Source organism: Catharus ustulatus, chromosome Z, assembly GCF_009819885.2.
Source record: "Catharus ustulatus isolate bCatUst1 chromosome Z, bCatUst1.pri.v2, whole genome shotgun sequence".
NCBI lineage: Eukaryota > Metazoa > Chordata > Aves > Passeriformes > Turdidae > Catharus > Catharus ustulatus.
Window position 1 is genome coordinate 51,641,477 of NC_046262.2, and position 121,896 is coordinate 51,763,372.

A 121,896-nucleotide genomic window follows, 5' to 3' on the forward strand; every position below is an offset into this window, starting at 1 on the left:
GTAACACCAATTCTCAGTATTTTTAGTAGCAAGTCATCAGACATTTCAATATTAATAAGTTTGTTGTTTCATTAGGTGTTTACTTTACTCAGAGGTTAAATCATGGTGCATTTACAAGAAAAAATATTCCTAGTCAAGCTGAGAAAATTCTGGTTGCCATTTTTATCACCAGAAATCTCTAGCCTATTAATTTAGTCTTAACTATTTACAGTCACTTTAGTAAAAATTTATTATTTTTTTAAACTACCCATGGCCATATCTCTCTAACCTCTGTTTCCTTGAATACTGCATAGCATGAGAATTTGCATTTCAAAAATAAACATTGTCTCCTACAGCTTTGGCACAACTTGCTCTTCGCACACCAGAGCTTTGTTCTGTCTGTTTTTCAGAACAAAGAGCACCACAAAAACTTTAGGAGACCCACCAGGAGCATATTAAGAGACATATGCAGGATCAGAGCCGGATAAGAATGTTCAAAGGAAGCTTTCTTCCCAGTGACAAACATCAATCAGAAAGCATGTTCTGACAGGAAAAGCTTCAGTTAAACAGGTTTTTTGCAAGCAAAGAATTAGTAGGGAAATAATTTTGAGATCAATTGCAATACCAAGTTATACAGCATATGGATGCTAAACATAGTCCCAACAAATACCTGCTGCTTAGTAGGTCACTAAAACTACTTGAAGTTTTGGTGAAACTTCACTTTAGTGAAAGTGAACACTTGCAAGAAACAAAAGTTATCAGTCAGGCCTGCCTTCTTTTCCAGGGGACTGTGGTGCCTAGAGCACGGCACCCTCATCCAGGCAAACAGCAAAGTTGAAGCAGTAGTGCCTCTGGTATCAGTAAAGTTCTGATAGATAGAAACATATAAGACAATTTACCTTGAAAATACCATTATTGAGACCAGTGAATGATCCTCCTAAAGTAATTCTCGGTTTTTCCAAGTACATTAGACTAATATTTATCTAAACACTATCTGAAATACCATCTCTGAAACTTGTTAAAAAGTGGGGGAAGGGGGACAGGGAAAGCATAAAAAAGGATACATGGTGGTCCTAATAGCTTAAGATTTTTTAATTTGTCTAAAACATCTGGGTACTACACATCTGTAGTTATCTCTCTACTGGATGCCTCAACCAAACATTTTCTAGACAGAGAAGATAGTAAGCATATTTCCACCTTTCAGGGTCAATTTTCATTGCTTTCAAAGTACTGATTTCTTAGTCATTCTGTTTTTCTTTAACCCCATAAGAGTCAAACATGCACATTCATTTCAATGGTTTTGTTTCAATGGCCTTTAAGAGGTGACACTGCAGGAAAATAAATCCTGAGTACTCATCCTCCTTTGCCTGGGGTCCTCCACACTTGTGCAAAGTGGATGCAAGGTACTGTCACACTTAACCAGAGAGACAACAGAAAGCAGAAACAACTTGCTGCCTTTGAGAAAAGGGAGCCTAAGTACTGCTGAAACTCTGCAATGGAAAGCAATATTCCTCCCGTCTGGAAAATCTCTTGCCACTGGACCATGCTGATGTTACTGATGATCAGGCACCCATTCCAACAATTTTAGCCTACCAGCAGTGTTTTACTCCCCTACCATAAAACTGCACATATAAAATAAATTTCCCTGCAGCTCTGAACATGTATTTCACACCCTCATAATTTTATCATTACTTCCCTAATCTTATCTTTTCTCATGCATTCTTCACCTCCCAACAATATGTGAGCAAATTAAAGTGGAGTCTGTTTCTGCATAGCAGATTTCTTCTTCTTCTTCTTCTTCTTCTTTTCTTCTTCTTCTTCTTCTTCTTCTTCTTCTTCTTCTTCTTCTTCTTCTTCTTCTTCTTCTTCTTCTTCTTCTTCTTCTTCTTCTTCTTCTTCTTCTTCTTCTTCTTCTTCTTCTTCTTCTTCTTCTTCTTCTTCTTCTTCTTCTTCTTCTTCTTCTTCTTCTTCTTCTTCTTCTTCTTCTTCTTCTTCTTCTTCTTCTTCTTCTTCTTCTTCGTCTTCTTCGTCTTCTTCTCCATCTTCTTCTTCATCTTCATCTTCTTCTTCTCATTACAGTTGTGCTTTAACCCAGGAAAGATTTCAATCAGGCTTCAGAAGCAATGGGCTTGAATGCAACTATACCATCAGGAGAGGAGCACAACTCTACTAAATTTTCAAAGTAGGCCGTAGGTGAAATAAAATGCATGAACTTTAAAAAACACCATTCTTCTTAGGTTGGGATGTCATGTGTGTATGTGTGTAGCATTCTAATGCACATTAATGAAAAGACATTTGCCTCATCAAAGATTTGAAGCAGGTAATTTGTATGTTTCTGTACATGAAAAAAGCCTGAAACACTATGATGACAGTTGCTTTTTTTTATTTTCAGAGGAGCTGATGGGCTATTAGCCAGGGAATAGTGGAGCCTGTAGGCTCTTTTAGCTTACTTTGAAAGTGTAACCCATGAGATCTAAGTTTTATGTATGTACATCTATCTCTCACAAATCAACTTCAATTGTGAAATAGTTTTCCTCTGTGTATACGTAAATAATGAATTCTTCCTGTTGCAAAGTGACCTCTAGAGCCTGAGAACTCAGTTTCATTTCAATTTGTGTCAATGAAATACTTGACAAATTGCCCTATTTAGAGTCACGTATATCCTGGATTTCAGTGCTGAGCATTGCTACCCCTCTGACAAAGATAAATCAGCCTATAAGGTTTGCCCTGTATCTTCATGTCACGGCTGCAATTACAGATGAGAGTCCAAAGTGTAGTCTCTGAACAAAGTAGGATGCATCACAGTGCCACAATATTTACTTTCACAAGATAGAAGGCACTAAGCACCTTGAAGATTTTTGAAAAAGATTCAAACAGAACTTGAGAACTAATTAAGGAAAACCAAACACTTTTACTATGTAAGTGTATATAGCTTTTCTAGGTAATTGCATACAGATTTTTTGTGTGGTTTGTTTTTTTTTTTTTCTCTTTAAATGAATACTAGTTAGATTCACTGTCAGCTCAGTTTAGTTTTGAGGCTATTGATTTAAGACTCTCCATGACATAAAAAGCATTTCTGGAGGAAAGCCATGTCTTGGCTTCTTTTCTGACTCTACAGGATTCTCCTGGAGGAGCCATAACCCAATCTTCTTTACTAACTAAAAAAACCCACAACAAAAATTGTGTACTGTTGTTCTGAAGGCAAAGCCTTCACCACAGAGATGATGAAATCATGCACTTTTGATTTGCCCTTCCATATGTTGCACTGATACAAGCCAATGATTCTTGGAGCAGCTGACACTTGTTCCTTTTCTCCTTGCTCCTAAATTATTTCAGCTTCACCTGTTCCTTTCTCAAATTAGCCCCAAATCATTTTTCATGCCTAGGTTTATGCCAACAGTAATAATTGTACCAACTGGTACCTAGACCTGAGATCAGAGGGACGTTCCTTTCTGAAATAGTGTATTCTTAATTTCTTTGAGCAGAATCAAAGTTTTGCAAAATTATCCAAAATATTAAAAAAGAATGGACAGTTTCCCTGACAATATATATGCAGTGTACTATTATGTATTTCAGGATTGAAAAAATGTATAACAAAACTCAGTAATCAAACAAAACCACAAAAAAGTGTGACTAGATTAATTAGAAATGGGCTGACTCCAAAATCCACAGTACAACCTTTACAAAGTTAACAAGGCTTTCAAGAACTCATATAAGTGAAAATCAGAATATTTCACTGAAGAACTTTTCTCTTTGTAACAATTTTTTATCATATTAAGTTCTTACTGACTCTAAAGCCATCTACAGACTTTACCTTGACAATATCAATTTAGGTCTTATACACAAATTAGTTAAAATTACAGTCGAGGTTCATGTTTTATAGCAATTAACTACTTTTGTTCAGTAAGAGAAAGAAGCTAGATACAGGCATTGGTTTCCACGCTTCCAACTGAAAGTGAGAAATACATCTTTACTTTCCTGGTGTTTAAGAAGACCTGAGCATGCACAGTTTGCAATTTAGTGGTATATAGTCCACTTGTATTTACATATTATCAATTCTATTTACTGGGAATTTTTTTTTTTTTTTGAGCCTACTCTTTCTTCTCAACATCTGTTTTCCCTACAGATAGCTGTTACATTTGCAAAACAGTCTCCTCCTGTTCTGCTCTTCACTATTTTGAAATAGTGGGTTCTAAACTTTCCATTAATGGCTTTTAATTCAAGTCTCATAAGTCCTTCATTGAATTGTTTAGTAAGAGCTGAGCACATATTAAAACCTTGAGCAAGTCTCATTGACTGAAAGTTACAAAAATAATTCAATTCCTTCTATCATTTATGATCCAACGTGACTAAAAGACATCAGCCACAATTCAGCATCTCTATGACTTTAAGACAGTTCCTAATGCCGAAGCCCTAATCAGTTCCTAAAAATAATTATCAATAGACAAGATTAATAAGGATCCTTTGCTTATTTATATTGAAGCATTATGCTTGTAAAAGAAATCATGATTAGAATTTGCCATATGTTTCATTTTAGGAACTGGTATACAGCTATCAGTGAAAAGGTGTCCCTACAGGCTCTTAACAACTGAGACGAACCAGTGGTGAAATCCATGTCTTACTCATCTAAAAGAAATCTTAGAAAAACCACTTGGCTAAACTTCAATATATTCCAATACACCTTCCACAAGGACATTTTGAAAAACATGAGTATCATTACAATTAATAGTGTTGATATTATTTTCAGGGGAAAAAATCCCCCACAACCTCCACAGAACCATATTTTCTGATTTTCTGTAAGCAGAAGTGTTCAGCCTCCTCATATATAGCCACAATAAATCAGAGCAGACTTTCATGCAAATTGTGTTATAAAAGGAAAGAAAGAACAATTGAATTTGATGCCATGCTTGGTTTTGTATTTTTAACTGGGGTTTGTATTAATTTTTTTTTAAATTATATTGAAGTAGAGTTAAGAAAAGACAAGATGTCATATGCAGGATCACTAATCAAACACAGCCCAGACAATATACACCATGTCTTGCTCAATGGGAACTAATTACTATAACATTAGCTTTGCAGTGTTTAAACAGCCATTTCGTTATATTTTTTTCTACACTGATTAAATTTTCTCAGTATTTATAATGCATCATTACATCTGCTTTGTGCACAGATAATGCACAGCATAGCTGCTTATTAAAACTTCACTTCTCTCCTTCATAATTTTAGATAAATCTAATTTGAATAATTTGCATTTTTTTTTTCAAAAAATTGCTAGTCCTTTATTAACACCATATCTTAGGCGTGAAGTGGCTAGACTTGCCACTTGCCAAAAGCAGGTTTGTTTCAGTTTCAAGGCTCAGGGAACTACACATGCCAGAGGTAAATAATGGTAAGATCTTGTAATGAATATTGGTATACTGCAGCTGCTCACAGCCAAGCATGGTATGAGCGCATGACCTTACTGCCATTCTCCTCCTTGTTAAGGCGTTTTATGTCAGGGGTGCAGTAATGGACAAAAATTTAAATGTCAGTCTTGTAGTTCTTCATAATCTTCCTGGATATAAAGAATGCTTCAGAGAACAACCAAGGAAATTACTTGTTGAAACTCTTTCAAGAAGAATTCTATATTCAAGAAGAATTCTATATTCAAGAAGAATTCTATATTCTCACCGATTAAAGGCCAGCAGGGCGAGCAAACGCAGCAGCGAGGCGGTGCTGACGGGAGAGGGGGGACAGCGAGCCCGGCGGCGGCCGCAGCACCACCCGGCCAGCCCCGCCGAGCCGTAGCACCGAGCTGGGCCACCCGGCCCCGTCGGCAACCATGAGTGGGCCGAGCCTGCCTGGCCCCGCCCCGTGCCAGTAAACCCCGCTATACCGCGATCCTGTTACTAATTGGCCAATTTGTGAAAGCTGCGCACGGATTCTCGCTACGAATGAAAGTGCGGTTAATATTGGGGGTGCGGCTTATTTATTGACAAAGACAGCAACATTGTCGACGCACCGGAAGTGCGGCTTATACTCCGTGCGGCTTGTATTCGTGAAACTACTGTACATTAATTTCACGATTATAAGCTGCACCATTTTGACTGAAATTTTGCTCCCACCTCGGAAATGCAGCTTACACTCAGGAGCGGCTAATATGTGAAAAATTTTCTGAAATTTCCAACCCCGGAAGTGCAGCCGAGGTGCCGAGCAGAGCATCTGCCAGTAAAACCAGGGGACTGCACGATTGTTACCAATTGGTTACTCTGTTGCGCAGCGGGTGCAGGTGGGCTCCGTGTTGGCAGCGCCGATTGGGGGTGCGGGGGAGGCGGGGGTTCCCTTCTTCAGGTAGTGCAGCCCGGGGGAGAGGTGGGGGCTCCGTGCTGCCATCCCCGCGGCTCGGGGGGCGAGGCAGGGGGACTCCCGCCCCTGCCTGCCACTGCAGGAGTTGGGGGGCGCCTTCCCCGCCTGCCGCTGTGGGAGTGGCCCCGTCCCCACCTGCCACCACGGGGCAGCATCGGGCCAGGGTGAGCAAGCCCGGCGGCAGCAGTGGCCGGCCCCGAGCGGCCCCACTGAGCAGCAGCGCTGAGCTGGGCCACCCGGCCCCGTCGGCAGCCCCGAGTGGGCTGAGCCCACACGGCCTGAACCAAGCCAGTAAACCCCGCGATCCCGTGATTCTGTTACTAATTGGCAACTTTGTTGCACGCGGGTCCTCTCTGCAAACGACAGAGTGGCTTATAATCAGGTGTGGCTTTTGTATGGACAAAGAGTGAAATGTTGCCGACACCCAGAGATGCGGCTTATAGTCCGTACGGCTTGTAATCGTTTAATTACTGTAATTTTTTTCCAAAACACATGTTGTTATTTTGTTTGTTTGTTTGTTTATCTTTTTAAAGTCCCACCAGCCTACTTTCCTTCTGTGTGCAATTTGGTGTCTGCTGACCACGTTGGTTTCTCCTTGCTCTACAGGTACTTCACAACAGGAAAAAGAAAAGTATCTTCCATTCTTTCCACAGAAACAAATATTTTTCTCTTAGAAAAAATCAGGTATTTTATCTGCTGGGTAAAATATAAATCATCCTCCATCTTCTTCTCAAAGAGAACAAGTCTGTCTGGAATATTTTTTCAATGGGAATTGAACAACACCAGCAGCAGCAGAAGTTTTATACTAGACATGAGAGCCCAGCACCAGTTTCAGCTTGATGGGCATGCTGATAATATTCACTCCTTAGCAATATTTGTCTCAGGGAAGACTGCTCCTTTGTCCACAACCAGTGTTTTCTGAAGGCAGAAGTTCTGGAAGAACTTTTCCTGTATTTATACCTAACTATTTCAAAATGAAGGGCTGGCCTGTGAGTAAAGAATTACATATTCCTTCGTTTTCCTCCTCACAAAGACCGTACTGTTTGAAGTTTCCCCAATAAGCCAAACACAAACAAAAACAAAAAACAAATAAACAAAAACCAAACACCATAACTGAAAGGAGCCTGAACATTGTAAAGAACACCAGAGAGTAACCTGTCTTTTTTTTAAGACTCAGAATCACTCTGCAGTGGGCCCATAATGAAAGCTTTTAAAATCCTTTCATCAGAAATAATTACAGCCTCCTTCAAAAAGCTTTACTCCCCTGTATCTTCAGCTGCCAGAAAATCAGGCAAGAAGCAAGAGTCTTAAGGACCAAGCAAATCACAGACCTTTCATCTTCTAGAACATGAGACCAGATCCTTCAGAGGTGAACAGCACAGCTGTCCAGATAATACCACCCTCTTTTTCTGTGTAAACAAAAGGAGTGACGATGCCTTAGGGCTCATTTAAAGATCTTTAATGGAGCTAATTCTTCCAGTTTTCCCCTTCATTTCCCTTCAAACAATTTTGTTTCATTCTAGGCTCAGAAGAGCCCTCCCTTACATGGAACAAAGCCCATGTGAGCTGATCCTGCAGCAGGGTAGCAGAGCAAGTGGAAAGGAATAGACAAATGACATGGACAAAAGCTGCCTAAATAAGAAGGAATCAAACTATGATAAAAAGACATTAGTCAGAAAATTCAACAGCTCTTAAATTGAGTCAATGAAAGAGATCAGGAACATGTAAGTGTAGCCTATTGGATGCTGTATAATTTTCTAACACAATTTTGGATCAAAATCATCCCTGCTCGACTACAATCAGTGTTTTGTTCAACGAATGGCTGAAGGATAGTTCCCTCGTTACTCTGATCAATATCCTGAGCCAGGCAAAACTTTGCAAGATAGATAGAGAGATAGAGAGATGAGAGATGATAGAGAGATAGAGACTTGAGACAGAGAAATAGAGGGATAGAGAGATAGATCCTGATGTATCATTCAGGCTAAATACTTCTGTTCTCCCTAACCCACTACCCTACACTAAGTCAGCTACTTTTCCTGATCACTCATTGCCCCAACTAGCTGTTAGAGATCCTTAACACCTGGTGCTTGTATTATTTTTTAATTTGTTTGCAGGTATATTACAGTTGCTGCATTGACCTGCAAAGTTTCTGTGAAAGAAAGAAAAATGTAGATAAATGTATGGACAAAACAACAAATTCAATCTGTGAATTTGAGGCCAAATTGTAGGATAGTATGAAGGATAACTAAAATTCATAGAGATTTATTTAATATGCAGAATCAGTACATATCATAACCATCTTGGTTGAGAAGTAGAAGCAGTAGAAGTTCAGTTCAAAATAAGTTTTAGAGTATTCAGCTCTGCTTTTTCTCACATACGTACCATGTAAATCATGGTCAGCTGATGAAGTCCTGCTTTAATGCAATTGGATCCTCTGCTCAAAGAAACATTCCAAAGCCTCCTGGATCCTTTTCCATTACCAACAAAATTCCTATTTTGTTGTGCCTGGTTTAGAGCAACTATTTTACCATTTGCTGGAAACAAAACAAAACAAACAAAAAAAAAAGGGAAACAAAAAAAATTGCTTTATCTTTCTTTTCTATATTTAACATAGCAGTGCAGGACTCCAGGTATTTGACTATAAGAGATCCCATTGCATACTGTGGCCTCCTCAGCAGAGACTTCTAGCTAGATGACACGAATAGGAACAGATTAAAGAAATGAAAGAGAGTATCTACGCACAAAGCTTTTCAAAAAGCTCACCTGAGTCTTTGTAAAGCAAGACTGTTTTTAGAATACACAAACCATGAAAGAAAATACTCGATAATGAACTAACACGTTCTCCATTAAAATTCAATTCTAATGAAATAATTTCTTGGTACTGGAAGAAATGTTTTCCTCAATGCATATAATAGGGTGTTATCTGATGCTAAAATTTAATTATTATCTTTATTGCAAAAAAAATTAGGTGTGACTTATCCTATTCATTCCCTTGTGGATAGAAAGTGGAACAGCTTCCAAATGAAATGCGTCTCTACATATCTGCTTTTGCAGAAAAATGCTTCTTCTTTTCCTACTTGTTCTCCTCATGGTTTTCATCTTGTATAATGATAATATTGTCATGATTCCTGGAACTTAGCTAGGCCAAAAAGCTTAATCCACTTGTGCAAGGACATGAATTTTGCATAACTGAACAGGAGTTTAGTGGCATTTTGCCCATTAGTGCTCAGAATCTTATGGAACACTTCAAGGACTTTATTTGTGAGAGGAACCAACCACTGGAACAGGCTGCCCAGAGGGGTGTGGAGTTTCTCTCTCTGGGGAAATCCAAAGACCCTGTGGACAAAATCCTGTGCCATGTGCTCTGGTCTGGCCCTGTTTGAGTAGAGAGGTTGGTCCTGTGTGGTCCTTCCCAACCCAGCCCAGCCTATCCCAACTGACTCTGTGGAGGGGGTGGGTGTGGATGTGCCTGTGACTCCACACAATCCATCTATGGGAAGATGTCTTTTAGCACTCTGAACAGCTTCGCTCCTGTGAAAACAAAAAGGAGTCCACGGTAATCTCCATTTGGTGTTTTGAGGATAGAGCCAGCAGCTCTGCACAAGTGAAGTGCCAGCTCAGGTGGACTGGTTGCAAGGCATCAACACAATGAGCACTGCTGTGTCTGTGCAGCAACATCTTCACTGCACCCACTTTCCCTTCCACTCTGGAGGCAGCAGGAGTGTCCCCAGTGCTCTGCTCCCATTCTCCTCTGTGGTCATGGCTCACTCAGGGGCAACCCCTTCAATGCTTCTGACTGTAAAATTCAACAGTGATTTAATTGAAAAAAATTAATAATCTCTGACTCAAACTTAACCAAGAAAACTGAAAACTTGATAAAATAAAAATTTGGGCCAGGGCATAAGCCAAGTGTAATTGCAAACAGCCCACTTCTCTCCTGGCAGGAAGAAGGTAGCCTTGCCAAGAGATGTAGCAGATTAAGGACAGGTAAGGATGCCTCACAGGGGATCAGCAGGTGCTGTTCCACAAAGACCTCATCTCTACTTGCAGCCTGCTTTTTGGAGTTAGGCTAGAATATATTTCAAATAGCAAAAAGGTAAAAAAAAAAAAGGATAAAATGAATGTTTTATTATTGTTCTGTTCTGCTAAGGAGAAGAGAAATAAAAATAGAATTTGGGGCAGAGACAGCAGCACATTATGGCAGCAAGCACACTCATTTCTTTCTGAAAGATAACACTGTCTGTCAAGATCTAGCCCATAAAGGGTTTCATATCTGCTGTTTCACTTCCTCACATTCATGCTGAAAAGTTCAGAAATTGTTTTCTAGGGGCTCAAAGTCAGAAGTCATTCTTTCTTTCTAAGTTACCTTACAAATGAAAAAGGTTAGCAAGCCCAACAAGACAATAAAGGAAGAGGGGTATAAAGTGGAAGCCTGAAAAGAGATGCGGTTAGAGGCAGTATTCACAACACATATTAAACACAACCTACCAAAGAGTTTCAACAGGGGCAGGAAAATTTAGTCTAGTATAATGAGCCGCATTCATAGCAATTCCCACAGACAGATGTCAGGAAATAAACAAAAAAAAAACCCAACTTTGCTCTCATGCACCATTTTAAGTGTTACCACACCAAAAACCAGCCCCATGAAAATTTTCAGAGAGAATTCAGGGTCTAGTTCTAAAAATGCAAAGTTACCCACGGGAAAGGACTTGTATTAAGATCAGCAAAGCGCTCTTAATTAGTTATTGTGTGCCCAGACTCTCTCAAGGCTCTGCATGAGAAAAAAGAGCCACCCGCTTGTGCTAAGCTTTGCTGTCTGCGCCTCGTTGTGACTTATGTGTACAAACCTGGAACATTCTGCAGCACTCAATGGCTGCAGGTGTAACTCCCAGCACAAGCCCTTCAGATCTCACAAGGTGACATCCCCAGCACAAACACAGTCCCAGTACTAAGTAGCAGCAGGGACACACAAAGTTTAGAATTCTGTGATGCAGATTTGATGCCGTGGACTTTGGGGAGGGTCCTTCATGTCTGCCTGATATATTTTCCCATGTGGGAGAAGGATGGCTGCTTTCTATCAGTGTGCAAGCAATGCAGCATGTGTGATTGGGGAAATTAGGACCTTGTTAATTTTGTGGTTTTTGAAGTGCTTAAGCTGCTCAGGATTCCTGTATTTTAAGTAAAAATATAAAGCAGCCAGAGGTAACTTTCAGTACAACCATCAGTAGTCTACATAAAAGAGAATCCTCAGGTACATGGAAACTGTTTAGCTTGGATGTTGTTTTAGATCAAAGAGACTGATGCTGGCAAAATCCTTTTTCAAATAGAAAGTCACTCAGCTGCTCAATTAAATTGAGCTCTATTGCCTCATTCCTGAAGCTGGACTGGAGTTTCACTGAAACAGACTGTGGGACCGTGAGCTATTCAGTTTCACACATTCTTCAAAATACCTACACAAAATTACTGAAGTCTTTATGCTGTGGCTTCTCCATTTTTAAACAAAATAATTGTATACAGTCTTCTCTACCTGTCAGAAGCCATAGCCACAGGCATCTCAAACTCAGTTACATTCTTCGTCATTTCCAATTTTTTTGCCATCTTTAAAAGTATAGATCACAATATATACATGTTAACAACAAATGAACTAAACCCAGAAAAAGTTGAAAACATTTCAATAAAAATTCCAGTGGCCATATTGACATTGAGCTGCGTAGGACACAATAGACTAATTTAATTACTTCCACTTAACAGATTTTCAGCTTCATCTACATATACAGAGGTCCCAGCTCTATCTTTTTCTTTGAAGCTTTAGGGTGTGGAAAAAGCATGAGTTTTTGACTGGTACTCTGTCTACAGTTAAGCCATTTGTGTTCAGCTGAACACATTATAGTTGATACTCATTTAATTTCCCCTTTCTCAGTCTCATGGGAAGGGGAAAAAGCCAGTTGAAAATTTGCATCTGACCACTCTGACAGCTGCTCTCAGGCAGGTTTTTCAACCTAGCATGATCTACAATTTTTCCTGGTTAGTGAATAAAGTTACTTTTCAACTCTTTATTTTATAAGAGTTGAAACTGCATGGAAAGGGCCCTGGGGCACCTGGTTGATGGCAAGGTGACCATGGCAGCCAGGAGAGCCGAGAGTGTCCTGTGGGACATCAGGGACAGCATCACAGCCAGACAAGGGAGGGGACTGTCCTGCTCTGCTCTGAGCTGGGGCAGCCTCACCTCCAGTGCTGGGGGCAGGTCTGGGTGTCACAACACAAAAAAGACATTGAGCTGTTAGAGAGTGCCCAAAGCAGGGCCATGAGGATGGTGAAGGGTTTGGAGGGGAAGCCGTGTGAGGAGCGCCTGAGGGCACTTGGTTTGCTCAGCCTGGAGGAGACTGAGGGGAGACCTCAGTGCAGTCACAACTTCCTTGTGAGGGGAACAGGAGGGGCAGGCACTGATCCCTGCTCTGTGGTGAGCAGTGACAGGACTCAAGAGAATGGCTGAAGTTGTGCCAGGAGAGGTTTAGGTTGGATATCAGGGAAAGTTCTTCACCCAGAGGGTGGTTGGGCACTGAACAGGCTCCCCAGAGAAGTGATCACAACACCAGCCTGACAGAGATCAAGAAGCTCTCAAAGCTCTCAAGGACCTGACTCTTGGGACTGTACTGCTTAAAACTAGGAGCTGGACTTGATTATCCTTGTGGGTCCCCTCTAATTCAGGGTATTCTATGATTTTGTTCTATGGTGTGTGATACAAAAGAAATAAATGAAAACCTCATAACAAATCACAAACACTGTTATAAAACACATAAATAAATTTTTTTTAATCAGATCTCTTTGAATATGGTTTTGCCACTATGTTGAAGCTCAAAGACTGATTTTTTTAATCTGTTTCTATGTATTTTTATAATCTTTTTCCCTAAATTCACATATCTACTGCAGCACAGTACCATATAACCTCCTCTCACTCTTCCTCTAGTCTTTCCCCAGCATCCCCTCCTTTCTTCACTGGATTCAGCAGTGTTTCTGTCACCATCCCAGATCAGCATCTACCAGAACACCAGAATTCATTTCAGCCTAAGAAAAGGTGGAGAAAGGGGACAGGAAATCTCACTGTCATAAGATTAACTAGACTGCAGGTTCCCAAGAGGTTTGTAATTTGGGGATTTCAACTGGATGTAGTCTCCTAAACTTCTGGTATATCTCTATCATATGTTGATGGTTGCAGTGGAATTAATTGCCCCGTATGCTTCCCTTAAATAGGGAAGACCCAAAGACTATGAAACATCCCAGCATTGCCACGATTTAAATAATGCCACAGGTTATGGTAAGTCCCTATGGGAATTATTCTCTTCTTAAGGAGGTAGCTCCACTTATGAGCTGCAAAATGCTTGAATCAGATGCCTGCTTTCAAGTCTGGTACTTCTGGCAAGATTTTTGAAAGTGACCTGAGGGAATAGTTCTGAACAAATAGAGGAATTTTCAATATAAGTTTACAAGAAGTCATTCTTTAAAGATATCCTGTGCTGTACTTGATAATTTTATACATTTTTGGTAATATACGACTCTCTCTCTATGGGTTTTACTTCATGAAGCCAGAAATTTGTCAGGTATTCATGGATTCTTTTCACTTAACTTCTCTTGTAAACTGGGACTGGGGAGCCTCAGGTATTTTGGACAACAGAGCACAAACTCATGGCAGGCCTGCTCCTTTTCATATCACTGGGAGAGTGAATAAACAAAAAAAAAATCAAAAGCAGGTTTGCTCATTTTCACATCCCTGTACACAACATGATGTAGAAGGAGCCACCAATAACTGGGAACTCCCTTCTGTAAGCAGTGAGTTGGTTACAGGTGAATTAGTCAGCAGAGAACAACAGGAGCAAAAGCTAGACCTAGGGGAGAACTGAGTCACTGATTCCCTAACCTGTGCATATCAAAGGAACCTCACTTTTTTGTTTAGAGTGTCTCATTTCCCAAAACAGCAAGTCTCAACACCAAGCAGGGACAGGCCTCAGCTGAGAGACCATCTTGCTGGTCAGGAGGAGCCTTAACAGACAAGGCAGTGAGTAAAGAGGAGTGTTATTTATTTATTTACACATGAACCTAAGTCAACGCCTTAGGAATACACAAAATGAGAGTTTCTTCACTGTTCACATCCCAGATTTCACAGCCATGTGATGAAACACCTGCTATGAAATGAAATCCTACCCTGGACAGGCTCCAGGCTCTAAAACAGGTGCTAATGACACTCACTGAGTCACAGTGGGAATCTGAAGTCCTGCAGGATAGTCATAAAACAGAAAATGAGAAAAATAAATACACTTGGAAACTCTACAGTTTATCAGAAATGTATCACATTTATTCAAAAACTACTTAAAACAGGTTCAAAAAACAGCACCTAGGTCACTGATACCATATACAAACCTTGTTCGATTAGAAATTAGAGGTTAAACTGAGATGATTGATTAAATATCTTATTCTTCCTTTCAACATCCCAAACACTGGATCACGACATTGTCCTAGCTGATTCCAATCTGCCCATAATTTCAAATCTTTCTTTGCTTATTCATGTCTTCCAGGGAAATAGCTGGAAGTCTGGGGAGAGAGTATAAAATCTGAGAGTGTCAAACATGCCAATCAGTGCCAGGAATGCAACACATGAACTCACATGGACACATTGTTAGTTTCCATGTAAATTAATTAATCCAGAATGATAGAATTCTTTTTTGTTTGGTTTGGGTTTATTTGTGGGTTTTTGTACATTATACTTCAAAGGAAAAAAGCAGAATGCTAAATCAGTACAGCAATTCACCCAGATACCCAGGTCTTAACCTAGTACCACTGTAATTAAAAGAAGTTGAGTCACTGACCTCAATGATTTCATGGTCTACTGTAATATCTGAATGCATGTAATACTGTAATACCATGGATGCATGCCGGAAATGTCACAGGAGAACATCAGAAAACCACTGTAATAAGTCAGCATATCCCTCTAGTAAAATTCACTGCTCAAATAGCAGATGTGTCCCAAAGCACCTGTATCAAAACCTGACTTTGGAATATTCCCCTTGAACTGGTCGTTTCTCCCCCAGCAACTCTGCATCATCCATATGTCCCACACTGATAAATATGCTGAAAAGGTCATGTCATGCAGCAGTTGCTGAAGGGATACTACAAAAGACCACAAGTAATAAGCCAGGCAGGAAAAATTTACTCACTAATCTTAACACTCTTAAAATCCTTCTTTGCAGAATGGCAAAATTGCTTGCAGGAGCAGTGGCTGCCCCTGCCTAGCTAACACTTTCAGTACCTTCCTTTTCAAAGTAATCTTCCAAGACATACTATTTGGTGCATTTTCATTGTTGAGTTGCACCTTTTACAACTATAGAAGTAAAGAAAATGAGAATTTTGCACAGGTACATTTTAGAATGGAAATTACCTGCCTTTTCCAAATATAAGGTATGTATAAGGTATCACAATTTCCAGTGACTCTCACAATAGTCCCAGCATATGGGCTATCATAAATAGCGAGATTTCTGTTTTGTCAAGTTTTAATTTACCTATTTACTATTTCATTACAACTCTATCACAGCACATTTGGTGTCACAAACATAAGCAGAACTGTTTTTCTTCTCTGTTATTTCCCCTTACCTACCACAAAATAAAACCAAAAAGAGATACATATGTTTGGTCTAAGGGTAAACTCCAGAAATGAGTGCAATCAATGATCTTAAATCAGTTTCTGTCTCCTGAAACAAGGCATGGCTATTGGAAACTCATCTTGGATACAGAATGTCTTTTTGAAGCAGAAAGCATATTTAGAAAAAGAGTGTATGGAATATCAGTTTACCTCACAAGATAAAATTATGTGAATATTTGCTTTGGCAGAACTCACATGGAACTGGTTACTGTTTTGCAGGAAATTTTTAAAGATAAAATAAGGTTTGGCTCATCAAATAAAGTAAACTAAACTTCAACAGTAAGCAACTTAGGAAATTAGCTTTATTATTAATTTTGCTGTTGTTTTTCCACTCAGGGGCACAGATAATTTAAAATTATAACCAGTAGTCGACCTAAAAGAAATCTTCTTATAAAGAGCAGCTTTACCAGAAATACATTCTGCTGCTGTAAACTTTCAAATGCAAATGACAGGGACATGAGTATCTGGCTACAATAGTGCCCCCAGGTGACGTCCTCGCTTCAATCCGCACCAAAGCTGCACCAGCACAGAAACAGGTGATCTCCAGCAGCTCAGGACTAGTGCCTTGGAGATAGAGTTCATCCCTGAAAACTCTGTGATGCACTCACAAATCCCACTCCAGCACCAGAAAAGACCAGGCTGTGTGGGATGTGAGGATCCATCCAGATTTGTCTCTTTCCCGGTCCAGCGGCTTTGACGGGAAATCAGCTTCTGTACAAAGCACAGCTGATGGATGCTGCACTGAAGTCTCATCCTGCTGCACCATCAGGACTTTCTCAACTAGACTAAGGACAAAAAGGGTGGTTTGGGCTTTTTTGTGTTTTCTCCCATTAGATGGGACAGTGGAGGAAACAAGAGATGAGTTTAGTGGAGGGGAGAACACTTCAAAGAAAGATGTACTTTCACGAATTGGCTGGAGTATTACACAGGTGCTGTTCTGTACAATTTTACATCTTTAAAAGATGCTTCACATAAAATATTTATTCTGCTACCAATATTCACCAAGTAGAAAAATACTTTTAAAAAGTATCCTGACTACGAAATACAGTGTGGAGGGAATAACATTTGCTATGCATCCACCTCATCATTCAAGAGCTGAAATATTCCTGCAGTCACTTCCAAGACTTTGCTGTTGAAAGATGCCTGACAGAGTACTAGAGCTCTCCAAGTGTCCACTGCTGCTGTTGCATCAATTCCAGTGGACACAGCAACGTAGCTCAGGGTGTGACATGGGCATGCAAGTACACCAGAAAGAGATCTTACTCTAACATACAAAAGATTTAAACACATCTTTAGTCTGTGCACAGGGACAGGACCTGAAGCTGCAAGTACTCATGACCTTACAGGACAAAAGTCCTTTACCTTATAAGCAGTGTGATATCCTTCAGACAGGTGGAGAAGCACAGATTCCATTTCAGACACCAGGACTTGTGTTTGTTTGGTTTGGTGTTAGGTTTTTGGTTGGTTGGTTTTTCTTTGGTGGATTGATGGGCAGGGAGGGAGAAGATGGTTTGGTGGTTTTGGTTTGGTTTTTTGGATGGGGGGCATTGCTTGTTTATTTTTCTTTCTTGGGTTGGTGAGTCGGTTTTGGACAGTTTGAGTGTAAGGGGGAATAAAAGTGTATTTCTCACTCGTTGTAAAACCTGTCATTTAAAAACTTTACCATCTGAGGACTGCCTGTTCTGAACATTTAGCCAAAACTTGGAATCCTCAGCTAGCTGCTGCATCTCAGTAAAAGTGAAAACTGTTTTAAACACCTATGATTCCAGCTGTCTGCATAATTTCTTTCTGTAAAAAGAAGTCAGGCCAGCTGCAGCTTGCTGTTTTGTAACTACTTAACCCAAGCATCAGAAAGAGCCATCTCCTCTATAAGATTAACTGGCTGGTTGACAACAACCTCTAATATGAAGCTTCTGCTCAGTAAGGGAAAAAATAGCAGGGGCTACCTTGGGAATTGTGTTTTGATGCTCCTTACTCGTGTTACCCTGCAAACTTAATAGACATTTTGGGCCTATTTATTTATGCATAGGCTAGATTGTTAGTCATGTGGAAGCTGTGTTGACACCACTTAAACCTGACTGGCAACATTAAAATATTCTGACTACCTGTGGCACTCCAAGTGCAACAAGTTTGGACATTAGCCTCTGGAAAGAACCAAAGAAACTAAAACAGGCCCTCCATCCTTCAAAACCCAGAATTTATCTAGCAATTTTCACCTCAGTCAGAAAAGACATGGCCATGAAAGGGCAAAGAAGCACTTTTTTCCAAGTTTTGAATTAATTGTGAATGCCACTGCACAACAATACTGAGAATTAATGCAAAGGCTGGGAGGGCTGCTTGAGGTGATTGCATAAAAACACACATCCCTTAGACTTTTCTGTTTAGCACAGTATTAATGAAGTGCAGCATTTTCCCATGCGGAAAGGCAGAATCTGCACTATTTACAGGTGGGTTTTTGCTCCAAGTGCAAAGGAGTTCTTCAGCTGCCATCTCCTGGCTGAAGAACCCTACTGCACTGCACCAGGCTGCTTCCCATCTGCCTTCCTCAGTCCTGGAAACACAGATGAAACAAGTTCTCCTAATCCAAACAGGTACTTTACCAACTGTATTTTTCACCAGTAGCAAAGACTGAAAAAGGACACTATTTTCAGTCTCGATCTCTGCAGTTTGGATGCAGAGGAAAAGACTAGGAACTTGGATGCAACACAGAAGGAAAATGACAGGTCCAGCAGAGGGTGGGACAGGTAGTATAGATGCCCAGTAAGATCTCAGTACTGAATTAGGGGGATCTCTCTTCTGCCAAGATCTGCCACATCCTGTAAAGTCTAACCTTCATGGGGAAAGTCAAGGAGCTAAAAGGAGAAATCATGGATGATTTTACCAATCTGACGGGGTAAAAGTGGTCATTAAATAACAAAGGTCTAACACAAGTCTAACACAGGTTTGTGGTGAGGAAGAGAAAGATATTTACATACACACTTTTTCATTTGATTACTGTCCAGACCTCAGCTTCCAGGTAAGCCAACACACCATAGTCATTCTTATTCTGGAGCTAGATGGTAAGAAGGAAATTAATGTCTTTGGGTGACCAGCACATCAGAGCAGAGCAGCTGAATCCTTTGAAATTCTGCATCTTGTTTACATGGTACTATGACCTTTAGATTGATGGAAATAAAAAGGATCTGGGGCTTCTTTGAACAGGAATTTATAAGGTTGCTGCTCCTACCTATCTATCTGCTGAAACATGAAAATTAAACTAAAGATAAAATGCTTAGGACAAATACAGGTATTTAACATTGTTAACTCAAACTAAAAATTGTAGGATTCTACTCATAAAACTGGAATAAATAAGGAAAACAATCTATCCTGCACCTCCAAAGTATTTCAAGCTGCCCTCATGGTACAAAAGTCAACAGAAACTGAGAACATGATAACAGATCACTGTACTTATCAGCACACCCTTGACTGTGTTGGACAAGGTCATAGCTGAATATTTAACCTAAAGAAAGCACCATATTTAGCTCAAAACAGGCCCAAGGAGCGTTGGAAGTTACAGGTACAACTCCATGAATAACTACAGGCAAGGCCATGGCTGCATGCTCTATTCAAAACCTCTGCTGGTGGATGAGAAGGCCAGAGAAGCAGAGCAGGTGACTTAATCCCTGGGTTTATAAACAAGCAACACTATTTCATTGTACTGTATTACACTGACTTGCAGCCAAGATGGAAAACACTTACATAAAAACAGCACATTACAATAAAAAATTGCTTTTATGTTAGAAGTTTCCCTTTTACACTCATAATCTCCTTTCAAATTTTCATATATTGCAGCTTTTTTTTTTTTTCTGACATGATGTTGACTTGTCCAGTACTCTACATCAGTGTTTGTTTCTGTGTAAAAGAGGCTGGGGATCTCTGGCTTAAAAACATGAAGATTGTTAAAATATTCTCTCCTGAAATTTCTAATATCTTACACAGTAGGATGGGAAAACCAGCACCAACAATCAACATCAGATGGTGAAATCAATAAATCAACATGATAAGAATCAGAAAAGTGGGCTCAGGAGGTTTATCACAGAAGAGCATGTCACTTATACTAACATCACATGCTCTCAGGTTTCTAACACTAAATATCAATCTTTCATTCCCATCCAGTGTTTATTCTCCACTAGCCCATGCTCATGGACTCCTTCCTCCCAGTCTCTAGAGAAATTCCTGGCTCTCCAAATCCAGCTGAGCTCTTACCCTAGCTACTGCCACATTTGTCCCATGACCTAATAAAGGCAATTTTGTTTATCAGCAATTTCAAAATAATTTTCAAAAATGGTGTCTTGTCATAGGTCTTTTGGCCTATGCCATGCACTGTGTAGGTTTGCATACAAGCCACAGTTATTTGCAAAACACTTCAAAATCATTCTTGATTATATGAACTGTATAAATAATATTTTATTTCTTTACAAACAGTACCAATACTGTACTCAGTTCAGTCACAATACTTCCTAAGTTTAGGGCATTGTGACAAGGTTCTTATAAACTGTAATTACCATTTTTTAAAAAAATAAACAAAACAAAACAAACCAATTCCCCTAAAATAATTTAGTCAGTTTTTGATCAAAACTTTGAAATAAAGGCCAAATTGAACTAACCCCATTATCATCTCTCTCTCTGCTTTACTCTAAGTTTCAGTCACTTGTCACTAAGATGAAACATAGTTTAAAGGAAAAAAGCTTTCCCTTCTGTCTGGGAAAAAAGAGCTTGTTGTAACAGAATGCTTTTTCATTTGGGGGCTGACCTTGCTTTCATTTCCTTTCACTCTTAATCTGCACATCACTACAACAATGTTACTAAGGCAGAGAGATAAATATCTGACTGTTGTAGGAAAATAACATCCAAGAAAGTACAAGCAATTTATATACAACAGTCAGGACACAAACCTTTGGAGGATTTTCCTTCTCTCCACCAGCTGTATGAGGAATTTACAACATCCTTCATTGATGATCTTGCCACCACCTCCTGAGCTCACAGAGATCTGTAGAATGCTTGCTCTTTTTTAGCACTCTTACAATGTAGAAATTTGACACAGGAGGATAGGATTTTACTGCTGTTTCCCAAGAGCACCAATTAGTTTCCTCTTTTTCATCTGCACTTGCTTGGCAGGCAGGAGGGACACTTAGTCTCACTGAAGAAGACACACCACTGTTAGGGCTCACAAACACACTGTTCTGAAGAAAGCAGTGCAAGGAATAAAGACAAGCATGTGCTCAAGGAAATGCAGTGTAACACAGCTGCAGGGTTAAATATGTACACTGATAATTTTTCTGCTTCATCATTCTGATCTGCAAGTAATACAGTCCACAACTGATGTTTCATCATTTCATCATTAGTTTCATCATTCATTCCTTCAGGATTTCAGGAACATGCAACATCAGTCAGAGCCAGATCAAAGATCCACTGCTGGAGGCAACAACTTTTTGGTCTCAGCTTGCCAAGTTTCAGAAATGCAGTTTCTCTGCAAAAGCCAGACAACTGAACTTGAAAATTCATCAAGCTGTTCCTTTCAATTAGTCATCGCAAAATGCAGGATGGGTTTTAATGCTTCTCAGCATTCTGTACATGTTAGCACTGTTTTGTGGTGATCATTTTGAAGAAGTCATGCTGGAGGGAGGATCAGGTAGGTCACTGTCATTAAAAACACTTTCATTGACTTTTGCCAAAGTGAAACTGCTGATTGCTCATTAACGCATTCATCTTCTTTCCATACATTCAAGACTGCTTCACAACCAGACCTTGAAGCATCCATTCCCCTTGGTTTTGTACTTCTTGCTCAAATCACAGTTAGAAAAAACACACCTATTTAGTATTCTTATTAATAATCTTTAGCAGGGAGAAAATGTGTCGGTTTTATTCCTGACTGATACAATGCCTGTGGGGGTTACAAATGCATACATGTACTGTTTCAAAAACAAGGAAGCTCTAGGATAAAAACAAATTACATTGCAAATCAACCTGAAAAGAAGTCAAACTAGGACCTTTGCATACAAAATAATTCAGAATACTGATAATTAAATGCAGATTGTGGTGGGACAGCTCACAAGAATATAGAATAGGGAAGTAAAAATTTATGTATGGGTCCTCCATTTCATTACAGGGCAGAGGAGGAACAGTCGTCTGCTAGAAAAGTGATAGCTCCAAGACTTCTAATATTTAGCTAGACAACTGAAAAAAAAAGTAGCTTTAGGCTAAGCAGTATCAGCGTAAGAGGCTGAAGGATGAATTTGAGGACAAACTTGGGAAAAAAGTCTTAAAGAGCATCAAGTATGCCACCTTAACCAAGGTGAAATAAGGGGAAAAGAAAGCAATTTGATACAAACATCTGAAGGGAAGAAACATCAAAGGAAGATGAATTATTTGCAGTAATAGAAAACTTGCTATGTTGAACAAAGAGGTGAAATTAGAATAAGGACATTTAATACGGTTACTACCAAAAATAACTTGCGTTACAATTCGTCAGGACATGGAATGTATCATAATAGAACTGAAACTTTGTAACAATTTAGAGGTAATAAAAAGACAAGAGGCAGAAAAACACAAGAATTCCACAGTAGAAATTTATGTTATGGAAAGTACCATACAACAGTGGTCCTAAAGCACTTTTGTCCCCATATTTCTAACTAATAGAACTGACAATTTATTTTAAAATTGCAAACGCATAAATGCTGAATTGGTAGTGAGACCAAATAAATATTTTTCCAAAAACGCTGGAAACTTGCCAGGCCATTGAAATAATTTACACACTTTTCCACTTTGTGTAAACATATCGGGAAACATTGCTAAATACAACATGAGAGTATTTATGCAACCTTTTGTAGTAGAAGTTTTTGGGCAGTTTTTTCTTAATTTCAGCCCCCACACTGATACCCCAAAGGGAAAGAGTTCCACAGCAGCTACAACAGGAACTCTGTGATACAGCATCACACCACTCAGGGCTCACCAGGGTGCCCTGTGCCCTTGGATGGAGCCAATTCCCAGGGGATGCCACCCACCTGCAGTGCTGTGGCAGCACAGGTACCGTACCAGAAGACACTCTTGAGAATTTTAAATGATCCATAGCTGCTTACATTATTCATTTCATTATTATTAAAACAGTGACAGTCTGACAAAAGCTGCAGATTTTCAGACAGATATGTAGAACCAAGTGGCATGAAGCCCGCAGCCTGGCTGTACACACAATTAAAAATGAACCGGCTACAGAGACAGATGCAGTCCCCCCTGACCTTAACAATATTGATGTTTACATATGAACCTCCCCACTCGACTACAGATAAGGAATGACAGACAATACTACAAATTAGTGAAGGTCAACAGAGCAGGAGGCAGCAGTTAGTCAATTACAAAAGCAAACCCTCCTCTGAAGCACAAAGTCCTGTGTTTTCTCAGTATAATCATCTGCCTGAGCCATGGGGGTCTAATAAAATTGACCTGTTTTTCCTTTATCTAATTGATTGATGCCTACAATTGCGTGAACTTTTGGTGTGATAGAATTTAAGTCTTAATATCATGTAGCAAAAGGCAAACATCTAATTAGTCTGTCTTCAGGTCTAATAGTTGATCCTGCAATGTGCAGTTCTACCCAACCATGACAAAATTTTCAGTTTGAAGGGTTTACAAAGACAAAAAAACGTTGTTTACAAGCTATGTATGAAGTCTACTGGGTCCTAGTAAAGTTGCTACAGCAAAACAACTCTTGTGTGAAGAGCAAGGATTGAATTATAAACAGAGGTTAAAAAAATTCCCCAAAAAACTAATGTTTTCCTCAGACAAGATGTACTCTTCCAGTTAGAGATGAAAAAAAAAAAAACATTGTCAGTATTCTTGAAATAGCAAGGTGTCAACATTTTCCTGATTCATTCCCCAGAATAAGTAATTCAAAATCCTAAGTAGCCTTATAGAATCAGTTTTCCTCCTTAGCTCTATGGATTATCTTATATAACTATTCAGACACTTTGAAAACTCATATATAGCTCCAAGATTTTAAAGGTTTGGGGTTTTTTTCCCCACACATTTCTTGAGTATGGCCTTCAGAGGGATGGTCTCAGACCTTGCTACCCCACTGATAAGGGTCTGCAACAGCCGCTACTGCTTGGTGGCCCCTCCTTTACCCAAGACACGGGTGTGTGTTTTAGTTTAGACCCCACTGCTGAGCTTTAACTGAAATACAGCTGGACACTGGTTGCAGGTATTGTTTGACACTTGGATTTTCAGAGGAGTCCTATACACCCAAATGTCCCCACAAGAGTTGGTGTCTAACAAAATCTGACCCCAAACCAGAAGGGACCTCCCTGGTTTTTGTCAGTGAAAAAAGTACTTGGACACAAAAGGCTGAGTAGGTTTACTTTTACTGAAAGCTCTCCCTCTTCCCCTCCAACTACCCTCACTTAAGTTAGAAAAAGCAGCCATGAAACTCCACTATTATAGCACTTTCTGAATGAGAAGACAGACATAATTTAAAAGTATTATTAAAAAAAAAAAAAAGGATAAAATCTGAAACAAGCCCAATATTGTATTTTCTTATGCATTCACAACACCACCAAGGAGTTTCTGGTGTGAACAAAGCAATTCCCTAGGGTGTCCACTAGTGCATTCTGTTTGAAAATATATTAAAAATAAAGTTCATCCAACAGTGCACCAGAGAGCACAGCCCCTGTAAAGGGATTTTCTGAAACTAAAAACTATAGAACAAGAGGTTGAAAAAACCATTCTTGAAAACCCAAAGCCAAATTTTAGTCTTCATTTAAGCAGTTTGGTGACAAAGAACACACATTCTCCCTTTCTTTCTCTAACTACACACAATATTTTGCACTAACACAAAAATATTTATGCAGTTTTACATATGCAAATGCAACATACAATTTAGAAAATCAACTTCCAAATTCATTTAGGTTCCCATTGTTACATAAGTACTTTCTCTCTGTAAACCACTAACAACATTTTTTTCAATGTTCTCTCCTTTTCTCAGGAAATTTACTAGCTATTTTCTTTCCCTCCCAGCTGCACATTTACTGATGCCTCACTAACCCTTTTCCCTTGAACTGATTTTGCTTCTCAACCATCTCTATGTTCCACAGTGTCATACTGCTATTTCTGGACTGAACAATGCATTCTATCGCCACACAAGAGTCAAGCCTATGAGGCAAATCAATTTATTTGCTATTTCTCACTCCTTTTACCAACGGGCTACTCATTTGAAAAAACAAAGTTTGTTTTCAACATTCCTAAGAGCACGACATTTAAAATACACACCAGGATCTCAAGTTTTTTAAACAATACTTTAAGTGCTCATATACTTCTGCAACCACAGCTTCCAAAGACTATTAAAACAATACTTTACATTGCCACTTAAGGCCATTTAGAGCTACAGAAAAACAAGCCAAGGAAAATTGATTTCCTTTAGTCACTGACAAGAGCCTATTATACTCACGAACTGCCACAAAGAGGCACATTTTTGGAGCAAATAGTGAAAAAGGGAAAGTAAGTAGGCTTTACATCTCCTGATGATCAGATTTAGTACATTCTACAGGTCCATTTAGTTTTAGACGGGTCCACTGACAGGTCTTAGAGACTTTGAACAAATTTTCCAACTTCTCTTGAACTCCTATGTAGTTTAAGGGAATTCACAACAAGCACTGGTCTGATAACATTAGCACTGTCATGCATAGTCAACGTTTACATAAATATTTCCATTCATCTGAAAAATTGTGTAAAAGATAACATCAACAAAAACTAAGCAAACATCAGAAGGCTGCATGTCTATTACCCACAGCCACAAATTAAATCAAATTACTAGTTTACATTACTTTTAGCAGGATTAGTGCTCAAAAGCATGAGTTTCCCTTAGGATCTTTGAGAAATCAGAGCCCAAGTTTCCTTTTAATGAATGATGATATGTTTGTACTAGACAGAATATTAACGAACACTAACACAAATAAAAAAAAATACAAATTCACTAATTCCTAAATATTAACTGTGTTCAAACTCCTTACCAAGGAAGGAATAACACTGGTTTTATGACACCACACAGCCCAAAGCCAAGACCTGCTGTGTACCCATATACAGATCATCAAGGGACAGAGTCTACATAAGACAAAAGAGCACTAACATGACTTCACAAACTCACCCACAGGCATAACTATAATACACTTCAGAAATTTTGAGCTGGCTCTTGTATTTTATGATCTGGTAAGTGCTTTACAGAAAATTACCATCTGATAAATTGTCATTTAATATACATGAAGGCCAAAGATGTCCCAAATGGGAAAATTAGTGAGAACTTCCTGAAGAGCAAATTTAAACATATCAGTTTGTACAAAACTGATTACATGGCAGCACCAATTTTGTTTTGCTGCTTTAGTTTAACACACAGTCTTATGAACCAGAAAAAATCGTAAACTTGCATTGAGATATGAGGTCTTTGGAGCAAAGAAAATGGATCTTTGAAAGCAATGTTAATAGAAAGTGGTTAGCACATTCAGGCAAATGAAAGAACTAATTTACATGCAATTAAACTCCAGAGACTCAGAGAAGTAATTCTCAAGTCTGGCCAATCAAAAGCTAGGCATATAAAAATAGGAGAAAGAATATGTTAATTTATTAGTTGGGGAAAACTGGTACTCTCTTTTTTGGCAACTTGTCAGACAAAAGCCAAAGGAAATATATTTAAATGCAGCCTTTCAGAGAGGTGGTTTAGCATATGCTCTAATTTGGGAAGAGGGCAAGTCAAGAGAGACACTAAGGAGGTTAGAATGTAATTCCTAGCATAAAGGAGATGTAGAAAATTAAGGAAAAGACAGCAAATATGAAAGAGTTGCAAAATGTAACTGTTACTGAAGGGATCTGTAGTATCTCACATTTTTGTAAAGCATAAATTGTGTTTGCAATTTTTGAGAATTAAAATTTTTCAAAGGATAAGCTGTGGCTTGAGTGAAAAACCTCTAGCAAGACCGCAGACCCGAATTCTGTTTCACAGAGAGACAAAAACCTATTAAGAGAAGAGGAAAAGGCACCCGTAAAAATACCATTTTTAATACTGAAATTAGCTTGTAGTACTACTGCAGGAACAAGCTTAAAGGCTGCTCCACAGAGCATTTGAGGCTAACTGGACAGCTCACTGCGCAGAAAAGCACAGCCACAGGATGCAACCACATTTACTTTAGACTCTGACCATGTTTTACTGCTCTGCATCGTAGCTTGCCACACATGACCACTCACCACATCTCACTCACCAAAAAATACCACTACTCTATAATGTTTCCCAAAATATTTTTGCCCATATCCTTAACTAAAAATCATACAATTATAGAATTATAAAATATGTGGAGTTTGAAGGGACCCATCAGGATCATAGTCCAACTTTTGGCCCTGCATGAGATACCCCAACTCAACCATGTACAATTTGAGATTTAAGGACTAAAATATAGCGACTTATTTTGGTTTAACCCATATTTCTGAAGTTTTATTTGCTGCAGTTGAATCTGACCTGCTATCTGGAATTAATATCTTTAAAGTTAATTAACTGAAAGGAAATCGAAAGCCATAGGGAGCCTGAAGTATGGATAATCTTTCTAAAACTGTCATTACATTTCAGAGCAATCACATCTACTTTCCTGAAATGATGTCATCCTTAATAATCAACGACCTATGTATCACGGCGTCATAAATACTGTGTCATTTTTTATTAAAGCAGAGTTTTGATTCAATATAAACATGTCACAACTGCTTTGTGTGTCAATATGCTCTAAGTGCCATTAAATGCTAAATCTCTGGCAATACAGAACATCATTAAAATATGTTTTGTCAAACTGAGTAGGTTTAATTAAACCTATTATATCCTAGAAGGAACATTGCAAGACAAGGACTGTATGCAAGAGCTATACACAATTAATTCTATTCATAACAAAAGCTGCCAACTACAAATTGTCAACTTGTTTAAAAACAGAAAGCTGTTACAGTGCCAAGTAATGGGGAAATAGTGTTTAGTGGTATTTCAACCAATTACCTTAGCTGCATAGTACAGTAATGTAATTGTAGTATACCTAAAGTTGGAAGGGTCATTGGGTCCAAATACCCAGGCCTTGCAGGACAACGTTAAAAAATAAACCACATAGGTGTCACACCCTTTGAACTCTGCCAGGCTTGTTGACATGATGGCCACTTCCCCAGGCAACAAGTTTCAGTGACTGACCACCTTCTCAGGGAAGGACTTTTTCCCAGGTGCCAGCCAGCAGCTTTGTTCCATTCCATTGTATCTTATCACTGTCATCAGATAAGGGACATCAGCACCTACCACCCACTGCCCTACCTGTGGAAGTTGTAAACCACTCCTGCAGCCTTCTCCAGTCTGAACGTGCCAAGTGACCTCAGCTCCTCCTTGTAAGTCTTGCCATTGACATCTTTCACAGTCTTGGCTGCCTCCTTTAGACACTCTCTAGCAGCTCAATGTCTTTCTTATACTGTGGCAGCCAAGGCTGCCCCCAGCACTTGAGGTGAGGCTGCTCCCATGCAGAGCAGAGCAGCACAATCCAGCTCCCTCATCTGGCTGGCAGTGCCTGGTGCTGCGCCTGGTTCTGTGCCTGGTGCTGTCACCATACATACTTGAAGGTCTTACCTCCCTCAGGGTGAAAAACCCCAACTCTCAGCCTGTCTTCACAGCAGGAGTGTTCCAGCTCTCCAGTAATTTTCATGGCACTCCTCTGGACTCACTCCAACAGCTCCACGTACTTCTTAATGCTGGTCTTGAATGCAGTAACCTGTGCCATGGCCTGTTGCTTGCAGTGTTGCACAGAAGGGTAGCAGCTCTCCATGTGCCCAAGGAGCTGCCTGTCTTATTTTGCACTGTTCGGGAAGGTACCTCTACTGAGGTAGGTGGACAGTTGTTTGCCACACTCCTGAGCTTTATGAGCAGCATAAGCAGTGCAGGAAATGCCTGCAAGGTGATGACTGCAAGGACTGAGCAAGTGTTGGGGTGATGCCCCGTGCTCACATGAGCCCAAGGGAGGGATTGTGGCTCGCAGGAGTGCCCAAGTCCTGTGCCAAGGGCTCCCAAATGGGGAAGGGCTCTGCTAGATTCTCCAGGCTGATGGTACATTGTGCTCAGCTCATGAGCTAAATGGCTGCTTGTGGCTCAGCAGGAGAAGTCCGTGGTCAGGGCTTGCTCACGGGCTCAGGGGATGGGCAGGTCTGGTGTTAGGAAGGAATTTTGCCCTGAGGCGGATTGGCTTCAGCCCCCGGGAGATTTTCACCTTCCTCTGGAGCACTGAACATGACCCCTGGGCCACTGTGGGTAACTTACTGCCTGTTGTAGCACCACACCACACTGGTGCCCTGTGTCTGTAGTCAGGAAGGCTTTTCCCCTTGGGTCACACTCACACAGTCCCAGGATTTTTGGGGGGGGAGGGGGTGGTTTGTCTTCCTATGAAGTCCTAATCATGGAATCCTTGCCAGAACATCTGTGGGTTATTATGAGTAAGGATCTGCCCACTATTCTTGTAGCACAAAGATACCACAGGTGCCCCAAATCCCAACACTTTTCAGCTGTCCCTGTACTCCTTAAAGCTGCTGGTTTTTGTCTTGATCTTGGGCTTTGTTTCACGTGTGTGCTGCTCTGGCCTGGGAACCTTGTCCTGCAGCTGTGCTGTCAGCAGTGCTAGCACACAGTACTACAGGTCCAGGGCAAGTTTGGGACAGCGAGAAGCTGCAGGGGTGGTTCTGTAGTGAGGTGCCAGAAGCTTCCCCCATGTCAGAGACAGTTCCAGCTGGCTCCAAGATGGACCCACTGCTGGCCAAGACTGAGCCTGTCAGGGATGCTGACAGGGATAACACAGCTAAGAAGGGGAAAAGAACTTCTGCAGTAACTATCCAGATATTGCAGTGAAATTTTGAATGCCACTGCACATTATAACAGATTTTCAGCTCTGGGATGGTTAAACAAATATTACATGCTGCAGTGGAGTCTTTATGCTAGTGTGCAATGCCAAGTAAAGGTAAAGCAGAAACAAAAGGTGCAGTCTCCAGCCTTACATTCCTCAGGGAGGCCTCCAACACACACAATTGCTGCAGCATGAACTCCAGCCTTACCAAAGAGCCCTAATGAAACAAACAAATAGGAATGGAACAACCAATCCGTTAACTTCTCACAAAACTCCTTTTAAGCATAGAAGCAAATTAACAGGTTTTGGCACCACAGTGAAAATGCAGAAAATAAGAAACCTCTTTAAACTCTTCAAGGATTTTCAGATAAAAATCATTATCTTCTGTATAACTCCAGCATCCACTGGCTGCATTCACAACAAGGCATATTTTCTCAACAAATATATTTATTTAATGAATATGGAAATTAAAACACAACAGTTGGTATTTACTATGCATTTCTTAGATGAGCTACCATAGAGCATTTTAAAAAGAAGTTTCTAGAAAAGCTTGCTTGTGTTGCTGCTCAGATTGTTTACTCAAAGAAATTTAACTCTTCAGGAAGCGGAGAAACATAGTGTGGAGTACCTGCTTCTTCACTAGAGCTTCCACAGCCATCTGTAAAATTTTTTCTCTCCTTTGAAAACGAGTTCAGCTTGCCTGAGAACTGGAGCCTGCTGCTATGTTAAACACCAGTGACCCTCCACTTGGTTCCATTTTAAAACAGAGCATTTGTGACAGCTTCAGAAGTGATATACATAAATCCTGCTTGGGGTTCAACCCTACTGCACCCTGGTTATCCTATAGAATAAAACTTATTAATACTTAAACATAAGCATTAAGAATATCATGCATTTTACATAGAATGCTTTGGCTCCAACAAAATTTCTTCTTTGAGTCATTGGCCAGCAAAGCACTTGCTTCCATCTTACCTGAATTATTCATGAGGCATGCCCCTGTAGAAATCATCAACTTAACTGGAAGAATCATTCAGCAGAATACCCCCGTCAAATTTTATTTTTTCCCCTTTATTAAGTTCCGTTGTCAATCAAAACCATTGCATTTTCCCCTAAGAAAGAAGTAGTGTATGAAGAATTTATTCATGATCATGGATTACCTGCCACACATCAGGAACAGAATGTTAGACTGAAAGATGGGTAATCTGTTGGGCAGATGACAAAGTTCCTAAGAATTAGTGCAGAAATACAAATAGGTAGATATTAGTAACATTTTGATATAAATAAAATTTGGTGTAAGTAACTACGTGCCAAATATCTACTTTTAGGAAGTAGCAATTGTCTCAAAATAAAAGCACTGATATGATTGTAACTTTAGATGAACTTATAAAAGAAATGAAAATCACCTGTTGATATTTAGATACAATTTATACAATTATTTCAGGAGGACGATATTTCATCATGAAATCTGAAAACATATACGGCATGCAAATAGGTTTCGATCTTCTCTGATTGCTTCAGTAATTTTGGAGACAGAATATACTCAGTATTTTACAGGCAAAAAATCCCATAAACCAAAAATCTGCTAACTATAAAACTTCCAGTGAATTTAATCCAAATCACTAGAATATAATCCAAAACTTCACAAAGGAAAAGTTCATATCTCTGAAGAGGGCAGCATGAGACCTTTTTAAAAAAATCATTTATTTCAACAGAATATGAAGATGAAGACTGAATCAGTTCTGTAAAATGTTATCAAATTCATATCACAGTTTTTTCTGATTTCAAGGTGTTAGGAAGAGCAGATGCAAATTAGAGTCATAAACTCTCTCTTCTGTAACTCATACAGCTCTCCACATCCAATTCAATTCCTCTAGCAATTTGTCCTGTGCTTCTGAATTTTAGAACTACCTTTAAAAACAGAAAGATAAATACTCAATTCCCTCTCCTCAAATTTCATTATCACTTTGACTTACTACCATCTTCTCATATACACATTATGAAAACAACAATAATTTAGAGCAATTAATGTGTGAGGTCAACAATACTGACAGGTTTCTTACTTGATTATTACGTACACCTAAATTTCTCTAGATGTCCTTAAAAACTTTAAAGAGGACATATCCTAGAGAAGAGGTTGCATCCATGCACAGACTTGCTTTTAAAGCAGTGATATTCAGCATTACAGTTTTGAGCTACATCATAGTCATTCCCCTTTCCCCCATCTTTGAAGTGATGCATGTCTCTAGAGATAGAAAAACAGAATTGTTTTTCTGTTCTCTGGAACAGAAGGCTGTGATTTTCCTTGCATCTTGAGAAGGGTGTATAAGCAGGCACCTCCTGTTAGGAGCTCCTAGTGTAAAGTGTAAAATCTGGCCCTTAAAAGTTTGCTTTCATATTTTGTCCTTTATTATCAGACAATACTGACTTTTTTTTTCCCATTTCAGACAAATCCCCAGTAAACAGCAATTGCAACAGAAACCGATGTTCACCTTTCTCATATCAAAAGCACATAATGCCCCATCAGTTCCAGAATAGCTCTGCAAAATATCATCTGCGATTCCAGTGTGACAAGAGGTCAAAAGGAAACATCACTGTTGTCTGAACAGAGAGGCAGGGAGGATGTAGTTTTGCAGGCTGAGGTGCAAGTTCAGCCTGCTGGGCTAAAGGAACTCTCACCGATCACAGGGAGCCAAGTGTTCCCCAGAGGGGAGAACTGTTGTCTGTCTGGCAGGACACAGGTGAACAAAGTCAAGAGAATGATAATCTCACAACAGTTTCAAGATAACTGAAGAACATACTGTATCTCCTACAAATGCCAGCTCATAGAACTGAAAGAAAATATCTTTGGATAAGGCAAGGGTCACAGACCATAACTGTTCAATGTTCAATACCTGACTACTAGCACCTTTCATTAACTCATTCATTATTGATACAATGCAGAATGAAACAGAATGGCTCATAAGATTCCAGTTACTACAGCTCTAATAAACTCCCATGAAAAAAACATCAAAAGAGCAAACCAAGCACTATTCTATGGAATTTCATTTGCCGGCAAAAAGATAATCCACATAACCTTTCCAGGGAAAATTATATGAATGAACTTTTCATGTAAACCTAGTATTCCTTACAAAACTGACTCCACACTTGGCATATACCCGCCATCTAGAACTGACTGAAGACATCCTATCTAATCCCTGACAAAAAACAGGGAACTTGATTTTGGATGAACTTAAAATCCCTTAGAGGACTACTTCAAGTATAATGAAGCACCATAAGCTGAAATATTAATATAGAACAGTATAATTTTTTTCTCATTACCTTCTGCTGGTAATTATAGGGAAAAAATCAAACGTAATATATGTGACCTCAATTCTGCAAATGCTTAATCATGACAAGCATATGACCCATTTCTCAGTATATCCACCTTAAAATAATCCCACTAGGAATTTATTATTACTTTTATCTACACATTTTATAAATATATATATATAAGTCAGCAATAAAAGGAAAACAAGTAACTAGAAGCAAGACTTTTTTTAATAAAAATTTAATTTTCCTCTTAAAACGTATTTTAAAATGGTGATAAACTTCTAATAATAACATGCATTTAAAAATACATTATCTATATTTCCATTAATGTGGCAAATGGTTTATATAGTATTAATTTGCAAATTATTTTTTGTTGTTCTCTTTCACTAAAAGTTGTTATGTCTTGTGCTGTAAGTATTTTCTATATACTCTTTGGTATCTCTCTTTATTGAGAGCAAATCTTAGCACTCAAGTCCAAAAGCATCTTTCTGTTGCAGTTACTGAGGCTCTCAGTTGCTGCTTCCATCATCCCATAGGTTCAGCAATTCTGCTTAATGATAGAAGCACCTTCTCACACATGAAAGTAATTAGCATCTTTTAGGATTTACAGTGGGATTCAAAGAAATTTTTAGTAAATGTTAAACCACTAAACCAATGCAGCTAACCTAGGATATACTTCATAAACAAGGCAGTCCTGATATGTGGAACACCAAGCCACAACGACAAGTAACAAGCCTTATAGCAGACATACCGTAGCAACAGAAACAACTTTTACCTAGTATTTGTTTTGGCTGTGAAAGAGTTAATTTTCTTCACAGTGACGAATAACAGCCTGTTTTGGATTTGTGCTGAACACAGGGTTAGTAATACAGAGATGTTTTTATTATTGCTGAGCAGGGCTTACACAGAGGCAAGGCCATTGCTGCTGTTCATGCTGCTACACTGGTGAGGAAGTTGGGGGTGCCTGGGAGGCTGGCAGGAGACACAGCTGGGACAGGTGACCCCAACTGGGCAAAGGGATATTCCAGGCCACATGGCATCCTGCTCGACACATAAAGCTACTGGAACAAGGAAGAGAGGGATGTTCAGAGTGATGGCATTTATCTTGCCATGTCACTGTTACACGTGATGGGGGCCCTGCTCTCCTGGAGGTGACTGAACACCTGCCTGCCACGGGAAGCAGTGAATTAGCTCTTTATATTGCTTTGCTATTGTGCATGACTTTTGCTTTCCCTATTTGACTGTCTTTACCTCAATCCATGAGTTTTCTTACTTTTACCCTTCCTGTTCTCTTCCTGATCCTGCTGGTAGGGGATCGAACAAGTGGCTGCCTGGGGCTTGGCTGCTGGCTCAGGTTAAATCACAATAGTCTCTTATCCTACTTAAAACACAGACTCTTCTCTTTATTTTCCTCTGTTATCTGTCCCTTTTTAGACAAAAGCAGCAGCTCTCAGAGCTGGGACTCTGGAAGGATTATGAATTGGAACACAAGGAACAAACCTCGTAACCAAGACAACATGAAAGTCCCTAAAGTGTAAGTTTTGTAGAAGGGAGGTAAGAAATGGCTGCATAAGAACAAAAACAGTTATGTTGTTTCTATTTCATTTTATTTTGTTTTTTAACTTGGTTATAGCAATCTGGGGAAGGAGAAACTGTGGGTGCAATACAAAATGGTTATCTCATAGCACCTACTAGGGCATGGAGCTGGAGATGCAGCACTTGTGTGGTGTTTCAGTGTGGGAAGATGGGCATGTTTGTGTGAAACCAAACAGGAGTCAGCTACCACTGCAGAAAGAGAGAAAAGAGCTCTGAAACTGAAATGCTTGAGAAATTGCCACAGTAATTTAGTCTTCACGCAGGGTTCAAAGGAAAACAAAGGAATTCTTTTTCTTCAATAGCATACACAAAATCACATCTCTCCATTGATTGAATGGTGTTAAAAAGACACAAAAAAGGACTAGGATTTTTACTATCAGCACATGTGAACAAATTCAGTTCTGTAGAGATCCAGTGGAACATACCACAGTAAATTAGATATTTTATTGCTTTGAGGCAGAAACAAATATATAATTTACACGCATTCATGTGTATAGACATAAAACACACAAACATCAAGTGAAAAGCACAAATCACTATCTCTTTTTAAAAGTCCAGTTTTTAATTAAATTTCAAAACAAGAAGGGAAGTTGAGAAAATAATGCAGAATAAGCAATTTTTTATGTAATGTAGCAGTTGAGAGGAAAACCCTTAGTCTTAAAATAATTTTTGCCTCTTTTGAAGTCAGTTGAAAAGTTTCCTTTTTATCTCAAGTAAAACTAATAAAAGAGTAATTTATTGGTAGTACGGAGTTATGAGGCAACAAAAGTAGAATCTTGAAGAAAAATACATTTATGTTTATCCTGAGTATCTCTTAAATATGAAAGCTTTCTAAACAAAAGGGTAGTTTGTGTTCTTATTTTAATACATTTCCATCTGTGTCTTTTTTTCACAAACTTAGTCCAACAGACTATGAAAATATGGTGAATTAACAATTCTTGAAAAATATTTGCATATGTTCAGAAGCCTGCTATTCACACTACCTGTTTCCCAACACATGACACTGGGGCACACAGAAGGCAGATTTCATTTTGGTTGCAATATTTGGAAGTACAAAGTGGACAAGGACAAAGGAAGCAAACAGATTCTTTCCTTCTTAATCAATATCTTGTTAGACTGGTGGGTTTCACTCATTAATCTTTTGGTAAGGGAAAAATGAAACGGATTTACCATTACAACAAAGTAAAATTGTGAATTAAATTCATTCTAATGAAATTGCTTCCAAAGAGTGCTACTTCATCACACACAGCTTCTGTCAAGAGAGTTTGGACTCCAGAGTATTCATTTCTTTGAGGTAATGCATTTATCGGCAAATTCTGAATCCAAAATACCTGAAAGTAAACTTTCCAAATTCCTCCTCTTACACTGTGCATATTTTTAAAATCATGCAAGTTCCACTTAAAACGTATTGTGTTTTGTGTTTGATAGCTTCAAACAAATCTGAAACTGTACTTCATGTGGCTGCTATGCTGCACCTAAATGTTCACTACATTATAGCTGAGCTGGGATATACAAAAAAATCAAAAAAGTAAAATGCCTGGAGGTTTGCAATGCATTGTTTCTAATTTCTTTAGTAACTGTTGCATATTGATTGATCTAGTATTGCACAACAGAGGAAATTAGCAATTAAAAGGCTTCCATGCATCCAGCATGAGATCCTACAAAATCCTGTTATCCACAGGAGTAAAATTAGAAGAACAAGAAGAATCAACAAAGCTAAAAACGTGCTTATAGTAAGCTGTGCAGAATTTGTCCTCAGCTGAAAAACATTAAAACTCTGCACAGATTGCACGCACAAGAGTATTTAATGTAGGATTATAACTCAATTAAGGCAACTATTTCTCTGATCCAGTAATTCTAAGGCATTTTGCAGATGGTTATGAATCCCAGGCTGTAATACAAATTTCTTTCTGTTCTCTATAATATAAACTCACATATTATGTAAAGACACACTTAATCTTCTGCCTAGGAAAACAAACTTCACAATGTAGGTCAAAAGATACACGCTGCTTGAGATGAATTTAAAGTAAGGTAAATTAAATTAACATATTTAACATTAAATGTGAATCCATATATATAAATACGACATTAACAATGAAGTTCAATTGATACCCATGTTTCCTCAAGAAATTATTGACCATATGCCTGGGCACAGGGAAGGAAGATTACCAGCCCAGCAGGAGCCATATAAACCCCGGAACTGGACACAGCATCACACACAAGGCTATGCACACAAATTGCACAAGATTGCAACTTCAGACTCCAAGTTAGCCTGGAGATTGGTCTGCTACAGGAATAAACATGCCCTTTCTCTGTTCCAATGTGAACAAAAAGTGCATCTACACTATCATTAATCATATGAGACTGGTTTGCTTCAGATTTGTCAAAACTAATTCAGCTTTGTTGAATTTAGTGACAGATACTGGATTTATCTAGACCGGGAGAAGAAAAAAGGTTATATAAGCTTTGCTAGTATAGCCAGACAAATTATATGTTTATCCATGCCTAAACAAAAGGTCACTATTAGCTCAGGCTTAACCAAAACTTCTTAGCTAATCTCTGACCTAATTTTGACCTCTCTTATTAATTGCAGAGAAGCTTTCAGTAAAATATTGGTTAGTTGTGCTTACACATCCCCTCACCCTGCCCCCACCCTGCTTCTCTAGCTTCTTGTCTTACAGATCATAAATTAAGGACAAAATATCTTTTTCTAAGCCTTATTAGTACCCAATTAGCTTCATGTTGTTACCTAGAGTGGAAGTGACAGGAAAGACAAACATTAAGCATTTTAATCTCTTAAATGCAGGAGGCATTTATGTAGAAGAAATGATTACCAGAACCTTTATTTCACTTTACTTTTCCCCCCAGATCATAAAATATTATTTCAGAAAGCCTGTAAAAATACCAATTCTTCTGCTTCTAGCAATTCCCATTAGAAAGAAGTACAGCTTTATCACTGTTAGAAGTGAAAAACTAAACACATGAAGTCTAGAGGATCTATAATTATGTTAGTTAGTTTTAACCAGACATAATCATTTGTCATTGCATCAGACTTCTTACAGAGCAGTTTACACTGGGTTTGTTTAATTCCTTCAGTAGCATAATTGTTGTATGTCAGAGTATGAGCATGATGTATTTATATCCACGAGATCTTACCATCTGCAGAAGACTAGTTTTTGCTCAAGTAAAAGCAAAGCACCTGAGTTATAATTCCAAAAATCACTTTTTCTACTTTTCTTTTTGTAAGTCAATATTGTTCAGTTTTGTATAAAACCATATCCAGACTTAATTTAAAAATTAAGTCTGAGAGAAACTAAACCCAACTGCGTTGTGTAAAATACTGTAAATTTACAAAAAGGAGTTCTAATAATAAAAGAAATAAAAATCTTGAAGTTAGAAAGAACTGTCCAAATAACATGCCTTATGCTCATCTGAACTAAAGAATATAAGGAATTATGGTTTGAAAGCCTATTGTAATTAGATACTGGAGCTAAAAAGCTCAGTAGAAATTCAACATAATTCTAACTGCTGAAGCCTTAGCATTCCATCACATCCATATTCGTATTTCTTGTCTCTTTGTACTGATAAAAGCCTCTCCAAAATAAATTCATCCAGTCATACTGAGAATCATATCTGACACCCAAGTGATAACATAAGTCTAAATTATGTTCAGTTTTCTTCCTCTTCTCTACAGGAAATGAGAACGCTCCTTCATCATCTGAACAAAGGCACCTGGCTTACTGCATAAATGAAAAAGCTTGTCCATTACTGTTTGTCACATTGGTAGATAAACTCTTGCCTAAGAAGGCCCTAAAAAAGTTGTTTTATTACAGTAGAGTCAACTGTTTGGATCAAATCCAAATTCATATTCATTTGCTAGGTGCAAATAAATCCCACTGTACAGTCAGTACAGTTTTCTTATATTTTAACATTATTCACCAGAAGCTCCATTCTTCTGAGTTTGCGTTTATTCTTTGGCATGGGCTTGTCATATAAGCCATTTTTGAGAAGATGCTCCTTGCTGTGATGGATCTGGGCTCCATGTTGAAGTTGGAAAGAGCATAAAGCTTGAAGCGGATGGAGTATAGTCTGCAGAAACATGAAGGGGTCAGGGGCAAAGAAACCCCAAGCTTTTAGTAAGGTATTTTAGAGACATCAATTATTACAGGTTTTTTTATTCAATGACTACTTAAAAATGCTAATAAAATACAATTTGGATCATAAATGTTGATAAAATATAACCTTTGCAGACACAAAGGGCACAGCTGAATAGAAGATGTACCGAAAAGACAGGCAGAGCACTCATACACCACTTCCATGGTGTCATCCCTCACTCCTTCCTTGGAACCACTCAATCCTGAGTTCAGCCCCAGCCACATTATTGTAAGTTATGGCTTTGACTTGATCTTAGTAATGGACTACAATCAATTAATATGGCTTGGTCAACAAACTGCAATAAAATAAGTCACAATAACTAAGCTGTTTGTGCTTGCACAAAAATCCCTTGAGGCAGGGTTTTAGAAACAGAGGAGGGACTCAAGGAAGCTGGACTGCTATCCTGGAGACTCAACTGTGTCCATGCTTCTGCCCAGAGGTACTGTGTAGGATTAATGTAGCTGCACAAAACAAATTTATCTCAAGTGGTTCCTAACTGTAGACTCTTCATTTTCTGGTTGTCTAACTGAGCCATGGGGCCCCATGTGCAGATGTGCAAAGTAATCACATATGTAACTGCAGCCAGCAGAAGCTGAGATTCTACTGAGAAAAATATGACTCTTAAGAGCACACAGGAAAATCAAGTGATATATAGGGTATCAAACCAAGTGCACATTTTTAATTCCCATGGCTCTCAAATTTGGCTCGCCATCTTATATGCTAGAAATAGCACTCAGTCCAAAGATGGTATAAAAAATGTATGGATGTAGCTCTTGGCTACTGCAATGCTTAGAGAAAACATCAATTTTGTCTTTTAAAAGTAGTCTGGGCCAATTCTCAGTGACAGAGGTGAATCAGAATATAGGACTGATAACTGTAGACATTAACTAAACATTCACTGTAAGACAGAAGTCCTAGTGAAGGACAAATATGTTGTCCTAGTATAACAACGAAAAAGGTAAATATAAAACTCCACATATATACAGAAGTTTCTTGAAAACTATCTTTACTTGGAGTTCAAATTTCTGAGCCATATTTTCTTGTCCACACATTTTGTCCAAGTCTGAGTTTAAATCCAAGTTATTTAATATTAAGGTGAGTCTAGTATCACAGAGGCAGACACAGAGGTAGCATACTATATATTATGCCAGCTCCAGGAGCAATTTTTGACCTGGGTACCTTTTTAGCAGGTATAAAAATATTAACTAGCTGATGGAGAGCAGTACGAACACCCCAGGGTGATAACTAGCCTGTAGTGGGTACATGGATGAGCGTGGATGAGCTTTAAATCTCTTTTCACAGATCATTCATTGCATTCTGGGCATGCAATTGAATTGCAGACTTGGCTCTGTGGTGTAAAAGTACTTGTGTTTTTCAGAGGGCTTATTAAATTGATATTACTAATGTCAGCAACAAAAGATTAAGAAGGACATTTTCTTAATTACCTCCTCCATCATGGACTAGTGGGATCACAATTTACAAGGAAAGGCTAATGTCCAATTAGGAAACTCTGACCTGGGATAAACTTAAACTCAAGAACTATTAAGCCCCAAATTCCTCCAGTGACATGTAAGAGTTGTGAGCTGGCTGGTAAGCATACATAACCCAGTGGGTTACATTCCATAGCTAACGAGTGCAAGAGATAATGGGACCTGGCTTTAAAAAGCATTTAATCTTCAAGATAGTGTGAGGGGGTATTCAGACCATCTCTGCTGTCTAGCTTATGGAGAAAACAATTTACTTCTTTCCATGCACTTATCTCCTGTCACAAAATGAATTAGGTTTTTTAGAGTTAAACACCACTTTGTTGTGTTCACTTTCGGAGCGCAACATGAAAGAGTCACTGTAATCTGAACACTCTGGAGTGAATAAATGAAAAGTGGTATCCATTGCTGCATTCTTGTTATAGTTAGCTATGCAACAAAACTATTACAAATGTCATTAAGATTTTAACTGTCAAGTTTTAAATTAATAGTTTAGTACCTTCGCTGCCCCTCTATGATTCATGAAGGAAAAACTCAGACATTTAAATTTACATACCTCTTGTATACTCTTATTTTTTTCCAAGATGGAAAGAGCAACAGCTGCACATTCAAGAGTAGACAGACAGGTGTTTGTTGGTTGTGTACGAATTACATATTGACTTGAAATACTGGGTTTTAGCTGCACCTGAAAAATAGCAAATTCTAGTAAAGTAAGCAGAATAGCAAACAAGATACCTATTCTCTACATCAAGTAAAACACATCCCCTTTCTGACTGTGTTCACTTGCCTTCTTCCCTTTTTGCTGCTTTGTCTCCCAGTAGCCAACGATACGCTACTGTTCAGTGTAATACACACGAGTGACCATCACAAACAAAATCTATATATTTGTTACTGTACGAACATGCAAAGGAAATACAATTTTTTGTTAGAGAAAGACTGAGTTAAATTTTAGCAACTGATTTCAGTTGTAACAGATATGCTATGACAAAAATAGAATTATTCACTTATGCTTTTTAAAATTGAACATTTTAAACACACACACAATCTCATGCAAGGTACAATGGCCATATAGTCATTAACACTTTATAGCCTGGCAAAATATTATTTGTTAAAGTTCTAAGTGTAAGACTTCTAGAAACTGTATTTATTCATACAATGTATTAGGTCACTGATTAGAACTATCTGCTTGACAAAATCATGTCTGAAAATAATTTACTGGCTCTGCCTCAAGTGATAAACACTTTACACTATCTTGCAAATTAACAGTTTTTAAGAAAATTTAATTTAGCCAACAGCTCCAAAAGCTTTTATGAGGTTTTTAAACAGTGGTTGAAACAACACAGCATTTACACTACATGACTCTGTGTGAAAATTTAGATTAAGATTTCCATCTCCACATATATCTAAAATGTAATTTTCAAAACAAATAATGTTTCAGCAATGAAAATTCTCAGTTCTTTTTCCAAAAACATTGTAGTGTAGTACAAAAAAAACCAGACAAATCATTATAAAAGAGCAAGTTAATTTTCTTTTTTTTAAAAATTCATCCCATCAATTGCTTTTTATTTTTCTTCTTCTTGAAAAAATGAGTGAGCAATCCCCATGACCCTAATACTGTTCCCATTTTGCCTGCCAGAAGTCTTTCACAATTCTTCACTTTATTCAATACTTCCCTCCTTCACTTTCTTCATTTTTCCTTTTATTTGAAATATTTCATTTTCCTTCATCTCTCTTACATGCAATTACCCATTCTTTAAAGTTCAAGGTGTCTCATTAATGAAAGGCAAACTCTAGAGTGATGAAGAAATATACATGAGTAAAATGAAATTCCACTGACTTATCTATCCCAATTTAATGAAAATTAAAAATAATGACATTTAAAAAAAAAAAAGGTAACAAGAAAACAGCAAAAGGCATTCTGGAAAGGACAAGCAAGTTAGCTATAAAAGCTCAATTTACTCAAAAATGGTAAAATACAGAAAAACGAAGCCTTTCTCAACTATCTTCTTCAATTTGGTATAGAAAAAGCAGAAGAGAATAAAATTACTTAGAAGAAAAAAAATGTAGAATTTAGCCATCAGTGTATGTAATGAATAGAAAAAAAGGATATCATTTTCATTTGTTACTCCTCAAGCTTTTTTTTTAATTTTATACCTTCTCTTTGTGACCATGTAGAGATCTTCATCACAACATAATGGGAAGCCTAGTTATTTGAAGTATACAGAAATCTATGCTGGAAGAAGCTTATGGTCTCTGCTTAGAAACTCCTAAATAGGTAGCAAAAACAGGGTAAACTCAGCCTATCACTTCTCCACCACTTCTCCATGTGTTCTGAGCAGCAAAGCAGACATATATTCACTTTTTTTCAACAGCTGACAGCTACGTTCTTCATGGAGTATCTCTCCACGGCCCCATCTCCAGTTTTTAGGCGGAAACCATCTGGTGGAGCACCTACAGGCCCACTGGCTTCCCTCTCCTTGGACAGGGCCTTAAGGCTTTTTTTTCTAGAAGTAGGGAACAGGTCAGTCTGCTGGTTTCTAGTCTTCATTCCTTGGGCCTCATGCTGAAAAGCATTTGAAATAATCAACATTCCAAACAAAGAAAATTTATCAACGATTGCATGACAACTTCTATAAAGAAAAGCCAAAACCTGTGTAACTGCAGCTCTCTACTGACAATGCACAAAAGGGCAACTTTCTAGTATTAATACCCACAGCAGCAGCAACAGTTTCTCCTTTTGTGAAAAGAAAGAGAAAGGATGGAAACAAGTGTCCCCATCCATTTTTCTGAAAAATTACGTATTCCCTGGGATAAAATTAAAATAGCATAGAGAGTGGTGGAGATCAGAGGAAGAATACAGTAATTTCATGAATACAAGCCGCACTGAGTATAAGCCGCATTGCCGGGTGTTGGCAAACATTTCGTTTTTTGTCCATAAATAAGCCGCACCTAAGTATAAGCCGTTCTGTTCGCAGCGAGGACCCGCGTGCAACGAAGTTGCCAAATAGTAACAGAATCGCAGCAGGGCGGGGTTTACTGGCTCGACTCGAGCCATGAGGGCTCGGGGCTGCCGACAGGGCTGGGTGGCCCAGCTCGACGCTGCTGCTCGGCGGGGCCGCTTGGGGCCGGCCGTCTCTGCCTCTGGGATCACTCGCCCTGGTCCCGTGGTGGCAGGAGGGGCACAGAGCCCACCGGCACCCGCAGCGGTGGTGGGAGGCGGGGATGGAGCCGCCCCGCTCCTGCGGCGGCGGCACGCGGGGACGGGAGCCCCCGCAAGGTGCAGGGTCAGCAGGAGAGAGCCCCTGCCTCCCCTCGAGCCATGGGGCCAGTAGGAGAGAGCCCCCGCTTTCCCCTGAGCCGCAGCGCCAGCAGGAGAGAGCCCCTGCCTTCCCCACCCCCTGTGCTGCCAGCACAGAGTAGCTCCACCCACCGTGCAACAGAGTAACCAATTTGTAACAACCGCGTAAATGCAGGGTTTTACTGGCAGGAGCTCGACTTTGCAGTTTGCACTGACTCGGTTTGTACTCCCGGGGTTGAAAATGTCAGAAAATTATTCACATATTGGCCGCTCCTGAGTATTAGCCGCATTTCCAGTATGGGAGCAAAATTTTGGTCAAAACAGTGCGGCTTGTATTCATGAAATTACTGTACTTGATCAAGACAACTGACAGCTACAGTTTGTCTCTTAGACTTCTTTCAGCATGAATTTTATCCTACTCTTTAAAGCAGCACAGAATCTAAATAAATGATCCCTGGTCACCTGAAATACAGTCAGGGTAGTCTTTGTCTACTGCAAATTGGACAGACTCGCCAAAGTTGCCATCTGAAAGTTAAGTACATCTACTGAACCAATAAAACACACAATACTCTACTCACTAAGAGCGTAAATTGAATGGCAAAACAAAGCAGAAACAATACATAAACCAAAACAAAATAGTATAATTAATAAACTTCAGAAACAGGAAGAAATCTTCTTGGTAAAAAAATGCCTAGATATATGAAATATTTACTTGCCCTCAGACTTGACTGCTTAGGAATATTACTTCTTTCATTTTTCACCTAGTGGTCTAAACTTGCATTGCCTTTTGCACAGTTAGTAATTTCAGATAGCGCATTGCAACAATCTCATCCAACTTTCTGCATTACCTTTGTGGATTAATTCTTTATCTGTCACCTGTGTACCTCAAATCCAGCTGTTCAGATTTACAGAAATGTTCATGTACAGTTAAACAAAATCACACTGTCTACCTCTTACACCAGACTTCAAAATCTCAGAATGAGTAAACACAAATACTCTCTTTAAGTACATTTCAACCCAACAATTATGATGCTTTAGAAGCACTTCTCCATAAAATGATAGATACCACAATAAAATAATTTTGGTTTCAAAGTAATTTGCAAATCAATGCACTTTGCAATAATATCAGTTTCTAACAAAATACAGAAATGAATAGTTGAAAAAACAGCAGCCAGTTTAATACTGCTTACAAAAATAACGTAATAAAGAAGATGGAAACTATATCAACCAACTCAAACTAGAGAGAAATTTAGATAAACTGAATGCAATTACTCACTGGAATTCAGCCAAGACACTGAAATTAGTTTATCTATTCTCTGTAAGTGTGAAGGAGTTTGGGGACTTCATTTCCAAGCCATCAGAAGTATGAAGCAACACATAAAATAAAGTTTCATAGCTATCAGTAACTAAAGACTCCTGTTTCCAAAAGCCTGAATTTCAGCAATTTTCACAAACTGTTACACTAACTTAACACTGGCTTATCTGCCAATGCACCATTCCCTTAGCAAATGCTACAGCCTTTGACCATTTACAAAGGATTTGAACCACAGTAAAAATTGTGACCCTTCAGTGTTTCTTGGGGCAGAGTTTTTCTTCCTGAGCCTTTCTTGGACATGCTCCAGGCAACTGAAGACCCAGCTGATCTTGTTCAGCTGTTCAAAGTCAACGGAAGGAAAATTGTTGAATTGATGGGATCAAAGGCCTGCTGTTTAAAATTTTAAAAATTTAAGTCAGTAAAGAAACTGATTTCTGCTTTTATTTTAAATAATAGAATTCTAAGTCTAGCAGAAAGCTCTAAGTGCTCTCCTCAGTTTCTCGCCTTAATATCTTTCTACCTTTTCTATGCTGATTTCTTCATCATTACTCTTACCAGCTGTATTCTTACCAGCTTTAGTCTCCAAACAGAAACCAACATTATACAAAATAATGCATCACCAAGAATTCCAAAAAACTTAGTATATCTGTCTGACAGGGCACACAAAACAATTCTTGCCTGTTCTGTTTTCTGCAATAACACTACAGGCATCTCAAAACAGGCAGAGGTATAATATATTTTTCTGCAACTTCTATAAAAGACTTATTACTTAAAATCACTTCCTCTTTATGTTGATAGTATCCTTTGAAAATCTGAATGTCAGCTTGGGTATTAATTTGCTTAACTTTTCAAGAACGAAGGAAGAAAGTACCATCTGTCCTCCTGCTTAACATAAGCACTAGTTACTGGTCATGTTCTACTTCTTTAATAAATACCTTTCAGAAAAAAAATTAGCCATTTATTTAAACTAACTTAAAAGGCACCAAAAAAATCTCAGAAAGAGTATAACTACATCCTGCTATCTTGCTCATCCTTCTAGAAGCTAAGAAAAAATTGCTTTTAAGGTGCTTAAGGCAGTAAGAACATTCTCTGGAAACTACTGCAAAAACAACCAGACAGAAGATGGGTGACAGGCATGGGAAGATCCTTTACTCAGTAGCCAGTTTGCACAAGCACTTTTTACTTGTAAGCCAAGACAGTTCTCTGTACTTACAGAAATCTCATGCAGTTAAGTAAAATTACCTTTGTGCCAGAGAAGACAGGCTAAGTAAATTTAGTCTCAGCATGAGACTGAAATTTAAATCAAGAATATAAATAAATTATCTTGTTCAAAACCTTGTCTTTAATTTAAAGTGACATCTTAAGAGCACTCTCTTTCTAAAATACTGGAGGGAATAACTGCCATGCAACTGTCACAAATGGACAGCCTGAAAAAGTAAATGCCTGTCACAAAACCCTAGGTCCATGAGGGCACGACTTTAAAGACTCTGATGACTGGAAAAAAGGAAACATAATACCCTTTCTGAAAAAAATGGAAAGCAAAAGATCTAGGAATCTACAGAGAAGTCCCATCTCTCTGCCAGGCAAGCTTATGAAGCAGATTCTCCAGGAAACCGTGCTAAGGCACTTTGAAAACAAAGAGGTGATTGGAAGGAACCAGCATGGCTTTACAGACAGGAAATCCTACCTTCTGTGATGGAGCTACAGCACTGGTGGATAAGGGCAGAGCAATTGTCTACCTGTACTCAGGCAAAGCTTTGGACTGTGGTTCACATTATATCCTTGTCTCTAAATTGGAGAGATGTGGATTTGCCAGATGGACCACTTGGTGGATAAAAAGTGCCTGGATGGTATGGAAAGAGCTGTGGTAAAGAGCTCCTTGTCCACATGGAGAGCTGTGGCCAGTGGTGTCCCCCATGGTCGGTGCTAGGACTGATACTGGGACTGATACTGCTCAACACGTTTGTTGGTGACAGGGACAGAGGCATCAAGAGCACCCTCAGCAAGCTCCCTGATGACACCAGGCTGTGTGGGGCAGGGACATGCCAGAGGGAAGGGATGCCAGCCAGAAGAACCTTGAAAAGTGGGACTGTGTAAACTTCAATAAGTTGAACAATGAACAAGTACAGAGTCCTATGCCTGGGTCACAGCAATTCCAGTCACACCCACACAGACTGGGCAGAGAACTGACTGAGAGCAGCCCAGTGGGGCAAGACTTCGGGATGGTTAATGGAAAACTCCACATGAGCCAGCAGTCTGTGCTCACAGCTCACAGAGCCAACCATGTCCTTGGCTGCCCCAAAAGCAGCGTGGCCAGCAGGGTGAGGGAGGGGATTCTGTCCCTCTGCTCTGCTCTGCTCTGCTCTGCTCTGCTCTGCTCTGCTCTGCTCTGCTCTGGTGAGACCCCACTGCAGGGCTGCGTTCAGCTCTGGGCTCCCCAGCAGAAGAAGGACATGGACCTGTTGGAGCAAGTCCAGAGCAGGGTCATGGAGTCAATAAAGGGACTGGAGCACATCCCCTGCAAAGCCAGGTTGAGACAGCTGGGGCTGTTCAGCCTGGAGAAGGGAAGGTTGTGTGGAGATCTCATGGCAACCTTGCAGGATCTGAAGGGGGCTGTAGGGAAGCTGGAGAGGGATTCTTCATCAGGACCTGCAGTGACAGGACAAGGAGTATTGGGTACAGACTGAAATAGAGGAGATTAAGGTTAGCTATTAGGAATAAATTTTTACTGTGACAGTGGAAAGATACCAGAACAAGGTGAGATACTTAACGGGGTGAGATATTGGTCAGGGAGGTTTTGGATGCCTCAAGCCTGGAGCCTCAAGGCCAGTTTGGTTAATGCCTTGAGATACCTGGTCTAGTGGGAGGTAACCCCACCCTCGACAGGGCACGTTTAAGGTACCTTTCAACCCTTAACATGTCTTTTCATTGAATATTTAGGTTTATCTATGTAAAATTAATAAATAATTCACCGGTTATATTGTGACTTTTAGGAAATGACAACATATTTAGCACATTGTCTTTCACAATTTCCCATCATCTTTTCACAATTTCTTATCAGTTATCCTACAAAGGCCTTTTCTCAGGCCATTCATGGTTAGACTCCCGAGTTGTATCACTACAACCGGCCTCAGGACATCTCACTGCTGTTGTGTTGGAAACCATGGTAAATACATAATATCCTGTTTGTAAAAGAAATGTAATTGGTTCCGTTCTGTGGCTGTATGCAGATTTGCCTGACAAACACTCTATTCAGCCTTTGCAGAAGAATGTGAATTCAGAGTTACCAATTAGCTCTTTTACAGGTCAAAACCAGAAGCTTTCTTAAGCTCTTACAAACCACACATGCCTAAGAATAGTGCCCACATTTTCTTTCATCAAGTATGCTGCTCATGTATGAAAATGCATTAAACCACTATGTGCTTTCAAGAATGCTCTTTGCTTCTGGAACTATGTCTTGGAGTGACTTTATGATGCTTGTAACCCCAGTCGTCTGTTCTGTTGGTGTCGAATATTGAGGTTTGAAGCTTTAAGACTTGTTCCAAGAGCGAAGGGGGAGAGAAGAGGTGCAGAGTTTGTTATCAGAGACTGCACTCGCTCCCCTGCATCCTTCACACAGACTGTGCTGTCTGCAGTGGACAGCAGGAGAGAGCTCTCCTTTGCTCTTGGTTAGTTTGGGTTAGCTGAGGCAAAGAAGCTCCCTGGACTGTGGTTTTTCACCCCTTTTTCTTGGAACTGTTTGAACCTGCTCTGGACTGAAAACCCAGAAGAGCCCTGGGATCTCACACCTGTGGCCCACTGGGCCTGGCCTGGGCCGCGGCATTTCCCAGCGCCGGAGGGGCTGAGAACAGCCTGAGTGAGCCGGGCTGCACCCACAGAAGGGACTCTTCCGAATTTGTCATCTCGTCAGAGCGACGAGAGGTTTTGTTGTTTACTATTCCTCATTTTTGTGCTAGGAAGTGTTTTGCTGTTAAATAAACAGATTTTTTCCACTTCTCTCAGAGGAAATATTTCCCCAAACCAGTTGGAGGAGGGACTGCTTGAATCTGTTTCCTAAAGGGACCCCATTCAGAGGTTTCTTCCCAAATTTGCCCTAAACCAGGACAAACCAAAACAATTTAAAAACTATATTTCATTGCTGTGGGCAGCTACGTGACAAACAATCCAGAAGAAATTTAGGAGAATGACCGAATGCTCATGATCTGAATATAATCCTACAAATGTCTCTTTGTTCCATGACTATGTCAAACAACTCTTTCTTCAAAAATCACTTCTGGTATTCCATTATATTTCTTTTCCATATAAACAAGTTCAAAATAAAGTAAGTAGCCTGTAATTTGGCACATAGAAAAATATTTGAAGATGCCGTAAGTGCATTCAGTAAAAAAAAAATAGGTTTAAGTGTTTCCAGATATTCTGAGCTTTCTTTTAAAACATTTTTTTCAATAAGTATAATTTAGATTGTACAGAATACTTCTCTACTTGCTTTCACTCTTAGACGTGAATTGACAAAAAAATAAGTTGCCAAAGTAGTGTATCCTTCACAGACAGAAAATCTTACATCACAAAATAATTTTTAAAAAATCCCCCCAAAAAGCCCCAAACAAAACAAAGCAAAAGGAAAGAAAAAAATTGAACAACTAAAACCCCTCAAACACATATATATGCACTTTATCCACACCACCCTTGCAAACTGAGCTTTTAGAGTGCTTCTGCAATGCTTCAGCCAAATTTGTTGGGCTAGGTAAGGAAGCAATGAACATTAAAAAGAAATAATGCCTTTAAAAAGAAAATCAGAAAAAAACCACAAACGTTTTATGATCACACATGGTAACATAACATTTTTTACATGTAAAAAATGTGGTAAGTGAAAAACTCCACTGCAAACAAAAAGCATTACTAATAGTATAATTTATCTGGAGAAGACAAGCTTCTTACATAGCAAATTTCACACTTCATAACTTATCTCACGATAAATTTTATCCATAAACATGAAACTTCTATTTATTAAATAACTGCAAGAACTGCAAGCTTAATACATATTAAAGTTGAAAAATAGCAACCAAAATAGATATCTCAGTTTTCCAAACATATCTGTAATCCAATCTACACATCTGTATTGAACATCTTGACATATGATTGTATACAAAATTAAAGGGAAATTTGGGTTCCAAAGCACAATTTTCCTTGCTGGAAAACCTCGTAAGTCAAGCTTGTACCTTACTACAATGTACACAGATTGTTTTGAGAAAGTCCAGCAATTACCTAATCATTCCTTAGGCTACATACTTCTCTCTTAAACGCACCATGAAATCAAAGTCTAATCAATAGCACAAAATAGTTTTCAGTGACCTCCTTAGAACATAATTTCTTCTAAAAAACTAATGACAACAGGCCCTATTTTTTCTGTTTATGCAACAGTTTCTGAAGTGTGTTTACCAGGGATCCCATATTCCAGTTTTTATAAGAATTCAAAATTTTGACATGTTTTCAAGGATGTCAAGAGAATTCAACAGATTAGCACTTGCCACTTCTAGCAAATTCAAATTAAATAGTCTTCTCTTTTGATTGTTAAATAAGGCAGCTGAAACACCTGCAAAATTCAGTAGTTTAGAAATATCAGCAAAGTAAACAATGTTTCTGAAAATTACTTCATATTCTTATGTCCATCTGAATACTTTGAATTCTTAACTACAGAATCATGGAATGTTAAGGATTCATTCATGTTAAGGTAGAAGGGACCTTAATGTTTGTGTAGTCCCAAACAACCCTGTGATGGGAAATGACACCTCTCTCTAGACCAGGTATTTCAAGGCCTCATCCAAACTGGCCTTGAGGTTCCAGCCTTGGGACAACCATAACCTTCTTAGTCAACCTGTTACACTGTATTACCACTGTCACAGTAAAAATTTATTCCTAATATCTAACCTTAATCTCCTCTCTTTCAGTTTGTACCCAATACTCCTTGTCCTGTCATTGCAGGTCCTGATGAAGAATCCCTCTCCAGCTTCCCTACAGCCCCCTTCAGATCCTGCAAGGTTGCCATGAGATCTCCACACAACCTTCCCTTCTCCAGGCTGAACAGCCCCAGCTGTCTCAGCCTGGCTTTGCAGGGGACGTGCTCCAGTCCCTTTATTGACTCCATGACCCTGCTCTGGACTTGCTCCAACAGGTCCATGTCCTTCTTCTGCTGGGGAGCCCAGAGCTGAACACAGCCCTGCAGTGCGGTCTCACCAGAGCAGGGCAGAGGGACAGAATCCCCTCCCTCACCCTGCTGGCCACGCTGCTTTTGGGGCAGCCAAGGACATGGTTGGCTCTGTGGGCTATGAGTACACACTGCTGGTTCATGTGAAGTTTTCCATCAACCATCCCCAAGTCTTGCCCCACTGGGCTGCTCTCAGTCAGTTCTCTGCCCAACCTGTGTGGGTGTGACTGGAATTGCTGTGACCCAGTGTAAGGGTCGGTCTGAAGATTCCCTGATCTGCCTCACAACCATCATCAGAGACTGAAAACCCAGGACCCCACCATTCGCTCTGGAGAGGAGTTTCTGGCCTGGCCAAGGTGGATGCTTGCCAAGGGACTGTGTACAGGTGCGCTAGCCACTGCTTGCTGCTTGCCATGGTGCACTGCTCTCGAACAGGTTACTGGCTGTAGTGTTCTGTCCCACAACTGTTTCTTGGAGCAATGGTCTCCGCACACAATAGTCCATAAATCTTCCCACCTTTTGGCCAGAGGCCACTCGCCTTGGCAAAGGCCTATAAAAAGATGACTTTGTGAAGAGACTTTTGAGATCTCCTCCCCACGGACAGAAGACGCGTCTATTGGCTGAAGACCATGAGGACGTCGTCCCATCTGTTGGTAGCTATTCCCTACCCCTCCCTCTCTCTCTCTCCCCCCTCTCCCCTTTTTAATTGGTTTCCTTTATCTCTGTCTCTCCCCTCTATGCCAGTTTGCTGGCACACAACAAACTGCATTGCTGCTTGCTACTGGATGAACTTTAGTCTCCTGCTGTTTGTCTTTTGCACCCTGGGGTCAAACAAACCATCACGACTCCTGCTCAGGTTGAGGGGATCGTGACACCCAGGTGTAGGACTTTGCACTTCATGAAGTTCACAGAGTTAAGTTTACTTTTCAAGCCTGTCCAAGGTCCCTCGGGTTGGCATCCCTTCCCTCTGGCATGTCCCTGCCCCAAACATCGTGGTGTCATCAGGGAGCCTGCTGAGGGTGCTCTTGATGCCACTGTCTCTGTCACAGTTGAACAGTATAGGCCCCACTACCGACCCCAACGGACATGTATAATTCCCTTTGTTTCTTCTATGAATATCCACAAGTACAAGAAGGGAAAAAGAAAACAAACAAAGAAACACAGCACACAAACAAACAAAAAAACAAAACAAACCCAACCACCAACCAGAAGGCTTTGCAATCCTTAAAGGATGTGCAAAATAGATTGGTCTTCAGTTAAAAGAGGTAACTTAAATAAAGTCCAAGTGCAGACAAGCTGTAGTTGTAACCTAAAAGGAACAGTTTTAATTCCTGCAAAAGAATACAGCATGAGGCAGATCCACAAGCCCAAAAAACTAAGAGCTAAGAGACAGTAAAAATGTAAGGAAAGGATAGCAATAGATAGACATAGATAAGACATTACAGAAGACAGGACTGACTTATGAATATCTGGACTATGTATTCTAAAAAAATAATTGAAATATGATCTGGTTATGGTTTCTGAAATTTCATGATTTGACCTATAACTAAAGAACAAAATAATTTAATATTACCATTAAGTTATTGAAAAATAATTATATTTAAGTACAAGTCATATAGGCTATTCATGTAACTTCGTAAAATGACTATGCATTTCCAGTTAATTTCCAGCCATTGTAATTTTTTTTGTATTTAGAGAAGAAAAAAATCTAGAAATTATTTCTGGTAATATCTCTCTTCTCTGCTTACATTTAAAAAATTAATGTCAGCCAACATTTCAATATTTTATGCAGCACTATCCTTTTAATAATTAATAAAACAGGAAAGCGCTGCAAGTAAATTCAGTCAGTGAACATAGTACAAATGTAGAGAATGGGGTCATGAAATGAAGGAAGAAAAACTAATTACGTGTATTGTCACAGCCATTTAACTATAATTACCTGCAAATATCAGAAAATTGAAAATTAAAATTAAATACTTCAGTGTCAAAATGTAGCATCAGTGCGATGACACTGTTCTTTGGAACCTACTAATTATTTTTGCTTAGTGTAATTTCTTGTTTTCTTACTGTTTGTGAATAGCAGCAGGCACTTCCTTGTACAGGTGAAAAGCAGCAGCAGAAGATCCTGAGAATAATTTTGGCAAGGGTAGAAGGGAACATGAAAAGAAAGAGTAAAAGAATAAAAAAGTCTTCCATTAATCTAGCTACTTTAAAGGAAATTTAATAAAAATTAAATATATATTTTTTACAATTTATACTTCTTACAATATGTTCATATTCCATGATAATACCAGCATGGGTACAAGAGTACAAAATTTGCAAATAATCCTGAATTGTTGTAGCACAATAATTATGAAAGAAAAGGAAAAATAATAAAAGCAAAGCTTCTGCCTAAGTGTGAGGAGCCAATTCAGTTTTGTTATGCCTCAACAATGCTTGTCAGAGGCATGTGGGGGACAGGTTGCCCACGTGCCATGCTCAGGAGGTATCTAGAAGAAGATGGAGGAAAGTCTTGTCTCTGGGGAGACTGCCTGGCACCATTTCATGTCTCGCATGGAACAGGCAGCCAGCAGGGGAGCACCGCAGACACTGTACTCCAGAGACACTCTGCAGTCAGATGGCAAAATATCTCTTCTTACCACTGGACTGCAGTGGAATGTTGGACCGAGCGAGAGGTCTCCTGCCAGCAGGCGGACTTGGGGAGGAGCGAGGGGCATAAAAAGCAACTGCACCAGAAGCTCTGGGGTGCTGATCTATCCATCACCTTTTGACTCTTTGGGCACTTTTTGATCTTGTTTTTTGATTGTGGACTTTTGGCTTGGGGTTCTGCTTTTGTTTCTGAGGTTTGGCGACTCAAGGGGCTTTTCTGAGACTTGTTTTTAGATATTTGTTTGTCAAAACGTGCTTTTGAGTCGGAGTTTTTTGAGTCTTACACTTTTGTCCTGGCCCCAACTTGCCTTTTGACTCTCTTGCCCTCACTGGTTCTTGCTCGCCCTCACATCTGCCCTGCTCCCTGTGTCCCTGACCAGTGCCCTGCCTGCTCCGTCTCTGCATCCCTGCCTGAGCCACCTGTGTCGAGCCCTGCCTGCCTCTGAGCCTGCCCACCTCCATGATCCTCACTGTGACCCCATCCAGGTTCCTGGCCCTTCTGCCCGAGTGCCCTTCACCTTGTGTCCGGTCACCACAGAGCCGTGCATAGGCAGGCAGCATGCACAGCCCCTGCCTCATGGACATGGACAGTGCTCCCCAACCTTCAGAGTAATGCCCTCTTTTTCCCTCTGTCTCCTCTCCTTCTATCCCATTTTTCTTCCTTTTGCTCTGTCTTTTCTATCTCTCTTTGGTAGATAACTCCTTGGTCTCACGTTACCAATAAATGGTTCTCAGATGCAATGTTTGCCTTGTTTGGTTTAATTCCTCTTCCAACCATCCATTATTAAAAGAACTACTTGCAGTTCCGCACAATGGAACACAACACCAAGAATAAAGAAGTATACACTCTTTACATCTGGCAAATCATCTCACACCTTTTGGTCACAAAAAAAAGTCACTGTTTTGAGAGGTAATAAATACATGCTTATGACCAGAAAAATGTCAATGACCAATGTCATTCAAACGAACCTAAATGTCAGAAGGACAGAATGCTGTTGATTGATCAGCATCATATCTCAACTTGGCCTGCAGTCTTGACCCACAATAAATCCAAGTTCCCTCCCTTTGATCTCAGTTTTCTCAAACAGCAATTTCTGACAGTCCTAACATAAAACATTTCATTGTCTAGAGTTCAAAATATTTTTTTTTATGTTTTGGCTGTAATAAGCAGCAAAAAATTGAATATATCAAACATTTCACAATATGTAACAGCTGTTAATGATTATGTTTATCTTAGAAGTCATCATACACAGGTTATAAGCTACTTACTTTATGAAAAGTTTTCTTCCTACATCAAAAATTGCACAACTGGAAAAAACAATATAATGCACAAACAAAAATTTACTATCAATTCACAGAGCCTCCTTCACTCTAAGGGTAACTGGGCTGTCCTGTGGGATTGTTAGTAAAATCACCAGTGTCATACACAGGTAGATAAGATATGTGTTTGGAATAAGTCAGTGAAAATGCAGTATTTTTCTTCCATGAGTACAGATGGATGGTCGAATTCATACTTTCCAGTCTTAGTACAGTTTTCCCTGCTGCAATCATCATGGTTGGCCTTTGCTGCCTTGGGGTCTGATTTGCCTCCCACCCACCTGCACGCTTTATTCATGATCATACTTTTTCCCCCCATGCAGAATTAAACTGAGTACTGTTCATTTCTTTAGGTTCTATGGCAAAATTTAGTATTAAATTTCTCTCATGCAAATTGTAAACTGTAACAAATAAAAAGTGAGGAAAGCACAAAGATAAAAGGGGACTGTAAAAAATTCATTTACCACATGGCACTATTTATTATTTGGCCTTCATAAAATCACTTGCCAAAGTCTCATAACTGTGGAGATGATAAAAAGTATTTTTCTCTGCAACTCCTGAGCTCATTGAATAGATTTTATAAAAATTAGTTCAGAGAGTAATCAGAATAAGAGTCAACTAAGATATAGCCAGATGACAATATTTACTCTTCATGTTTTGCTTTTTCTTCTGTTTTGTGGGTTTTCTGTAAAGATGAAGAAATGGTTTTATATTTCTGCTTTTACATTAATTGTAATCCACTCTCAAGGTATTAAGACAATTAGCCATACAACATAAACTGCATTACCCTTTTAGTTATTAGCAACTACATTAGAAGGAAGGTTTAACTTTTCCTAGAAGAATTTATCTAAATGGCTGATTACACTTAAGGATAACTGCTTCCTCCATCCATTAAATTCTTCTGATTTTTGAACATTCTTTCAGAAACGAAGTGCTATTCATTCTTTAATCCTCTAGGCTTGAAAATGACAAATTCCCAAATAAAGTTTTATTATCTGAATACACCACGAGACTAGATCACAAACCTCACTTATTGTTAAAAAGCATCATATAACTATTCAACAAACCTCAAACCATTATCGTTTCTCCACCAGTTCATTGATGACTTTACCCATCACTAACAGAAAAATTTAAAAAATTAAATTATGCGTTGACTTTGTATTGACAATTCTGGTATTACCCCAAGTTGAACTGCTGATAGAAGACCCTACAGCCAACTACAATTCAGTGTCCTACACCTTTTGACACTTCAGCATTTCATCACATCTGCCATACAATCTGCTTTAAACCAGGTGGCATTTTATGACTTCCTGTCTAGCATTTAACCCTTCATGGGAGACCCACGGGATTCTCCTTCCTAGTAATTCCAGTAGCACCACTTCAATTGAAAATCAGGTGCACCCCTAGAGGAATGGGGCTTTTTTAACTTCTTTTCTTTTAAACAAAAAGAGTGGCAAGAGTTTGTACCTTGTTTTCCACACTCCATGAGCAGCTCCTTTCTTACTGCACAGTGAAGTCCCGAGAATAGCTGGCACATCCCTCCACTGATTGCTAAAGAAGAGGGTTAAGAATGCTGTCCCGAAGAATCTCTATGATGACAGAGCTTCAACCAAGCTGCTCGATAAGACTTACTCTCATGCACTCCCATACCCTCTGTGAACCCATGCTCACCCGGCAGAGGCAACACAGAAACCACAAACACAATCCAATAAATGCTACTCACTTTTCATAGCATGAGGTTTTGACAAGAGCAACAAGGTAAGTTGGCAAAGAATTATTGAAACAGATGTTGATGTGACTCACTTTGGTGAAAGATCAAAACTCTGGAATCTCAAAGACCAGTTTGGGTTGACAACTACTCAGGCATATTACAAGATGGTCAGTGAACAACTGGAAAGAAACAGAAATGCCTAAGTGTTTCATAAATATTTAATCCCACCACCTTCCAAACTGTTACAGATTTGGGCCATGTTTCTCAGAAGCTGAGAATAAGAGCTCCCTCTGCCTGACAAATTACTGAAGTTCTCTTCCCTTGACTGGAGCTCTAGACAGCATATAACCTTGACATTTCAAATTTATAGGGCCTTTTCAGAAGACAGCACATCAAGTATGAAGTGGCAGCCGCACTTTTAATTAACCAGTTTATGAGGTCAAAGACCACAGTTTCTTGTCATTGGTAACACCTTTTGTACACTTTTCCTTTGTATTGAAGACAGTGAAGTATTTTGACCTTTTTTTTTTAATACTATGGTATTTTAATTTAACATTAAGTGTTCTTAACAACCTGATTATAGTGTTTGCAAACAGAAGCATGCGTAGCAGACTGTACCCATTTTATGCACAGAGAGAGAGTGTCACAAAAAGGTCAGACAGAAGGGAGTAAATAAACTCAGCAGGAATGACCCTTTGACAAATGCAGTGCTGAATAAGAAAATTTGTGTGGTACCTTGAAACTTTGCAGTTTATTCCCACAAACAAGTTTATAAATCACCCTGAAGATCTTGTCTCAAAACCATTATGCTTACCTTTAATAGGAGGCAAATGTACAACCCATTTTAACAGCTTTATGATGATGCACTTTACCACAGGATTCCTAGGATCTCATGTAAATATGAGCAAACAGCTTAAAAAGAAATGTTTAAGAAAGAAAGCATATGGTAGCATTTACCTCACCTACTAGTAGATTACATTTTTTTCTAGTTCATTTCAAGCCCATCAAACTATGTAATGAAGAACATCTAAATTTAATTGGAAAAATGGGGGAAACAGAATTTCAGAAAATGTTTAATTACTCTGGGTAAAATTTGGCTATGATATCTAAGCTGAAAGCCCATCATACATAGGACAACATAAAAACCTCAGGATTTTTTATTTATTTATTTACAAAGAATCATAGAATAGCTTAATTTGAAGGGATTTTTAAGGGTCACTTAGTCAAGCCCCCTCATACACTTGGCCTTGTTCAACCTCATGAGGTTTCCCCAGGCTCACTTCTTGAGCTCGTCCAGGTCCCTCTGAATGACATCACATCCTTCAGGAGCATCATTCCACCACTCAGCTTGGAGTCATCTGCAAATCTGCTGTGGGTGCACTTGACCCCTTTGTCTGTCTCATGGCTGAAGATATAAAATAACACTGCTCCCAGTACAGACCACTTAGGGCACCACTTGCCACTGATTCCCATTGGAACACTGATCCACTGACCCTCACTGAGCCACTACCCTCTGGTAGTGACTGTTCACCCATTTCCTCATCCATCAAACAGTCTACCAACCCAATCTATCTCTCTCCAATTTAGAGAAAAGGATATTGTAGGGGACCCTGTCAAAAGCTTCACAGGAGTCCAGATAGATGACACCTGTAGCCCTTTCCTTGTCCACTGATAATAGTCCCTCCATTGTAGAAAGGGCTGGAACTAGTTGATTTTAAGGTCCCTTCCAATCCAAACCATCCTATGGTTCTACAATTTCCAGAGAAATTTTTGTATACACTACAGAAGACCTTAAACTAATTGCCAAGGCAGTAAAAAGCAGGTAAGGTGAGCTGCAATGAGCTCAGCTACAAATAAATGCTGCAGAGGATACCCAAGAGACTGGGTAGATTGCTGGCTAGAGTATTTCAGGCACATGAAAAGGGCAGGTAGGGCCTTGCCTCAGGCGATGCCCTGCAGTGCACACCCCACCCTGGGCCTGTATCCCAGACCTACAGTGGCCACCAGTCCCTGGCATGACACAGGCAATACTCCATGACTACCCCTGGAGCCCCAGTCTTGCTCCAGAGTGGCCAGATGAGGGAAGTCCCACCTGGGGAACAGGTGTAGGAAAGCCAAAGGGTAGTTCAGCCAGGACATGAGGCAAGCACAAGTCTCAAGTCTACTTCCTGTTGAACTTCTGATTAGCTGAACACCATTGGAACTATGAGTGCTCTTTTCTATAGCTTTTCTGTCTTTCTTTCTTCTAATTTCCTCTTCCTGGAGTTTTGAGAAACTTAAAACTGGATGGGCTTGGAGCCTGCTAAGTTGAATTGGGCATCCAGTTAATATTTAGTGAAGCGTTTTGATTGTATGTTGCCTTAAACTTTTGCCAGACCTCCCTGTTTTTCTGAAGTTGCCATTAAAGATTTTTTTTTGTTGTTTGATGCTATCTTGCCAGCATTTCTCCCATGTGTCTAACTTTGAGTATGCGAAAAACTGTAAGCCCCTTTAAGAGGTTTGTCAAGCCATTTTTGGAGGCTTTACAGATATTACTTTACATCTGATGGAAGTAAATCTACAAAGACTGCACATTAAGAGATTTGTCATCATATTTGATTACTACTACTAAGCAGAAGGTCAACAAATTGGAATCTTAGTTCCAATTAGCAATTTAAAAAACTCCTGTACTGGACCAACAAATAGTTTTTCAATTTGTATTACTACAAGAAATGTTCAAGGTGTATTTGGTGCAAAGATTTCAAAGTAGAAAAAATCTCATCATCAATGGTGTTACCTAAGTCCATCACAATTTAACAATTCCAAATCTAGTTCAGGATTTGATATATTGTCTTCTGTGTGTGAAAAGTCTAAAATGTACACAGATAATGTAGTTAGATTCCCGAGTTCTCTTCTGTTGATTGTGAACTTTTGTGCACATTTTTAATAGGAGGCCTTTGGACTTGAAAGAGACTGCACGCATTCAAGCAAGGAGATGTGCATCTAGCTCTTGGGCACTGAACTGAGGTTTTCATTAAATTTATTACTACAATCCCAAAATCTCACTGCTGACAAGTAAATTGCCCTGTAAAGAGATTTTTAAAAAAAAGGTTTTTAATATGCTTTCATTAACATGCTAACATTAACATTTACTTACATACCTGCATACACATTCATTAAACTCTTTAAAAGTGACATCCTGGGCTCCAAGAAAGCCATTTAAAAAATAAATCCCACCTCAGGGAGGGAAGGGAGAGAAGGGTGAGAGAGGAATAGCAAGAGAGATCCCAAGAATAATTTTAAGTTGGATATCAAAATATCAACTTGCTTGAGAACCAGTGCTTGACAATACAAAGATATACAGTAATTTCACGAATACAAGCCGCAGCAATTTGACAAAAATTTTGGTGGAAACCCGGAAGTGCCGCTAATACTCGGGGGCGGCTAATATGTGAATAATTTTCTGACATTTACAACCCCAGACGTGCCAGCCAGGGCGCCGAGCCAAGCACCTGCCAGTAAAAGCCGGCATTCCGCGATTGTTACAAAGCGTTACTCTGTTGCCCTGGCTCCCTGCAGGCAGCACAGGGGGCGGGGAGAGAGGCGGGAGAGCTCTCTTCTTCCCTCCTCTGCCGCAGCCCAGGGGAGAGACGGGGGGAGCCCGCGCTGCCATTGCCGCAGCCCGGGGAGGGAGGAGGGAGCCCGCGCCACCATTGCCGCGGCCCGGGGAGTGGGGGTGGAGCCCGCGCCGCCATTGCCACAGCTCGGGGAGGAGGGGGGGGGCTCTGCCCCCGTCCTCCGCCGCCGTGGAGGGAGCAGGGGGTGCTCCGTGCCTGGCCGGCGCCGCGCCGCGAGCGGGGTGCTCTCTCCGTGCCCGGCCGTCGCCGCACCGCGAGCGGGGCGCTCTCTCCGTGCCCGGCTGGCGCCGTGGAGCGTGCGGGGCATGCTCTCCGTACCCAGCCAGCGGCGGGAGCGGGGCCGGGGCGAGCGAACCCAGAGGCGGTGGCCAGCCCCGAGTGGCAGCGCCAGGCTGGGCCACCTGGCCCCGTCAGCAGCCCCTAGCGGGCCGAGCCTCCACAGCCTTAGTTGAGCCAGTAAACCCCCCGCCATGCCGTGGTTCGGTTAGTATTTAGCAACTTTGTTGCACACGGGTCTTCGCTGCGAACCACAGAGCGGCTTATATTCAGGTGTGGCTTATTTACGGACAAAGAACGAAATATTTGCCAATACCCAGAGATGCGGCTTATACTCAGTGCGGCTTGTATTCGTGAATTTACTGTATTCATAAATGTTCATGACTAGTCAAGCAGATTTAAGCATACAGTGCAAGCTGAACTGAACAGTAAGTAAACCTCAAAGGTTAAAAATTTGCTGTAAGAAACCAGATTTCAGCTGATAATATCTGATGATACACAATTTCCATGTAACAAAGAAAGTATAAGAAAAACAAAATAGATATGCCAGAAATTGTGAAGGCATGATGGGAAAAGAAAATTAGCTATTAAAATATATGAATCACAGCAATGCTGTGATGAATGCATTAATAGGATGATTTGTTGGCACAATGCTGCTGACATTATTATGGCCATTAAATAGCAGAAGAATGCATCAACAAAGAATTAAAATTCACAATGAATATAAAGCTTCCCCCAACCTTAAACTGAGCCCACTTATGCACAAGCAGACAGCCATTCAGACTAACAGCGAGAAGGGAGAAACAAGAAGTTAAACAATCTGTACAAATGGTAACATTAAAACTGGAACACTAACTTCAAAATACAGTTTTCATTCCACATTCACTTAGAATTATTTACTGGTACCTAAATACCAGAATACAAATTCTTCTCCCCAGCCCTCAAAATTCTCAAAATAAAATGTGATGACACTGAGGTAATGAAAGCTGCTGCAGAACTTGGGCAAGGACAGTTCCTTTGGCGTTAGCATGGCATGGTGCAGCTCCCAGTGCCAGTGCTGCTCAGTCTCACCACGCACACTGATATGCTTTGTTCTTGACCCAAAACTCCTCTCCTCTGAGGAGGGAGCACAAGGGAAAAAACCAGGATCCAAGAGGTGCGAAACCTCTGCTGAGTCCCAAATCACAGCCAGTGAGCCCCAAAGAGCACTAAGCCACCCCCAGGACTGACTCACTGACAGCAGGACAGACAAGGCAGGGGGGACTCTTCTGTCCCCTCCCAAGAAATGAGCCAGACGAGATGACAGGTGAGCAAGGATAGATGTGTGCCAGCAGGACTCATGGACATGGCCTCACAGAGAAAACAGCACAGTACCCCTGGGACAAGCTTGGATCTTGGAGGTCCAGGGTGGGAGGCAAACACATACAACAAACAAGGGTTTCAAAGCCTTAACTAAAAGCCCTGTTCAGTGGGCAGAGGGCTCAGTGCAAAGCCTGTCAAAGCCTCAGAACAATCACATGCTTCCTCAGGTCCCACCACATTTAGCCCTGGAACCCAGCTCTGCCTCAATGCCACAGCAAGATAACCTTAAACCACTCCAAACAGGGAGCCACAGGCCAAGCAGGGACCCTCTTGTCCTGATACAGCTACGCCTTGGGCAGCCACAAGACCAGGAAGATGGCTAAAATAATAAGAAAGAAGTAAACCACACTATCCGGAAAGAGCCTGTAAATGTTTTCTCTTTACTTCTCATCCCTACCAAAAAACAGCCAACAAAGCCATGAACCGACTGCATAGCACTTTCCAGTACTTTTAAGGGATGGATATTTATTTTCTACAATTATCCACCATAAGCATGATGGCCTAAAGATTTTCACTGGGTTTTTAAAAAAGGAAAACAATACCAAGTGATAGAAATAATTCATTCAGGTTTGGGATAGCAGATTCCTGGATTTACAACAGTGATCCAGAAATACTTATCTGCAAATAAAAGTTATTTCTGTATTACCTACTTCTGATAAAACAGTAAGCACTTGGGATAAAGTGTCTACTTTTTATATATGTGGTTTTCAGGCTGACTTTTCAATTCTTACTTGGTGCTGAAGGAGTAGAAGGCCAAAAGTGGGGGTTTAGTCATCTCTTCCCACTATGTCGTGCTTATCTCCTCATGAACGCAAGTAGCTTCACCAACAGTGGCCTGTGATTGCTTCACAAATACACCACCACGGACTGTGTCAAATGGCTAGTTCTCTCAGACTAATTGCATCAACTCCTCCAAGGTAACTTAATCCCTTCTCTGTATCCCCTCTGCAACAGCAGCTGTTGCATGAAAGCCTGCAGTGTGTGACCTCTTCCTCAGCTGTGGTTATGCAAAACATCCTGGGATAATGTGCTTCTCCAGAGGGTGCCAGTTCATGGAGTACCCTATGTAATCAATGTAATAATCATATTAACAACTATTAAAGTAATATGAGAAGCAGCTGAGGGAGTTGGGGGTGTTTAACCTGGAGAAGCAGCAGCTCAGGGGAGACCTTATCACTCTCTACAACTCCCTGAAAGGAGATTGTAGCCAGGAGGCTTCTTCTCCCACACAATTAAAAATAGGACAAGAGGACAGAGTCTTAAACTGCCCTAGGGGAGGTTCAGGTTACACAGTAGGAGGAATTTTTTTACCAAAAGGATAATTGGGCACTGGACTGGGCTGCTCAGAGATGGAGTCGCCATCCCTGAAGGTGAAAAGACTGTTAAGAAAATACTGGATGTGGCACTTGGTATCAGTGCCACCAAGTTGACAAGGTGCTGGTTTGTCTCAGGTTGGATTTGATGACCTCAAAGGTCTTTTACAATCTAGTTGATTCTGTCATTCTGTAAAGTTACAGTAATTTCACGAATACAGGCCGCACTGATTGGACTAAAATTTTGCTCCCATACCGGAAATGCGGCTAATACTCAGGAGTGGCCAGTATGTGAATAATTTTCTGACATTTTCAACCCTGGGAGTGCAAACCAAGCCAGCACAAACTGTGAAGTTGAGCTCCTGCCAGTAAAACCCTTCATTTATGCGGTTGTTACAAATTGGTTACTCTGTTGCGTGGCGGGTGGAGCTACTCTGTGCAGGCAGCACAGGGGGTGGGGAAGGCGGGGCAGCTCTCTCCTGCCGGGCCCGCAGCTCCGTGGAAGCAGGGGCTCTCTCCTGCTTGGCCCTGCAGCTCGGGGGAAGCAGGTGCTCTCTCCTGCTTGGCCCTGTGGCTCGGGGAAAGGCGGGGCTCTCTCCTGCTGGCCCCGCGGCTCGGGGGCTCCTGTCCCCGCATGCCGCTGCCGCAGGAGCAGGCAGGCTACATCCCCACCTCCCATCGCCACCGCGGGTTCCGGCGGGCTCTGTGCCCCCCTGCCGCCATTGGGCAGCGCCAGGCCGGGGTGACTGAGCCCAGCGGTGGCAGCGGCCGGCCCCGAGCGGCCCCGCCGAGCAGCAGCGCCGAGCTGGGCCACCCAGCCCTGTCGGCAACCCCGAGCCCTCACGGCCCGAGTCGAGCCAGTAAACCCCGCCCTGCTGCGGTTCTGTTACTATTTGGCAACTTTGTTGCACACGGGTCCTCGTTGCAAACGAACATGTGATTTGAATAACAAAAAGTATCAAATAGCATATAAAATAAGAATCAAACCAAATATTGATTTTAGCTCTGGTATATTTACCAGATGGATGAAACCAATTACCATAGCTTAAGAAAAAATCAGTACTTTTGTTAGCTTAATATTTCAAGAATCACTGTATTATCCATTTACTCTAAGAATTTAAATCCTTTAAAACAAGAGCAGCAACACAATTCCAATAAAGAAGAAGGGTGGGGATGGTAAAATATACCTTTCTTTGCAAAAAAGGATCAGATGAAAAGTAGATTGTTGATTAATAACTGCAACTCTTAAAGACTGCAATCAATGAAATACAGAATTCAAGTATGTACAAAAAAGCAAATCTCATAAGAATGTCTTTTACATTCCTGCTGTCTGCTCTGTTCCACAGAGCTTGAAGTATGATCCTTTGCATCACTGTTTCATAAATCAATGCCTCTGAACTTTCTCAGAAAGCAAGTCTGTGATTCACCCCATTGACAGACCATGTCCAGTCATTCACTTCTGCAGTCTTACACCCTACCCTGTATAGAGGCGCCTGTTTGCAGGGAGGGAAGGTACACAGCACCCAATTACCAACTTCCATCCAGAAAAACATCTCTCTGGGCTGTCATGTCTTTGTATGTTTTTATCCATGCTCATGTAAAGAGGGTTAGAGATTAACATCCTACACCTACATTTGATCCTACAGCCACGAAATTTTGTACAAAACTTTTTAACATACAGTTATGTTATTAGGTGTCTATAAAATCACATGTAGATGCGATTTGTATCTAATATTTATGGTGCAATAACCTCCCATTGCAGGAACACAATTTTGTAAACATGAAATGTTTTTTTCCCTTTCTTGTAGTGCACAGACACATTTTAATATCTTGGTGAAATCTAATACATTAGCAAAATAAATCTAAAGTAAAGAAACAAACTGGGTATTATGGATTTTTTTAAATATATAATAATTACTTACATATTTATTAATTTTATAAATAAAGTTTAATGTATCATACTCAGTGCTACTGCTCAATTTTTCAAGAGTTTTTTACTTATTTTTACTTGTTCTGAATAAAATAACTGAGTTAATTACATTATTTTTACTTGTTCTATCACTTCAAAGTCTTTATCAGTTCCAATTTGCCCTAGGCAGTATTTAATAATTTTAAAAGCATTACTTGTATATAAAATGGTCCATAAGTTTGCTGTCTATTATTTTAATAAAATAAACGTTTTAACAGCCTCAGGGATATTATTATGATCCAATGATGAAGGGAATCATTCTTCCATTAATAAAACAGTTTGTATTTATACTTTTTCTAAAATACGCTTTTGAAAATGTCTCTGAACAAAAATGGCAGCTTTGTCAAAAAATTAAATAAACAGTCATAGTCTGATGAAAATACTTAAGATATAGACAAAAAATTATCCTTCATACAATTAAATGGACCATATTTGTCACCTGTTACCTGAGACAGTTTTTAATATGGTGGAGACCGCACATGAGAAGAGTGTGACCCTTTCTTAAGAGGCTACAAAATTTAATTTTCAGGTCTCCTATCTCTGCAATGTAAAATACTTATGCAGGGGAAAAGAAATGCTTGTTTCAATCAAGAAGTGCTTATTTCAATATATGTACTTTAATATCTGAAACAAGACACTAAAATTTTCTACACACATTAGTTTTCAATTCTGCAAAACAATGATTCACTATGAAGTACATACACTAACTCAGAACCAAACAAAAAACAAATTTCAACTGAGAAAGTGGAAACTCTCAATATTTACAACCATCTGTCTTACAATCTTACAAATTGCTTAAGTAATTGCTCAAGCTGTCTTTCTCTTGTTAGCTGGTTACATGCTCAGAAAACCACTCCTTTCTGACTGATCAAATTTAGACAAATTTTGAATTTTTATTTTACAATTCATAACTCACCTGCTTCGGAAGGCGGAATAGAGCATTTTTGTAAAATATATCTTTAGCCTGGCTCCATGTTCCATCAATGATGATCATAACAGATGGACTAGAAGACATCATTGCATCTTCCAAATTGGTTGCTTCAGCTCCAGGATACAAAATTAGAGTATTGGGATTTCTGCATACAGTTGCTAATTCAGGATACCTTCAATGCACAGAAATACAAAATTAAATTAATTATTTAAAGTATTCATCTCATACACATACTTTCAGATATTAATTCCCACTCATCTCCACCAAATTTTACTTGAAATGTCCCATTCTCATCTATCACTTTCTCCTTCCAGCACCTCAGCAGTTGTTGGTTTTCCCCCAGCTTCTAAGTGGGGGCAGTCAAAAAACAACTACAAAAGTAAGCAATGAAAGCTGAATAAAGCAATATATCTTTTCCAGTGTTTAATGAGTATTCTAATGACTACTGGAGCCAAAGACATTTTTAATTGTTTACCAAAATTTAATATATGTATTCTAGAAAAATTTGTTCAAACACTTGGCATAAAATTACTGCAATTATCTAATTTTTAATCTTGTACATAGAGAGAACATTAGCAACCTAGAGGACACTATTGAAAATGTTATAATTTCCATTGGGTTGGTTTTTTTAAATTAAAACTTGCACTACCTCCTACAGTTATAATTCCCATACTTTTACACTCTCTTCTTCCTTCCTATTGGCTTCTACATTTGTCAATGGTACCACAAGAGCAACTACTGTCTATTAAGTGTAAAGTTAATGTTCATGGAAAGTCCTGAAGTTTTTGCACCACACCACTGTCTTAGTCTTTAAAAATCTGTGAAGGACATTTCATTTAAATAGCACTCCAAGTCTTGAAAACCAAGCCTAAACTAGTTTGGCCTTGAACACTCCAGTGATGGGGCAGTCACAGCTTCTGTAGGCATCCTGTTTCCATGTCTCACAACCATCAGGGTAAAGAATTTATTCCTAGTATCTAATCTAAAACCAGTACTCTCTTCCAGTTTACAACCATTTCCCTAGTCCTAGACCTTGTGAAAATCCCTTTACAGCTTTATCAAAACCCCCTTTAGGTACCAAAAGGCTTCCATAAGGTCTCCCTTAGTGCCTTCTCCTCTCCAGACTGAACAATTCCAATTCTCAGCCTTTCCGTTAAGAGATGTATCCAGCCCTTTGATCATCTTCATGGCCTTCCTGTGGACTCATTTCAGCATTTCCATGGTCCATATATTTTCTGTCTTAGGGGCTCCAAAGCTGGACACAGTACTCCAGATGGGGTCTCACCAGAGTGGAGTAGTAGTCTCAAGCAGACTAGTAGGGGAGAATCCAAGAAAATACTAGTCTTGTAACAAAGACTGTATTACTTCTCTGGAACTCATTTCAGCAGTATCATCACACAGTCTTCAGAATTGCCTCAATCAGTAAGCATGAAGAAATATAAAGCAAGGTTGACTGTGCAAAGCATGTGACATCAAATAAGAAATTAATTCTGCATAGTACTTCAGTGGTTGTAAGGTGTAACTGATTTGGTAGGATGAGAGAAGCTATGTGCAATTGAAACACAACGTGAAGTGGAAAGAGAAGCCAGCTCATCTTAGGTGTGTCAGAATGGAATTAACAATAGCCAGTACATAAAGTGGGCTCTTCGTGATACCTATCAAAATCCACTTTGGGAAAGATCATGAACAAAGACACATGACACTGTAAACAGGTAAGTTCACACCAAGGAACTCCTATTATCACTGTCACCTGGAGCTTTTAAGTTCCAGGAGTTGGGCACCTCCACCACTTTTCCAAAAATCAAGCAAGAATAATGCGTTTTTGTAGGGGGAAGCAGTGGTAGGAGTGGGGAGGACTAGGGAAGAAAGAAATGGTTTGTAATGGATTTTGAGTTGATATATACAAGGTGTATTTAAACATTTATGCCATTATCACTCTCTGAGGAAGCATGCGAAAATACAGTTTTAAGAATTTTAAGTTCATGCAGGATTGAAGTGCAAGACATTGAGATCCTGATATTAAGATTCAAATGGGACCATATGGGATGTATGCGAAATTAAAGTGGAATGGAATTCACTGCACCAGGACATAGTATTCCACCATCTAACCACCCTCACTGCCAGCCTCCTGCCTCCAGCAAACAGTCCAGATTGATTCAACACTGTGTGTTTCATTACTATCAACATCATTAACTACAAAGAACAAACACATCAACAAACAAAACCAAAACATAATGATCTGTCTAAACAAAAACATCTACTCAGTTGCTCTCAAACTCTCTAAGTGCTTTTAATTCAACATGGATCCAGTGTGAAAGGCAAGCATTCAAATTTTAAAAATACAACACTGTCATTGAGTAGCAAACAATACTAATAATAAAGAACAGAAGCTAACATATTATCTGTAGAACACCACCAGGTTAATGAAAACCTCTCAGTTATTCTTATCATTTTTACTATTTCACCTTAGTTATAGGCAGGTACCTTTGCCTCTCTCAGTACTCCTAGTTTTGGAAGACTGTAGACTGATATAATTCCCATAAGGTACTAATTCCCATTAGGTAATAAGAAGGATAAAAAATAAAGGCAACTACCCTCTGTCATTTCCACATTCAGAAAGAGACCTTTATGATCCGGACTGAAGCATAAGAGATCCAGCAAGAGTGCCTCTGTAGCATCTACTACCATCTACTTTTTTATAATTTATCTACAGTAATTTCACAATTACAAGCCGCACTGATTATAAGCCACATCTCCAGGCTTTGTCCATACATAAGCTGCACCTGATTTAAGCTGCTCTGTCATTCGCAGCGAGGACCCGCGTGCAACAAAGTTGCCAATTAGTAACAGAATCACAGGATCGTGGGGTTTACTGGCTCGGCTCCGGCCATGCGGGCTCGGCCCACTCAGGACTGCTGACAGGGCCAGGTGGCCCAGCTCGGCGGGGCTGCTCGGCAGGGTCGCTTGGGGCTGGCTGCCGCTGCCACCAGGCTTTGCCACCCCAGCCCGGCACTGCCTCGTGGTGGCAGGCGGGGATGGAGCCCGCTGGCACCCGCAGTGGCGGCGGCAGGCGGGGACAGAGCCTGCCTGCTCCTGCAGCGGCAGGCGGGGTCAGGAGCCCCCGGCCTATCCCCCGGGCCGTGGGGCCGGCAGGAGGGAGCCCCTGCCTCCCCCCTGAGCTGTGGCGATGGCAGTACGGAGCCCCCCAACCTCCCCCGGGTTGCGCTGCCTGAAGGAGGGAGCCTGCCTCCTCCCTCTGCGTTGCCGACATGGAGCCTGCCTCCACCCGCCACGCAACAGAGTACAGTAATTTCACGAATACAAGCCGCAGCAATTAGACAAAATTTTTGGTGGAAACCCGGAAGTGCGGCTAATATTTGGGTGCGGCTAATCTATGGACAAAAATGTGATATCTGCCCTTACCTAATATCATGCCAGACCAGTCCCGAGCCGAAACAGTTTTAAATCCATGGTTTCCCGGTGTTCAGATGATGAACCAATCAGAGAACAGCTTATTGCCTGCCTGTGGATGACGGCTTTACTGAGGGGCGGGGGTTGTTATCGGGGTGAGTTACCTCGGTGAGTTACCTCGGCAGTTCGATAAAAGTGTGTGATATTTCTCTGTACTTTTTATAGTGTTTTCAGTCTTGTGCAGCTTTGGGACTGGCTGGGCTCGCAGGGAGAGGGCTGGGGGAGCCGCTAGGCTCTCAGGGAGAGGGATGAAGCGGCTGCTCGGCTCGCAGGGAGAGGGCTGGGGGAGCCGCTCGCCCTGCTGGGAGAGGGGTAGAGTGGCCGCTCGCCGTGCTGGGAGAGGGGTAGAGCAGCCGCTCGCCGTGCTGGGAGAGGGGTAGAGCAGCCGCTCGCCGTGCTGGGAGAGGGGTAGAGCGGCCGCTCGCCCTGCTGGGAGAGGGGTAGAACGGCCGCTCACCGTGCTGGGAGAGGGGTAGAGCGGCCGCTCGTCATGCTGGGAGAGGGGTAGAGCAGCCGCTCGCCCTGCTGGGAGAGGGGTAGAACGGCCGCTCGCCGTGCTGGGAGAGGGGTAGAGCGGCCGCTCGCCCCGCAGGGAGAGGGGTAGAGCAGCCACTCGCCCTGCTGGGAGAGGGGTAGAGCAGCCGCTCGCCCTGCTGGGAGAGGGGTAGAGCAGCCGTTCGCCCTCCTGGGAGAGGGGTAGAACGGCCGCTCGCCGTGCTGGGAGAGGGGTAGAGCAGCCGCTCGTCGTGCTGGGAGAGGGGTAGAGCAGCCGCTCGCCCTGCTGGGAGAGGGGTAGAGTAGCCGCTCAGCTCGCAGGGAGAGGGGTGGGGGGGGCACTCGCCCGCGGGGCTGAGCGGGGTGTCTGTGCCAGCACGGAGATGTGGCTCCGCTCGGAGCTCAGCTGCCTGCCCGCGTGGCTGAGCGGCTGTTTAAAGGCAACGCAGATCCACTGGGAATGCTCGCAAAATGACCACACTATTGTTCGTGTCTTTTTCAGCTTGTAAATAAAGGGTGCTACCGCAGCTATTGTCTGTGTCTTTTTTCACTTGGAAACAATGTTTCCGAGGTTGGCAGTAAGCCAGTAAGCCCCAGCGATCCCGCGATTGTGTTACTAAATGACGACTTTGTGAAAGTTCGCTGCGAACTAAAGTGCGGCTAATATTCCGAGTGCGGCTTATCTATTAACAAAGACATCAATGTTGCCAACACATCGGATATGCGGCTTATAGTCCGTGCGGCTTGTATTCGTGAATTTACTGTAACCAATTTATAACAACCACGCAATCCTGGATTTTACTGGCAGGTGCTCGGCTCGGCACCTCGGCTGCACTTCCGGGGTTGGAAATTGCAGAACTTTTTTCACACGTTAGCCGCTCTTGAGTGTAAGCCGCATTTCCGGGGTGGGAGCAAAATTTTAGTCAAAATGGTGCGGCTTAGAATCGTGAAATTACTTTGTATGTAAAGTGTAATCTTTAAGAACAGAAACATTAGCACAAGGAACATCATAGAATTGTTTACATCGGAAAGGACATCGAAGACAACCAAGTCCAACTGGACCCTTAACACTGACAAGTCCAGCACTAAACCAGATTTCCAAACTCCCCATCTACAGGTCTTTTAAATACCTCCCAGATGGTGACTCAACCACATTCCTGGGCAGCCTGTTCAACTGTTTGAAAATCCTTTTGGTGAAGGAATTTTCCAATCAACATCTCTCACTGAAGGACCTCTTGAGAGACATTTCTTCTTGTTCTGTCTGTTGCCTGTTAGTTCAGAAAAGAAACCAAGACCCACCTCACTATAATCTCTTTTCAGGTAATTGTAGAGAGTGGGAAGGTCTTCCGATATGTGACATACACTGTGTTGGGTTCATGTCAAGATTTTGGTAGAGAGTAAGCTGCAAAAGTTGTTGTGTGCTCCCAATAAAAAAATCCAGACAAACAATTTAACTGGTCTTTTACTTGAGAAATGCTATCTGATAAGACAAGTCGCCATGCAAACACCTCATACTTCCAGTAGAATTAAAATGCCAGATTGCAGGAAGAATAGAGAAGACTAGGGAAAAAATCACATATTAGCTCTCTAAAAAATTGATTAATCCCTTCTCATCTTTTATTATGGTGTCAATTATATGTTGAAGATATCAGGTTCTGGAAGGAATTTCCAAAGGCAGTTCTTCAGATTTTCTGCAATATAGGCAAATCAAGAATAAGGTAATTGTAATCTACACAATTTGTGTGCCAGTTTTCAACCACATGAAAAAAGTGTACTCAAGAACGAACTGAGTACAGGAAATTCTCATTAAAAAAACACTATAAATAAATAAATAAATAAATAAATAAATAAATAAATATACACAAAACAAAAGTGTTTTAAGTGTTTTATGTTTACTCTTTCATCCAAACATAAAAAAAAGGTAAATTCCTGATTTTCAATCTTACAGTCATAACCATTGGACATCTAAATGTTACACTTTCATTCAGGTCATGACAGCTATTCTGTAGGATGCAGTTCTGGAGCGCTTTATAAAAACCCCTTTGTTCTCCTCATATATTTTGGATGCCGATTACAAAGAATAGGGAAAATAACCAAGGTACATTCGGAATAGGGAAAATAACCAAGGTACATTCGGACAGCAAACCTGCCTTCCCCTTCAAGCAAGGGGCACTGAGAGCTACCCAGCTGTGATGGTATGTACACTGCCCCTTAAAAGCAGACCTCAGTCAGGTATGGATTCACAGCTGTCAGTTTGCTGGCTGGCATGCCACTGCTAGAGCTGCTGTGATGGAGACTTCCAAAGAAAATCAGCTGTTGCATATGGCTTAGTTTTCACTCAAATCCATAAGGAGAATTACTTACTAATCAAACAGGTTGCCTTGAACTCTTCTAAGTTTTCAGAGCTGTTGCCAAGACCTGCTAGATCCCTTAATAATACAAATATTGCATTCTATTACGATTATTTACAAGAGTATGGTCAACCTACCATTTGGCCAGTTCTGCTGCATTGTAGGGTTCTACATATATGCAGAGAAAGAATGTGTACACCACATCATGCCTCCAAACACAAGGTCAGTGACAGCAGAGATTTTGAGTTATACTGCTTTATACCCTTCCAAACCACGTTCTTCTGGTGGCAGCAGCAAAGGACACAAATAGTATCAGACAACATTAACTGAAAGTATTGGTATGGCTTTAGTGTGCTTCAAAACAATGATACTTGTAAAATATATCAGCAAGCATTCCGTAATAATTTATTTCTTCAAAGTAACAAAGACAGAAGTCTTACCCTGACAGAGGGCAAGGTTGATTAAGTTGCCTGTACAGTAGGTACCAAACTGCTTACAGACAGCATTACAGTAATTTCACGAGTATAAAGCGCACCCTTTTGACTAAAATTTTGGTCCAAACCTGGAAGTGTGCCTTATAGTCCGGGTGTGCCTTATATATGCACAAAGTTTGGAAATTTGCCAACCCAGAAGCGCAAGCTGTGAGCCGAGCCAGGACCCGCAGGAGCTGCGGCCATGCAGGGGGAGCTGGGACCCGCGGGAGCCGCAGCCACTGGGCAGGGGAAAGTGGGAACCGGTGCGGTTGCCGGGCAAGAGGACGCCGGGACGTGGCTTGGCTGCTGGCCGGGGGCACGCTGCGCAGCCACTGTCTGGGGAGAAGTGGGGAGAAGCAGCACGACCACCAGCCAGAGACTCGTCGCGGCCACGCCAGGACCCACCGCGGCCGCTGGCCAGTGGGACACCGGGACGCAGCGCAGTTATGCGGTGGGAGCCGGGAGCTGTGAGCCAGCCAGCGCCAGGGGCGGGCGGGAGTGCCGGGGCCCGCTGCACGGGGAGGGTGCCTGGGGCTGCATTTAAAGGCTACACTGACCTTTGAAAAATGTTTGCAAATTGAGCACCTGCCAGTAATTCATTACTTTGTTGCACGCGGCGCAGCTCCTCACTGCAAAATAAAAGTGTGCCTTATAGTGCGGTGCACCTTATATAATGCACAAAGTTGCAAAATTTGCCGACTCCCAGAGGTGTGCCTTATAATCCAGTGTGCCTTACGGTCATGAAATTACTGTACTTTTAAGAAATCCAGAAAACAAACAAGTCCTGTTGAGTTTAATGTGTCATAAAATGTAAGACGAAGCACTGCAATTTGTGGGGCTTTAGAAGTCCCATTAGCAGAGACTTTCACCCTAAGAGAAGATCAGGGACCAGTACAGCCCTTCCCATTTACAGTAAACACTGAGATGTTTTTACAACTCTGCAAAATGCCTGTTCTTTTGTTTTCACAAGGAAGGAATATTGCTTAAAATATTGACAGAATGCATTTATAGCTAAGAAGAAAAAACATGTAGAAACAACACATTGCAAAGCTGGAAAATAACTCTTCTCCATCACTCTTCCTTCCTCTTCCCAAGAAGGTGGGCATAAACTCACTCACTATTCCAAATTTCTAATCTCACATCCACAGTACAAAGCAGGCACACTGCAGATGCTGAAAGTGTTATGTTTTAGCCCCACACCTGGGCAAGACAAACCACCAAAATTCAAATTAACCAAATGAAAATGTTCATTTCTATCACCACCTCCAGCATGGTTTATAGCAAAAAAATCTAACAGAATTTGAGGTTGAGATATTCTGCAAGAGGTTTTGACCTATACAGGATCCTCTAGTTTAGAGAAACACCTCTGGATTCAAACCTGAAGCAGCTTTAATACTGTAATCATCAATTCTAAAAGAATTTTAAAAATTTACTAGGTGCAGACTATATTGAGAGTTTCTACCTGATGTGTATCAGTTTGAAAAGTTGCTTCATTTTTAGGTTTAACGCAAAGGGAGTAAAATTTCCCTGTACCCTAGAACCTTTTAGATAACTATTAGAATTACTATCATAGAAGACTGAAAGAAAAGCAATATTTTTTTTTTTCTAGTTAAAATACAGGCAGCATAAAGATGTGTAAGCCTCATTCTGTATTACCTTCCAATATTTTTGTATACTGACCTCCACAGAGAGTTTCTTTTAAGGCTTTGACTCAATTTAAGAACCAATTTCCTTCATAAGTGTTCATGATTTCTATTTGCTTAACTGAAAATGTATGTACTAAAACTTTACTGGCATTTGTACCCAGTGGTACAAACCACAAACCTGTGGTTTCTAAGATTTAGCTTCATCTAATGAAGACTGAAGATGTTATAGGGGAAAGCAGCATTTTTCAAGGTCTCAGAATATTAGGAAAAGAGAATTTAAAATTTTTGAAAGCTAAGCTTCCTTATGATTAATTTTAAGATGAAGAAGAAAGTGATGTATTTTTATTCAAATTTTAAGAGTTTCTCACCACAAGGCTGCTTTCTCAATTTCCTACACTTGAGCAAAAACTATCAGTTTTACTTCAGTGACACCAAACAGTTAGTTAGATAAAGCAAATCAAAAAAGAACAAAATAGAATAGCAAGACAGACCTAACACTAGGAAAGCTCTAGTACAGTTCTAGTTTTCTAGAACTGGAAACAGCTAAGAGTTTGAAAGTAGTGATCTGAACACTTCAAGAGCACAGAACAGACTACAACCTAAAGGAAGAATACCAAGTGTTTCTGACTATCTTTGGAAATCAGAAGCTTATATCAAAAGTGAGTGTGTACACTTGAAATAAAAATTAAGAACAGTGTTGGCTATTTAAAAAGACACTGAAAGATATATTTCTATAATTTACAGAGAATCAAAAAATACACAGGCAATCCTTCTCACCTGTCTTCATTAAAACGTCGACCAACCAATATTTTACATTTGTCTGGAGGGAGACAAGCTGCTAGCAAAGGTACCGTTCTTAACACTCGACTTTCCTGTAAAAAAAGAAAAGTTACTTTTGAACAAAATCAAGAAAGGCTTCTTAAATTGCTCATGTTTTCATTTTCTATTGAATATTGTTGATTACAGATAGAGAAAAAATTTTAGCAGGTAACAGGACAAAAAAATCTTCAGAAAAAAACTCCAGTCTTAATAATTCAAACTGTATTATTTTGATTGACAATATTGAACTTAGTCTCAACTAATCTATGATCATCATCATAAATTTGAACTAGGTTATCAGCATAAAAATCAGTAACAAAACTTCAGAGAAAAATCATAGAATAATAAACAGTGGGCAAAAAAAAGCATTAGCATTAATGTCATAGTATCAGGATCAGTAGAAAACTAGGGTAGGGCCTGATTTACACAGATGCTTTTAAAAAAAGCATGGGTTGCATGAGAACAGAGTGTGAAATGCGAACATTCTGCTGTCACTTCACTTCAGAGTAACCTGGACAATGACACCTACAATGCCACAAAGACTCTGCCTGTCACCTGTATACATCTTTGTGCCACAGATGAGAAAGGTGACCATTACACCTGGGTGGGGAGCAGGGGCTCTTCATTTCTCTAAGAGCATTAAAAATAGTTATGTTGATGCAGGACTTCAGAAAATGGAGGAAGAAGGAAGTAATGGTAGCTGAAGCAAACCATCTACTCCTGAAAGAGAGAAATACATTTCTGTGCTTCATTTAGCAGAGCTGACAAAGAACTTTTGTCTAGACAATAATTAGTACAATCTGAGTTTCAGTTTGTGGGATTTCAAATTTTGTTTCCTCATCAAGGAAGCAGAAGCACAGTTTTATCTTGTACTTAGTGAAGACAGCAAGCCAACACCAAAAATAGAAGTGTCAGCTTCTATATTTTTCATTAGATGAACATAGGAAGGTTATTAGCTGAATCTAGCAGGAGGTAAGACACTAAAAGAAATGAGTTCTTACAATATTCTCAACTTGAATGTTTCATGGTTCAAACAATGAACATCCAAACATCAGTCTTTGAACCATGGGATTAATGAAACCAGGCCAGGGGGTAGGGTTTGGTCTGCCTTTTAAGAGCCATATCTCAACAACAGTATTTGTGAGCATGTGAGGCCCTGATTAACTCATTCTGAGCATATGTTACTTCCACAAATACCACTGTGCAGTTGTCTGGACATTGCCTTGCTACCAAAGTACAGTAATTTCACGATTACAAGCCGCACCTGATTATAAGCCACACCCCGGGGTGTTGGCAATGTTTAGGGTTTTGTCCATATATAAGCTGCACCTGATTATAAGCAGCACTTTTGTTTGCAGCAAGGACCCGCATGCAACAAAGTAATGAATTACTAACTGAATTGCAGGATCACGGGGTTTACTGGCTTGGCTCGGGGCCAGGCGGGCTCGGCCCACTCGAGGCTGCTGCTGGGGCCAGGTGGCCCAGCTCAGCACCACCACTCGATGAGACCGCTCAGTACCGGCCGCCGCTGCCGCCGCCAGGAGCCCACTGGCACCGACGGGGTTGGCGGGGATGGAGCCCCCCGCTCTCCCCCCGTGCTGCCTGCAGCAGGGAACTCGCCTCCACCCGCCACGCAACAGAGTAACCAATTTGTAACAATCGTGCAATCCCAGGTTTTACTGGCAGGTGCTTGGCTCGGCACCTCAGCTTGCACTTCCGGGTTCGGAAATTTCAGAACTTTTTTCATATATTGGCCGCTCCTGGGTGTAAGCCGCATTTCCGGGTTGGGATCAAAATGTTAGTCAAAATGGTGAGGCTTATAATCATGAAATTACTAAATTATTAAAATAGTTTTCTGAAGACTAATTACTGTTGCCTAAAACTTTTATTAATTTTGCTTTTTCTGAACCTTATGTACTGATCCTCTATAAATAAAACATCATGGAGTTGAAGCTGTCCTGCTACATCCACTACTATTTTTCATTGCAGCAGCAGCATGATGTCTCCTAGGGACAGATGATAATCAAAGTAACTTGGGAGAGATGGGCCAGCAATGGGAGGGAGAAATATCCTTCAAACTGCCATCAATTTCTTCTACCTCAGCAAAGCAGAATAAGCCATCCACAGTGGTACAGTATTATTTGTCTTTATTTTATCATAATTAAATAACATTCCAATTCAGTATTCAGAGGTCTCCCTTCTTCATAAGAATTTAAGAAGTGATAATAAAGGAACTGGAAGAAAATCAACTATTTTTCTCAAATAAGCAAAACGAAAAGAGCTGTCATCAGTCACGATCCCTTCAATATCATATCCTTACTTGAGATTTACAGTAATTTCACGATTACAAGCCACACCATTTTGACTAAAATTTTTGTCCCAACCAGGAAATGCAGCTTACACTCAGAGCATTATCCATCTACAATTAAATGACAGTTCAAACTAATACAAATATTTATTAAAGCCAGGAGGAATGTATTTCCTTCATGTCTGCTTATGAATTTTTAGGGCAAGCAGAATTTCCCCCTCACATTTTTACTGTTCACTAAGAAATACTATTTGGCAGAGGTATTATAATGAGCAACTCAAACCTAATTACTGGAATTAGATCAAGATATTAAATCATTAAATCCATACAGGTCTTAGTTTTCTTCTCAGATGGTTAACATGGAAAATGCTTACAGAAATAAAGGCAGAAAACAAGAAACTTACAGACACACCTTCTGCTATGCTTCAGGTTCTGTCCTGAGTTACACTCATCACTGAGGTTTTGAAAGGTACATAATGGTCTACATTTTACCTTCAATCACTTCAAGAATAATCAAAGCCAAAGGTAAGACAAAAAGGGGTTTGAACACCTAGCTATCCCACTGACCTATGGATCATAACAGCAGCCATGAAAAAGGAAAAAATTACAAAATCACTTCACTTACTTATATGTAGATATTTATCTATATGCAAAGAAGAAAAATAAATCAGACCAAGCAAATAACTCCATCACCTTTGCACTAGTCCTGATGCTGGATTTCCTTATTTTTAGTTTTTAAATTATGATGAGTGATGATACTATGACACCAATCTGAAAACAGGTATTTACACCTTGACATGGAATGGTGTATTATCCTTGGATTCCTTCACAAACAAAAATCTAAATAATTCATGTGGCTATAAAATGGAAATTAGTACGATTTCTCACATGTGATTCACTGTTCTACAGTAAGTGATTGCTCTCCCCTTCACAACACCTGATACGTGCCTAGGTCTATCGGGCAGTTCAGCCTCTGGATAGTGTGAACGTGAAGATATTAGTCACATTAATCAGAGCACAGGAAATGTTTTCCTTGACTTCTTAGATTACTATCTTACCTCAATACCAGTCTCAATAGCATCATTTGACCATAGTTGAGGGCTTATTCCAATGCACTGCAGACTTCCAAAGCCAAAAATTAAGCACATGGGGGACAACAGTTAGGACTGATGCACAGCAGGGGAAAGACATTGTCTACACGGTTAGTTCAAAAAGGATATTTCTGTAACAGACTGTTAGAGTGTATCTGTAATGCAATGGCCAACTGAAGGACCAGATGCAGTCCAGAAGGCTCATCTGCCTTCAAGACTGATTGTGTTCTGAGTATGAGCAGCTACAAGCAAAGGGAATATACCTTTTGTCACCAATGCCTCTGCAGTTATGCAATCAAAAGCACCACCTGTGACCATTTGAGATAACACTTCCAATGATCACTGTATGATGTTCTTAGCTTCCCATCATTTAACAGGACTTCTCTGATAAGCCAAGGGCCCTATATAGTTGGATAGTTACCATAGCGGTCTTCCAATGATAGCTTACTGGATGAATTATCATTAAGTAATATAGAGTAATGGAAAACTTGCATCCCATTATAAAAGACAGCTGTTGTGATTGTTAAATAATAAAAAATTGTAGATAGCTTTCCAGACAGGCACAAGACAGGTATATAAAATCTAGAAAAATCTGGAAATTTTTTCTAATACCCTTCATCATGAACAGGAAATTCAACACTATGAAAATGCCAATTCAATATCTCTGGCATATTTTTAAACTTCTTTTTCCCAGTAAGAGACTTAAGCATATATTTAGGTACTTTTGAAATAAGTAACATGGAAGAGTATTCCTGTTATAGACAGTATATTGAAAATCAGTTTTCCCATTTGAGGCCCAAATATGGCTTCTGTTTTCTTTCCCTGTAAGACAAGACTTTTTTTTAAATTGGATTTTTTTGTATTCTGCTTAAATTCCTTCAGGAAATTACTCTTTGCATGTTGACTGAGCAACTGTGTAATGTCAAGCAAACAGTTGGACCATGAGAGTTCATGAATTTTCTGAATTTCACAGTCTAATCTGCAGATCCACCATCTACCTAGATCTTTGTAACTGTGGTACAATTTCTAAACACCTTATGACCCACCTCCATAGGCCACAGTCAACCAAAGAGAAAAACATCAATGTATGTTCTTCTACTAGTAGATGAAAACATATTGTTCTGAGGCTGAACTGCAGTTTTTCATTGAGGAAAAGCTAAGGTCATCACTAAGATGAATTGCTTAATGTATACTTTTAACAGAATACTAACATCAATAAAAGATCACTGCTGTAATCAAAATAATTTCTCCATGGATCAACTCCAAGCACCTCTGTGAGACACTGTCTTCATAGAATCACAGAATACGCTGATTTGGAAGAGACCCAGGAGGATCATCAAGTCCAGCTCCTGGCCTTGCACAGGATACTCCACAAATCACACCATGTGCCTTTATGCTATTTAATGTTATTTAATAATACTATTTTTTCATTCTTACAATTTGTACAAAATTCTAGCAGGAGAATTGAGACATCTTGCATGCAGGGAATTACAACAATAAGGTGTGATTTCAGAAGATACGGTAATTCAGAAGAACTGAACAACAAATATAGCAACTCAGATGAACTGGCATTCAGTGACGAAGCATAAAAGGACAAATCATTATATGATTGCCCTGTCTTTGGCTGGGATATAATTAATTTTTTCCCAGTAGCTGATACAATGCCGTGTTTTGAATCCAGGATGAAAATAATGTTGATAGCAACAACGAAAACCTCAGTGTGTTAAGAAGTGTTTACCCTAAGCCAAGGACTTCTCAAGTGTCTCACTCTCTGCCAATGAGGAACTGCATAAAAAATCTTGAGGGAGCAAATCCAGGTCAGACAACTTGAACTGGCCTTTCATGGATATTTCACACCATAGAATACTGTGCCCAGTATTTAAAATGGGGATGGCCAGGAGCAGCCAGTTGCTGCTCGGGGATGAGCTGGGCACCAGCAGGTGGTGATCACTGTATTCTGCTATATAATAATCACTTGCTATGATTATTATTATTATTATTAATAGTAGTAGCAGCAGTAGTAGTACAACTACTATTTCACTTTGTTTAATGTATTAAATCATTCTTATCTCTCTCCCAGAAAGTTTTACCTCTGCCCTCTGCTTCTCATCCCCATTCCATCTGGCAGAGGGGCAAGTACTGTGGTACTGCGTGGTACCTGGGAGATGGCTGGGGTCGAAGCATGACAATGAGTTGACAGCATAGCTGCTCCCTCCTGCCTACCATTTGCTGCATTAGGATTCGAGTCCCACAGTTACCACAGCCTTACTCACCTCTGCTGGATGCTGAATTATATACAAGCAGGTAGAGACCTTCAGCGGATGTACAGGCAGGAAAGGACACAAACACACCTTCTGAGGACGGCTATACGGCAAAAGGGAGAGAACAATTAAAAATAATCAGCAGTTTGTGAAAGAAGATACAAATAGATTGCACAAATACATATCGCATTTCCTAAGAACTTCCCCCAACTACATTGTATTAAATCTCATGTAATTTTATGCTTGAAACTCCTTTCACTTACAAAAACAAAAAGGCAAGGCTTTCATTGAAACAGCATTTTGAGAACAGTGTTCAGATACTTTCTGTGGTTTGGTTAGGGTTAAAGCAATATAAAAATTCTTCTGTAAATTTCCAGAGGAGCAGCTCACTAGCATCCACACCCTTATTAGACAAGTCTGTTACTACTTTCTTAACAAGTTAGTTTCAACAACATGATGAGCTACAATAGAACACACAATATTTACAGTTTATAAAATACTTATGATTGATTAAAATATAGCATTTTATAAGTACGCACACACGAAACCCCAGACATGCTGCGTTTTATTTTTTTTTAATTACATCTATGCTGAAATATGTAGTAGACATGTGGAATGAAAACAGAAAAATCCTTATCAGGATCTAAGTCAGAAAAAAAAGAATTTAAAATTCTTTGGTGTACTGTCTCAAGCTGTTGGAATTACTAGCTGTAGAACAGTATCGAAAGAAATTAACTTATACTTAATACGAGACTGGTGTGCTGAATGAACAAGAATAAACAGAAGCAAAGAAGTAAGCTTGAAGTTCAGAGAGAAACTGAACTGTTACTCCAGAAAAACACACACTCACATGCACATGCAGCGACCACTCTAGCTCCTTGCATACGTTATTCAACTACTCAAAAAAATTAAGAATTTTCCTAACAGTGAAACTACTACCTGTATTCATGAATTAAAATCACACCATCTCTGCAAACTTAAAAAATACAAAGTCAGTATTTTCAGCAGTGATAGGGACTCAGAGCAGAACTTGACCTGCATCCTCCTTGTAACCTTTATTGTTATAAGTTCATACTTTGACCACACATGAGAGGCAGTAAGTAGTGAATCACTGCAGCAGATGTGATTCAAAGAAATGAATTCTGAAGACAGTTTCAGGTTAAATTAATGATGTGTGACAGCTGGTCTGTAATCTGCACAGATAAAATTAGTGATAACAGACCCCAACTCGACTATCCTAGCTCCTTGAAGAGTAGAAGTAAACAAGTGCCCAGGTAAGACAATGACAGGTCAGATTCAAATCCAAACAGGGGACCCCAGCCAATTCCATTCATGACCGAAGGCAGACATTCAATTGTCCTATGATCTGGGCGGTGTTAAGACCTCAACCAATCAAATATTCAAGCATGGGAATTTTGAAGCCCCTATAAAAGAGGGTGTCCATCAATAAACTTTGGCTGTTGTCGCATGAATTTGGTGTTTTCTGTCATGTGACTGTCTCCAAAACTGTGATAATGACGAGCCCAACTGAGAATGAATTTGCTTGTTCAAAAAAGCAAATGTGCACACACCCATACAGGTGGACTAAGTAATGTCATAGTGATCCACACAACTACAACTGTTCCCCATTCAAACACATTAGTATTTAATAGTAAATGACAGCATGTCCTAGTTTGGAGGACAGGTGTCTGTTAAGAAAGGCAGGAGCCTCTCTCTAAAATGGAGAATGTAAACCCCCTCCCTCCAAATTATTATAATTTTGAAATCAAGGGGCTCTCAGGCAAAGATATGGGAATTAGGAATAACAGTTCTTTACTAAAAAAATTAAAATAGAAATACAGTATACAAAGAACAAACCCCAAACCCTGACAAAGTCAGAGTACAACCTGACACCCCGTCAGGCAGGGTGTTGGTAGCAGTCCCATTAAATGGTGGCTACAGTCCCCCTTGCAGTGACAGATGCGATTCAGTTGAAGCAGAGGTCCTTTAGAGGGGTGCAGTTTCCCTCCGGAGGTCCAGTGATGATGTGAAGAAGTCCAGTTTTCCTCTGAAAATCCAGTGGAAAAAGGGCTACTTGGTGTCCCAAAACCTCAGTTTTTATCTTGGTAGAAATGGCTTGGCTCTTCCCCCTGGCCAGATCATCTCCCAATGGGATGCAGTAATTTTATCAGTCCCACAGTGGGACTCAATGGGCCATTAGCAGAAAATGACTCGCTGCAGGAAGGATGGGTTGTGAAAAGATAAAGAACAATGTTCCGCCTGGTTTCAATGGATGGCCCATTAGCAGATTATCTCCCACAGAGATAAGGATCACCTGGTCACAACAGATGGTGATAGAAAAGATACTTTTGGTCACATCCTATATTGCAACCCAAGACACAGCATTATAAAAAGGCAGGAAGAACTGACAAGCTCCTCTTTATCAGCTGACAGGCTGTGCTGATTTAAAGCCTGTATTTCAAGCCCCAGCTACTAAGGCACAGAGGCTATTCCCTTCTCCTAACAGAGTCTAAATACACAGTGAGGATGGGGGAAATATTTATGGAAGACAAGGAATTGGTACTTCTTAAAATAAGCACCAGAAAAACTAATGTTAAATATTTAGATTAAAGGCCTCACAGACAATAAATCAGCCTAATGACACACTGGAAATTATTCTGATATATTCTTCCGGTGTACTCTGGAACTGGTCTGTTCCAGTTGCCTGCTGTCTGTTTTTCCTTCTAGTACTGGCATTTTCCTGTTGCTAATGCTGCATAAATTTGGCACATTCTGCTGTATTAATGGCTAGGCTTTGGGCCTAAAAGTAAGCACTCAGTAACCTGACTATTCAGAGGACTACCCAAGGGACCTTCATGAATGAACTGAAAACAACCTCACTTCTGGGTCTGATGGGCGGTTCTCCAGTGCATCCCTCTGCCTTTTTCCCAAATGGTCTCCCTTTGTCTTTTCCCAAATGCTCAGAAATCTCTGTTTTGATAACAACCTAGAAGCAGCAAATACAGTGGAGGCTGTTTGTTGCTTGTGCCCTGATTGTTAAGTCAAAGTTCATCCTCTTTTTGATCATCAGGTTTATCAGAAACTCGGGTGTGTGTACAAAGTGTGATTCCTTGGTTTCTCCTCAATACTTGGTTGACTCCAACAGCTGATTTCACTTAAAAGAGAAGTTGTTAAAGTTCTCCCCACCATGGCATTTTCTGCTGAAAAGAGATGAAGGCATGAAAATCTACTAAAGCAAGCTGTTCCAAAACAGTTAGCTGTTGACTTCAATCCCATGAGCTACACTGTTCATATCTCTTATAAGCACACAAAAAAGAACTTCCAGTGATTTCTGACTTCAGGGTGTTTAAATATAACAAATTTCACTAGATATAACTTACGTACTTTCAAGTCTTCCTTTGGTATATGCTTTTTGCATTTTCCACAGTGGTTTGGATATTTCCCAGACTTTTTAAAGCTTTGTTAATCTCACAAAAAGAAAATAAATAAACAAATCCAAATGAAAAGAAGGAAATTACTGGAAAGTAAGTATTTTCAAATAGCTGTAAAATAAATTCTGCCCATAATTTGATCTGTAGGGAGCAGAGCACAGACTATGACAAATAAAGAATTTCCCAATATAATTTAATTACTTACATATGCATATACATCACTTTAAGCACTCAATTAGGTACCTAATTACGTTGAAATCATACTTTTACAACCCCATCCTGAGGGCACAAGACTTATTTCTGTAATTTTACTTTGGAACTTAACAGTTATTTGTGAGACAAAAAACCCTCAACATTATTCCTTCATGAAACTAATATTACCAGTCTACATCTGTGGGACAGGAAGCACTGCAGAACAAACCAAGTTCTGTTCCACCCCCACAAAAGCTGCTTTTGCTCTTGGAAAGGCAACCTGGCCAGAAAAGACATTTGTTCTTTTTCTTTTGTTTAAAAATGCTTTTTCAGTCTTGCTCTACGTACACAGAAGAGAAGGAGCAGCACCAGGAACTTCTTAAACACTGAACATCAGCTTTCTCATTTTTGGAAATCAAAGCAGCAATCAGCTCTAGGCAGAAGCAGTAATGTTCAGAATATTAGTGAAAAGGTTTGTGTGGGGGGATTTTAGGGAGGATCATTTTTTGTTGTATTATTCACCTGTATACAATTTTAGTACAGCTCAAAGCTACCCAGTGGATTCTTACCTGTTTTTCAATACAGCTTTTCTAGTCTAAAAATTTATGATGATGTAACCCATAACAATGGCATAACTAAAAGAAAAAAAATCATCATTCCATATCTTGCAAGAGTGTTCCATATGAAAAAGACAGACATGTACATGCATTGACTTCACAGCTTTCTTTTCCATTATTTGTATAAAAATTAATGATACTCAGAATAAATAACATTAGGTCTATCTTCCCAGCAGATCTGAATGTGGACAGTAGACTGTGGTGTCACGTTTAGTTTGCTTACCAGTTTCTGGGCAGAGATACTCTAAAAGTAAATATACTGTAGTCTGAAAAATAGTGAGCTAATTCTGAAACTCTTTCTCAGTCTGTATTATTTTACTACAAATACGTCCTCACTTGCTTCATAGCTAAATTTTACCTTGCTACATGTCCAAAGCCGCCTTCTGAGAACAAGCATCATTCTGTGAATGCAAGTGATTGTATTTATATACCCCTACTCAGAAAACTACAGGTAGGTTATCCAAGGATTTAAACCCCAAATAACCAAAAACTAACAAAGTTAAAATTTTATGCTCAGCATTTGTAGACATTTGTATGGAAACATACAGAGGCTGAATGTGCCAAGCACATGTTCTAGAAACAATGTTTCCAATATTAAAATAAGGAAGAAGCTGATGTTTTTTAACTAACACTTGTAGCAACATACTCATGTTCCAACACGTATTGCCAAGGTCAGGCCCCAGACTGTATTTTAGAAAAAAAACATGCCTGCCAAAACAGAAATGCCTGCTTCAAGTAAATTAGATTTATCTACTGTTTTTGTCAAAACACCAAGGGTTTCAAGGTCAAAACCCACCTGAGAAATCTGAAGAAAAACCACAAATTTACCATATGTTTGTTTTACAGTAACGCTTTTATGTGTGTTTTATACTGACACACGTCCATTGCACCCATGCAATTAAAACATTCAGGAGTTTTACAAAGCTGTACATGGGAAGTTTAAAAGGAGAAACCCCTTTATTTTAAAAAAATTGAAAACTAATGTTATTTTTGCTACATTTATGTTAAGAGGACAAACACAAACTAAAAATTGATTTAAGATGACATTTTGCATTCTCCACCTTAACCACTGCAGCTATAGAGGGAACATAAAAGAAAGAGTGGATTATATATAGATAAGTAGATCTTATACATATATCTTATACATAAATAAATATAAAGTTATGCATTTAGGAAGAAACAATCCTAACTCAGCATTTAGGAAAAAAAGATGGTCTTAAGTTAATATAACATTTAATAGTACAAAATTCCAATAAATAATCCTGTGAAAACAGCAGTTTAATGCCAGGCAGTTCTCAAAAATGCAGATCAGTTGTAAAGTGTTACTAAGAAAGGATGAAGTAATTAAATACAGAACATTATTATGACACTACACAAACCTCTGGCATGCACTCTGAGTGCTGAAAAAGCCCAAAAATATCTGGAGTAATTTCTCATGCCATTAGCACTAGGTTTATTCTAGGGGTTTTTTTGGATATTCTTTACTCAAGTAAAACTTCAAGCCTTAGTTTTAATGGAGTTACCTAAGAAAAATGAGGCATAGAAGATTACTTTGATTTTATTGTGTTCCAACTCCAATTTCTTCCTCCTGTCTCTTTCAAAAGACTTAGAAACTCACTGGTCATGAGGCATAAAAATGTGAAATTAAAACCTTAGAAATGTCACTAGGAGTCAATAGCCACATAAAACACTGTATCAGAAACACAGGTGAAGGGAGTATCAAGAACAATAACAGAGCACTTCCTTTTCCACTTGGTAATCTGTATAACACCAGCTTCCTGGCAAACAAAAAATGAAAACAAAAAAACAAACAAAAACTCCCCAAAAAACAAAAGGCATATTGCAAAAGTTTTACTTCCCACAATAAGTTATAAACAGGTGTATGGGTTCATTGTTTCGGTATTTTAGTTTTTTAATGGTGCAACCAGTGAATTTGATGGAACATATCTTTGTTCCCTGAGTAAAAATATACTTAAATGTGTACGCACAGGAAAAATGTCTAATCCAAATCACAGTGAAAATCTTCTTTTCAAAGAAAAGGCACAATAATGGAAAAAAAATTATATTACCCAACAGTACGGATCATCTATTTTGCAAACAAATTGTCTTCAGATGTTATAAGGTAACTCTTTGAAGAAATTTTCTTATTGTGCACAAAAGCTTTTGTTACCTTTTAAACACAATGAAAACAGTAACTTTAAGCAACAGAACACAGAAATAAACTAACTCAGCTGATCTGAAATCTAGAATACTTGCTCTAATTAATGTAAGAAGTTCTATCACAGGTCTCATGCTATCATGAGAGAGTTGTGGAGTCATTTAGCATCTCTCCATTTTGCAGATCATTTTTCAATGCACATCAAATGTGCATAGTGCGAAAGAGCTTGGAGGCCCTGAGTTTGAATGTCAGGACTTCATACAATACCATATCACTGTCAGCTTCCTCCTTCTTCTACTCCAAGTACCCAACAGGAAAAAAAAAAAAAGCATTCTCCTAGAAACACTAATTTAAATCAACAGTATAAACGGATCAACAGCAGAACAGCCTGCGTTGGAAAAGATTTTCAAGATCATCTCTGACATCATTGCAACTCCCCTGACATAGACAGGGACCCTTTCCAGTAAATTAAGTTGCTCAGTGCCCTGTTCTGGCCTTGAATGCTTCCAGAGATGGGTCACCCACAGCTCCTCTGGGACAACGGTTCCAGTGCCTCGCTACCCTCATAGGAAAGAATTTATTCCCAAGATTTAATTTAAACCTAATTTTATCTCTATTTTATCTCTTTCAACTTCTAGATCTTGCTCCTTTTACAATTCAAATCTGTAATATATTTTGGTATAGGTTCCAAAACATTCCAGGAAAAGCCACTGCAGTAGTAAATATTAAATTCATTAAAATACACCAGATTAAATTTAGCATTTTGTGCCAGAAGACGAATTTAAGACAGTATCACAAATTTCCAAAGCAACAAGACCACAAAATCAACTAAGTAAATAGAGGTTACCATTGCATTCGACAAGTTCATTTCTAGGGCACTTTCCTCATAGTTGTACCACTGATACAACATAGCATCTGTTCTTGCCATGAGGTACTATCAACACAGCAAATTTGGTCACAGTGTAAAGAAGTATAATATACAACAGAGGAATGCAAAAAGCAATGCAGTATTTTTAGACAAAAACTGCCTTTGAATCGACCTAGTGTCCCACTGGAACTAACAGGATGACGGGTTGCAGTAGCTGGAGAAGGCAATGGTATGCAGTCAGAGATACTTCAGAGAAGAGGTACAGAAGGAGGCTCAGAAAGAGGTTCAGAAAGGAGGACAGGGAGACAGAGTCATCTCCCTGCCTCTCAACAAAGCACACAGTATTAGTGAGCAGCTAGGAGACCACAGAACTATTTCCTAGCATTCAGATTTCTTGGCACCAATTCTCAGCAGCTCTACTGCTCTTACATGGTATGGTGAGAAGATACATTCCTTGCCCTTCTTTCCCTTTGTTTTCCACTCTAACTACAAACTCCTGTGCAAAACCTAGATTTTCCATCATACTCAATCAATTTGAAAGCTTTGCTTTCTTGTAAATTTGAAACTATCTTGTGCCTCTGCCCAGAGCACTGGACTTCCAAAAACCTGAACAAAGAATACAGTAGTTAATTCACAGAGACATCAAGGAACACCAGCAGAGACCACAGGCAAAAGAAACACTGATTTATATCTGTTTCATGAACAGTTACGATGCATCATGTAATGAGTGGGAGGAGAAATTCATAGCCATAAAAAAGCTGTCCATCATCAGAAGTTATTAAAGCATGAAGATACGCTTTTTAGTTCAGAAAATCACAAAACCACTATTCCTATCAGCCAAAAATATCATTCTACAGGTGCCCTATATTTATGATGATCCCCAGACACCTGTTATTCATTATTTAGCGCTCCACCACAGAACCTCATGTTTGACCCATTTGCTCTGAGTATTGCCTACTGGCACAAATCTCTATTTAAGAAAGGAAGCAATAGACCATTATCCAGCTCCTACACTCAGCAGGAGAACATAAAGCTCAGCAAGGTAAGTGTTGAAAACAAGAGTAGAGACTATGTGTGCCTTCATTTTAACATTTACTTTCAGAGCAACCCAACATATTTCAGGGATTATGTCCTGAGCTCTTACTGGGAAATAAAAAAAGAAAGAAACAAATATATCTCAAAAATAGCTGAGTTTTCAGCTGTTGACAGACAGCTACTAGAAGTGGGATTTACATCGCCAACTCATTTCTTCTTCAGCACCAAACAATGATCAGCTTGCAACGATCTTCAGTCAAAGTTCAACTGGTCTGGATTTGAACAACTGTAGCAATACATTTGAAAAGCCTTACTTACAAAGATTACAAGATCTTATTTTTCCTAGACTTAAGATTAAAACTGAACTAAAAAGGCAACTTTCCAGAAGTAATGGACAGAAACTGTCACTTAGTTCATGACAAGCTCTGAGTTCCCATTAAAGAAAAACTTCTGGTTTTTTTTGAAAATTACATCAATTAGTGAAGTTCTACAAAAATTAGGCAAATAAACACACATACATAAATACATATATACATACATTTCTCTTTTGAATATGTGCATTTGTAAAAATACCTACAATTAATGAAGTATCTTTCCTTCCAATTATCTGATAGCTTATGTATCATTCCAAACTTCTATTTTGCATGACCATATTTTTCATGGTACTTTTCAACTAAGTAAATAGCACAAGAGATTTTATCTTCATCATTAGTAATAGTAGCAGCACATATTGAAGACACAGTATCTAGAGAATTACCAATTATAGGTGAAGTGGCTTTCATGGAGAAGTTTATAATACTACAGTGACATGCAATTATATTGAAAGAACTTTAAATTAATTTAGACATTTCCTTTGACTTTTTAGACTTTGACACTACAATTAGGAAGCAACAGATTACCCAACAAAATTACTAGATTCTTTAGTGCAGCATGTGTATGAATACTATAAGAGTATGCTATCCTTAATGAGTGATCTTTTGCATATTTTTATTCTGAAGGTACACAAAACAATATATCTCAAAAATGTGAACAAAGGCAGCACAAACCTTATTAAAGGCTTTTAAGTTGTGCTGAGTTCTCATGTGTCCATTTCCCAAGGCAAATAACCTTTCTGCCTAACCAATTAAATCATAAATAAAGGACAAACAAGTTAGTTTGGGGAATTATTTTCCTTTCAGCCTGGTATGTTCATGGCAGCTTTACAAGCCTAATCAAAACATATCCAATACAACAAATATTTTCTAGTGCTTTAAAAGAGAAAAGGTACAAAGAAGAAAAGAACAAAATATCCACACTATCAATTTTCTGAACTTATTACACGGAAGCAGACTTTGGCAGTCAGCTTTCCTTGTAAATAACTTAAATCAACAAATCAATACGAGAACATTCTTTCAACAGCTTAACTGTTTACATTAAAATTGGCTGTGGTTTCCAATGGAACTAATAGGAGTAAATAAATAAAATAGCATTTAGCTTATGCAGCACTGCAGTCATTACAGAAAGGCCAGGAAAGCCAAAAACTAATGAGCCTGAGATCGTTGACATTTTCATGCATCTTGGCTCTACAGTGTGGCAAAATACCTGGCACCCTGACAAGTTTGATGCCAGACAGCTATCAGAGTTTTAAATTTATTGAAGAAGGTGAAGCTGTAATGGCATTTAAAGTGTACCATTGAGACATTGGGAAGTTAAATTCAAATCATACATTGCCAGCTTATAATTCCCAATCTGTTTCACAAGTTTAGGTGCTACCACAGAAAAAGACAAAGCAGAAAAACTGTGCAACCAAAACATTTCATGAAAAAGTCCAGAATTTCCCAGGGCAGAGGGGAACCCACCAATCCAAGCAACAAAGAGAAAAAAACAAAAACAAAAACAAAAACAAAAAAAACAACAAAAAAACCAAACAAAAAAACAAAACCAAAAAAAAAACCAAAAAAAAACCATAACAACAATACAGCATCTTGGGTCTGGTAGACTTGGTAGTCCCTTGCATGCCTGCACAGAAAGCCTCTCCACAGATGACTCTCAGAAACAGTGGCTGATTCCCCCCTCTTCTTCTCAGCCTGGTAGCTTGGTGGAACACAGGTTCTTTAGTACCCCAAGTATCATAAAGGTTCATAATTAACATGGAAGTGAGACAGGAAAGCTGGGAATAAGACACTGCTAACAGAAGCAACTGACAGTAAATTTCAGGTGCAGTGAGGGGTTCAAACAGCAACTGAAGCTGTGTAAATGCAGTCTACAAATCTCAAGTTAAATTTACCTAAAATCTTCCTGCACTGCTGTTCTGCTATTGCTTGTTTATTGATCAAAAAACGATGATTACAAGTTGTCATTAAGCGTAACATTGCAAAAATCTATGCATCCAAGAATAAAAACTTCTAACACTAAATTTCTAAGTCTCAGCTTAAGGGATTTTTTCAGTTTTAAGTCTGAATTACGTGAGCGACCATCTCTTCCAAATATGCTGACCAAGTTTCAATGAAGCCACCCTTTCTATCTCCACAAAAACAGGTCATTTCACATTTGAAATTTAGGTTTCTCATGCAACTTCATCTTGTCTAATATAGTATTTTAAATGCAGAACCTATTTAAATGCATACTTTACTTTTTTAATAACACAACCACCTCTGAGTCCTAGTTTGAAACAAGCAGATGAAAAAGGGAGATAAATTAAAAGCTCACTTCTGTACTAAATGAAGTCAAGGGAATTCTGTCATTGATTTTTAATGAAAGCAGGTTCAGTGCCCACACATCTTTCAGAAGTTAAAAGAGCTAAGTTCTTGTGTCTCTCAATCCACAAAACAATGCTATATCCTGTTACTGCCAGCTATGAATTTAATTTTTATTCCTTTAAAAAACTTTTTAAAAAACTATTAAATGAAGCTATGAAAAGTAAAAGAATGTTATAATTTATTATGGTAAAACAGAATACAAAACAGATTTAGAATCCCTTTCTAAATTAATATAAAAGTAGATAAGGTCTATCAGACATTACATCTTTAAAGAATACAAAATTCCTGTTAACAGAAAGATTCTGTAGTTTATGTGAATGCAAGTAAAAATATAGTTAATGGAGCTTCATATGATGAATAACCTGTATTAGCAAAATGGTTAAACATGAAATAGAATCTTCAGTTAAAGTATTCTATTATAATATTAAATTCTGCCGTAGATGGTAGAAGAGTTGTGTTTATACACTCAGAAAACTTCAATGTAACTCAACACTATAAAACCATTCAAAAAGGCCGTGTGAAACACTCTGTTCAGACTTCTGCTGCCACTTAGCTGTGAGAGCACTTTAAATGCAACACCGCACTCTAGTGTCCCTTTTCTGAATAGCAGCGCTTCTGTCAAATACACTGATTCTGAAACTAGCATCTATCTTATTAAAAAGCAGTCCGTTTCCTGATATAATGAATAAAATAATATCTTTTAAAACAGTGTATCTGTTATGTAACAGTAAAGAGTTATTTCTTTAAAATATGTTGATTTTTTACTGAATATCTCTTTCATTTAACCAGGCACATCAAATTCATTAAGCCATTCTAAAGCATTTTCTGGATACTGGAAGTCGCTGCTTTTAAGGTTAACACTCAATTCAGCACAAATTCTTTTTAATGCTTTATATAGCAGTCACCACATGGAACACCAGAATCACACTGATTTTTACCACTCAAGGTGTTTTGCATGCTTCATGTCCTAGGAAAAAATACCCCACAATAATGCTTTCTTTTAAAGGAGAAACTTAGAAGTCTTTTGCATAGATGAAAGTTCCTTGTGTAACTTGGAAACACTACTTTTATTACTAGTGTAGTATATATCTAACAAACATAAAATTAACAAAATTCAAGGTTAGATTGCACTCATAAAGACATTGACAGGAATAAGAAGGATCACAACAGTTAATAGTTAATTTTGCACTCATAAAAGTATTATGGTCTGAGAGACCCATTGGTATTAATTTAAACAGAGCATAGCAGTACAAAGCTATAAACAGACACATAAAATAATTCAGAATTGGACAGCTTTGGACTCAAAGCAGGCATAATTTCAAAGGCCTTGAGCCAACTGATGTTAGTCTACCAGAGTCTCACCAGGCAACCAACTCTAGCATTTAACTACTCTCAAAAAAATTACAGTAATTTCACGAATACAAGCCGCACCAGTTTGACTACGATTTTGCTCCTAAACCGGAAATGCGGCTAATAATCAGGAGCGGCTAATATGTGAATAATTTTCTGACATTTACAACCTCAGAAGTGCCAGCCAGAGTGCTGACCTGAGCAGCTGCAAAGTCGGCATTTTGCGATTGTTACAAATTGCTACTCTGTTGCACCGCGGGTGGAGCCTGGCTGCCTGCAGGCAGCACGGGGGACGGGGAGAGAGGAGGGAGAGCTCTTTCCTTCCCTCCTCTGCCACAGCCGGGGGAGGAGGGGGGGGACCCGGGCCACCATTGCCGCGGCTCGGGGAGGCGGCGGGGGACCCGGGCCGCCCTTGCTGCGGCTCTGGGAGGTGGCGGGAGGCTCCGTCCCCGCACGCTGCCGCCGCGGGAGCCGGGGGGGGCTCCGTCCCTGCCTGCCACGACAGGGCAGCGCCGGGCCGTGGTGACCGAGCCCAGGGGCAGCAGCGGCTGGCCCCCAGTGACCCCACCGAGCGGCAGCGCCGGGCTGGGCTACCTGGCCCCGTCAGCAGCCCCTAGCGGGCCGAACCTGCACAGCCCGAGCCGAGCCAGTAAACCCCGCCCTGCCGCCATTCTGTTACTATTTGGCAACTTTGTTGCATGTGGGTCCTCGCTGCGAACGACAAAGCGGCTTATACTCGGGTGCGGCTTATTTATGGACAAAAAACGAAATATTTGCCAACACCCAGAGATGCGGCTTGTACTCAGTGCGGCTTGTATTCGTGAATTTACTGTAATTCATTTTTTGTTGAGTTGAAACACGGCTACACTGATTGAAACTGACAGGACTGGGCCTCTTCTCCCACCAGGGCATGCTGCTGGCCCATGCTCACCCTGCTGCCCACCTCTGCTGCAGTGACTCCTTTGCAGACTAGTATGCAGGCTGAAGTGATACCAGGGCTTGTTTAGCCCTGGGCACTGAGCTTGGAATATTCTGAATTTTGTGAGATTCCTCAGGACTAAACAGCTGTCAGCATCCCTCTGAAAAGCAACTTTAACCTCCTGCAGTACAACAATTGCTCCCTCCACCTGGCTATCACCTGCAAGATGGCTGTGCATGCCTTCCACCCTGCCCACATGGGCACTGGGAGCATGTTGAACCTGCTCACAGCAAAAACTCCCACTAAAGACCTCTCCTACTTTGGGCTGTTGATTGCTTGGGCTCAACAGCCCAAGAAGATCTCTTTATCTTGTAGACCCATTCCCTAGTATCTTTCCAGCCTGACTTTTGTAGAAAGCTCTCAAACACTCCCTTACTATTCTTATAATCAGACCTAAGAACCTCTTACTCCAGAACCAGAAGCTGTCATCATGGTTACATACTGTTAAATCCATTAACCAGTCTGTCAAAGAACGTGGGTGTACTGTTTTTCCATTTGTCCCCCACCCACATTTTTTTAGTGGTACATGACTTCATTAGTCCTCTGATAATACCCTTACTACATTTCTCCCTAGCCCCTCTCCCTACAGTTGCAAAATCTGCATTTGCCAACAGTGAACATAATACAAAATGAAAGTGGTGGCTCAGAACAGAATTATATTCAAGCATAACCAGCTTAATAGAATTTGACAGATTATATCCACTGTACCATTATAAATGTCAAAGACATTACTGAAGCAGTTTTAAAGACTTAAGCGCCATTATATTGAGGTGCCTAGACATCTTTAAAACTACTTGAGTTTAAAGCACATATTTATCAGCATCCCTGTTCATCATGTAAGGCATGAAGCAGCTACAGGTGTAAGTAGACCTGTTGTACAGTAGGGGTTATTTTTTAACCTACTTTGAGATGACATAGATTATATACTCTAAAAGGCACTTCAAATCAACTTAATACACTGTATTTGCTGCTTGCTTTTCATGCATCAGTACTTTTAAAAGAACTCCGATGCTCAAGGAGAATTTGACTTAGGTGTCCAGAAGAATTAGCAAAATTGGAATTCATTGATCTTTCCTTGGTATTTTAATGAAGAAATTAGAAAGTACAATTAACAAGCCCTTCTAATAAATACAATAAAATAAATTTAAACTCTAATGATTTTACAGCCTCACAACTTCATTTATTGAAAATTATAACAAAGATAATTTCTACTTTATAACCAACAATCCTAATAAACCAAGAAGGTAGGGAAAGAATGAGAAAGGGGGCTTATTCCTATAGTGCTTAATTGTAATATTGAATTCAAAATACCAGGAAAAACAAATTCCATACATTATAAGACTGAATTGGATCACTATTGTTGTTTCATATACATAGAAAACCATAAAAACCTTTAAACCACCTTTTTTCGGATCATCATTTTTTTTAAAATACCACTGTCTTGATTTACCATTTTACAGCCGTTAAGAATATAATCCATTGTTAACAAAACTAGATTTATTTCTAATTAACTTTGATGGCAGTAATTTCCTCGGGCTCTTTGGCATCCTTAATTAACCCATAAACTCTAGGTGCAGTTTAAATAAGAAGCATTTTCCTTCCACTATCTAACGTAAGCATCAACATATTGAATTCCTAAACATTTCATATTCATTCCAATTTAACCTACTTATTCTCTCCCTAGTGCCCAACTTGCCTACTTTCAATTTCATTAAACTGGACTTTTGGAATAAATAGAAATGCTGGAGGGCTAAACAGAAATACAGGCAAGAATGCCAATTCCATGACACCATAAGAAAATAAAAGCATTATAAATATTGTAAGGTTTTATAAACTGATATTGTCAATTCACACAAAGTGTGCATTAAAAGGCACTCCTTCCAAATGTAGGATGCATGTATAGTCAATTTTATTTAATATTTCTAGCCTTTTGGACAACAGCTGATTTTTAAAAAAGGGGGAAAAAAAAAGAAAAAAGGAAAACAACTCTCAGAAAATTGTATTATCAATTATTCATATATAAAAACTAAGGAAAACACGTAGAAAGAAATAAAGATAAGCCACAGTAAGTATTTTATTCACTAGGTAAAAAAAAAAACCATGTTAATTTTACAACACAGATGACCTACTATCTACTACTTTGTGCCAGAAGAACCATAGGATGAGGCCTCCAGGACTCATTTGGTCCATTTTCTTTACATGTTCATGGGAAAACAAAAATCAAGTTTTTAAACTGCAAGGACACATTCCCCTTCACATAACTAATATAGCTGGACATTTCCATGAAACTAAATTTGAGATTAAATAAAAATCATATGCTAGAGACAGTTTGCGGTCTTCCATTCTAACATGCTAAATAGATTTAGGAACTGAGGACAAGAATTTTAAAATAAATTTGCGCCACAAATCATAGGCATAACTGATGTAACTCAGAAATTGTATGTAGAAAGATGGAGGAAAAAGAATTGTTGACTATGTCTTGCAAGCCAAAAGAGAGGTATGCTTCTAGTAAGAACACAGACAACTATCAGAAGTCTGAACTGGGATCATTTATTCCAAGAAAGAAGCATTACAGATTTTGATGAAAAATATTTCAATAGAGCTTGTGAAGCAAAAGTACAACTCTAAAAAAAGCAAAGTTATAAAAGTGCCAAGTTAAAACTGTTGAATCCAGAGCTCAGACCACTATTTGACTTTAAAAAAATGAGAAAAGGACACACAGGTGCATTGCAAGGGATAAATGTGGATGGCAGATTGGGTGGCAGAATGACATACAGTCATTAGAAGGAAGAGACAGGACTCCAACAAACACTTACCACAGCTGAAAGGGAAAACGGACAAACAAAAAAAAAATCAAAAATGAAAGACCTCAGAAAAAAATCAGGTGGAAGCAGTCAGATGACTCTGATAAGTCATTTTTCGGAGACTACTCAGAAAAAAAATCTAAGAAATTGTACGCATACTGTTTTAACAAAGGAAGAAAATTTGAGTGATGCACCTAAAATGACAGAAAGTTTTTTAAAAAGTAAAACTCAAACTGAGGGAAACATTAAAAAGAAAAAAAGAAAAATCAAACAACAGGAACAGAAAAGAATTTGACTGAAGTAAGACCAATTAGTTACAGGATGCTCAGACAAGCACTAGAGGATATTACATTTAAAAAAACTCATTGATATGTCAGGGTTGGCTCTCCTCAAAAGTGTATTTCTTTCAGCACTGCAGCTGAAATTTACCTCTGCCAATATCAGATGTAAACCCCAGAAATTACATGAAAAATCACTGGATTTGCTGCACTTAAACCAACTCTTATTGGGGTGTATGGATAACAGTCTTCAGCTACTTTTGTAACCCCCACAGAATGGAAAGTAAAATTCATCTTTTGGTAGGTTTTTGCACTGTGGTAGGTCTACAAAAATCAGAAGCAGATCTAGAAAAATAATCATCGGCATTTTTAGTGTTCCTTACAATTAACCTGGGAAGGCTTGATCAAAGTTGAAACATTTTTGACCTCTTTTACAATACCCATCCATCCCCAAGGAAAAGGTGTACTTGGTGTAATTACAGAATAGAAGCCAATCAAAGGTACAACATTGTTTTAATTAATGAGATTATTCTCTGCTGCAGTTTTTGTCTTTGGATTAGCCTATAGTTATCCACAGCTCATACATAGCCAGCCTGACATATTCTTGTCCCTTTTTTAATGCCAACAGATCAAAAAGGCAGCCTAAAAAGGTCTCTACTCGTTAATCTGATCACAATATAGTAGGAAATTAATAAACGCCTATGAAATTTAGTGCAGCAGAAGTAACAAAATCTTTCATTCACAACCAGCTCTGGCCTCACTCATTACTGGTAATAGGGACCAAAGAAACAGCAGCATGTGAAACTACTGCATATACAGTAACTGCTAAACACAGAACAAAAATAAACAATGTTTAGCTTGATATTTATAATTCTAGCCAATAGGAGATACAGAATTTAGTGAGTAAACTACAATCATTTAAAGCAACATTATCAGAAGCATGTTAAGATTATAAAAGGCACTGAACTTCCAATCTAATGCTTGATAATTATTCCACTTATCTTCATCATTCTTCTTAAAATGTGGTACAGATTACACATATTGTAGTTGATTAATTTCAAACACAGTTACATCTTAATCAGTAGTTAGTGAATTCTGCATCTTTTTGACAATCAAGTACACAACTTCAAGACACCCTCTTAGCATTTCGCAAATCTCCTTGTGCATCTGCTATTGAAAATAAATAAAGAACTTAAAAAAATATTTGTGTCTATCAAACCAAAAGGGTAATTCTTGAATGGAAGAGACTTGCAGTTTGTATACACTTGCTATTAATGCCCCCAGTCCTATTAAAAAACCTCATCAGAAGAGCTGACATATTATAGTATAAATATCTCTGCTTCTCCAGTGGTAGGAAAATCAAAAAAACCACTTAATGTTGAAATATATTTTCAGTTTGTAAAATAACTTTCTGCTATTGCAAAAATAGGCACTTACTGTTACAATATTCGGCCTTCTGCTGTAAAACCCCTAAGAAATGTTCTTCTCATAATATGTCCAAGCATAAAACTCAAAGCAATGATTTGCTCTGTGGTCTTGTGGCTGGATTCTCTGCTGACCAGCGAACCAACTCCAAGACTGCGGGTAGGAGGCCACTAGTACTTTCTTGCCTAAGAACTTAACTCACCTTCCAGCTTTTTAAGTGCAGTGCTTCTGATCTCTCAATGTGAACATACATTTCCCCAAGCTGGCTAAGAAAACATAAATCAAGTAACAAAAAAATACAGTCATAGCTACAGAGTCCTTCTTGCCACTCAGTTTTGCTACAGGGCTGACAAGGCCCTGGAGAAGGGTCAGACACTTGACTGACACCCAGGTCTCTCTTACTTTCTCAGCTGCCTACACTTACACAAACAGAAATAGATCTGCATGTCTACCCTTATGTATCCATATTTTTATAAACATTACTGAATGTTGGGAATAAACACGTTACATTCACAGTAAAGAGATAAGAAGTCTTTGACAAATACTTCTAGACATTTTTTAAAGAAATACAAGCTATAGGTGAGAAGGCCTCAAACATTTTTCTGTGTTACAATTACAGTAATTTCACGAATACAAGCCGCACTGTTTTGACCAAAATTTTGCTCCCATACCGGAAATGCGGCTAATATTCAGGTGCGGCCAATATGTGAATAATTTTCTGACATTTTCAACCCTGGGAGTACAAAGCGAGTCAGTGCAAACTGCAAAGTCGAGCTCCTGCCAGTAAAACCCTGCATTTATGCGGTTATTACAAATTGGTTACTCTGTTGCGCGGCGGGTGGAGCTACTCTGTGCAGGCAGCACAGGGGGTGGGGAAGGCAGGGCAGCTCTCTCCTGCTTGGCCCTGCAGCTCGGGGGGGCTCCCGTCCCCGCATGCCACCGCCGTAGGAGCAGGCGGGCTCTGTGCCCCCCCTGCTGCTGCGGGGCAGCGCCGGGCCGGGGTGACTGAGCCCAGCGGTGGCGGCGGCCAGCCCCGAGCGGCTCCGTCGAGCGGCAGTGCCGAGCTGGGCCACCCAGCCCTGTCGGCAGCCCCGAGCCCTCATGGCCTGAGCCGAGCCAGTAAACCCCGCCATGCCGCGGTTCTGTTACTATTTGGCAACTTTGTTGCACGCAGGTCCTCGCTGCGAACGACAGAACGGCTTATATTCGGGTGCGGCTTATTTATGGACAAAAAACAAAATGTTTGCCAACACAGGGCGATGCGGCTTACACTCAGTGCAGCTTGTATTCATGAATTTACTGTAGCTTACAAAAGTCTCATTCCAGTTAAGGCAATTATGTCCCCAGGTCTGGATGACACTTTGGAAAACCTATGCAAGCAATTACTGGGTCAACACAAGGATACAACAGAATTGCAAAGGCACTGCATTTTTTAAAAAGTAATAAATGAAAAAGTTACACTAGAGAAAATTCAGTTCCATAGGCCAAAAATCTGTTAAGAGAGAAGTAATTTCTGATTCCTTCAGCTACACTGCAACACACAGAACAATTTACCCACTCTTCTATTAAAAGCAACAGCTGAAGACAATCCCTTTAAAAAACCTAGTTCCTCTCTCCGGTGCTTCCCTTCTAGGCAATCCCCTCTTCCCTAGCCTCACACTGGAGTTGTACCACTTAAAAAGTCCTTCTACAAAAATTTAAAAGCAAACAAAGACTAAATTTCATCAACATGATCACTTTTCACACACGCTCTGTTGAATATGTCTGCAAAATACCAAATACTACCTACCAAAACATCTCTCTCAGCAAATGCTGATGCTGCAGACACTCTAGAGATAGCCACCATATAAATGACAGCACACATAAGGATCTTCATAATGTAACCTTATCCGTGATTAAGAACTGGAAGGTGAGACCCATGCTTACAAAGGATTAGTATCACCAGTGGTTTGTCCTCATCTCAGAACTAATCATCAGCTACTTGTGCTCTTCTGACAGGTCTACGTTCACCATTGTCTCTACTATCTGCGTGGGTTGACCCTGGATAGGTGCCACATGCCCACCAAAGCCTCTAGCACTCCCCTGCTCAGCTGAACCAAGGGAGAAAACATAATGAAAGACTCATGGGATGAGACAAGGACAGGAAGAAATTACTCACCAGTTACCATAGCAGGCAAAGACCCAACTTAGGGAAATAGGTTTAATTTATTATTAATCAGAGTAGGATAATAAGAACAAAACACAAATCCTAAAAACACCTTCCCCCACCCCTCCTTTAATCCCAGGCTCAGTTTCACTCTCAGTTTCTCTATTCACTCTTCCCCAGCAGAGTTGTCAGTTCATCACACACTGTCTCTGCTGCCCTCTTCTCTGCAAGGGGAAGACACCTCACAGTCTTCCCCTGATTGTATCCCTTCCCATAGGAGACAGTCCTCCACAAACTTCTCCAACATGACTCCTTGCCTTGGCTGCAGTTTTTCATGAACGGCACCAGTGTGGATCCCTTCCACAGGGTCTCAATTCCTGCCAACAAACCTGCTCCCATGCAGGTTCCTTGCCCTACTGGTCTACAGGTCCTGCCAGGAGTCTACTCCAGCCATGCTTCTCACAGGACCACAGCCTCCATTGGGCATGCACCTATTCTGGTGTGGGGTTCTCCAAGAGCTGCAGATGGAGCTCTGCTCCACCATGGATCTGCATGGGCTGTGGGTGGACAGCCTGCCTTACCATGGTCTTCACCATGAACTACAGGGGAATCACAGCAGTGCTGCCACCATTGCTCAGCCTTGCTGAGTGGCGGATCCTTCTTGGAGCATTCGTTCATGTTAAGGGAGCTGGTTGATGCCATTGCAAGGATAGTTTTGATGACCTCCAGATAACAACAGAGGTTATTGAAGTCTGAAAGAAAGAAAATGTAACTACTGTCTGCAAGAAGGTCCAGGAAAGTACGGACAGTCAACTTTACATCAATGCCTGGGAAGACAGTAGAGAAAATCCTCATGGAAACCATTTCCAAATAAAGAAAAGAAAAACAGGTATTGAGAGTAATCAGATGGATCTACAAACGGAAAATCATGTTTGATCAACTTGGTGGCCCTTTATACTGAGGTGACTACCTTGGTGGATGAGGGGAAAGTGGTAGATGTTGCTCACCTCAGCTTTGGTTAATTATTCCAACAGTGTCTCACCCTCCTAGACAAGCAGATAAAGTACCACCTGGATAAACTGACAGTGAAAAGAACTGGCTCAAGAACCAGTTGCTGAGGGCATGACCAGTGAGGTAACGTCCAATTGAAGGCCAGCTGCTGGTGGAGTACTCCAGACATCGATACTGGGGCTAACGCCATTTAACCTCTTCATCATTGAACTGTATGCTGGGACAGAGCACACCCTTAGTAAGCTCACAGCTGATAGGAGTAGCCAGTACATTGCAGTGTGACCATCCAAAGATATGACTAATGATAAATTAACCCTTTCAAGAAAAAGTGCATAAAAAAATGTAGGAAATCACCATAGCCATTACAAGGGAAGTTGGACTTACTTCAACACAAAGAGGACTAGAGGGTGGCCTTTGCTTCAGATAAACTGCTCTGTGGACCAATTGTTTGCGTAAATATATTCCACCAAGAAAATCAATAGAGACTATTATCCTGAACCAGCCAGATCAGCATGGAAGAAGTATTTATGTGGCTCAGCACAGTACAAAAGCTGAACAAAACCAAAACGAACTTCAAAAAGAGCAATGGGTTTGAGCTAGGTTCAACCCACGCATTCCTTTCTGGTAACTCAGAATGGGCATTGCACATCTTAAGAACCTTATCTGAGAATACTGGTCTCTGGCAGGACGGACCTTTAAAGGCTGGAGAAATCGGCTGGAAGGAAGTTTCAACACAGGTAAATGCAAAGTCCTGCATAAGAGGAAGAACAGCCCCAGGCACCAATACACCCTTTGGGAACCAAATAGCTAGCTGGAAAACAGCTCTGGAGAAGGAACTCGCAGAGAGGTTAATCATGAGCCAGTAAACTGTTCTTGCCCTTGACAAAAAGGCTGTCAACAGCAAACTGGGCTGCATTTAACACCACTGGAGGCCAAGAAAGGTACAGTAATTTCACGATTATAAACAGCACCTGATTATAAGCCGCACGCTAGGGTGTTGGCAACGTTTTGTTCTTTATCCATATATAAATCACACTGGATTATAAACCGCACTTTTGTTCACAGAGAGGATCCACGCGCAACTTTCACAAAGATGCCAATTACAGTAATTTCACAACCATAAGGTGCACCGGATTATAAGGCGCATCTCCAGGAGTCAGCAAATTTCGCAACTTTGTACATTATACAAGGTGCACCGGACTATAAGGAGCACTTTTTTTTGCAGCAGGGAGCAGTGTCGCGACCAACAAAGTAAAGAATTACTGGCAGGTGCTCAATTTGCAAACATTTTTCACAGATCGGTGTAGCCTTTAAACGTAGCACCAGGCGCCCTCCCCGTGCACGGGGCCCGGCACCCCCGCCCGCCCCTGGCACTGCCTGGCACAGCTCATGGCTCGCGGCTCCCAGTTCCCACTGCGTGGCCGTGCTGCATCCCGGCATCCCCCTGGCCAGCGGCCGCGTGGCTTCCCCCCAGCCAGTGGCCGGGCTGCTTCTACCTGCTTCTCCCCAGCCGGCGGCCGCCACGTCACTTCTCCCTGCATCCCCTTGGCCAGCGGCTGCACAGCGTTCCCCCCAGTCAGCAGCCGCACCGCATCCCAGCATACCCCCGCCCAATGGTGACGCCAGTTCCTGGTTTCCCCCACCCGGCGGCAGCGGCTCCCACGGTTCCCAGCTCCCCCTGCGTGGCCGCAGCTCCTGTGGGTCCTGGCTCAGCTCGCAGCTCACACTTCCAGGTTGGCAAATTTCCGAACTTTGTCCATATATAAGGCACACCCAGACTACAAGGCGCACTTCCAGGTTAGGACCAAAATTTTAGTCAAAAGGGTACACCTTGTAGTTGTGAAATTACTGTAGTAACAGAATCGCGGGATCGCAGGGTTTACTGGCTCAGCTCAGGGCCGTGTGGGCTCGCACTTAGAGGTTGGCAAATTTCTGAACTTCATCCATATATTGGCCGCTCCGGGTTATAAGCCGCGCTTCTGGGTTCAGACCACAATTTTAGTCAAAATGGTGTGGCTTATCATCATGAAATTACTGTAATTCTTCCTCTCTACTCAGTTCTACTAAGGACATGTCTGGAGTGCTGGGTCCAGATCTGGACTTCCCAAAGCACAACAAACTTATTGGAGTATGTCCAGCACACACCTAAAGATGACTAAGGGACTGGAGCATTTTTTGTATGAGAAGAGGTTGACATATTGGACTCTCTGTCCTGAAAAAGAGAGGGCTAAGGAGGACGTTATCCCTGTGTATAAATGACTAATGGGAGGAAATGAAGATGAAGCCAGGCTCTTCTCATTAGCATCCCCTATCAGGGCAATAGGCAAAACACACAAGTAAACTGTGAAACTCCACCTGAACACAGGAAAACATGTTTTTACTGGTCAAACACTGGAAGAAATTTCCAGAGCGGTTGTGAGGTCACCGTCCTTGGAGATATTCAAAACTCAGCTGGACACAGTCCTGGGCAACCTGCTCTAGCTGATTCTATTTCAGCAGTGGTCTGGACCCAAGATGATCTCAAGAGGTCCCTGCCAGCCTCATCCATTCTGTATTTAAGATTCTGTGATGTAAGCAACAGTGACACATCTGAGTGACCAGTCTACAGCCCCAGCTGAGTATGTCGGACTGTGAGGGTGGTCACTGACAATTACATCCTCATAAGAAGTGGATATTCATCTTCATACAGCAAAAACAAAAATACCTTAACTTATCCCAAGGTAAAAGTAATAAAAGGCTATGAAGCTTTTTTCTCGCAACAGCCATTGCTAAAAGACTTAATGCATGCTTATTTCACTTTCATTGTTATTTAAACTTTAAAAATTCATGTTTGCACTTAAATACTATAACAGTGTGCTAAAAGGCAACTGCATGTATTTATTGTGATGGAAAAAGCCCACAATGCTTCCTCAGACTCATCCTTTATATGACATAACAGAATATGTGACACTTATGTAAGAACATTAAATTTTTCCTCAAAATAATGAAGTAGTCCCATGTCATCACAAGTCATCATTGATTTATTGATTTATCAATGCTATCAAAAGCCCTCACATCACTCAAATCCAGTAGGGCATCTGTAATATTTTAGATATAAGCAAAGGGAGTATTTATATCAAAGTATTAATGTTATTCATCTCTTTCTCCCCACCCGTGATATACATATACAGCATAAGAGCATATATTATAGCAGAGCTGAGAAAACACTAGTTGTCATTAACCTAACTTTACAACATAAACCTGTCCTACAAATATAGAGGACTGTTACCAGTGGGTATTTGTGATAGCCTACAAGAGACATCCAGAGATGGTAAATAATACCCAGTTTAAAGTCATAATTTCTCCTGAAAATATTCCCCACAAGTTCCCCTACAACAATGAAATTTTCCATATATGAAGTCAAGATTTGTGGCAAGAAGTCAATTGTGTATTCATGGCTCTTTTATTATCAAAAGGCTTCTTCCCTAACAAAACACCATGTATCTAGAAAACAATGAAATCTGACCCACAGGACATAATTTTAGAACATTAAATTGCTATCAGTGTCACACCACAAAATCAAATTGCTGTCCTACATTACTTCAGTTGTGGGGCCTGCTCATTTTGTTTTTCAAGCTAACAGCAACTTGCAAACAATACCGAGCTTATTCTCCTATTTAAATGTTTGGGCATGGGCTTTCAGTTCTGAAAACAAGGAGGATACTTATTAAGTAGAATATGAAAGCCTTAAGAAGTTATCGATTCAAAGTTTATCCCTACTAACCTTTTGGTTTTGGTAGATGGACAATGTATTAAATTCCCTCCTCAAGAATAAAACAGTCAACTGTACATACCTCATTTGTATCAGCTGCTTGCCATCTCAAACACCAACCATAAGTGGGGTCATTTTACACTTTTTTTTTAACTGGTATTACACAAAAACCTTCAAAATGTAAAATTGTATTACATTATTTAATTCAAGTTCTCCACTATAAGCTATTGCAAATGCTAATACTTTCCCCACCACAGGCAACAGAAAGTCTTAAACACATAACACTTAGAAACATCCTGTTCCTTCAGGACACTCAGTGTGACATTCATATCACTCAAAATGAAAACTTATCTACCTTAGTCCCACATTTCTATTTCACATCTTGACTGAGCACTTGTTATCAAGTTGTCAATCAACTGTCTTGCCATATCTAAAAAAAATCAGAACCTGAAGTCAGTTCCCCTGAGGAATCACCAGATGATGCTACAGAGAACCCATTTTTCCATGTTTTTGTACTGAATTTAGACCTAAATCACATTCATTAAGGTACCTTGCAACAAAAATCTAGAGTTCAGAATATTGAAGAAGTTAATGAAATATATGTGCCCCCAACCAACATGATACAGTTAAGGGAAATATCGCGTCCCATGAGGCACCCTAAGTTACCCACTTTGACAAAGTCATGCATGTGACCAACGAAAAGCATAATTTATCTATAATCATGAAGGATATTATGGAGGGGATACACTGCAAAAATACACTGAATGTACAATTTAGTCTTGCATTGTCATCAGCACAACAAAGCAAAACAAACAAGCAAACACAAAAAAACAACACCTTTTTCTTTTTTTTCTTAAAAAGTAGCACTGTAATCTTTTCATCCTCCTTGGTCTTTCTCCCCCTACATTTCTTTCTGTGTCTGTGCTCACTCTTCCATGCTCTTCACAAGGAAATGCAATTCATTCACAGCTCTTTAGGAAGCTGGTGTTTTACCACTCCACATGGTAATGAGGAGCTGAATAATACTTTGCATCACATTTATTATGAAAGAAAACAGAGACATATCTATTACAGAAACCATTCTTATGCAACTCATCAGAGAATCTGTTCAAAATTGAAGGAGCTAAGAGGAACTAAGGTAGATATTTTGAAACACACTAACAAACAAAAATGAGCAGCACTCTACAGGCAGTTTTTTAAAAACTCAGCATTAAAAAGTTCAGTAAGGAATAACAGTGGGTTAACTCTCAGCCAATTCCTTGGCATGTGAGGACTAGAAATGCTGAACAGCAAGCTACTTTAAAAAAAATCAATAAAAAAAGACTACTAATGTGAACAGAAACTACAAATAAAAATATGGTTAGTAAAACCTTACAAAACCACATGGTTTATATGAAAAGAATTGTCATGGCTTTAGCAAAAGGAAATCCTACTTCTCAAAACTATTTAAGATCTCGGAAAGAGTCAGTAAATACAGGGATGAGAGTGCTGCAGTTAACAAAAATCAACTTTGGCTTTCCAAAAGACTTCCAAAAGATTACTAGAAAACCAAACATCCATATAATAAGGATTCTTATAAACAGAAATGCACCACCTTAACTATACCTCTCCAGCTGCCTTGCTCATACCTGGAATACTTGGAAGGGAGGAAGGTGGAAGACACAGTCAAAATAAACTAAAAGGTAATTCCTCTCCATTGTGGTTTGTAGGCCTGTGGTGTATCCTTGCTAGTGAGATGTTACTCATACATGAAATTTACATAGGTTCAAGGGGGACTAGGGAAATTCACATCTCAAAAAAATCCCTATATTTACTGGGGCATATTATATACAATACCACATCCAGCTCAAGAAGTTTTTTGAGCTATGTCACTGGAGAAAAAGAGGGCAGCAAAAGGCAAGTGTCACTCATCAGCTTGGTTCTCATCTTTGAGCATCAACTATTGCTTATGACTATTTTTTCTAACAGTGAACACTTACAAATACTGTGACTTGCACGATGTATTTTTATTACAACTTACATATAAGAAACTCACCAGCAATAAGCTTCTGAACTCTGAGACTTGAAAGAGACTACAACCAAACTGTTAGCAAACTTACATGCCTTTCCACTTTTTTCACCAATGACCAGGAACAGATGAATCAGTATAGGTGCTAAGAAGCTTTCTTTTCCCTTAGCAGTTATGTACAAACATTTCAGTTCAGGAACCTGAACTTGCTTTACTAAAAGGACATACACAAGCATAAAAACAGGTTGTGAAGTATTTCTGTAAGACCATAAGTCACTGCCAGCTTCAAAAAGACACCAGAATTCACAAATTAACCGGTGCTTGAATGGATTTCAAACTTAGCTGTAAAGCTGTTAGGTAAGACTAGCTTCTCATTTCCTTGGACAACAGAGTTAATTCATGTCACACTGTTGCTACATAAGAAGTGTGTATACGCCTTTAGGACATGATGGCCTCAGGACAAGAGGCAACAGGCAGAAACTGATGCACACGGAGTTCCACCTGAACATGAGAAAGAACTTCTTTACTGTGTCTGGAACAGATTGTCCAGAGATGTTTGGAGTCTCCGTCACTGGGGATATCCAAGAACCACCTGGATGCAATCCTTTTCCGTGTGCTTTGGGATGGCCCTGCTCGAGCAGGGAGGCTGAACCAGACGGCCCCGTGCGGTCCCTCCCAGCCCGACCCGTTCCGCGGCTGGGCGATGCCACAGGCAGTGGAGGGCGCACAGGGCGAGCGAGACCCCGCTCGCACCGACCCGCTCCGTGCGGGTGTCACTGAGGGCGGCTCGGTCCCTGCCGAGCCACCGACCGGCACCCGCCCGGGGCCTCAGCGCCGCCTCACGGCGAGCGGGACGGGACCCACCGGCCCCGCGGCACCTCCGCGGCCCCACGCCCGCATCACCTGCAGCGCCCGCACACGGGCCGCCTCTCGCAGTGCTCCACCGGCAGCTCCCACAGCCCCTCGCAGCCCTCGCCCTCCCCGCTCGGGGCAGTGGCCGGGCCCGGATCCGCCCCGCCGCTGCTGCTCCCTTCCATGCCGGCGTGGCCAGACCACGAGGCCGCCGGCCGCCAGGGGGCGCCACCGGCCAGGACGGCGCGCGGTCGCCGCTCACGTGAGGAGGTGGCACCGCCCCTTCCCGGAACACGCCCAATGGGAGCGCGCGAAGCGCCGGCGAAGCCCCGCCCATTGGGGCGGTGCCAATGCGAGACGCTCGCGCTGCGCAGCGGGGTGCGACCGGCAGGGGGTGCTGTCGGCCCGCGGAGGTCGCGCGGAGCCCCTGGGCCTTTCCGGGCACTGCCGGGACCGCCCCATCCCGCCGGGAACCGGGAACGGGAAACGGGGAGCGGGGAACTCCTGCCCGCCCCTACCACTGCCCTCGCCGCACGGGTACCGGCACCGAGAGACACCGACAAACAGCCCAGGCCTGCAGCTGACAGCACCCCACTCCGCGCAGGTAGTGGCTCCTGGTGCTACCAGTGACACTCGGGTGGGAGATTGAAATTTTGATACTGTTTTTTTAAATCACAAACTTCTGGTTGTTAAATAATTATCTGATCGCTTTAATTGATATTCCAAATGCTGAAGAGTAGGAGTTCAAGAATTCCCATTCTCTCGATGCTTTGTACCCTCTCCTGGGCTCACACAACTCCAGGAGAGTTTCTGCAGCACAAGACAAAATTTAAGTTATACTGTGATCATTAAGGCAGATAGCTGAGTCAATTGGAGTCCACTATACAATACAATGAAATTAAAGTCCAAAGTTGTTGCAGTTTACATCAGAAATCTACTGAAATATAGCAGTCAGTAAATTTCCACACAAGAGATCCTCTCCTGAAATTGACATCTGCAGATGAGTGGTTGTGTTATTTCCTGTTTTGTGTTCTGAATCCAAAATAAACTATATCATGTGTCCATATTTACAATCATCAGAGCCATTTGATGTAATTCAGGCCTCCTGGTATTAGATTCATGCACAATATTAACATAGTTTTGCTTTTAAGTTGTGTGCTTTTGTACTGTTTTGTATTTGTAGCTCAAGCTACACGAATTATCTTGTGTAGCCATTAAAATAAATTTTCCTGACAAGACAAAAAAAATCAGAAACCATTGATTCTGAAGCTGGCTATCTACTTATACTGTAAATATACATACTGTATATAAATATATATACTGTAAATGAAACAAAAACAAAACTCCCCAAACAAAAACAAAAGAAAGAGGCGAACAGGGAAAAAAAAACACCTAGGTAAAAAGGAAATACCACTGTGCAAATTCTAAATTATGAAGTTATCTATTCCTAGTAGTATAGACCACTAATTTAGGACAGGGAAACTAATGTGGATGGTGAGGAAGGCTGAAATTTTTTTATTAAGCTGAAAGGTTCCTCACTAGGTGAGTTATTATAACCTACAAACAGCTTATTTGGGCCTGTTGTCAGAAGGATCACAGTTGTAGTGGACAGGACAAGGAGTGTTAATGACTACTTTCCTAGTTCCACCTTACTGAGAAGGGTCCCCATGCAGGGCTACCAGCAGCAGCCTGGATATGCCTTCACAGCTTTCCACAAAGCTTCAAAGACTTGGGTTTTTTATCTACTCTGCTAAGTACAATCAGCTTCAGTCATCAGCTTAAAAAGAAAGTAAACCACTGTAAACTGTTCTGGTCTGACCACACAAAAGAAGAAAATAGATCTGCAGATAGATGCCTAAAATAAATGTAACAATAACTTGGTCTGAAGTAATTTTGTTGCCAAGGAAATGGGTGAATGTGGCAGGGAATATAGAGAGGTTCAGCAGCGAGAGGATGCTTTTCTCTGTATGCATACATCTGAAGAGCAAAGTGAGTCAGTTGAAACTGGAGGAAAATGGAAACATGAGATCAGATTAGGATAACCTGATGATGACTAAAATCTAGGCTTGAGGACAGAAGGTTCCTGTTAGCAAAATATTGCTGTCCTGGAGTACCAATAGCAGTAGAAAGGATTCAAAGCCAGCTGGACCCTGCATTTTTTTTTTTTTAACAGAGCTAGCATTTACTATATCTGTGTTGTTTCGAAGCATCTTCTCTCAAAGGCCAAAAAACTACAAATCTGGCACTAAATACTCATTTTTAAAAATTGGAAGCATTATTTTTTGGCCAAAACATCTTGTTTGAATAAAGAGGCATTTAAGAGTAAAAATGACTGGATATTGAAATCTAAGACAAAAAAGCAAAATTTTTTTTATGGCAGATCTTGATAATCTTTTGCAGGCAATTAGGTATTTATGGTCACACTATCTTTTTAATGTATGAATAGCTTAAGTATTTGATGTGCAGACTTGAGTGCAAATTAACACATCTGCTGTCATGCTAGAAACCTGAGGAATTTGCAGCATCTCTTTGAACCAATGTTTGCAATTTTTAAATTTGCAGACCTAAATGATGGAGTGACTGGGAGTTTCTTGCTTGCATTTGACACATTTGGTGTACTTCACTGTTCCGTTTTTGGGGTAGTAAATGGTCACGTGTTTAGTGACTCACTGTAGTGTGGAAAGTCCATTAAATTTTGTGGAAAGTACCATTCTTCTGCGTGTCCAATCTCTTCTGCATCTTTATATAAACCATTTCTCTTTTAGTCTAGAATTTAGTGTTTATTTTATTTTATTGTTAGCCCTTACTGAGTAAGAAGAAGTAGCATTTCCTGCTGCTACCAAAAGTCACCAAAAATCCCTTCCTTGCCAAGAAGTTAAAATTTCATATACATTTATTTCAAGAGATGTGAAAAAACTGTCAGGATGGCAGTTCTCAAAGAAGCATATTCAAATGCCAGGCGTAGTTTCCAGGCGACTTTATCCAAGTCCCATGTTTCTGCTGCCTGGTTTGAGTCAGAATTCAAATAGCAGCATAAGTACAGTAATTTCACGACTATAAGGAGCACCTTTTTGACTAAAATTTTGGTCCGAACCCGGAAGTGCGCCTTATAGTCCAGATGCACCTTATATATGGACAAAGTTCGGAAATTTACCGACCTGGAAGTGCAAGCTGTGAGCCAAGCCAGGACCCGCGGGAGCTGCGGCCGTGTGGGGGGAGCCGGGAACTGCAGGAGCCACGGCCGCTGGGCGGGGGGATGTGGCGTGGCCGCCAGCTGGGGGGATGCGGCGCGGCTGCTGGCTGGGGAGAAGCAGGGACACAGTGCGGCTGCATGGTGGGAGCCGTGAGCCGTGAGCTGTGCCAGCCAGGGGTGGCAGGAGTGCCGGGGCCCGCGGCATGGGGAGGGTGCTTGGGGCTGCGTTTAAAGGCTACACCAATCTGTGAAAAATGTTTGCAAATTGAGCACCTACCAGTAATTCGTTACTTTGTTGCACACGGCGCAGCTTCTCTCTGTGAAAAAAGGTGCACCTTATAGTCCGGTGCGCCTTACGTAATGTACAAAGTTGCGAAATTTGCTGACTCCCGGAGGTACGCCTTATAATCCAGTGCACCTTATAGTTGTGAAATTATTGTAATTTAAAATCCTGCTGGATACATTATATTTTTTCTTTTGTTTTCTTTGTGAAAGCTGTGTCCTTTTACAGAATGTTCCTTCATGGCTGCTCACAGATGTTGAATTTGGGTAGCTGTGGTTCATGTTTCCTGTCCATCCCCATTCTTTTCCGTGCATTCAAGGTGGAGGGGCTGCCTGAGCTGTTTTACTGTGCAGTCACTGGTGTCAGCAAGAGGCAGTCTGCATAAGTGCAGTGGGAGCTGGGAGCTTGGAAACCATGCTGAGCTAAGCTGCTGCCTCAAGGCACCACAGATGAGCCTGGAGAACTGGCTGGCACTCAGAAATGTGAGCCAAGGGGAACAAAGTTGGAGACAGGTGAGCTGGGAGATGCTTATATAAAGGCTGCCATGAAAAAGAAGGATGATGCATTTGTTGTGTGATTCTGCCTCATTGCCTCACAACAGAAGACAGACAAACATCTTTGTGTTTGTAAGTGGAATGGTATCAACAAGGCACCTTCTACACTGGCAACATGTGTGAACAGAAGTCCACGTGCAATATGGAAGACAGTATATTAGATAAGGGGGTTCCAGAGCAGTGCTGGTAAATAGCACTCAGGGTGGAAATGGAGCTCAGTGCAGAAGGAGTGTGGGGGTGTCTGAACTCAAAATCAGGAACTGTTGAGTTTTGGGGAAGAGCTTGCTTTTTGTTTGATCTAAGCATATACTGACCTGATTTGTCAGCCCACTTGTTTCACAAGACAGGCCGTTTTGAAGGAAAAAGTATGTTTTAGTGAGACAAGATAGCTACCCAGAATAATCCTCTCCAACTTCCCAGCAAGGACTTGGTGGATACTACTGGAGGTACTGTGTTTTTCCACATGCACAGAGACTTAGAGACAAAAATTGCCGGTGCCTGTCTCTACTCTAGAAGATGCTATGCTATAAGAGATTTGCAACACGAAGGATGGGAGTAAAGCACCCCATCTTACTTGTTTGCCTAGGCAGCTAAGGATTACATTTCAGGGAACTAGAAACTAAAACAAAACAAACCACCAAGCGAATAAAAGCCAAAACAGAACAAAACACACACACAAAAAAAAAAACCCAAACCTGAAAACAAAAACCACCACCAACAAAAAACCCCAGAACAAAAGAAACGAAAAAACCCCCAAACTGTGACAAAGTGCCATCCAGTTCTAAAAATCTTATTGCATGGTAAGAACTGTATAACAATTATGTACAATGCATAATGTTGTCTCCCAATCTGTTGAACTTGTGGGCTTCAGACATTACTCATTATGTTTTAAGTCTTTAGATTTGTCAGTCATTCATTATGAGTCACTGCTTTGTAAATACTGACAGCGAGTGACTTGAAAAATGGAGAATTCATTTCAGCTATTTTAGTTACTGCTGCAGATTTGGAAATGTCCTTTATATAAACTAGAGAAACAGCAGCAGCAATAGAAACACTTATTTTGTCACTTATTCTTTTTTAGTGGGTTTTTTTTTGACCTAAAAACTAAATTCTGTGCAATCGTGTCCAAAATGCTTTGCAGCAGTGATTATGCCTTTATTCTGCCTGATTAAAGGTCTTCTGCAGAGCTTGCTCTTTAGCACCTCTCTTCTAAATATTTGCCAAAAAAAGAGCTTTCCATAACCTTGTTTACTTCCTGGAATCGCAGGATTTGGGGGATTATGTTTGTCCATTGAAACTTTCTCCACAGCTTGCAGATATCCTGTAAGAATGTGCAGTTAGGAACTATACTTGTCTGAGGAAATAGCTCAAAATAACATTCCATCCCAGCTGTTTCATGCTGTCTACTGTACATGCACTTTTATTTTTGGCATAACTACACAGATGAGTTACAGTGAAGTAATCAAGGCGTGACTTTGCAAGGTAACTACTATATGTCAAAACCACTGGTTTACATGTTTTCACATACTGTTAATACCAGGAAGTGTTTTTTCTCTTTCTCCCTTGAGGATAATTACCAGCCATTTTGAAAAAAAAATAGTGCTTGCACAGTAATATTTTTCTTACAGGAATATGGGAAGTACTGGGGTAGGACAAATATCACTACAGACTGGAGCTTTGCTTTTGAAGTCTAGCCCAGGTTAGCCTAAGTGGCTCATATTACCCTCACTTTGAAGAGAGAAACCTTAAGGAGGCCAAAGGTGAGTCTACAGCTGCTCACTTGTGCATTTGCCATTCACCACTTGCAAATATATTTTATAGTGTTTACCTCACAGATAAACTAACAGAACCCTAAGCCTCTGGCATAGATACAATTATGCCAGCAGACTAATATCTGGAAAGGCAGCTTTTGAACATTTTGGTTGCATTTCTTACTGTATAATGTTGCTAATACAGAATGATGACGACTTCCAAATTAAATAAAAACTGTGGTGCTTGTATGGCTGTTTACAGTCTACCTGTGTTGAGAGTTCAGCATTCTGAATTTGGTGGGCAGATGCCAATGGCTCTGCAGGTACTTGTGCCTGATAAAATAATCAGTTTTAGTGGTGGATTAACAATTCCTTCTCCTGATGAGAACTGTAAACAAACATGGTCATACTGGATTCTCATGAAACAATGTTCACTTGTTCCAGCTCAGAAACTGGTGAGTGCTGGCAGGGTAGCAGGTGTTAGACGATGCTGCTGCAGGCTGCCTTCACCAATTTCCATCAAGCTCAAATGAGCATGTTGTTCAAGCCTGCATATATTCAGCAAAACTCAAAAATTGCAGCATATTTCTAAATGCAACAAGTATTTTGAAGGTTCACATAAATTGTCAGAGCTGGTGAAGGTGATGATATTCTCCACCTTCCCACATTTCCCATCTTGCATGTTGCTAATGCGAGTCCGCACATGCCCACACAGCCACCCTGCATGTCTGTCTCTCTATTTCCTCTCAGATAGACCAGCTGGCTTTACCCTGTGACCAGCCAGACACTCATGCGGGCATAAGCAGCTAGTGGGAAGAATGAGAAGGAGAAAAATGTCCAGCTTTCCATTCAGATCTCTAGTGTCAATGAAAAAGTGAAAGACCAGTAAAACTGTAAATGCTGGGGATAAAAACCCTGCTTTGCTCCGTATGCACTGCTGTCTGCAGGGGTTGGCCTTGGTCACCAGTTGCTGCCTTCGTGTGGGTCAGCCCTGTGATGAGCAAGTCATAATATACTAGAAGGGCATATGGCAATAGATGCAAGTATTGCCAGCTAAAAATAGCTCTTCGTGTCAGCTTCACTTGTGTTTTTTTTCTGCCACCTTTCCTTTTGTGAGCTGCCACTCTTCCTTTCCCGTTGCTCTGCTGCTGCAGTGTTCATCTTGCCCATGCCACGTTGTGCTGTGAAACAACCTGCCAGGCTACTGCTTGGGCTGTGCTCCCTGCCAGCAAAACACTCACAAGGCTTCACTGATCTGGAAAATCTCTGTGTAGTCAATTCTTTGTTTCACTGTTATGGCAGGTTGCAAAAGATGTGAAGAGATCATAGTCTGGAAAAAATACTCTGAATTATAGTTTGGTTACCTAATTCAGCTCATGAGCTGGATTGCTTTTATGCGTGTAAAAACTAACTGACTTCTCAGTTCCTTTTGGTTTTGCCTGTTGTAAGTAGATATCTCATGTTGCATAAGAAAGTCACATGGAACTTCATGATGTTGTTCTATGAGGTCACATTTAAGTGTCATCTCCTTTTTGAAACAGCTTAGACTGAACATCCAAGGTAAGTGAAATACATTATGTGATGGATCACTCACATTCTTTTGCTTCTTTCATAGAAGAAGAAAACAAACATTCGTGAGGTGTAAACGCATTTTCAAACACAGTCATTTTATCACTGATTTGAAATCTTGGTAACTTCTGATGGCATCATGGCTTCACTAATGACACAGGGCTAATAGCAGGTAATTCCAAGCCTGTAGCTGCAGCCTGTAATGGCAACTCTGATGACTTGGAGAACATTACAGTAAGAGGTAACTAAGACCTTTATGCTAATATCAAAATGCTTAACTAAAGTCAGATTCAAAAATTCAGTATGGGGTATAGAGACAAGTGCAGTTGGTTGTATAATATTGCTATGCTGTGTATGCCATTTTATAACTGTAAAATGCAGTTGAAAATATGAAGAACCGGTTTAAAAAGAGGTCAGCTTTCAGTGATGGTGGTTAAAATAGGTACATAAGAGATAGCCTTTTAAATAGTAAAATACTGTAGGCAAAAGTCGATATGTCCTCCACAGCTTTATGGTTTTAGAACTAACCATAAAACTTCTGTTTCCAGGACTACCCAGTGGAGATTCCCGTACGTTGCATGTCTCTTGGAAGCTGACAAGCATGTTAGCAGAAAATTCATTTTTATCAGCTTGTACTGCTGATGTAGATGTGGCTTATTACAGGGAGAGAAAAGGGTGCACTATTCGGAATACTGATGGAAATCTCTGAGTTTTTATTAAAGTGCTTTAGAAGTCAAGGTTCCAATCAGCTGTACCTTTACAGGGCATTTTGAGATGTCAGAACCAACCCCTTTTCCACTCAATTCAAAAGCTTTCCATTCAGCAAGTAATTTCAAAACCATAAGAAAATTATGGCCTGAGTGTGAAGTTTCACAGATCTCTGGTTGGAAAGCTTGTCAAAGGCTATTATTACAGGGTTTTTTTTAGTGTTTCCCACTCCATTATCAGTAATGGTATGCCCTACCCTAGGTGGTCCAAGAAGACCGGTTCAACTTTTCTGGAAACTGTTGCCTATTCTTTAACTCCCGCAGTAAGAGTAGCTGAATTACTTCTGCACTTAATGAGCAGTGAAGTAAAAACCTTTAACGGGGGGATGAAAGAAGTCTAAACTGTAGCTATCTTGCAATGTAACATTCAGCTTACACTCTTTTTATTCTATCAGAAGGGCCAGTGCAAATAACAAGTATGATTTATTGGTGAAAAGAATGCACCTCTGAAAAGCAGAAGTACCTCTCTCTTTAAATCCAATATGTTTGGGTCATTTAGAAAATATGACAATGCAAAGGGGAAATGTCAGGGCAACTTTACTCATGTCCATGTGCTTGGCAATATCTTGCCATTTCTTAGGCTGGGCAGTTTCACAGACTGGATACACAATATATTCTATAGGATTTGTTTCTTCTGGTCCTGCAAATACAGTCTTCCAGACAAGACTACAGCATATGGAGCAAAAGCCTCAGGTGACAGCAATAGCACAGGAGATTCAGATGAGTCTTCTTGTAAAGAACAAGAAAGTAACAAAATTATTCCATAAAATGTGAGCATTTCCAGTTTCTTCCCTAGATTGTTTAAGAAAATGATTGAAAGATGTGAAAGCATACAGTGAGTCAGAAAAGTTTTCTTCTTCCAAAGCAGCATTCATGCAGCACTATCGTCCTGGATTTATAGATCAAACACTAATCTAGTATTAAATAGTGTATCTGAATATGGAGCCATGCTGCTCTAGGAATAGGCTATGGTTGGATACATATCACATAAAATGTGAGAGGGGCAATTATAGAGACAAAAGTTCGTCCTGTGAAGTAAGAGAGAAGACAATAGTGTATGAAATGGAAAGAAAGCTTCATTAATGAGACACATATTTCCAGCAGAAGGAACTTTGAACAAAACTATGCCTTAGACAGCAAAGTGTACAGCACAGGAGATAATTTTTGCTTCTGTGCTAGCAAGGGTGCAGTAAGTGGATTGATTCCTGGGTGCTTCCTGGTCCTGGACAGGACCTTTCTTGGATGATTCCAACTCACAAGTCAGATCTGTTCTTTTGCTTTGCATCTAACAGTGTAGATGTCCCAAATCTGGAGCTGTTAGGAACTGTTTCTTGTCCCTGTCTTACACATCATGACACACAGTATCTATCACAGCCATAACCATTCTAATGGTTAACCCTGAATTGTTAAATGGATGCATATAGACAATTAGGATAATTTTTCGACAAAACGTTAGCAATGGTTCACAATGTATTAATACTCCCTTAGTTTCCTCTGCATCTTGAGTCCTGGGATTCTGATTTTGCTTTGGTTCTGAGAATTTTGCTTACTCTGGCATATAGTTGCTAATCCTTCGTAATGCTAGCAATATCCTTAATGGCATCAGATATTTAAAGTTAAAATGGAAGTTCATGGATTTGTATCCCCCACAAAGAGTTGTTTCACATAATAGAAAGTACTATCAGGCAAAACCTACTCTTTCTTCCAGTAGCTGGCAAATCAGAGGAAAGAAAAATTAACAGCCTTATTAATTTTAGGACTCATATTATTTTGCTGAGCAGACAGATTCCTTCTTAAAACCCTGATTTTAATGCTTTGTGAGACCCTGATCAAATTGTTTTCCTTAGATTGGACTGATTTCTTTTTTCTCCAAGAAATTTTTACATTCTAAAAGAGTTTTCAACAGTGCTAAATAACCCAAATGTGTAGTTCCATGAGTGGCCTTGCACAGTAATTTGTTGTGGTAGTGTAGATACATTTGTGTTACTTTACCATCTGCTTGATAGATAATGTAGTAGGCAAGATCAATGCCTAACATTATGTCAGTAGAAACCTTGACGTAATGTAGACATAATGACCCTGCAATGTACTTCCTAGGGCAAGGACATGGCATCTATTATCTTTCATCTGCAACCTTAACCTGTCTTCGGCCAGTCTACAAACCTCTCTCGCTTTGCAACAAGACAAAACAGGGATTTTCTTAGAAGAATGGTGGATTGATTTCTCCCTGACACTGTCCCGGTAAGGACAGCAAGCTGTGCAGAGGCCAAATGGCATGATGGGTTGTACTTACACCCCTCAATAGAGCTGTCCATATGTGTCCCTACACTACCTAATGTAGTAGTGATTTTAGTGTAGATTATTTTAGTCATGAGCCTGTATAGGAGGGATTGGGAAGAGAAAAAGAGAGTGTATTATACAGTAGTGTAAATTCCAGGCCAGCAAAATCATTAAAAATATCATAAGAACAAAGGAGGCAGGGAATATGTCACTATTATAAGGTAGTTCACCACTTAAGGAACACCCTGGATGTGTGTTTGTTTGCATTTTGTAGCATTGTATGGTAAGACAGAGCATGGTCAGTCATGGTGTTGGGCAGACACTTCAGGAATGAGCCTATTCTCTGGAGAATCAGAGCCTGCTTTGGTATCAGTGGGAGCAGTGAATTCCAAAGGACCTACTAGCATAATTTTCTTTCCAAGACAAGACCTGATAGTTAGGTCAGGGGTTGGACTTGATCTCAGAGTTCTTTTCCAACCTGATGATTCTTTGACTTTCGGGATGAAAAGTAATGAAATTTGTGGGGGTTGGACTAGATGATCTCCAAAGGTCCATTACAACACTAACTATTCTGTGATTCTGTGAATTAGAAGGCTTGAAACTTAAAATGCTGCAAAATTGTGGGGAAAAGGCCACAAGGTTTTCAACAAGCTGGATCCAAAGAGAAAAGAGACTCATAGAAGCTATGAAATTTCTTGAATATTGCTGGAGTTTTTAACAAACCAGGATGAGAATGCAATCAATGATGTTTTATAGACAGGCCATAAAGGTGGACCTTCCTAAGAAAACCTTCTTTTGAAAAAAATGCAGATTTCACACCAGACTTCAGCAAGGAGGGGAATTCTCTGACAATTCTTTTAAAAATGAATTTAAAATAATTATTCAAATGCACTTCATTATATTAATATTTATATTACAGTAATTTCATTATTACAAGCCACACCATTTTGAGTAAAATTTTGCTCCCACCCTGGAAATGCGGCTTACACTCAGGAGTACTAATATGTGAATAATTTTCTGACATTTACAACCCCGGAAGTGCCAGCCAGGGTTCCGAGCCGAGCACCTGCCAGTAATACCCAGGATTTCGCAATTGTTACAAATTGGTTACTGTGTTGCACAGCAGGTGGGGCCAGCTCAGTGCCAGAAGCGCGGGGTGGGGCGGAGGGAGGCGGAGGAGTTCCCTCCTTTGGAGGGGTAGAGGCAGGGGGCTCTGTACTGACATCCCCACAGCTCGGGGAGGAGGCGGGGGCTCCGTGCTGCCATCCCCGCGGCCCGTGGGGTAAGTGGGGGGCTCCTGTCCCCGCCTGCCGCGGCAGGAGCAGGCAGGCTCTGCCCCCGCCTGCCATGGCGGGAACGGGGTTGCTCCTTCCCCTCCCGCCGCCATAGGTGCCGACGGGCTCCTTCCCCTCCCGCTACCACCACCATGGGTGCTGGCTGGCTCCGTCCCTGCCTGCCTCCACGGGGCAGCGCCAGGCTGGGGTGAGCGAGCCCGGCAGCAGCGGCGGCCGGCCCCGAGTGGCCCCACCAGGCGGCCCCACCGAGCTGGTCCACCTGGCCCCGTCGGCAGCCCCGAGCGGGCCGAGCCTGCACAGCCCGAGCCGAGCCAGTAAACCCCGCCCTGCCGCTGTTCTGTTACTATTTGGCAACTTTGTTGCATGCGGGTCCTCGCTGCGAACGACAGACCGGCTTATACTCAGGTGTGGCTTATTTATGGACAAAGAACGAAATGTTTGCCAACACCCGGAGATGCAGCTTACAGTCCGTGCGGCTTGTATTCATGAAATTACTGTAATTATATATACTTTATATTATACTGTAATTGAAATCAAGAATTCAGAGTGTGGAAAAGACTGGTAGAAGATACGGACCAACATGTATTAACCTTTCCGGGTGTCTTAGCTGAAATAAAGAAATTGGCTAGAAATAAAATGTTAGAGAGAGAAGATACAACTTTTGAGATATTCTTCATGACAGAAGTAAATTAGAAAATCACAGAATCCACTGGGAAGGTGGAATAAGTGGGTATGCCTCCCAAATTACAGTGACTGGGTCTTTTTCCCCCTGATGGTACTCTATGATTCAATAATAGGCTACAAACTTGGAAATAAAGATTGATGAGGCATCTGATAAGATGAATTCTTTGAAAAGTATTTGACAATTGTATTTTAAAATTACAGGATTACTTATACCCAAGTAATTTCCCTAGATTATCCAGTCCCGGAAAGAATGAGGAATAAATTTGCAGTAAAAGATAGTGCAGAAACTCTTTAAGTCCATCCCAGTAAGCAGCCAGGAAAGTGCACACTGAGCCCCTCTATTAGAGCCCATCTCTTTTCAGAGATACATGTCACTGATGACTTACTACTCAAGGTAATAAATTTATGTAAGTGCAAGTATTTTAGCAGGCTTCATAAAAATATGTGGAGGTTGCATGGTATAACCAATTGTAAAAGAAGTACATGAAGTATGAAACCTGTAAAAATTAGTTAAGTGG

At 40.3% G+C, this 121,896-nt stretch overlaps 1 protein-coding gene across 1 annotated transcript; it reads right to left on the reverse strand.

The window, feature by feature from the left end:
* Positions 1 to 35,107: 35,107 nt before the first annotated feature.
* On the reverse strand, positions 35,108 to 109,203 carry DTWD2 (DTW domain containing 2). Its single transcript, XM_033084959.1, has 6 exons — positions 109,054 to 109,203; positions 81,372 to 81,462; positions 75,658 to 75,752; positions 66,430 to 66,616; positions 41,038 to 41,166; positions 35,108 to 38,931 (listed from the first exon to the last, which is right to left on the reverse strand). Exons 1-6 carry the CDS (start codon positions 109,185 to 109,187, stop codon positions 38,761 to 38,763), a joined length of 807 nt encoding a protein of 268 aa, XP_032940850.1. The 5' UTR covers positions 109,188 to 109,203; the 3' UTR covers positions 35,108 to 38,760.
* Between the last annotated feature and the right edge of the window lie 12,693 nt (positions 109,204 to 121,896).

What these genes read in the sequence shown, in the direction of transcription:
- DTWD2 (XM_033084959.1), bottom strand. Translation starts at nt 109,187, where the DNA reads ATGGAAGGGAGCAGCAGCGGCGGGGCGGATCCGGGCCCGGCCACTGCC. An exon ending in CGACGTTTTAATGAAGACAG is followed by an intron (nt 66,617 to 75,657) that starts GTGAGAAGGATT and finishes TGTGCATTGAAG; the next exon opens with GTATCCTGAATTAGCAACTG. An exon ending in TATTCCGCCTTCCGAAGCAG is followed by an intron (nt 41,167 to 66,429) that starts GTGAGTTATGAA and finishes GCTATTTTTCAG; the next exon opens with GTGCAGCTAAAACCCAGTAT.